The sequence below is a fragment of the Pyrgilauda ruficollis genome, unplaced genomic scaffold (genome assembly GCF_017590135.1).
Source record: "Pyrgilauda ruficollis isolate IOZ18807 unplaced genomic scaffold, ASM1759013v1 scaffold32, whole genome shotgun sequence".
NCBI classification, from domain to species: domain Eukaryota; kingdom Metazoa; phylum Chordata; class Aves; order Passeriformes; family Passeridae; genus Pyrgilauda; species Pyrgilauda ruficollis.
The window spans coordinates 3,149,258-3,293,436 of record NW_024524600.1 but is presented as its reverse complement, the minus strand read 5'-3'; the positions used below and the strand labels follow the sequence as shown (position 1 = coordinate 3,293,436).

The 144,179-nt window shown below is 41.2% G+C and overlaps 3 protein-coding genes across 10 annotated transcripts; all 3 read left to right on the top strand.

Annotated features, from left to right (window-relative positions):
* The first annotated feature begins 6,956 nt into the window (after positions 1-6,956).
* On the top strand, positions 6,957-16,721 carry MRPL42 (mitochondrial ribosomal protein L42). Of its 2 annotated transcripts, XR_005955707.1 has the most exons (7): positions 6,957-7,108; positions 8,180-8,332; positions 10,107-10,170; positions 11,084-11,168; positions 12,852-13,015; positions 14,248-14,359; positions 16,703-16,721. XR_005955707.1 is itself a non-coding variant. In XM_041474434.1 (6 exons), exons 2-6 carry the CDS (start codon positions 8,251-8,253, stop codon positions 14,291-14,293), a joined length of 441 nt encoding a protein of 146 aa, XP_041330368.1. In that variant the 5' UTR covers positions 6,957-7,108; positions 8,180-8,250; the 3' UTR covers positions 14,294-14,363. The 2 variants fall into 2 exon arrangements, 1 of the variants encoding a protein (XP_041330368.1); XM_041474434.1 differs by lacking the exon at positions 16,703-16,721 and having other exon boundaries at positions 14,248-14,363.
* Positions 16,722-30,608: 13,887 nt separating this feature from the next.
* On the top strand, positions 30,609-34,479 carry SOCS2 (suppressor of cytokine signaling 2). 2 transcript variants are annotated; one of them, XM_041474433.1, is made up of 3 exons: positions 30,609-30,746; positions 32,271-32,547; positions 33,465-34,479. In XM_041474433.1, the coding sequence occupies exons 2-3, from the start codon at positions 32,403-32,405 to the stop codon at positions 33,911-33,913; spliced, it is 594 nt and encodes a 197-aa protein (XP_041330367.1). In that variant the 5' UTR covers positions 30,609-30,746; positions 32,271-32,402; the 3' UTR covers positions 33,914-34,479. The 2 variants fall into 2 exon arrangements, with proteins under 2 accessions (XP_041330367.1, XP_041330366.1); XM_041474432.1 differs by having other exon boundaries at positions 32,271-33,562.
* A 10,642-nt stretch (positions 34,480-45,121) lies between these two features.
* CRADD (CASP2 and RIPK1 domain containing adaptor with death domain) lies at positions 45,122-133,228 on the top strand. Of its 6 annotated transcripts, XR_005955702.1 has the most exons (5): positions 45,122-45,490; positions 48,785-49,090; positions 121,078-121,435; positions 131,425-131,491; positions 132,845-133,228. XR_005955702.1 is itself a non-coding variant. In XM_041474349.1 (3 exons), the coding sequence occupies exons 2-3, from the start codon at positions 48,793-48,795 to the stop codon at positions 121,371-121,373; spliced, it is 594 nt and encodes a 197-aa protein (XP_041330283.1). In that variant the 5' UTR covers positions 45,122-45,469; positions 48,785-48,792; the 3' UTR covers positions 121,374-121,593. The 6 variants fall into 6 exon arrangements, 4 of the variants coding, with proteins under 4 accessions (XP_041330283.1, XP_041330282.1, XP_041330285.1 ...); XR_005955701.1 differs by lacking the exons at positions 131,425-131,491; positions 132,845-133,228 and adding an exon at positions 123,259-126,006; XM_041474349.1 differs by lacking the exons at positions 131,425-131,491; positions 132,845-133,228 and having other exon boundaries at positions 45,122-45,469; positions 121,078-121,593.
* Positions 133,229-144,179: the final 10,951 nt, after the last annotated feature.

The following is a 144,179-nucleotide window of genomic DNA, read 5'->3' as shown; positions in this document are numbered from 1 at the left end:
TGGAAAATCATATCTTTTGTTACAATGCATGCTGAATTATTTCTCTTTTTTTGTTTCTGTCTTCACCCTTTTTTTTTTTTTTTTTTTCCTCTTTTACACTTCTCCCAGAATATTGTCCATTAAAGGACTGGCATACATGGAAGAAAACACGGGCCGAAAGTTTCTTGAAAGTCTGTGTGATGCAGCAACAGAGTGAAGCACGGTTGGCTCCAATAAATGCTCATCAGTGTTGAATTCAGTGGCCCCTTTCAAGTGTCGTAGACCAGGAATCTTGCTTCAGTCGGAAACTGCAGCAAGTTAATCTGGCTTATTATGTTTTGACAGCTTTTGTTGCACAACAAGTGGTCTGTCATATCCTGGGAGTTATACCTCTCCTTCTGGCTTCTTTTATGAAAGGGCTTTTGAAGTCCACTTGATCAGGAGATGGCAGTGAACAAAAACATTGATTTCTGTTGTCATATCTACAAAGAATTAGATTGTTCCCCTAAGCCATTTTAGCTCCTAGAAGGGCTGCTGCAGAGTATCCCTGAGTATTGGGCTGGAAAAGCCATCCAAACTGGCTACTCCAGAATACCAACTGTAGACTGTCACCTGTAGCCCCCATTCAAATGCGCATTCATTCCTACAGCCCAGCTCCACCAAGGCCTGCCTCCACAGTGGCCTTGGCATGTAGTTTCATGTCAAGGGCACACCACTTTTTATTTGCATTGCTGTTAAGAGGGCTGCTGCCCTCCTGCTCTGCCACACACTCCTGTTCCCTCAGCTCACACCATGATCTCACCTAAGAAGAGCTGATCAAAAGCACAAATGGTTCCTGGGTGAGCTGCTGTGAACCACAGGCAGACGCACAGCTGTACAGGTGAGGCATGAACAAGGACAGGAACCCATGCCTGAGGGTGTGAGAAAAGGACAGTCTATAGTTCCCTGCTTTAGGGGTAGTGTGAAACCACATACTTGAGGTTAAGTTAGACCAAACAGCTGAGTCAATCTCTTAAAAAGAAGACTTCTTTCTTCCCTTTCCCATCTCACTCCTACCTTCCTTCCTTATACATGGCATTTTCCCCGCTGTTCATTCTGCTGAGCTGATGCAATACACTAACTTGGCAGAAAAACAGCCATTCAGTCTAGGCCTCTGCTGGACTGGTGGATTGGTTCATCTTACAGTGGGGTCTGGCAAGCCCCAGACAACAAGAGGTAATGGAAATGGGAGTGAAATTGTACTGATAGTGTCCATGAGTAATTAACTCAGCTTTGGATGCCCCTCAGCCTTTTGGAGAAGCTGCAGGCAGCGCTGAGGTCCTGCTCCCTTTCCCTGCCCTGTGTTCCTGATCCACTCTTGTTATTGGTATCTATCTACTGGGGTAGAGAGGGTTGTTGTTGGTTTGGTTTTTTTTTTTTTTTTTTGCTAAGTTACCCTTCTGACCAGCTCCCTGAGGCATCAGAGCTGGCACAAGAGAAGCAGCAGGAAACAGAGTGGGATGGTGCAGGTGTAGGACCATCCCCTCCCGCAGCAGCGACCTGTTCTGTTGGCTGAGCCGATCTCATCCCATTGCATCACAGCAAAGGCCAGGATGGAGAGAGAGCACAGTGCTCCTCCCACAAATCTGTGATTATCACACCACTGCTAGGATTACAGTGGCTCTAAGAGCAAAGCTAGGCAACCACCTTATTCACCAACAAAGTGTTCTATAATGCTCCTATAGGCAGGGAAGGTGAAGAAGTAATTGCAATTAGGCAATTAATACAGCCAGAACAATTCAATACAGCTGCTGACCATCTTCCTGTGACAGCTTCTGGTGTCATCAAATTACCATCAAATTACTCACTGAGTGGGTACATCCAGGCCAGCTGAGCCTGTGGCTGACTAATCTTATTTCCTCCTCCTAGCCCTCTTTGCAGTCTTATAGAAGTTTTACTGTAATTACAACTCTCTTTCAAAGCCCAGATTCTTTATTTTTGCATAAAAGCATTTCCATATTTTGCCAAGTATTGTAGAAAATATGTTCTACAGCAAAAACCAGATGTATGTATGTACACATACAGAATGAATATTCACAGTAATATCCAAATTTTGTATTAAAAATGTTCAGTAAATCCCAGAGTAATTTCACAAGAGTTGCTATGATGCCTATGTGCAAAGGGGGAAACTAAGGCACAGAAGCGCAGTGTTTTTCATTCAGCAGTAATTTTAAGTGTCATTGGACAGTTTCAGAATTATCTGAACTGGCAGGACTGGGTGAAATTGTACTGAGAGAAGTAAAAAGCCCCACCAGTTATATGTTTTACTAACTTAGAACATCAAAATGGGATGCTATGAGTAGGAGCCTTCATTGTAGCAAATAATTTTTGATTTTTTTTCATTAAGGGGCTGCTTGAATAGAGACAATATTGTTTCCTTGAACTATGGTAATCAACAGGAACACAAATTATTTAGGCTGCATATGACTGCTGAGGCACTGTAGTTTTGTCATCTGTTATTTACAGTTTCAGCTTCCTCCTTATCAGTAACAGGATGGAGCAGTGATGAGATGGTGTGAGATATGCTAAAGAATAAAGAGGGCCTACTGACATAAGCCTTGATGTTTACTCTGCGTGTTTACAGACTGACTTAAAACAGAAATCTGTCTGTCTACAATGCAACTTGAGAAAACTTGAGAATTAAGACCATAACTAAACTACAGTGTCTCATTAGAAATTTGATTTCTACATTTATAGGATAACCTTATATAAATTAAGATACAGCATTTCAGGAGTAGAGATCCATCTATCCCTATTGTTAAGACACAACCTTTGCAATGAAACACATCCATCCATTCACAAATTCAGGTCCACTTCTAGGTATGATTGTGTAGTACCTTGCCAGTTTAAAAGGAAATAAAGGAAGCCAAATGCTTATTCCTAGGAATATTTTGAAACCTTGGTTTCTATTAAAACAATAAATGTGTATTATATTCAGTTTGCCAATGATCTAACCTGAATGCTTTTCCTAAGAAACAATTTCCTAAATATGCCACTGCAGCAAAAAAGCTAGAACAGCCAGGTCCTAATTTTCCATTTCTCAGAAGGGCTGGGCATGTGTGTGTGTGTGTCTGTGTGTGCAACTGCTCACACAAAACCCATGCTAGTACAGATGATATCTCTGATTTATAAATTCGTTCTTCTAAAACAGAGCCAACCAACATAGTCCTGCCCTCATGACTACATAGCGTCTGCAACCTGACTATAGCTCAGCCATCTGATCAGTTGGAGCATTTCCTGGAGAAGTTTGTAACTGACTGTTGGAGTAAGAGCAGGTTGGTGGTTTATCTTCAGTAAGAGAGCAACTAGAAACAAAACTTTCCAGGTTTCCAGAGACATGAAGTCCCAGAGGTCTGGAACTCAGCAGCAGTGCCTCCATAGTATCTCCAGAGGTAAAGGAAAGAGCAGCCTTCCTGTTGAGTGAATACAGACTGAGCGACTCCCCTCTTTGCTGTCTACAAGCTGCTGAGGCAGGCAAGGGCCTTGGCAGTTATTAATAACCCCATCTCCAGACATGCTGGAGAAGTGTGTAGTCACGCTTCTGAGCTGTCCTTAAGCAATTCCCATCTCCCTTTGGAAAGCTGTAATCTGTCAGAACATGCTGCTAAGAATACACTTGCAGAACATTATGCGTCAGGGAGGGGGTAGACCTCATCTACTATCTCCTAAAAATCTTTTTATAGAAACCACCTAAAAATAGCCTGGAAGCCTAACAGGGTATGTGGTTCAGCTTTTAAAAAATAAAAAGAAAAGTTCTGTGGTACCTTCAATTGCAGCTTCTCAGAACTAGGATTTAAGTTACAAGATTTGTCATTACAGCATGTTCTAAAAGCGCACATTGCCAGAATAAAATCCTTGCAGAAAAAGACTATGTCATTGAAAACAAGCAGTACAGACTGTAGCTTCAAATTAAAGCTTTTGTTGATCTTTACAATCTCATTAATGAATTAGCTTCTTAGCCATTAACAACTCAATGCCACCAGCCTATAATATCCCACCATTAGGAGACTTTTGGTCACATTCATCAGGAACATTAGAAACTCTACTTTTTCAAACTTGTGTCTGAGGAGAGCACATGTACCTGCAAGTATGTGTCTGTATGCAGTCCTCAGGAGGTACAAATGGCACTGAAGAGTAAAAATTGTCTTTATTAAAGCAAATAAATTGATGTAGGAAACAGTACCACAGAAGTCTTATATTGTAATCATGACTAGTATACTCAAGCATATCAAGTTTTAGTATTTTGTACTGGGAGACAATCTCTAAGGGGCTAGGGAGGTTTTTAAATTTTTTTTAGAAGTTGCAGCTCCATATAGAGAAGATTTTTAGAAAGTGTCTTGCACTGGAAAAAAAAGACAGGTGAAATTTACAGTGGTCTTCAGTTGTGAAGGGAGTTAATTTCAAGTTTTCCAATGCACAGCAAAGAATTTTTGTCTTCTGCATGGGTGAAAAATGCCCTTTTGAGAAAGCAGCTAAGAATCAGAGTTGTCAAGTAGTCATCATTATCCCTGAGTTTAGGCAATCTTTTAAAGAAGCTATGACAATTAAGTCATAAGCATCTTTGAGAAAATTCAGAGAAGCCTTAATTTTACTTAGTATTTCCTAGGAAGGAAATTAAGACCTAATGTACTTGTCAGAGGTTCACACACAAACACACAAGTAGCACACACTGCATTTGCATACAGGTGTGTAACACTGCAGCTGACCAGGAGAAAGTAAAGAATTCTGAGAAGTTTCCACATTGTCACAAATTGCTCCTGAAAACACTGACTTTGAAATAACTCTGTTTACCCCCACTATGCCTATGGACAAGACATTCCTGAAGCTCACTCTTTAAATGAAAATTCATTCCTTTCTTTTACTTGTTTCAGACAGTTTATTGCCATTTTATTTTTTCAGCACTCAGTCCTTGAGTTTAAAATCCTCAGAGTGTTTTATCTGTCCATCAGTAGAACCACTGTCTTGCTTGTATTGGATGATTGCTTCATTGTATAGGATGCTGCCCTCATCCTATACAGTACAAGGATTTCCTTGTGGGAATCATAAGCTAGTACACAGCAGAAAATACATAGAACTGTGTTGCTTCTGTGATCAGATGCCTCTGTATCTGCACACAGAAACTTGCTGGAATTACAAAGTGAGTTGTCTCCACAAATCTGGAGTAGCTTTGTAGTGGAGCTGTGATTTCTCACCTTGGTTGCATCTCTTTAAGTAGTATGTAAAACATTTGGGCCCATCTCTGCCCCCTTTTTCTATGGTGTAATGAATCTAATATTGCAGGGAGCCCCAAAATGGACGTCTTCCATCTTCCTTCATATAGAAGAATACTCAAGAAGAAACCTTTGTCAACACTACTGGAATGGATCAGCTCTTGACTACTGATTTCTGGCTATGCTTCTGCTATACTGCTGGAAATTATCAATGTAACTACAACTCTGCAACTACAGACCAAAGTTAAACATTGCTGAAATTGTGAGGCTTTCACTGATGACAACACAAAATTGCAGTGCCACACTTAATGACCAGAAAAGATGCAATCGTTGGAAGCTTTCTGGAAGAGGTTGCAGCCTTTCAGGAGACACTAACCAAGAGCGTCCAAAAGGGTAATGCTGTGACAGGAATGAAGACACAGTCTGCTGATGTGACTTAGAGGCTTTGTGGATGTGTAAATGCCTAAAGTGTTGGAGCCATTCCAGATACTAGAGCAGCAGGTCAGACAATTGATTTTTGTCTTTTCTTCTTGTCTTTTATCAATGTTGTGTAAATATAACCTTGTCTTTGAAATGCTTTGTGACTCAGTCTATGAAAGAAGTACAGCAGGTAGCCCCAGAGCAGCAGTGTGCCTGAGACATTCAGGTGAGTTTTCTGTATGCCTTGAATATTGGAAACGTGCAATTTCATCTACATAAAATCCACAGGCCTTCCCTGTGGAAGATTGTTACGGGTACAGTGAAGATCTGGCTGCCTGAACAGAGGAAGCTGCTGCAGCCACTGTGTAATTTAAGCTGGAAAGCAAGCAGGCTATGCTTGCCTGCTTGTGAAATAACCAATAATGTTAGAGGTGTCCCTTCGAATTATGGGATTGGAGGGAGTTATTTTGCAGCTAATATAAGACTATGGCACATTGGCACATTCCCAGGACCGGCAGGTGCACTGCTGCCTGTTGCTGGGGCGTTGTGCCCCCTCCCTCAGCTGAGCAGCTGCTGGCAATGCTGAGGCTGCCTCAGTGCCTCCACTGTGGGTTTGAGCTCCCAAGACTCTCCCAGCACAGGGACCACCAGAGTGCGCAGTCAGTGTTTGACCAAGGGTCCCATGAGGAGCGGCTGAGGGAGCTGGGGGTGTTTAGCCTGGAGGAGGCTTAGGGGCCTCTTCATTCTCTACAACCACCTGAAAAGAGGTTGTAATAAGGTGGGGGTTGGACAACCTGTGACAGTGTTGTCCACAGTGGCTAATTCTTGACTTTTTGCACACCAGGTAATGAATCTGGGTTCTTTTGGACAACAGCACAAGAAGAGGCCTCACGCCAGGGGAGGTTCAGGCTGGATCTGATGAGGAATTCCTCCACAGGAACGACTGTTAAACATTGGAACAGGTTCCCCAGAGAGATGGTGGAGCATCACTGGAGGTGTTCAAGAAATGACCGGACATGGCGCTTACTGCCATGGCCTAGCTGTCAAGGTGTAGATGGGTCAAAGACTGGACTGGATGATCTCAGAGATCTTTTCCAACCTAACCGATTCCGTGAATTTGTGTGTCCGCTTGCTCCCCAGCCCGGCCAGGCACCGCCCGGCCTAGCTCTTCCCGCAGCCATATTATTACGAAGCGGCTGAGAGCTTGTCACTGATGCCGGAGCAGCGCTGAGGGCGGGAGGCGAGGCGGGCGGAGGCGGTGCCGGTGCCCGCTCTCCGCCCGTACTACGAGTCCCGGCGTGCCGCGGGCCGAGCCGCCGCCGGAGCCGGAACGGGCGCGTGGCGCCGCTTCCGCCGGCGGGGCTGGTGGTGCCCGCGGGGGAGGCCGGGCAAGGCCGCCGAGAGTGCGTGCGTTCGGAGCGGCTGGGCGCTGGGCGGCACGCTCAGGACTTTTGTAACGGGTACTCATGCTTGCTCTGGAGGATTAATGACTTTGTTTGTAGTGCTGAATGTCTTCGTTAGTTCTAAGCCTCGGGTTTCGTGCTCCCGCGTGTCGCTGGCACACGCGTTGGAGTTTCCTGTGCGCTGTCCCAGGAATGGGACTGTTCCATTCCAACTGGAGCGGTCTCGCAGTGGGGCCGGGAACGGGCTGACCCCTGTCCTTGCACCGGGATCCGCCGCGTTCCTCGCACCCTTTTTGTTAATGAGCTTCTGAGGGCAAGTTATGAGCAGCTCTGTAAGTGCTGGTGCTCCACTCACTTCAGCAGCATTGGCACAGATAAAAAGAATGCTGAATAATTATATGTCGAAATTGGAAAATGCACGTTTTTGATGATGTTCTGAAGCCCAAAATATGAAGTACTTTTGAAAGGTTCTTGTTTATTTTTTTTTTCAACGTGTATGTCTTTAAACTGTTTCCAATTACATTTTTTAGGTTTCATTGTAAGTTTCTATTTAAAGCAAATTTTTTTTTCCAATAGACAGTAAAAACATAAGGTATCCTGCTTCTGTGAAATTTTGGGTAACATTTAAGGTATTCGAAATGGTGTTTCTGAGTTTTCAGGTGTATTGCTGAGATGGATGAAACTGATTAACTGCATTTGGAGAGTTTTTTAACTACAGCAAGTGTAGTCTGTAAATATTTCTATTTTTGTACTGGTTGATGACATTTACTGTTATTATATATTTATTGTTAACAAGAAAAACATATTTCATGAGTAATTTTATGGAGTGTGCAGAAGGAAGGATGCAAATTTTCGGTGGGTGAGTACCAGTAGAAAAGCCTGTGAGAAGGCACAGGCTTGGAAGCTTTTTTTGAAAGTTGAACCTTCAAAGACTCTTTCTCAGTAAATAAAGTCTTGTGCTATTTTTGACTGTTAAGGAGACAGGTACCATTATCCTAAGTGATAAGGACTTCTGAACAATTGACAATGAAGAATTATGTTGCACATTTGTTTTTTGCTTAAGATATTCAAGAAATTTAATTGTTAGTCTTTTGTATGCTGAATAGTTACAAAACTGGTTTCTTTCAGAGGGTGTTCTGCAGAGAAAAAGTTGTTTGAGTTCCGTCTTGTCCAGGACTGGTTTCCTCTCTGCTGTCACCATGGCAATGTCACTTAGAACTGCATGGTCCAGCCTCCTTTGGATGCGTTCAGCAGCAACCTGTAGGCAGGTCCCACTGCAGAGTAAGTAGTGATGAAATTGTGGAAGTCCTTAAAATCTGTTCCTTGAGAACCTCTTTCCTGTACTGTTTAAAGTAATGGAAACATGGAAGTGATTTTTCTATTTGAACAGAGAATCAAGTCTGTCAGTCCGTGCTGTATTCTAATAGTAATCTAAAGGATATCTTTATTTGGTTTTTTTCTTTTTTTGTGCTTTTAAAACTTTCATGGTCCAAGTAGGATGCTCCCCAAATTTATTGATTAGCTTGTAAATACTACCCTCTTACCACTGATTATCATTGAAGATTTAAATTGATTTTTTCAGACTTAGAAAAATTGTGAGAAAAGGCTATAGTAAAATGTCATTACTTAACGTAAGCAGAGAACAAGTAGAAACAGGCAGTACTATTTCTTAGATTTTTGTCCGTGTTTTAGATGTCAATACAAAGACATAGGGAAGATAGTAAAGGTGGTAGAAAAGACAGTAATGGAGAAAATAGAATAGACATATTACATTTTAGAGGGAAGTAGGCAAGGAAGGAAAGAAATTTTAGGAAGACATACAGCCTAGTTGAAGTTTACCAGAACTCAACTCCTTAATAACTAAGAATAGTTTAATTAGAAGAACTGAAGAGTGGAAGTGCTGACAGTAATTCTGAATTTAAGAGTTTGCATCTAAAATATTTCTGAGAGGACAATAGCTACACAAAAGTTTCTTCTTGGCTTTTTCAGCCTTTGCAGTCTTGACACAATGTATGCTCTCTCCCTGTTGTAGGAGCAGCCATGAAGAATCCTACTTGTATGAAAAGATGGTCTAAATAAAATAATGTCGGATAAAGTTGAAACCTTTTTATAACTTAAGAGAAAGCTCAGAACATGTGAAGACTTGTTTCTTGTGATCATAATTCTGTTCTAAAAGCGTAGTTGTTGAAAAAGCTTTACTGGACACAGAAACTTCCATGTGGATTTGTCTCAGGTTGTGGCAATAAAGGAGGGGGGTTCTCAGTGGAAGTCAACTCCAGGCAGATCCCAGGCCTGCCTCAGGCCCGCATACCTGCATTGTTGTGGAAAGCAATGCCTACAGGATGATTCCTGTGTGAGGGGCTATTGAACACATTATATTAATTGTGTTTGGACTTTTGGATCTTTAAGTCTTTTCCAAATTGTTCTCTGATTCTATTTAAAAAATGGGAATCAAACCATGGGGAAGGGACTTTGAGTGGTCTGTGATCCAAGCTCCTGCTCAAAGCAGGGTCAGCTCTGCAGTCATATTGGGTTGCTCTGGGCTTGCTGGGTCTTTGAAATCTCCAAGGACAGAGAACTCACAAACCTGCCTGAGTCTGAATCCCCCTGGCTGGCTGTCCTCATGAGGAAAACATTTCTCTACATATCCAGTCAGAACCCCTCTTGGTTTTTATAATAAATATTGCTATGAATGAAATTACAACCTTCCCTCTAAGTCCTAAGGTTCTTTACATATATAAAGGATATTTCCTAATGGTGAATTCTATAGGTGTTTTGTTCATATAGTGGTTTTACTCAGGAAAACAATGCAACTAGGAAGGTAAGTATAGGTCATAGCTGCCTGCATACTGTGATTTTTTGATTACACTGCTAGAAAGCTGTGTACTAAAATGAACTTCTGTTTAGAGAGTATTTGCATTATGTTAGTCTAAAACTGAATATGATTATAATCCCTGATTAAGACACAATGAAAATTGAAAATGTAAACATTGTTAATTTGGCACAGCTCTGCTTGTTTCTACATCAGAGTTCTTTACTTGGATTTTTATTGCAGATGGAGCTGTGTATCATGCTTGCCATAAATCTACATACTCAGTTCTCCCTGAAGACTACAATTGGTATGTAAACGTGCTTTGATGTGTGGCCTTTTCCTGTAAAGTTTATTCCAGGGCTACTTTCTTTTTCTGTCCTGAAGTCATCATATAATAGTATCAAACACATCTATTACCAATATTGGATATATCTAATAATATCAGCTAAAGTACTGTCTCTGATAGTAATGATTGTGAAGTTAATGTTTCAATGTAATGAAAAGTCATGCAGGACTTGTTCTAAACATGTTGATGACTCCCAGTACCCTTGCAGTTTTGTTTGTGGAAGAGCAAAATTAGCTTAGAGTAGTAATTTCCATTGATGCTTGTTGTTAAGACAAGGTCCAGATGTTTTTGTGTTGCTGCATGGGAAATCTGTGTAGAAATGGGAAAAGATGGTACAAATATAGTCAGAAACACTGAATTCATGTCACAACAGTTTTAGGAAGCTAAATGTGTCATGGGAAGGGGAAGGAAGGTGAGAAAAGTTACATTCTCACAATGAAACTCTCAGTAGGACTTCTTGTCCAGCATTTTCTACATAACAGAAAAGTTAGAACCCCAAACAGAGCTTTGTTTCCTGTTATTTCATTACAGATCCCATACATCTTACAAAGCCATGCTGCCCTAGAGATCATTATCCCCATCTGTTCAGAGTTTTATATGCAACTATTTAAGTGTTTAAGATTTTTTTTTTCCAACTCATATTTCCAGCTATTTTAATAATTTATTTTAGCCCCTTTTTTCCTCTCCATTAAAAAAGGAAGATGACTGAGGAAACAAAAACTTGGAGGTTTGGATCAAATATTTGTGACCTTTATTTTATAGAAGACTATTAAGGATTCATAAATGCAGGGTCAAATCCAGTTTTCTTTGGGACATGAGCTGCTCAGCTGTTCAGTACTTCTGAAAGTTATGAGTTTTTTTTTAATTTTTATAGCAAAGTGGAACTTGCAGTGACATCCGATTCGAAGACAATTGTCTGCTACCACCCTTCGCTTGAGATTCCATACGAGCATACAAAAGTACGTCCAAGTGTGCACATTTATATTTCTTACTCTTGTAAAGGCATTTAGTAATTCATAGGTTTGAGTCTTTAGAGCACGTTTTTTAATTTGAAATACTTTTTAGTATGTGATCAGCACATCTGTGAAGTAAATGACTGATGAATATAGCTGCTGCCACAAGGAGGAATTTACTCTTAGGTGAATTGAGGGAAGGTTGTAGAGTGAGAAAAGCTCAGGTATCACAGCATACAGAAGTTTTAGTAGAATTAAACAAGGTACTAAAACACTTGTGCACTACAGAGAAAATAGTGTCTGTCTACATGGGTACTACTCAGAGAGGATGATTGGAATGCAGGTTATGGTTCACATGTCCTACTGCACAAGAGAATACACAGAAATACTGCTGCTACTGTTTTCAACTTGAACTTTAAGTTCCATTCAGCACTGAGTTCATAAAAGCCACAAAGAACTTTAAATATTAATTTTTATCTATCAGTAGTACTTTTAATGTGTTTACATTGATGAAAATAAATGTAGTGTTGTGGTTTAACACCTAGATAAATTTTTCTAGAGTACACTTTTTGTTTGAATTTCCAGTTCTCATGTGCTAGTGAAATACCGCGGCTGGCAGCTGTGTTGCTGAAGTACCCAGTGTGAAAATTCTCCATTGAAACCTAAACCATTTTAGCACTTTTTGCCTGCAAATTGCATAGCAATATTTTTAAATCTGTCAGTTGCACATACCTCAAGAAAAACAAGTGTAAAAGGCTAAAAGAAGGGAAAATACTTGTAATAGTAGAGTAGTTACATTTTCAATTGGAAACAAACAACTTGGTCTTACCTGTTGCATAAAAAATTAGGAGTGACATTCTTCTCAAAGGTACATGTCCTCTAAAAGATTTTTAGCAATGATTATTGTGTTCGAGGGTCCCCAGGATGAGAATCTTGACTCCATGTTTCAGAAGGCTGATTTATTATGTTATGATATTATATTATATTAAAATGCTATACTAAAACTATACTCAAAAGAATAGAGACAAAGGATCCATCAGAAAGCTAGAAAGGAATGGAATGAATAATAAAAACCCGTGACTCTCAGAGAGTCTGACACAGCTGGACCATGATTGGTCATTAAGTAGAAACAATTCACATGGACCACTGAAAGATGCACCTGTTGGTAAACAACGTCCAGAGCACATTCCACAGCCATCAGATAGTTATTGTTTACATTTCTTTTCTGAGGCTTCTCAGCTAGAATAGGAGAAAAATCCTGGCAAAGGTTTTTCATAAAATATCATAGTGACAGATGGTTGCTGTGAATAAAATTCTGACTGGGAATGGTGTGGATACTTTTGTGTTAGTGGAACTGAAGCTGATGATTCAGCTAGTGAATTATAAGATTGAGATCTGAAACATTGACTGGAGGAATGCTGGTTTTAGGGGTAGGGTCATCAGCTTTAGAACCTGGGGTAAATAGGTGTGTCTAGACATACCTGCTCCACGGTGGCATGGTTTCATTCGAGCTGGGAAGGTGGGGACAATAAACAGCCACTGCAATTGCAGGTATTTTTCTGTATTTTTTTTTTGTTTCAGCTGTTAGATAGCATTACAGATTACTCTTATGTAGCTTGGCTTTTTTACTTTCTCAATTAAATTAAACAAGGAGAAACAGGACATACATATACATTGCTGTTTTCTTAGCCCATACCACGGCCAGATCCAGTGAATAATAAAGAAGAAAACCTTGATCAAGTTTTAAAATCCAGATTGAATGAAAACGAGCTAAAGAACAGTAGAGGTCCTACAATTGAAGAGCTCAGCAAAATGTTTTACACAACAAAACATCGTTGGTATCCTGTGGGACAGTAAGTATTTTCAATTTGTCTGTTCTTTGGGAAGTAAAGGGAAATACAGGAATAATTTAATGACCAGATTCAACCTAGGATGAGTTACGTCAGACAAGATACCTCTAGCATTTGGGCTGCTACATAAAATTTTCAATGCAGTGTTGGGTAAATGGAAGACTGTATTTAATGAGGGTTTTTTAAACATTGCTCCTTTGATAGACTTTGCCACTTTTTTTCTGTAAAATATGTGACAGTGTAGAAATTTCTCATACATCCAGTTAGCTACTGCTTTGAGTCATTTACTAAGTTCCATACCAGAATCTAATATGTAAAATACCCTCAATGGACATAATCAAATACAGCTTGGAAACATGCATTGCCTATTCCTTAGCAATCTCAATGGGATGATTCTCAGAACTTAATAGTAGAGGTTTTTCATTTGGAATGGTGAAAAGTGCTCTTTGGTGTGCCTTGTATTCAGAAATGGAGGAGGAGGAGAGGTGCACCTATACATGATTGAGCTTAAAGAAGAACTCTGGGCATTCAGGTATACTAATGTAAACAAGCAGCATTCTGGTGTGTGTTACACCCTTCCACTCCATGTTACACCATCTTTCAATAGCTGCTAATTTTAGAGCTACGGAGACATAATACAGGCAAATTTTTTTGTTGTTGTTGTCCACAGAAAACTTTTTAATTAATGTGCTTTGGGAGTAGATACAAGGAATGGAAAGATAGGACTTTTATGACCAAAGGGTAGCTGTCACTTTGATGAAGATCAGACAGGATCTGCCTTGTTTAGCATGCATAATTATGAGGAAAGTATGGTTCATTATTTGTTCAGAATAATTTGGTTTTTAGTTTTTCTACAAAATATTACACTATTTAACATACAGTCTGGCACAGCTCCTTTGAACTTCTTTGTCGTTTTAGCCAAAGGCAAGGCTGACCATGTAATAAAATTAACTTCACACAAAGGATTAAGAATAAGCAGCAGCCTTTGTGCCTATTCAGCTGTAGAACTGATTGGATTATTGCGTGCTTGTAGCAGATGTAGCAACAGAAATGAGTAGCATTATGTAACTCCACAAACAACAGAGATGACATCTAATGAGTGGTGATGGATTGTGCTCGTGTGTCTTGTATTTCACTTCCTTGTGTAACCTCAGATCACTCACTGGGGGCAGAAATAAAATAAAAATAAAGGCTGTCCACAGCTTGCGCTCACTGCAACATTTTTTTTCTTTTAGGTATCATAGAAGACGCAAGAATCCTAATCCTCCTAAAGACCGATAGCGAAGATAACTTCTCGTTCATCAGGACTTTGCTGTTAATTTTGTTTGGAAATAAAAGTTACAGAAGGTGACATGTTTGGCTGTAACAGAACATGCTTAACTTGATTTGACTGTTATTTTCTACTAAAAGCAACAAAACAGGGAGTCAGTGAAGGCAGGTGTGCATTCCTGGTCAACAAATGGACTAGTCTTAGATCAGGATGTTATGCTTAACTTGATCTGACTGTTATTTTCTACTGAAAGCAACAAAACAGCACTGACAAAACAGGGAGTCAGTGAAGGCAGGTGTGCATTCCTGGTCAACAAATGGACTAGTCTTAGATCAGGATGTAACAGGGATGGAGTGCTCGGATTAAATTCAAGAGGTCAGAGGCTTATCATTGGTCAAGTGAATCCATACAAGGCTTGTGTGAAAATGCGAAGTATAGAAATGGATGTGTTAGAGTTTGGTAGTTTTGAGAGGGATATTTTTTTTCTTTTAGGAATCTAGTAAGGTGAGCGTGAATATGGAAGTATTAATGAAATAGTATTTATGAAAAATATTACATGAGGTATTTGTGAAAACAAATAGTTTTTCTTCTTCTGTTACACTTGTGAGATACTTGGTTCCATGTTTAATTCTACATCAGCCAAGTGATTGTATTTAAGCCTGTTGTTGGGGCCACCTTGGTTAATTTTTAGCACCCAAGACACAGTAACTTGCTCTTCTAAATCATCCCCCATTCTCAGATATCTGAGAACTTCTGTGTGGATTCATCGTTCTTGGGGGTCTTTTTGCTTGTTTAATCAGACCCCAACTACCACTCAGTGAGGATGCTGTGTTCATACATAAGTTGGAATAGCTGTATCACAGTAGGAGTTTGGTCTGATTCTACTTCATTGCTTTAGCATTTAGTAGTGCTTAAATGTTCTTCCTCATGTAGTATTCTATGTCATGTAGCACTTTTTTTCCTTCAGGAAAAGGGAAAAAACCCCTTTGTTCCAGTCTACAGTTTTAGGCATCAGCCCTCTAATAGAAAGGGCTAGCTTGGAACATTATGCTGCTGCAGAGATGCCAGTGACTTCATAAAGCCTCCTTAGTAGATCCTTCTAAATAATCAGAAAATAATAATCTCATTTACATCATATATTTTTATTGCATTTCTCTTCCAAAGCAATTTGAATAACCAAGGAAGGGGTTTGTTTTTTCTGTTAGTCTAGTGTAATTTTGCCAGGGTGCATTTTCTACAGATTTTGCTAGACATTGAGTACCACGCTTCTTCTCAGTTGACATGTTGAGAAACTGTTAGTTTCTAAAGATACTACTGAATAACCTTTTTTCCCTTGAGCATCCTTTATGTGTGAAAAAAGCAATGTTGGATGTGTGTAAAAAGGCTGCTTTAAATACTTGTGGAAATTTATACAGAAAACTAGTGCCAGGTGCATTTTTAACTCCAAATGCTGAGTAGCTGATAAATGGTTTATCATGGCAGAGCATGAAATCGTTTTGCTCCTTTGCTCTGTTGTGCTTAAATCATATCAGAGTCCGTGCTCAAGCCAGCATGAGCCAGGTGATTTTGCCTCCTTATTAATGGTGCGTTGCTCACTATATCTGCTGTTGTGAAGTAATGTCTGTGAGGTCTCTGTGAAGGATGGCTGCTTAACTCTGTAAGTTCACTTGCATTAACATAATAGTGGCTTTTTCTGCCTGGAATATAACTTTTTAAATAGATTGTAGCAATTTGTAACACTACAAACTTTGGTATTTCATCAATTTGTGGTGCCTGGTATATATATTCACCAGAGGACTCTCAGATGTACATCAGAGAACTTACATCTCATGCAGTGTTTTATGTTCCAGTGCATAAAATTGAGTACCTTTTATTTTTGGAGAGCTGATACCTAATTTGTCACTGTTTGACTTCAGTGTAAGAAGATATATCCTTGGACTGATTTAAACTTAAAATTATTTTCCCCCATTCTTTTTCGCTTACTGCTGCCTAATGCTGCTAAGAAATTTTGCTTTACAGAGAAACCTTTACAGTCATAACCTTCTGTTATGACATTTGTCTGTTCTTGCCTGTCAAACCCTGTTTGTGACCAAACATCCACAATCACTGTAGAAATACTTTTGGATGCTTTTCAGGCATTTTGAGAGCTAAAAATCTATGATGTGCCTGGCTGCTATCTTTAAAGTACTTCCTCTTCTGACCAGTGGCTGGAGACTGTCTAAAGCACATGTTCACTACACCTACCCTGTGCCCTTTTGTTACTAATTTGTAACATTGATGTTTTAAAATCTGTATTGTGATGCTGCTTTCAGTCTTACTGTGTTTTCTTTTACTAAATCTTTTCCCTGGGTTACCCGAGGCACAGCACAATTAAAATACTACTCTCACAGTAATCTGAAGCTCTCTTCTTGGATTTCTAGGTCTCAAGCAACTGTCTTTGTTTCTCTTCACTTGAAAACTTGGAATTCAGACTCCATCCACTTGATTATTGTTCCACTTTCATGCAAAAAAAAAGAAAAAAATTTTTTTGAAAGTTAGTTTGGGATTTCTGTTTTCTGCTGCCCTTGTTCTTTTTAATTGGAAACTTAAGTTGTGTAAAATTCACAGTGTTAAGTCTGTTTTGGCACTTTGTATCCCAGTTTGGGCACTTAGCCATTTGTTTTGTATCTAGTAGCTATTGAGTTCCAGAGCATCTTGGGCTCGCTGCTGAGGATAGTAGACAGTCGGGTACATCTTACTGAGGGATTTTTGGTTTTCAGAGGTCTCACTAAAAGTCTCCTCAGGCCTTGCTTGGCCTGCATGCCATTAGAAAACTCTGTTTCAGTCATGTATCAAAAATTTTGCCCTTAACTTGCAGAATCACAGAATTGTTAGGTTTGGAAGGCACCTCTGGAGATCATATCGTCCAACATTTCTGCCAAGGCAAGGTCACCTGCAGCAGGTGACAGGAACACAGCCAGGTGCATTTGGAATGTCTACAGAGAAAACTCCACAATCTCCTTGGGCAGCCTGTTCCAGTGCTCCTGCACAGGAATTCAGGCCATTTAAATCGCAGTTCAATTAATCTTGGTGCCTAGTGAAAAGAATTATTTCCTCTCCTCTAATTATCCCCAGATTAAACCAAAACGGATGCTTTTAAGCCGGTGTTTTCCCTTGGGTGAGCGCGGCGGGAGCTGCTGTGCAGGCGGTGCGTGGCTCCGGCGGGAGGCAGCAGCGCCCGGGGCCGGAGCGGGCCGGGCTCCGCGGGCAGCTTTAGCCCGAGAGGCGGCCGTGGGCTGCTCCCTTAGTGACACTCGGGAGTACTGCGGCAAAGGCAGCTCCCTAGCACCTCCCAAAGGCCTTGCGTTTAAAGGGGCAAAGGTTTTTTTTGCCTGTTTGCTTTAACTTTTGTAGGGTGACTCAGAGACAAAAAAAATCTCCACCATCCCAGTCTGAGGAAAAAATAAGTCGACAGTGGGGCAGTAATGTGACCCATGTGACAGGTGTCATGACTTTGTTTCACTTCCCCATGATTGCAGTGAAGGCAGCAGTTACCCACCTGCCCATCCACCCACGCATCCTGCCCTCCCTCCCCACCCCTCCAGTTATTAAGTTCCATAGGAAACTTCTCTCTTGCTGCTGTTATAATCGGTCTGAACTTCATCTGTCATGTCCAAGTTCTTCTGTACCACAATAAATTGGTGTGGCAGGTCATTATAAGCCACAGTAGCGACTGCTTCTCAAAGCCAGCAATGCATTTCTCAGTTTCTCCAGTCTATGAATTTTAGCAGCTTCTCTGCTGTAATTTCTCACATGCTCATTCCATTCTCAAAGCTAAAATGAAGTTATAAAATGGAGAGATAAAATAGATGTAGGCTGCATTCCTCATCTGTAATAGATGATGTATGTTTTATTTTAATGCTACAATATAACAAAATTGACCTAGAGCAAACCCAGTAGTCACCAATATAAAGGAACAAGTTGTGTACCTATGACACATAAAATTTGGGATTATCTCCAAGATTGAGACAGATACTAATTAGGCATCTAAAACTGAGTTAATCTTCACAGGCTCCCCTTATGGTCAGTCAACTGAAAAAGTACATGCACAGGGCAGTTGATCTTATTTTAACATTTTATTGTCTAGAATATGTCACACAATTCTCCTGTGAAGATGCATTTTCCTTTTCTGTGAAGGGAGGATGAAGATGTTTTTATCAATATTGGGGCCTTTTTTTTTTTTTTTTTAAATTTAGGAGCACAACTATGCAAAATACTCTTAAAATTCAGATAAAACCATTTTTGATGTTTCTGCTAGCCTTCAATAGTATAAAGTCTGTATATAGGAGCTCTTAGTTTTCTATATAGAGTAATTCACACACATTTAATTTGTAAATGTGCACTGTGTATGAGATTTTAATCTCACCTTGTATTTAATCAACCCTGTTATGCTAAAAATAATAAGCTGTTTGGAGAAATAAGGTATTTATTTCTATATCTTTCTGATACCTCTTATGAAATGAGTCTATTATTTCAACTTTTATCTTTAGGTACTTCTACAAAAACAAACATGATAAATTATGATTTACTGGGCAATTTGCATGGAATTATCTGAAACTTTAAATACAGTTGATACAGAATTTTAGTTCCACTGTGTATAACTGCAGCTGTTGGAACACTGCAGATCAGACAGTGGGAGGTATGTGGAAGCTGGATGAACTAAACAGCATGTTTGGTCAGCAATTTTGCATCTCCTGGCTTCTGGAGAAGTAGAAGTTTATGGCCTGGCATGCCACTTTATTAAAGGTCATGATGTAGGTGTATGTATCACAAAGTTTTTCATTTTGTAGAGGCAACACAAGATGTTGGCACAGCTAAGAAGCATTGCCAACTGGTCTTTATGAAACATAAATACAGAAAAAAGTTGTGCTTATATTCATCTTTACTACTTGACAAGATGAAAAACAGTGTCAGGTCAGAGGCAATTTACCTTTTAAATAAGACCAGTTTTGACTGCTACCAATGTTTAATTACTCAGCAAAAGGATCCTCCTACCAGCAAAATATGAGAAGATTTTAAAAATTCTGCAAGAACTTGTTTTTAGCATCTCTTCTGGTAAAACTAATAAAATGTTGACCATGAAAGTTACAGAGGAAAATTAAAAGAACAGTGAAAAGTTAGTGCACTAAGCCATTACCATGTTGAATAAAAATTAACCTAAGTAAAAGATTAAACTATTGAAGCATGACCCTCCTGTACAAACATGTATTTCCTACTCACTAATGGTAGCAAAACAGAGCTTAATAGTTCCATGCAAAGATCAGTGTTTCTTAAACAATCCTAGTCATTAGCACCAAGTTTTTTAAACACTGCTGAGATTTCTTGTCTTAAACACTGCTAGTTGCTCATTCAAATGTGTTTGATTTGTTTAAATAAATAATATGCTAAGTACTGTTTTTCTGAAGCCAGCTTCTGTAGGAGTTACACTGCATTAGAGCTGTGCTGCAGGAGTGCTCTTCACTTTTGCTTTAGTTAAGACAAACTGATGGTTTTTATTGAATAATAAACAAATGCTAGGAAAAATATTTCCTTGACCCTTAATTAGTTAGCATTTCTTTGGTTGGTATCAGTAACATAAGGCTTCATATCCTTTTTAAAATTTATTTTGTAATTTTTAATACTGACTGGCTTCAGTACAGGTTCCTTTGTTATTTTCCAAGAATAGGTGTTTACAGAATTCCCTTTCCCCCATGCCATTTTTTCTACAGTAAAAACCCTGGCATTAGTGATAGAGTAATAAAGTGGTGGCAAGTTCCAAAAAATTTAGAACTAGATTAAGATAAAAGGACTTCCTATTTAGAGTAGAAGCACAAGAGCAAATAAAATTCATGGAAAATTCCTCATAAGCAGAGATCAGAAAAATGACAGAGAAATTGCCTTTCTAGAACATATATTTGTATTAAAATACTGAAAAAAAACCACTCTAGTTTTGGCTGCATGAGGTTACAATTCACTGGCTTTATATGGCCATATATGTTTGAGATGGATTTGAAGTGAACCCGGTAAGGCTGAAAGGTGACACCATGGGCTGTGAAGAGAAGAGCAGCAGTGGTTAGTACCCTCACAGTGCCTAGCCAGGCCTTGTCCAGTCCAGGGACAAAAGCTTGAATTGTTAGAACTGGGTGAGTGTTTTGTCTCAAAACAACCAAGAATTTAACTCATGACTTTGTGGAAATGATGCAGGAGAAGCCTCGTGTTTCTTTACCAGTGCTGCATTTATTCTGCAGTGAAAATACCTGTGTAACTCTGGCAGGTGAAACCAGGACCCTGGGCTTTACCACACCGAGGTCGCGCCGGCAGCAGAGACGTTCAGAGACGTTCAGGATCCCTCTGGGCACGTTGTCACTGTGGCAGTCTGGGAGCAAAGCTCAGGCCCCTGCTGCTGCTCCCACACCTCCAGAAGCTCTCCTGAGAGCGATGTTCCCACTGCTGCAGGGACAGCACCAAGCACCGCTCCCAAGGTCACATCTTGCTTGACTTCACAAGATGTGGTCTTCTAAACCACCCAAGCTGGCTGTGCCCTCAAAGCTACCGCATCCCAGAACGTGCAGCACGTACCCTCCCTCTGCTGCTAGGAAAGCACTCTCCTCACAGCCTGCAGGACAGTTTCACACCATTTCACAAACTTCAAACTGGAAGATAACACAGAAAAATCAGAATTGCATGTTGGCTCTAGAGAGGCACCAGAAGGAGTCCAAGGAGCACTGTGGGATGTGAACACAGGAGTCTGCTCTAGAGGAAACTAGCCCAGCTAGTGTGAATATAAACCATCTGTATTCCTCTTACGTTCCCAGTATAAGTCCTTCTTGACATCAGGGACTTTTTTTTTTAATTTAGAAAGACAAGCTTGCTCTTTGAAATCAGGTAGTGTGAACCCACAGCATTTTTAGAGATTACCTGATCTTAGACTACCTTTGTCTGTTCAGAGTACCAAGTCTGAATGAGTCTGGCACAGGCTTATGCATACAGCAACTCACACATGTAATTAGTATTTTCTAAACAATTTCAGTCACCAGTCTAGAGTCTCTTGTTCAGAGATGCCCTAGTTGAGACTCCTGTAAAAATAAAAGGATTTTTCTTCTGAATAAACAATTTTGCAGAGAAGAAAGTGCATTTCTGTAACACCAAACAAAATCTGCACTTAGGAGTAAGCATCTTCTTACACATTCAACGCTGGACTAAATGAACCATACCAAAGGTCACTAAATGTCATTGTCCTGTAATTACCAGTCTTCAGAGGAGCAAAGAAATCTAAATAAATGGTTCAAGTTGAGACACTTGGCAAAATAATGAGGTGAAAGGCTTCCAAAGTCTTCTGGAGGAAAAAACCCCACAGTAATAGAACATAATTCTAAAAATCTTCATTTAGGCATTAATAAATACAAATGTGTATCCTCTTTAGGGTTCATGAAATGTCAACAAAAGAAAATAGTAGTACAAAAACCAAAGAGCTGTTTTTCAGTTACTCTCAGGGCATAAGGAGTTTGTTTATTCAAAGATCTGTGACACTGGCAAATGAGCTGTTCCCTTTAAATACCTTGCCAGGTGTTGTTTTTGTTTGGGTTTTTTTTCCCTGTTCAGCTGTACTTGTATGATAAATTAATTTTTCTAGAAATACACTACCAGTTGAGCACAGATTTTTTTTTTAACCATTAATCTCCTTACCTGGCATATTTTGCCCCCTTAGAGCAGTCAGAGCAGCCCAAGGAACATTTTAACCAATCTTAAAATGCCCAAGGAGATTAAAAGATACACTTCAGTCGATTGCTCTGAAGTGTAACTCAGAAGCATAACTGATCAGTCATCCAAAGAATTTCATTGTTGTTGCTGTGCCTTTTTGATCAGCCAGTCCAAAGGGATTTCATTAACATCTCACTAGTACCTCTGACTAAGAAGAAATTTTGAATAGATTATGAAAGCCTCTAGAAACAAGCTATTTTTAAGTGCTAAGCATATAAATGCAAATTGAGTAGAAACAGCTGTTATTTACATTCTGTGGACACATGATTTCACTCCCTGATGGATAGGGGAAGAAAAAAAGCCACTGAAAGATTGAAATGCCATTAAAGAAATTGGGAAAATGGGGATCTAATAAAGATACATGCAATGAACCACATTGTTGGGTGGTATGAATTGGTAAAGCTTTCCAGGTTTGCCACCATAACATTATATAGCCCACCTGCCAGGAGGACTTGAAGAGCTCTATGTATTTCTTGGAGAAAGTGGGGAGAGGCATTGAAGGAATGAATATGCTGAAACAAAGGCATGTGAACAAATTCCTGTTTCAGCCTTTTATGCAATGGCTAGCTGATAACCTGGCATTTTCAAAAATAGCCTCCCAGAACAAAGCCCTCATTCATAATAAGATTTTGCTATGGACTTATGCTAGTTTGAGATTATGTTCTGAAAAAATTATAAAAGCTCCTGAAAAATGTAAGCAGCATATTCTAGACCAGTGTGCCTAAAAGTAGAAGACTTTGCTGGAGGGAAAAGAAAGCAGTGTGAAATTTGCACCCTTCATGAAATTAGGCTTTTTACTGGCCTGGCAGAGGCTCTCCTGTATGTCCTCCATTTACCCGGAGCAGGTCCCTGCTGTCACATGTTCCACTGGAAAGCTCATGCTCCCTCCTGCCAGGCCTGCTTCTCTTTGTAACATCACCAGCAAACACCTAGAGTAGAAAGAAATAATACTCTCCTCAGGAAAGGTAAGGCCTGTTTAAAAATGTTCACAAAATATGGCTGCTAATTTGGCCCAAACCCACTCATTGAAATCAGCGACAGGAACCTGGGACAGGGAATTAAAGGTGGGATTGTTTGCTGGCTTTTCCTATAGAACGAAAAGGAGTGGACATAGCCAACACAGCTAAAGCTCAAGCACCACAGAGCCACTTGATTCTTAAGAGCCTGGGGAGTGATCTCCTCCAAGATTAGTTCTGTTTGACTTAGGATTGCTTTGTGCCTGCCAGCACACAAAACCTGTCATAACACAGGCACAGGGAGGACAGAAATTTCATTCTTGTTCCTTTTCAGGTACACTCTTACCTGCTGTTCTGTGTTACGCAAAAGATATGTCCGATGGCTGATGTTCCTTCCTCACCAGAACAAAGGCTGACCTACAGCAGCAGGTTTTGCAGCTTCTTTCTGTCTAGCATCATGTGGCATGAAATGCTGGGGAAAAATTCTGCTGTGCCTTAGGCATCTTTCCAGATCACATTTATTCACAGAGGGATAATTTATCAGAGAAATGAGCTCTGAAGAGACTACTAAAATTAGTGTTAAATTTTGAAATGTAGGGCAATGGCACTGAAAGTCAGAAAATATGTCTAGCCCAAACTCACACTTTATAAAATGCTTTGCATATTTTGCAATAATTATGGATATTATTTCCCCTTCTCTGTTCATTTATAAGGACAGAGAGAATAACAAACTTAAGCAAATCTGAATTTGGTTACACAGAGCCATCTGTTAATTCTGGTATATGGCAGTAGAGGGCATCTAAGGACTTCAAGTCACATATGGTAAGGGATTAAAATCAGATGGCTGAAGGAGTTATTACTCTCCCCCCAAGCCGTTCACCCCACCTCAGGACAGAATTGCCACCTCATGACCAAACAGCTCACAAGGCTGCTCCTAGTCGATGGCAGTTTTGAAGCCACACTGAAACTGGGGTTGTTCTCAAAACACCACTCTGAAAGCTGAAGTTGTTAAGGAGGAGATGCATGAGTTAATTTCTCTTCCCTGCTGCAGGCAGAGCTCTGTCAGAGCCACAGGATGGTTTTGGGTACAGTACAGGGGGAGATACTCTTCAAGCAGCCTGTCCAATTTTATCTACTACTGTTTGAGCTTTTAATTTCCACATACCTGGAAAAACTGCTTACAGGAGGAGCAAGTGATTCTGGGAATGGACAGGCTGTGCCAAGAAAAGGCAAGCTGTGGACCAATGCTCTTTCCTTAACCAGAAAGAGTAGCCCTATGTCTGTTTCCTCTCCTGAGCCTTAAAACTGACAGCCTGTCTGGCCAGTATTTCATCAGCTCACGTCCTCCCAGTATGCCAGTCAGATACAGGACGAGGCGTTGAGCCATCCCAACAAAAAGCAAGCACTAATCCTGACAAACAGAGAGAAGGTGGTTGGCAGCTAGCATTGTTTTCTTGTCATCTGTCCAGGTTTGTATGACATTCCACATCCAGCCTCTATACTGAAGCAGGGAAAGCAGCCATGCCATCTTGAGCCAAAAGAAGCCAACACGTCAGAGGCAGGTTAAGGTCATTACCTGACACTAACGCTTAATGCACTAATCTGAAAAATGTATTTGAACCCAGCAGCATATTCACATACAACAGGCAGCGTATTTTCATTAACTGTGAGAAGTTTAAGGTTATATAAATACATTAGTAAACGTTGATTATCCTGTTATTCAAACTCCTAAGTACAGCAACACGTCAGGCCTTCTCCTGAAGTCTATTATAGCCTTAGCCTGAAATTTAAAAGTGGCTCATGCCCAAAAAAAGGTTCTACAACTCATTTAATGATTCACAGTACTCCTAAAATGATATTCATCTGTCTGCTCTCCATGGCAGAACTTTCAATCATAAACACTTAATTGTAGGAATTCATCCTCAAGGCCAAATAGCTCTGGGTGAATTAAACTATCCTTAATGTAAGAACTAGAACAGTGGTTTAAAATTAATCTTTTTTCTGATGGGAGACCATTTATTTAGAGACACATAACCCAGTTTCTACTTCACTTTTCACTCAAAAATCTCCCTTTTAGAGATAGGCACTGCATCACCTGTTTTAGTTTTCCTTATTAGTTTCAAAATTGACTCTCTGCCAACAAAGGAACTTTATTACTTATGGATTGGCAAAGCATAGGAGAGCTGCCTTCATGCTGTCTGTCAGGAAAACTTTTTTCACAGACATTACTTGCTCTCTTTTACTTTGAGGCTTAGGACTCGCAACTGGCAGAAAAACATCTTAAGCCTCCTCAAGCATAAAAGGCTTGTTTTTTCTGGCAGCATCTAGGACAAGAATGCAAGATTTCACAGTGCTTTCAGATGTGCTATCTCTAGGATTTTTCCAAAAAAAAAAAAACCAAAACCAAGAGTATATGTTTCTCTAAAAATCCAAAACTTCAAGGACCATGGTTCTGAACACGTGTGTGTATAGGTGTAGTGCATATATATACTTAGATGCTCTTTCTCAGCCAAAAAACCAAGGTAAATAAACATTACAGTCACAGCATTTTATGCTATAATCTGAATATTAAAATCCACATCAAATATTCTCCTAGGAGTTCTTTGAAGACTGTACCAAAGCTGGACCTTTCCAGAAGGAAAAGACCTTGTTTTCTACCTTGTTCATGAGAAAGAAGCATGAATGGGAAGAAAATGCTATCAAACCATGTATATTTACAACTTATTTTCCAGTAACTTTCAGCAATATTTGGCTAGTTTTAGTCAGAGTGAAACTCGATAATTCACAAAATAACACAGAATAACAGAATTCTGCTGTTTATGGAAAAGCCTAACATAGCATAAAGTAAAAACTGCTGCATAAATTATCCTTGGGGTTTTTTTATACTTAGTACCCTGTGCCATCACATTCTACTTTTCCTTTACATGCATATCCAAATTATTTTTATGTTATTTTGGTTTTACCTTAAATTGTAAATAGTAAATGGGAGAAACCAAGCAAGCATACATTTAATTATTTTCATTTAGGATCCCAAGTGGCTGGGTAACCTCTTACTCAATGCAGGTTAGGCCTTTACTTTTAGATAGTAGATAGCACAGGATGAGATGAGAGATGGACTTAAATGCCACCTTTTTATGGTCAGTTTCGTGCTGTCAACAGTGATTATCTCTCTACCTATCCACTGAACCAAAGGGAATGATCCTTCTTTTTAGCAACTGTTTCTGAAAGAAAAGAATCTGGATGTTATTTCAAAGTATTACTCTCTTGGAGCCATCTTTTGATGTTTGTTTTTAAATCACAAGTGTTGCTTTCCTTTTAGAGCACCCCTGATTTATAGAAATTATGCACTGAATTCTTTTCTTATTCTCCTTTACCAAATGTATATTATCAAGAAAAGCAAAGAATTCACATGTGAATAGATAAAAATGGCAGGAAATAAGGTGGCAGCTGGTAAAGAGTAAAACTGTTTGGTATAAATCTTAATCTATTTCATCAAAACATTTCCTCAGGCAGCTGGAAAGAGCAGGGTGATCCCATACACTGAAATATTTGTTTTCTCTATGTTTTATTTATTATGCTTTAGGAACTCTTTGTGAAATAAGCAAACTTTTCTCCTAACTGCTAAGGAGAAATCCTCAAAGAGTTCACTTTGCAGACCTTTCTCGTGCTGTGGGGTTACAATTAACTCATTCCAATTTGCTGGAGCTAAAGGCTCAGTATTCCTATTTCTCTGCTGAAGAACCAGACTGCAATCCCAGGATAGGGAAACCATGGCATCTGTACACTGTTGTTTAGACTAGTTCAGGTAAACAGTTGTCAAAATCCGTTCAGTAAGTAGACCTATGTGATAAGCAATAGCTGTCCTTCTAACTGAAGGGGATTTTAACTGACCAAATGGATAACAGATATTCTGTGCTGCATCTTTGGGAAGTTAGGGATGAAGAGAGCAAGGAAAGGCCCTTTGTATTCTTCCAGGTAGCTAGGTAAATCTATCTTAATAAATCAGTAAATCTTTTCAGTGAGTCAGAGCAAATTTAGCAAAATCAGCTGAGTCAAAAGCACATTACCCCCCCTCTGCTCACATCATATTATATAAATAAATCAGCGTACGAGCTCACCAGTCAACTTGGCATACTTTTCAGGAACAAAGTGAAAATCATTTCTAGTAACAGGCACTTCTCAGGACTGTAAAAACGTTGTTGCCTCCTTCCTTGGCCATGAAAGGGATTTTTGCCTAAAGGAAAAATAAAAAATAAATTTACTCATCCTTCCCTGTCTTGAGCATATGCATCAGAAACAATATATTCGGCTTGTGATTTTCAAGAACACTTAATGTTCCTATTTTCACTACTAATATTTTCATTACTTGATTAAAAATACCTACTATATGGATAATATACAGTCAGAACCAACATTCATGAATAGTAGTATCAGGAAAAAAAATAGGGATTGCTTAAGTTGGTGCCTTTCATCTCCAGTTGGATGATATGCCTCTAAAACTGGCTCAGAAGCATTCATATTTATATATGTACAGCAATATTTCTCCTAGAATTGCTACCCCAAAACAACAGATTAAAAATAAATAAAGCATTTGGTTTGAATTGTACATAAAATTTTTAACTCCTCACTTATATATAGTTTTTGTATTAGTGACTGTTTAGAAGAATTACTGTTTGTTACATGGGATATTAAAAAACCCTATTTTGGAAAACTAAGTTTTCTCAGTCTGGTCCTTCGTTTCTCTTTCTCCATTTCACATCTTTCTCCTACCCCATTCTGATTTTTATAAAGTTAAACTCTTCAGGCAGACCAAACCTGTATTAAATATCCCAGTGCCAAAAAACTAAAAAGTAGCTTAAAGTAGTTTCATGCACTACATATGGCCCATAGTCCCAAAAGTCATTTCATTTAGTCACCTTTTCTTACCCTTACAACTATTTCTTTTCCCTCCTGTGACTGTATGGAAGACTCATGCAGACAGAGGAGAAAAAGAGCAACTAACATTGTTGAAAGAAACAGTAAAATACAAACGTACTCCACCGAGCCTATAGCACTTTCAGATGTCTCAAGCCAGAGAATAAAGGTAACTGCAAACCAGAGCACTCCTATGAGGTGCCAGGATTGTCATTTAAAGATAGATTTGCAGTTTTTAAGTTTGAATTTCATTACTCTTGTAAGTTTATCAGATATTTAGTGCTATTTTTAAGAGACATTAGGTTCTCATGAAAAAAAGTTTAACAGAACTCTGTTTAGGAAAGATCCTGCTGATATACTGCCTATTTAAGATTTATGCTACCTTTTTCCTAACAATATCTGAATTTTTAAGTAACAAACATTTATTACATTCTTCTGTTCTTATTTCTCATTCACCACATAAATTGTGGTCTTCCTCCCTCTGCCTTTATAGCAGCCAGCTGTGGTTTTAGAAACAAATTATTATGACTTCAAGTGACGAATAAACAGCAGAAGCAAAGGAAGTCTAGAGATACCATCCACATAAAAATCCCATTAATAACATAGCAAAAGAGAACTATAGCAAAGCTGTAAAAAAGCAGCTTTGCATCTAGACAAGACATATTCCTTTTCTCCAAGATGCATTAGTAACTTCAAAGAAATAGCCTTAATTTGAACACTGTGATATCAGAAGAATATACATTTTGAGCAAAAGCTGTGTGCCTACATATACAGAATTATTTTAGTAATAAAAATAGATCTGTATTAATTTTTTATTGTTCTCCTGAACATAGTGACGTCAGGGCCATTCTGAAAAAGTAATGGAGGTTTTCTGCAAGATCTCATATCATAGGTAGCTGAACTGTCAAATAAATTTCTAGGGGCACATTCTCTCCCCTCTTCACATCAATCCAACGAAAAAACTCAGTGAGGATTCCACAACTGTCACTGGAGGCTGGATCTGAGGCTATCTGAACTTCACAGACAAAAACAGGAACAAGAATAACCTTCAAGACCTAAATTGTTTTAAACCATTTCTGAGAATGCTTAAGAAAGCCCGTGTTTGTTCCTCAGACCTCATTTTAAATCTGTGCTGCTGCCAGTGATTAAAACCACCTTTTTTCATAAACTGAATAAATTAAATTCAAAAGCACCCAGGCATTACAAACAGATGAAATCATACTGGCCAATATTTCACTTAACAAAGTAGATTTTTTTTTTTTCTCTCAGATGAATTCACTTAATCACTAAATACAGAACTTAATTTTTAAGATAACTATTCATTCTCTTATCCTCTGATGCTTAAGAATTATAAGCAATAACTGTTACAAAATCCTTCAGGATTTGTAATCCTTCCTCAGTCTTTATTTTATTTTTTTTAAGAAACGTTGCATTTCAGACGTTACTGGGGAGTGCGACCCAAGGCAGCGTCTCGGTCTGGGAGCTTTTTCTGTGCCGGGAAGCCGCTCCGCTCCCTCAGCCAGACAGTCCAGCCTAATCCATATTCATGTACCCCTCTGATAACAAAGGCTCCCTCCCCCTCCTGCCCCGATTTTTAAAGACATTATCTTTTATTATGTTATAGGTTTGGGCTTCTTTCCTGAAATCTTTAAAAAGACACCCCTTAATCCTTCTGCCGTCAATTCTCCCTCCCAGATACCTCCGTGCAATTTGCAGGGAGCCCTGACCTGCAGCCAAGGGCTAGGGTGAGACTATTACGGCTACTTTTGCTTTGTTTTCCCTCTTTTATTTTGTTTCCTTTTTTTTTTTTTTTTTCCCTTCCTCTTTTTATGTCTCTTTCTAAAGTCGGCTCGAGGCCGCCGGGGCAGCGGCGAAAGGTGCCTGGTTACCGAGCAGCACCCACGGGGCAATCAACCATCTTTACGCTGAAAAACAGCTTCGTGGTTATTAAAAAAAAATAATAATAATTAAAAAAAGGGGGGGGAGGGGGAGGAAATCGGCGCGCGCATCGGCGGGCAATGGCTGTTTGTAGCAACGAGGTATTTAGCGCCGGAGGGTGAAGGGGGGTGGAGACCAGGGTGGGGTGTCCCAGGAGCTTCGGCCGCCGCAAGTCCCTGGCAGAGAGCTCCTGGCACCGGCCCCTGACGCGCTCCCGGCCCCGCGGGCGGGCCCCGCCGCCGCGCTCAGGTGCCCGCGGCTCCCGGGACGGGCGGCTGCGCTGCCGCGCTCGCCCCGTTCCCTCAGGGGTCCCGCCGTGCCCCGCGGGGCGCCCCGCACGGCCCCGCCGGCCCGGTCCCTCCGCAGCCCCGGGCACTGACCTGCGCGTCGCCCGCGGCTCGGCGGGCGGAGGAGGAGGAGGCGGGGGGGCCGCGGGGCAGCGTTCGGCCACCGCTGCCCCGGCGTGACAGGGGCGGCGGCTCGGTGCGTCGGCCCCGGCTGGCCGCGATCGCGGCGGAGGCGCCGGAGCGGGTCCTGTCACATGATGCGGTTCCTGGAAAGTTCCTGGAAAGCAGCCTTTGTATGTAACCATCCCGGGAGGGGGGAGCGGCGGGGGCAGGATGCCCTCGCCTCGCAATCAAAGGCGAGCAGACCGCCCGCGCCGGGGAGAGGCGGGGGAGAGGAGGGAGTTGTTTCCCCAGGAGCACCATCTTCCCCCGGCAGCCTCTGTCCGCCCCGGCACAGCCTCGACGCTTCTCCCTGGCGGCGGGTGCTGTGTCCCCCCGGCCCCTCGACGCCGCCGGGAGCCAGAACAACCTGACCGCCCCACCTCCAGGCGGCGGCAGCGGCGGCCCCAGCCCCGTCCCGCCGAGCCCGGGTGAGTCCCCTTGTCGTCGCCCCCCTTCCGCCCGGTGCCCCGCGTCTCTTCGAGACCCGGCAGCCCCCCGCCCCGCTCCCGGTACGATGCTGCCGACCGCCGGGATGGAGGCTCCCCGCAGCCGGCGGCAGGCTGCTCCGGCTCTCCTCGCCTCGGCCGGGGGACGCCGGGCTGCAGCCAGCCGCCACCGCCTCGCCAGCCTTCCGTCCCCACCGAACTCCCGTGGCGGCGCCGCTTCGCGGCTAGGCGTTCCCGGAGCCTCCCTTTCACAAGGGGTCGCGCCCGGACACCGCTGGCAGGGCTGCTCCCACCTGCGCTCGTCGGCCCCGCGCCCGCAGCCTCTCCCGGTCACAGGCGCACCTGCGCCCGGTCACCGAGCCGGCGGCGGGAGCTTCTGCGCGGGGGAAGGAGGGGATGGGCTTTGTCGAAGGGTTCCCGCGCCTGTGCCTAGATATGCTGGGATAGAAACCCGTTAGAACACCCTATCAGTTGCCACTACAGTTTAATTTGGAAAAGTTTTTGAGCTCCGCCGCGGAACTTATTATGGGAGGAACCACCCCAGCGTAACCCTCTCACCTGGCGGCTGCTGCGCACCCGCAGGCAGAGACTGTCCGGGTCGCAAGCACCGGCGAGGGGCTCCCGGTCTTCCCCGTGAGCCCCGTCCCTCCACTCCAGCCAAGTCGGCTAGGCTCCCCCTCTCTGGTACTGCCCGGCTTTGTGTCGCTCCTAATGTGGCGGTGCACCCAGGAGAGAAGAGGGTCTTTTTGTCCCTCTCGTTAGCTTCAGCCAAGAGGAAAGATTTTTTTATTTCCCCCCTAATATCAGTATTTAATGGAGCGGGAAAAGCATATTTCCTGCCCCGCGCTAATTATAGCGCGTCCTCCACCGCGCTGCCCCTTCCGTTCCCAAGCGGCCGGCGAGCCCCCGGAGTCGGAGCTGCCGGCGCACTCGCTCCGCAGCTTCTCGGGTACTCCGCTGCCCGAGAGGAGGTCTCTCGTCCCAGGAACATGGCCCACGCCGGGCTTCCGTTCCAGTTCCTCCAGGTACGACTTCGGGGACAACCTTACTGGAAGGCGTCCGTACGCACCGCAGCGTGAAACCCGGGCAGCGCCGGGGCTGGGAGCTCTGCCCCGCTCTGCTGGTTCCCCCTCCTCTCTCATACCTTTACGTGCTCGGCTCTCCCCCACGACCTCCTCCCTCCCCAAAAGTCACAGAGCTGCCGGTTCGGCTCGCCTGCCCCAGCCGAGGGAGCGGGGCATCAGCGGGTTCGCCTTTGCGATAAAGCGAGACCACCGTCTCGGGAGGCCGCCTCCGCCGAGTCCCCGGCGGAGAGGAGCCGAGGACAGGCTGGGCGGCGGGGGGGAGGAGATGTCCCTCCCCCGCTCCGCCGGGAGGTGATCTCTCGCCTCGGGTCCCTCCTCTGGATGCTGGGAAGTTCCGAAGCGGGATCGCCAGAAACACGCTCTGCGCGGGGAGCGCCTCTCGCGGGGCTCGCCGCTAACCGCGCTCTCTCTCCGCTCGCAGGCGGCACCCGGGCTGGGGGCCGGGACCATGCACCCAGCGCGGCGCTGAGCCCCGCGGCGGCGAAGCGGAGCCCTTTCCTGCCGGCAGCCCCCGACCTGCGTGCGAGCGGGGCCGCGCCCGCCGCCGCCGCCCATGACCCTGCGCTCCGCCGAGTCCCTGGAGAGCGCGGAGAGCTCCGGGGAGCGCTGGGGGCACCCCGGGGCGGCGGCGCCCGTTGCCGAGGAGTGCCGTGAGGCGGAGCAGCTGGCCGCGGCTATGGAGGAGCTGCGGCGGGCAGGTAAGCCCGGGCGGCCGGGAAGGGGAAAGCGCCCGGGGCGGCGGCGCTGTCCGGGGCGAGGCAGAGCGGCGCGGCGGGGATCCCCACCGGGCCGAGAGGGGAACTCGGCGGCGGTGCGACGCCTGGCCATCGCCGCCCGGCGCTGCGAGGTCGCGTTCCCGCGGCGGAGAGGGGCGGCGACGACTCCGACCTTACGCGGACTGCGGCGGCCGAAGCGAAAGCTCCGGCAGCGCCGCGCCCCGGCGGCAGCCCGGGATCGAGGGCCGGGCGCTGCCGCCGGCCGGGGCGGCCGCGGCGCCGCATCCTCTCGGCCCCGCGTACCTGCGCTCCCCTCGCCGGCGTGGCGGCGGCTCGCCCGGCCCCGCAGGATGCGGGGCTTGGTTGCGGGAGGAGGGAAGGGCTTTTTGTCTTCATCGCAACCGCGCCAGGACCGCAGCTACCTCGCCGGAGTTGTTTTCTTATCCCTTAGCTTTCGATCGCTAGACAAAACTCATTTCAGCAGCAGCCTGCTCAGAGTTACCCAAAGCGGGCGTTCTGCGGGCTGCCAGCCCGTGCCTTGCGGACGCAGCGCCGGCCCCGGCGGGAGAGCAGCGGGGAGCCGCGGGACGCGTCCCTGCTACTCCAGGGGCGGCCTGCCGGGTCGGCGGCTCCAGTGTCGGCTCCGCAGGACGCTGCAGGAAAGTTTGTGCATGTGTAGGCATACATAGGTAAATAAAAAGTGACCTGGAAGGCTCTGTCAAAACGAGATGTATTGTAAAATAAATGAATTTAAATAGCAAATAAAATTTTACTGTGCCTGCAGGACTTTAGCTTTCCAACAACAAAAGAAATGGGTGACTAGAAGTATATCAGCTAGAGAGCAGCTTTTAAAACAAACAGGAATAAACAAATCCCTTCTTTCTCTCGTCTTTTAACAGGATGGTACTGGGGCAACATGACTGTTGCTGAAGCCAAAGAAAGGTTACAGGATGCCCCTGAAGGGACCTTTTTGGTTAGGGATAGTTCGCATTCAGAGTATCTACTGACTATATCAGTAAAAACGTCAGCGGGACCGACCAATCTACGTATAGAATATCAAGATGGCAAGTTTAGACTGGACTCTATCACTTGTGTCAGATCTAGACTTAAACAGTTCAACAGTGTTGTGCATTTGATTGAGTACTATGTTCTTATGTGCAAGGATAGAACTGAAACACCTTCAAATGGAACAGTTCATCTTTACTTGAACAAACCCCTCTATACATCTGCTCCATCTCTGCAACACCGCTGCAGAATAGCTATAAACAAGAGCACAAATCAGATCTGGGAGCTGCCATTGCCAACAAGACTAAAAGAGTACTTGAAAGAATATCAATACCAGGTATAAATATATTTTCTAAATGCCTCTAACACAGAGTAACTTTTGAATGCAATTCTTAAAATCAGCCAAAGAACTGAGTAACCAGTTGTACAACTCAGCATGGAATTCACTATCAAAACAGTGGCAGTTCTGGGGGAAAGGTTTTTATTTCAGATGCTACAAAGGGAGACTTTATGTAAAATAATCCCACTTTGCATCCTTGGAGGTTCAACAAGGTGGCATGCTATTCTTGCAAGGAGAGAGAAGCGAGGAATCTGTCTAGATTGTGTTGCTTTGTCAATAAAATGCTGCACTATCAAATGCTTACTGAAACAGTGGGACCGGGAGAGACTTCATAAGTGGTCAGAGACAAATGAGAGTTTACAAGTACCTCAGCTGTCTGATTCCAAGATTAATATGGTGCTGATGTTCATATAATCCTAAAAGCTTAACTAGATCACACTGTGATAATCTTGCTAAAGTTATGCAACTAATCAAATCCAGTCAGAAAAATGGTCATATATTCAGTTTTTATTGAACTCCTGCTTTTCTGCAAGCAAAGGAGTACTGTAAGTAATCAGTCTAGAACATTGTTTTTCAAAGTTCTCTGAAAGCTGACCTTAAGAAGAAATGCCACATCTTTCACAGGAACCCAGTATATTACTGATTGTACCAGATTGGTATCCCAGAATCCTTAATGTCTCAACATCTTCACAGTGGTGATGGATCCGTGCCATTATTATAATTAAGCCTCTTTTGGTTAAGGCTTTAGAACTATATGTTTCAGACTTGCAGTTCCAATGTCAAAACATGGGTATCAGCAGTTACATGTGTCTTCTACAGTGTAGAATGTTTTCTTCAGCCTGTTTCCCAAAATATGGGGAAATACAATGTGGATTTTTTTAAATAGAGGGGTTGGTTTTCCTTTTTCTTGTTTTTTCATTTTTATTTTATTTTATTTTATTTTATTTTATTTTTTAACTTCCAGTTCGCCATTGTAGCTATCAGATGATTACTCAATAAAGTAAATCAAAGTACACAACAATCTCCCAAACTTTGTATGTATGGATTTGCTACTATTCAGGAAAGAGTGCTCTTATATAGGAACTTATATAATTTCCCAGCTAATACTCAGATAAATGCACATGTATCAGTGAGGATGAATAACCCTGCTTTGCCTTTGCAGTGCTGCTCAAAAGTATAGCTGGATTACATTCAGATTAGTGGCTTAGAGGCTGCCTGCTGAATTCCTGTAGTTGGGTATTAGCACAAGACATTGCTTTTTCTGTTGCAGTAGTCTTCCAAACAGGAAGAGGGGACAAAAACCCTCAGTACCCATTCTTCAGCCCAAAGGTAAAGTATTTAATAGAAGAAATACACAGGATGAGAAAAATGGGAAAGCAGTAAAGAGAGAAACAAGGACATGGACTCACCCTTAGTCAACAAATTAAAAGTTTTAATTCTTTCCCTAACTTATTTTTTGATTAAGCAAAGACCTGTGCTTGAACAAGGAGGGTTGTCAAGACTTGCTGTAATCTAGCTTTGCCCAGGCTGAAATAGAAACAACATAAAATAATCTTGTTTTCCTTGTGACTTAAGTGCTCTGTTGTACTTTCAAGATGTTCTGTCCCTTCTCATAAACTCTGGGGCCCTGACCAGCTTATTTGTTGCATTTAAACTCCCAGTGTTACACACTCAGTTTTGTCTGTAACATGCTGGCAGAAATGAGTAGCAGAGCCATCGAGAAATAGAAGGCACCAAGAATGTGAGGCGGAGTGGATGGTTCCTTGATATGACATATACTTGATATGTTCTTGTTCTTTCTGTGGAAAACGTGGGTTTCTCCTCCTCCATTGCTCAAATTTTCTGTCCCCATTTTAAACTCAAGCTTTAGTAAAGAAATGGGAGGAGTTTTCATCTGAAAAACAAACCAAAATATTTTGTTATGTAAAATTTTCCCCATGTCTTGCCAAGATGTATTTGGAAGTTTTCCACATTATATGGTGGCCACCTTTTGGTTCCCATGCCCAAAGAGCTCTTGTGTTCTAGGTATGTGCCATAATTACATGGTTCTTGTCATCAGTCTTGCTAAGATTTGCCACCCTCAGGCTGAGGAGCTTTTCCTGTGAGCAGAGCCTGTCAAAAAACTGTGTTCCTGTGAACACTTTTCATTCTGATGAATCTTTTCTTACAGTTCTTGTCTAGCTCTACCCTGTGGTGGGAGAACTGCTATATGGAAAAGTTCCATCACAGTGACAAACACTCTAATCTGCTGCTGTGTTAACATTCTACTACCGTGCCTTTTCAGCCAGGGTGATAAGCTTGGGGTCTCAATGGTAAACACATTCTACTAAGGACTTTTAAAATAAATCCTTAGGGGTTTAACATCATGAATACCAGTGCTGGAGCAAGCAGACTGAGAAGACAAGAGCTTTGGGGTGCAATGAGACCGCTAGGTTGCAAATTCAAGAAATGATTTGTGGCTTGCTGGTGGCAGACTATGTGAGCAGTCACAGGCCAAGTGCACCCCACAGCAGAGCCAAGCTCTGAGGAACAACAAGGGGCAGACGCAGGGAAGCTTGCTGGTTTTTTTTAATAACAGTTCTCCAAAGCACAAGGGCAAATGGCAGGCTGAGAACAAGGAGTGCAGGCAAAGTGAGAGGTGGTGATTCTTGTAACTAATCAAGTTACTGTGATGTGGAATCAAGACACCAAACACCGAGCATATTGACCTAGACTTCATATAATTTGTATTAGTTCCTGTGAGGAAAAGTAGGATCTGTAGCTATAGTGTGTTCAAAGCTGTGAACAATATTTTAAACAGACTGGAGGGGGAACTAGTCCTCTTTGTATGAAAGCACAGTTCTCGTCCTCATTAGGATGCCAGTCCTAGGGTTGATGCATTGCACTAGTAAAACTAAACCACAGTATAGCTTGCAGAAAGCTTGGCTTCTTTCTAATGCAGCACAGAGGAATGACTTGTTCTGGTACAAAAAAATCTGATGATAGAACATGATTAGATTTCAGTGGTACAAAGATCTTGCATGAAGACTTTGTGAGTTTTCAGACATAAAATTTTCAGACCTGTTATTCAAACATTTAAAAAAATTTTCAGTGCCTTTTTTTTTCCTTTACCCTATGGATGTTGCAGCTTGTTTGCAGCACTAGCTTTTAAATTGTGAGCCCTTCAGATTATAAAAATTACTTCTAACTGATATATATCATCTTGAATTGCCAGTACAGAGTGTGCAGCAAAGCCAGTTTCACAGGTTCAATGCCCATGAGTCAACCAAAAACCATGATAAGGACTTTAATCCTAAGCCTTTTTTCACCCCATGTGTTGGTTTGGTTTTTCTTTCTTGAGTCTTGGAGTTTAAGATTTCCAGTTTATACCTGAAATGTTAGAAAACCTCTTCACTTTACTTAAAGTGAACATATATATAAACATAATTGCAAGCGAATGATGAAAATTGAATTGGTGATAGTATTTAGTTTAGCACTAAACCTAGCAGAAGTGTAAACTATAGGACAATATTTTAGTTGTATGGGTATCTTCCTGCTGGTAGTATTATCACTGGAGACAGAAAATGGTTTGAGCACAAGATGAATGGGTAGAGTGGGAATGTAACCAAGCAGCTGTGCTCATTGCATTAGAAGTAATTTTATTTTAATCTGATCTTGTCATTATTGTCCTAATTATATTTTATGTAACCACATTCTAGATAAACAATATAAAAATGATTAGGAAGAAGGAAAAATTGTTCACCAGAATATGAGGGGCAAAGGGTTTTTTTTAATATCTTACAACAGTGAGGAATTTACTCCTATAATGAGAGTAAGTCTCATCACTTTGAGTAAACAGAATCTACATATGACAGGGGAGGACAGGGAGGACAGAGTTCTGTAGTTGTGTGGATTTCTGTACCTTAGCCAACTCTCATGTTTTAGCAAAATGTTCCTGCAGGTAAATTACCTTGTTAAAGATTGTTTTAAAAACTCTATTTACTTATATGCTCTTTTCAAGAGCTTTTTCTTGTATTCCTGATAACAATCCTATTGATTTTTCCTTTGGCTATAATCTTAGGCTCTAGTGGAAAGTAAGTCAAATGATATCAGGGCTTTGCTCTCCTTAAGCCAAAACACATAATGGAACTGGGAAGAGATATCTTTAGACATGAGTATCATGTCTAAGAGTCATTTAAAATAAAGTAAAATAAAATTTCTGCCAACTTTGCAGTCATTAAAATAATTTTAAGTATCATATTTACTGCTAGAGGAAACTATGGCTTGAGGGATTCTAAAAACAGTATTGCTAATTCTCAATAACAGTAACAAACTTTGTTGAAAGGAGAAATTTTATTTTGAAAATATAGAAATTAATGAAACTTTTACTATCTAAACCAAAGAATTTCTAAATAGAATAAGTAAAAGTTAGTTGAAAGGTCTGAGCTGGTTAGTTCTGTATACACAAAGGAAGTGAGGATGACAAGCTGCTTTGGTATCTCAGCCTAGCTCCTGAAAAGTGCTTTTCTATTAGCATTAGATTCAGCAGGTCTCAGTATTTTGCCAAGCCATTAGCATGACTGAAAATGCCTGGAAAGAACATTCCACTGACACATAACTTCAGACACCATGGTCTGTTTACAACAACATGGCCATTTGCCACAGTATTGCTAAAATAGGGTCGTTTCTACAACAGGCTGAATATCAGTCAAAGGAACAGGGAGGCACAGTCCATCCAGGTGCTGGCCATCACTGGTCCTTATCCCCTGACTTAGAGAGCACAAACTAGGTGAAACACAGCTGCCAGGAACAAGATAAGAAAATATTCTACTTTCTAAGGAGGGAATTACTTGTCTGGCTTTCATGTCTGAGAAAGGACTGAAGGGAAAGGACATGGAAAAGCCAGCAGCTCCTGTGAGAGGTGGTACTTCTCACAAGGTGTATCAAATAACTAACCACCTGGATAAGTACAATGCTGAAAGGTGTATAAGGAGAGATTAAAGGTCATGGGGAATAACTAGGATCAGTACAGTTTGAATCCACACATAGAAAAAGTCTGGCTTTTGGCTGCAGCTCAATTTTGAGAAAAAAGAAAATTAGCTTATAGCAAACTCAGTGCTGTCCTGGTGCCAGGGTTACCAAGCAGGAGAGGGATTAACTGTGTTTATTGATCAGGTTATCTACAGGGCTTTAAATTAGCCAGTGCCTCTGAGAAAGTCTATAGAAATACAAAAATATATCACCATAATTATGCTGATTAAACTGCTTGGTAAATTGTGTATCTTATTCACTTAGATTCTATTTTTAAAAAGGGATTGCACCTGAGTTTCATTTTGTTTTCTTCCAGAATTGGAGCTATTATATTTCCAGGAACTGAAATACCAAAATAATACCACTCCTTTTTATGGTATTAAGGAGGAATATAATGCTGGAGCAAAAGCCATTTATATTAGCATAAGGAATGAGCTGGCATTTAATAAGAAAAACTTCAAACCGGTAAAATCCAGAAAAAGTTTAGTGGTGAATGTTGCAAAGAACAAAATACACTAAAAAAGCCCAAACAAATTCAATGCTTGTGTCTTGATTTCTCTTTCACTGGAGTGCAGGGTTTATAGAAGTAAATCCTTTTAATTCCAGTCAAACTATTCTGTAACTGATGTTTCATAGCTGAGGTTTGCAACTTGGTGCGCTGTTAGCTAACAAATAGTAAATGCAGAGGCATGTTAGGCAGGGGGAAAGATATACAGCCCAGTGCAAATTCTTCTTTTGAAGTTATTGTATCAGGCTTGATAACAGGATTTTATGAAAAATAGTTGTAAATGTGGTAGCTGAAAGGGGAAAAGTCCCTTTTCAAAATGTTTTGTTACAATTTAACTGTATCTCTTTAGGTTGCAGCCCTGAAATAGGATTTGTTTGGCTGAGTCGCTGTACCCATACTCTGCCTCAGGGGGAATCTCCAAATTTGAGAGATTGCTCTGGACACCTTTTTAAACACATTTGCTTTTTTCTTACCCTGTTTGACACATCTGGAGGGCAGAATAAGTTGTGGATCAACTCTTACTGTTCAAGGGATTTTGAGCTGGTTGATTTTCTGTAGGAAGAGCACTATTAAAGACTGAGCTGCAATTTATCCATCTGTAAAGTGGGCAGTGGACTCAACATTCTGTAATTTCTCAGCATGGGGTGAAAAGTCACTTATACTACAAATAACATTGATAGGAACTTAAGCTGCAATGAGGGCAATACCTTTGACTGGCTGCACTGCTAAAAAAGAGAAGGAAGTAAGTTAGGAAAGTGAGATCCTTGTCTAGCTAGATTGCAGTGGATGTGGCACAGCTCCTTCCTGAGCTGGAGTGCTTCAGACGTGTGTTTTCTGTGAGAAAAGCTGCTTGTGAGAAGCTTTCTGGAAATTCATCTGTTTCTTTTAACTCCCCTGACAGAGATTGCAGTGCCTACTGCAGGATGCTTCACTAGCCTGCAGGCAAGCAACTTTCATTTTGAAAGGGAACAAAATAGATCAAGTGAATTTTTAATTGAAGTGAATTGAATTTAATTTTATTAATTAATTAATGAAAAAAATTATTTTTTGTTTGAAAAAAGTATGCATGGGAAAGGTATAAGCAGTGGCAAATATCTTGTGAGGCTATCTGTAAAAACATTCCATGAATCATTGCTAGCTCCTGAAGTCTAAAGGACCTTTCAAAATATAGGTATTGTATATAAGTTTGTCCATAGGTAGGCATTGTATATGAGTTCAAATGCAGGGAAAGCAATAGAAGATTGCAAAAAGCAATAGCTTTTCTCCCCCTAAATAAAAGCAACCTTCCAGTCTTTTATCTAAAATATTAGAAAACCATTTCATATGCTGTAATTTGCAAGTAAAGTAAGTTGGTTTTGTGAAAAGGTTTCAGACTTCAATCTTTATTTAGTTTTAGTTATTTGCCAATGTTTGACTTTCAGGTTAAGTAGTGAATTTTCTTTGTTCTTATATTAATAAAATGGTGCTTTACATCTAAAAAATAATTTAATAAGTTTGGAATAAATAATAAAAAATAAGAGGCTTGCAGTATTTCACCTTTCTCCTCAAAGAATCTTCAAATTAAACTTAAAAATAGAGTACATTAATTAATATATTTAAAGGACTACAAATTCTGAGAAATACTGTGTCATGCTTTGTAAGTATTAATTACACTTTTTTTTTTACAATTCACTGGATTTTTAAAATGAAATGTATACAAAAGTTTTGCAGTGGATGCCTGCTTCCTTTTTATAACTATTTCTCATTCAACTTTTTGCTAGAAATTATTTGTATCATAGTAAAAAGCACTATGAATTCATTGCAGTACTGCTAATAAACACTTATTTTTATTATGGAAACAAATGTAAATGTAGAGACACTACAGAGTTACTTTAAAGTCTATGTTTTAAGATGCTTTAGAACTTTCTGTGTTATATTTTACATACGTGCTGGACGTGCCTTTTAATAAAATACTACTTTTGAGGAAGTTCATGACGTGTCACCTATATTTTATATTAATCCCTCTCTTTGATCTGCATTGAATTTAAAGTCTTTATTATTTAAACGAATGGAAGTTACAAAGTATCAGAACAAGTACGCAGCAGCCCAAGGGCCGATCCCTTTCAGTGATGTGCTTCAGTCCTGCTTGTCATCTTTTTTTAGGAGGGATAAGGAATCATTTTTCCAATAGCAAAAGCCACCTGAAGAGCGAGACCCCTTCCCAACTGACCACCTAGTGTCCTCAAATCCCGCCAGTATCCAGCACAGCATGCCTAAGATTTGGTCAACAGTTTGGGGAAACTTTCTATACCAAACCCTTCCCTTCCCTGGCATCAGCCAGGTTTTCAGTGACTGGCACAGGAGCTTTGGATGTTAGCATTACAGAGGTCCACAGCTGCAAAGGGGAGGGCAGTGGGGGCCAGGGTGAGGATGAAGAGAAGAGGGAGGAAGGGAAGGGGTTACTGCCTGGGACAGCAGTGGACAGCAAGGGTTTGCAAGACCCTCAACTGGCCTTAGGGCCACCCACTTTGGCTCACCCTGACTTACATTTTAACACTGTTTTTGAGACACATCACTTACAGAAATGTTTTCTGCGCTCTTCTTTCGAAAATTGACAGGCAAGCATACAAGATATGTTTCTCTTTTCCCTTCTTAATTCCTGAGGCTTTGTGAGAGATTTAACCAATTAGATGTGCTTTTAATAAACAAATCTAGAGGCTCCTATTTTTTCTTTTGTCCCTCAAGCTGGAATGCTGTCCTGCAGACAACTGAAAACAGCACAATCCTAATACATTAAATCTGCTTGTGCCAGTTTTAAGATACAGCTTGACTCTAATTAGCATACAGGATCCTCTCAAAAACATTTTTTAAAAATCTCATCATTCTGGTACAGTTTCTGAAAAGGTTTGTGACTTTTAAGTGAGCTTTTAAAAAGTGCATAATAAATGTAAAAATCTGGGATAATGACTTGGAATAACCTACATGTAAAGTGAATAGCATTGTCAGAAAAGATACTGCTTAGCTTGGTTCCCACAGATTTGGACTTGTGACCCTGAATTCAGCAGTCCTTAAAAGTATGGCCTGATGACCACTGATGGCCCCTCAATCTGCAGAACCAGACAGAACAAGATTTTAAGACTAAAAGTCTGAGGATACTCATGTGCAGGATTGACTATGGTCCATTGATCTGCAGTCTAGGAAATGTTTTTTTAATCTACATGGTTAGCTTTGAGCAGTTAGTGGGGCATTCAGTTGATGCCACACTGGCTCAAATATATGTCAAATACCTATATGTATTTGTCCTTAAAACTGAAATAGAACCAAACAATGTCTCTGAAGTTTTGTTGAACTTGGACCAGAATGGAAGACCTTTAGTGAGGGCTGAACCCAAATGGGACTGAAACAAAGAATTTAAGGACTTCTCCCCTTGGATTTAAGTATTAACTCTGTGTGTCTTTATCCTGTACATGTACTATATAATCAAAACCTGGCTGCATTGGTAAAGATGAACTCAAAACACCAGTAGCATTTTTAGTTTCCACTAAATAAATTTGCTGCCCTAGTTATTAACTAGTGGAAGGAAAAGGAAACACCAGATTTTCCCTTAATGAGATTTGGACCTCTGGTGCTGTCCTCTTTCTTCCTAGGCTTATCTATTTCCTTTCACTGCTTTCCTTCTTTCCATCTCTGTTCAGACTGCAAGCAAATACGTGACTAAATGCTGACCGTATAACTGCTGTAATTTCCTTGGGTGGAATCTGGAGTCGCTCTATGCATATCCATATGTTCTGCTAACTTTCTAAGACTTCTTGGATAGTATAAAATTTAAAAAAACCAAATTGCCTCATCTGGCAAAAAGATACAGTAAATGCAGTGATGTAACTGCTTGTCCTAATTTTCTATTTTAAAATGCAGCCACATTATCTGCAATTAAAAGCAGCTGTCAGGATTGCAAAGATGAGATTCTCTGAAGTCTCCAAGTTTGGTCACTCCAATTCCAGATATAATACAGTTCCTCAGATCACGACTGAAAGGAATTTAAAAAAAAAAGCAGCAGTGACAATCAGAAGCACAAGAAGCCGGGACAGGAAGCTCTCAGTAGCTGTGTAGTGCTGTGCTGAGGAACGATCACACAGACGTTCGTGGTGCCTCTGCTCCCTGGAGCTGCTCTGTACTGTTTACAAACGCATCTCCTCACAACTAGGATGAAAAACGTCGTGGCAAGAAAATTTAAAACCACCTCAGTTGTACTTTGGCTACAACAGCAGCATACTTCTTGCCTTGGAGTTACCAATGATGACTTACTTGTGCGGCTTCCAGTGTTGTCAAATATGTTAATGCATTGCTCTGAAACAATCCAGAGGAGTATTTAGATTTTCTTATGCCTGCATTCCTAGAAGACTAAAGTGTGCCTGAGACAAAAAAAATATTTACCTTGGTTTATCAGATGTATTGTAATAAGATATTATTTATCAATTATTCACAAGCAATTGAATCCCCTGTATCCAATTTATTACCTGCAAATAATTATAGATAAAAGTGTCAAGTCATCAAACCAAAACACTGCTTTAAAACTGCCAAATAAGTAGCATCTCTGCAGAAGCTGGCCACATGATATGTGTATCTAGATTTTTTTAAACATTTCTTAAAACCAGTATACAAACTTTGCTTTTAAGGCTGATTTACATTCTGTGTCCACATAAATTCTGAACTGTCAGCCATAGGAAAATCAAAGGAAAAGGATTTAAGATTCTTGAGAGTGACTGCCTATCTTTACGCAAAATCTTGTAGATAAATATCGTGTTAAGCATAGGCAGAACGTGAACTCTACTCTTGGTTAAATTTTTCCAAGTATTTCTTGGGTACAGTATCTAGGAAAGGCACGTAAAGGTTTCCACAACTAGCTTCCAAATACCCTTAAATATTTCAAATACCCTTAAATTTGTACGATTAGTCTAAACAGAGTGTACAAATGGGATTCACAAGGTGACGACGTTTCTAGCAGCAGCTGCAGCAACCACCTTTCCTGCTTTTCCAGAGGGTAGGTATTAGCACGCTGTGCAGACCACAGCCAGCTTGCTGTGGCTGCCTGCAGCTTCAAAGTTAGTACGTTCCATCACTGCAAGATCTTTTTTTTTTTCCCCCCTTTCATCGCTATTGCGGTCCCAACATGAAAGAAAAAGGGCTGACACCACTCAATCCCGTGTGACACCTGACACCTATGCAAAGATGGAAAAAAGTTATTTCATGATGTGTGAGCGAAAGTGACACCTCCTCAGTTTTACAGCGCTGTGAATCACAGTCTTCTCTTTTCTACCCTATTTTGGTTCCAGGCATCCATATAAAGTTAAGTCAATAATACAGTATTCAGTAATAGAGGAATAAAACAACAAGAATATGCATAGTAATGTGGTGGAGACAGGTCACCTCTTACTTGAATAAATTATTTTCATCTATTAAAGTTTCTTCATTTTTAGGCTGTTCAGATGAAAGTAATGAAGCCAAATGTGTACAGTATTCGATATAATACCGCTGTGTTTGATGTGACGATGTCAGCACCAGGATGAAGTTCAGCTGAGCGCACACTCACAAATAGGAACCAGTGTGCCTAGAGAGCAATGAGATCAGCTGTTTCTAATGCCATTAAAACTCCCATTTCGTAATTTCTAATTTAATTTTAGATACAACCCCTCCCCTCACTGAACACCCCCACCACCCTGGCTCCTGAGAGCGCAGCAGGTCCTGCGAACTCCGGGAAAGGCGCCTCCTTGGCGGAGACACCTCCCGTCCCCGCCCCGGCACCGAGCAGCAGGAGCGGCGGCACGGCCGGTTCCCTTCCCGGGCGGGCCGGGGCCGGGGCTGGCGGGGCCGCTCGGGGCCCGGCTGCCCGCACCTGACATGGCGGCCGCGGGCCCCTCCCGCGCTGGCGGCCCGGCAGAGGCCGCCCCTCCTCGGCCGGCCCGCAGCAGGGCGGCGGCGGCGGCAGCTTCCGGCGGAGCCCTCCTGCCTTCAACAAAGATGGTGCTGCCCGCGCAAGCTCCGCGGGCGCCGGCGCGTCCCAGGTAGCTTCCCGCTCTCCTCGTGTAAGTACGGGGCGGGTGCGGTGGGTGCTCCCCGCATACTGCTCGCTCGTCCTCCCGAGCGCTGTTGACGGCTCCACTTGGTTCGTCCCATCCCGCCCTAGGCGCCGCCGAGGGGGAAGCGGGAGAGCAGTGCCGCAGAGCCGTTCGGCGGCGCTCCCGGCGCTGCGGGGCCGGGGCGGGGGCTGGGCTTCCGCGGGGAGGCCGGGCCGGGGCGGCGGGGCCGCCTCCACTGCCGCAGCGCTGCCCGGCGGGAGGCCGGGACCGGAGGAAGGCCGGGGGGCTGCTGCTGCCTGAGGGGCGCGGGCCGGCGTGTGGGCAGCTGGCTCCCGGCTGTTACCGGAGCAGCAGCTGCCAGACCTCGGCAGGGAAGACGTTAAAAGCAAAACTTGCTGGGTTTTTTTTCTTTTTTTAAATTTTCTTCTTTTTTTTTTTTTTTTTTTTTTTTTTTTTTTTTTCTGGCGGGATGGGGGGATGTATAAAACTTTTGACCCGTAGGCTTGCTGTGAATAGCCAGGAATAATTCATGGGTTAGGCAGGTGAGTGCAGTTGGTAAAACGGTGAAATGTTTCTAGCAAGAAAACCAAGTGAATGTGCCTTTTTAGTGTCAGAAGGGGTTCTTATCAAAAGTTTTATCCCCATTCATGGACAGTTACTCTGTCAGAGCCGGAAAAACCTGCTAGTGTTGGTGTGGTAATGAGTCAAGGACTGTGCTCATTCAGCAGGTCGTGTGCTATATTTCTTAAAATTTGCCTTTATAATGGAAAAGATCCATTTTCAGAAGTATCTGGGGAATGTTTGAGTGATCTTTTGGGTAAATGGGCATCTCGTATTTTTCATTTTCTGTAAAATTACTTGACTAAATTTAATTCAGAGCTTACTTTGGATCTCTAGATACAGGCTGTGATTAAAATGAATTTGTTAATTCTGTGTTGTGCTAAAGCTGTTGCACTCTGTTCCAACATTGTTACACATCAAAATCCTGATACATTTCCATATCTAGCTGCTTAGTTCCTAACTCAGATATTTGATTCTCAGCAGCAAACACACACAGAGAAATACTTCATCTTTAGAAAGACCTTAGAAATCAGTATGCCCCATCCTGGAAGTTTACCAGGCTGGTGCCAGGACTTTAAACCCTCAGTTGTGTGTGTTCTGCAGTCTGCAAGGCAAAGGGCTTTTGCAGCAGAAATTCTCCCTTCTGATTCCTGGCTTGATAGGCATTTCCCAGTGCCCAAAGGTGCAAACCTTTGGTTTGTAAGAGCTTTTATTTTTTGAAAAGTGTTGGCTGCTTTGGTCGGGAAGAAGATGAATTCATCAAGTTCTGTACAGTCATCCAGCACGTGAGGAGGCTCCTGAATAGGGGCTCTCAGGGCCCATTCAGAATGTGAAGCACAAAAATTTTGTAGTATCTGAAACAGTTTTCTGCCTGGGTTGGGATGATACCCCCAGAGTTGCTGCTGGATGCCTTTCTTGAAGTCTGCAAGTGCTTTGTGAGCTCAAGGATGTTCTCCTAGAAGGAAGAAGTGGTAGGATTTACTGCCTGAATTTTGCTCTAGTCCAGAGGTTGCTTTCTGTATTGTAAAGGTACTATATGTTTTCAACTTCACCTGTCCAAAATTAGCATCCTAACATCAAGTGGGAAAATCCAGTTCTCTTTCTTGCCTGCTCTTTTTCTGCCTCCTTGCTTGCACTACTGTCTCAGTCCATGATGGAGTTTGATGTTTGAACTGTGCTTGGCAAGCTAGGGCACATGGGCTGGCATAGCAGTGTTTGATTCCCACATGATCCCTAGAGAGTAAGCACCTTGAAATTCACTTCAGTAAATGAGAAATGCACTGGGTAGCCCAGGAAAGATGGAGTCCTCCAGGAAGATGCTTTCCAGCAGTGCTTTTGGCACTTGATGGAAGCATTTTTGGAAAGTAGCTTTGTCAGAGAATGCCACAGACAGGGTTTTCCAGTCTCTCTCTCATGACACTGTGCTCTTGCATTCTGTCCAAGGTGCTGTTTACATGCCAACATGTTCTGTTGGTCATCCTCCTGGATTTTAACAACCAGGCCAACCACAGAATCTTTGACGGAGCCCTGGAAGTCAGCAGGCACCTCTGATGGTAAAAAGACTTCATCAGGTTTCATGCAAAAGCTTTGAAAAATCTGTCTCTCCTTGAATCCTCAAGCGGAATGAAGTAGAGTTTCTGCAGGGTCTAGCGGTTCCAACAGCAGTGTCCAGTTTAATTGTGAGAAATCCTCTTGGTAATCACACAACACTGGCTGCCATTTTTTGACTTTATTATTTAGTAACGAGAAAGTATTTAATTGTGTTGTCCTGTGTTGTCCTTTTTCAAGTGCCATTAATAAGCCCAGGGACATGTTTGTCATTAAGGACTGGACTAGACACTTTGATTCGGTTCGGAGGTCTGGCATGGACTGCTGACTTGATCTTGGATGAGCTGCTTGGTCACTCTGGACCCTGATTATTCTTTTGTAGAGTGGCTATAAAATGCATCTTTTTCAGCTTTTGTCTAGTCAGAGTGTTAGCCAAGTGAAATGGAAGCTGGCAGAGGGCATCTGATCGCTTCCTGTGAACACATTAGAAGAGAGGGAGAAGAGCTGTTTAAGCTAAGGGACCGTTTTGGCAGAAGAAATGCCTATAAATAGAAGGGGATAAATCTGAGATGGAAATTCAAAGAAAGTTTCTTCTCATCAGAACAGCTGAGTTCCAGAGCAGTCTTCCAGGATGATTCAAGGGTGAGAACTTAAGGTACTTTCAACCCCTCCTAAACTTGAATTGCATCTTGTAGGCCAAAGCTACCTGCTGATTCTGTCCCTGCTGCTGCTTCTGCCTGGCTGAGATGAATCTACCAGTTCTGCTGCTGCTTTTGTAATTGTATCAGTGGTCAGGTGTGATATCTCTTTCATTTTGAAGGGCCTACTGTCTCTTAAGTTCTGGCAAGTGCTCTAGCTGCCTTTAGTATGGACCTAAATCAGCAGGATTATTTGGCATGGGTTTCACTCCAGCAAAGGACTGGTCTTTGCAATGCCAAATGTTCTATTCCTGTCTAGTATTTCCCAGAAACTGGATCATCTTGCCTTGTGAGACAGTGAAATGTGAGTGGAAAGAAGATGATGGGGATCATTAGTAGTTTTGCCAGGTTGGTGATTATGAGTTTGGAGTTTTCTCTGAAGGTTGACAAGTGTCAGACATCACTTTTGGATGTTCAGATATCACTTCTGGACGTTAAAGGTTGAAGTATTTTAATCTTCACGCGTTTCCTTACTCCTTTTCTCACACTCTAGGTTCCCAGATGGATGCCAGAGACAAGCAGCTTTTACGCTCCCTGCGCCTGGAGCTCTGCACAGAGGTGCTGGTGGATGGACTTGTTATTCAGTATCTCTACCAAGAAGGGATTCTCACAGACAGTCATGTTCAAGAAATAAAAGCCCAAACCACTAGTCAGAGGAAAACCATGATGCTTCTTGATATTCTCCCCACCAGAGGACCCAAAGCTTTTGATGTGTTCTTGGATTCCTTACAGGAGTTCCCGTGGGTTAAGGACAAGCTGATGCGGAAGCGTAAGGAAATGACAATACAAGATCCTTCAGGTAAGGCCAGGGTTCCTGTTGTTGCTATTTTGAAGCTTGTTCTCAAGCCATAATTTCAAAGTATTGAATGTATCAGTAATTTCAAGTTTTGTGTCGTGTAAACTCATGATACCAAGAAAAGAGAACAGCCTGAATTTCCTGGAAGCTACTCAAACACCAGGAAATCTTGCAAAGTGTGACGCAAGAGCAGGGCTGAGTTTCAGGAGACAAGGAGACAGCAGGAAAGGCTACCTTGGGTGAGGCTGGGATATAGGAGGACCCATAATCTATTGCCTCAAAGGGAATGGACTATAAAAAGTAATTTCGACTAGCTGCAGAACAGTTTTTTTGCCATCCATATCTAATATTGTTTCATTTATGTATGTTTTACAGTGGTTTGTTCCTGAATCATTTATATTTACAGAGTTTTTATTTATTTACTTTTATTATTATTTTAATGTAATTTTTATTTAGTACTATGTGCTAATTTAGATTTATTTAGTTTATTATATTTAGTGGAGTGCAAATACGTAGGATCATTACTTGCAAAATTACTAGCCGTTGCTTATTTTTGAAACAAATTTAGGAGCTGCTTATTTAGTATAATCTGTGGGTTTTTGGCATTTAAATATACTTCTAAAACTAGTTTTCTAGGCTTGATGTTTGTTCAGATGTGATTTCTTTACCAATCTATGCATGCAATTGATGAGCTGAGCTGTTTTGAAGTCAAGACAACTGCTTTAAATGCACATTTCTTGTCCCAGGTTCTCACAGCATGCACTGGCTGCTAACCTCATATTACCAGCGAGGTAGTGAAATAGTCCTCACTTGGGAACATTATTTCCAAGCAGTCTGATTAATCTTTCTCCAAGCCCTTCCCTCCTGCTGTACCCCCATTTGAGTTTGGTTATACATATTTTGATGCACATGACATGTGATTTTTCCAGTGTCAGTGTGCTTTGCGTGAGACTGAAAGCCTGTGAAGAAGGGTGGCTAAGACCTGTTGACCATCATGTTCACCTGCGTCTTGTTAGCTGCATGTTCAAGAACATTTTGTCAAGATCTGCTGGACAAATCTGAGATTATTTTACCTTAGGACATTTTTAATGGAATATTCTGACAGCTGGTCTTTCTGTTGGTCTCTGTGTATGTTGCTGTGTGCGTGCTTGGAAATGAGTAAATAATTTCCAAAATTTGGGAATAAACATCCTATGCTGCCTACAGCATAATGCAAACCATGGCATTGAGTGTGTTGGAAAAGGCCTTGCTCACTTAAGTACTATCATGCTAGTGCTCTTTATTTGCCTTACAAATGAGCCTCTTCGTTTGATAATTGTTGCTAAAGCTGCTGAATAACCTTGTGTGTGTTCCAGACATACTCAGCCATTAAATACAGTTGGGATTGTGTAGTTCGTTACTGAAAAAATTGTTACCAATTTTTGCCCTTTTGATTGTTTTGTGGATTGCTTGTTCCTGCTGTTGATCACTTCTGACTGGTTTCAAGTGGGCTGACAGTACTTGATAGTCCTATTGCCAAATTTTGTGTGTTAATTAGAAAAGGCTTCCAGGTTAGATCAAAGGTGACTGTTATTTTTATGGTGGCAATACAGAGAGTAAGAACAGCATAGGAGGCAGAAAGCCAAGTTTGTTTTAATATTTAGGCATGTTCTTGAGAAATCCAAGAAAGAGAGCACCATCTGTGCCCTCATAAATGCTGAGTGTGCCCTGGAGTGAATTGGAAACTATGGTGGCAGCATCAGTGTTGATTACATGCAAGAAAATGTGGTTTGGGATAAAAAGCTTCGCTTTGCATTCTAACAACAGCCTTGGAAGCTTTTGTCTTGGCGGAGTACATGAACATATGCTTAGCCTTAAGCATGGAAAAAAACATTGGCTCTAATAAAACTATAAGCACATTTGAAATTAAATGTGCTCTCTAATGGCATGCTAGATAACTTAACCTCTGCCTTATTGGAAACTCTTCTTATAACTAATTATTTGTCAATAGTGATTTGTTTTAAAGAAGCCATTTGTGGTGAAAAAAGCTTGCCACATATACGCTATTCTTCTTTTGGACCCTAAAACTTTTAAAATGGAAGTTGGTTTTAAGTTCCCAGATTTTAAATTTTTTTTTCCTTTGGATCATAAATGCTATGGAAATTGAATGCTTTCTGTTCACTTGTTTATGGTCAATTAAAAATCTGTTAGGGAAAATATCCTGTGTTTTTACAGACCCTTTTGCAGGACTAAGGAGTGGTAGTAAATTGATCCTTGATGGAAGGTTTTATTTTCGTCTTTTGCTTCTTGGTGATTACATGTAGGATTTTTAAAGTCAGTAATCAAATAGACTATTAGATTATGTCTGCCTGAACCTGAAAACTGGGAGGTACACAGTGATTTTTTTTGTGTAGGCCTTTGAATTATTTTGCATTTTATTCAAAGAGATCAGGCTTTCTATCCTTCCTACAGCTGAGAAGTATTGTTGGTTAAAGAAAATCACAACCGTAATTATTTAGAAACTTTTAATTTATTTTCTTTTCCTAGTAAGAAACAAGCCCAAACCAACAAATCAAACAAACAGCAATTTCAGAAAGAAAAATATTTTTGTTGATATTGTATAAATATGATCTGGTGGACCAAGCAACTGCAAAATGGAAGCCAAAGTCTGAGATCTAGGCAAGATGCTGCCACTGACTCACTGTGAGTCTTTGAGCAAATTCTTTCAAGGCAAAGGATTTATTGATGCCCAAGTTGTGTAACTCGGTGTAATGTTCATGGAACAGCATAGAGTGGAACTGTAAATTGGCCCAGGATTCAACTCAGACTATGCTGTTTGGCTGCTTGCAAATAAATGAACTTTAAAACCTCTGATATCCTGAGTTTTATTGCTGAATGTCAGTTGACTTAAAAATAATAGTTCTGTATGCTGTTATCTGATGTAGTTCCACTGAACACAGAAGACCTTAATCCTGCAGAGCATGAGCAATAGTTTTTCCATGAGAATCAGGAGGGTGATGTGCAGGCAGGTAGGGCCACTTGCATCTGTGTAACTGAAGCAAAGAGACCCAAGATTTCTTCCCGTTGGTTGTTTACTTCATGCAAGGACAGCCTTTTGCCTGGGGACCCTCATTCTTTTTTCATAAGCTGAGGAAAGCATAGTTGTAAAACTCCAAAATCTCAAGAAGGAAGTTTAAAGTCATGTGTTTTTGGAGGTAAGTATTTATGACTTGAATTAATTTAAAGGTGATAGGGTATCTTTCTGGCTTGTATAACAGCCTGTGATAAGCCAGTTCACCCTGTGCAGAGTGGCACTGCAAGACTTAATAATTATAAACATCAACCACAGCATGAGTTTCTGGTTTTGAAGATCAAAACTTCTGCCGTAGTAAGAGTTAACAAAAGTAATGTGTGTCTGTTTCATTGGGAAATGACTGTTCTGGTTTTTCTGCCCTAGTTTGGATAGCTTTATGCCTTTGTCAGGAACATAAATCTTCAATATAGTCTTACAATTCCTACGAAAAACTACAGCTGTTGGCAACAGAATTCCCTTCTTTCTAGGAACAGCGAACAGCAAACAGCAACAGTTACCCAATATTTTTTGCACTGAATAAGAAAATAAAAGTTTTGATGGTGTTTGTTTATCAGATTGTTTTTCTAATCTCTCTCCGCTTGGGAATTTCTCAGCCCAAGTATTGTATTTCTCTCTATAATACATATATAATACAATATTATAATACATAATACAATTATTTTACATGCTGTAAAATAATTTACTTCTAAAAGTGTTAGTACTGCACCTCTTTGTAGTATAGATGACTTCTTCATTCCACAGGAAATTGCAGCATACTGAGAACAAAAAAGTGAGATACGGTGTTTGCCAAAGGAATCCAGGAGCAACTGCTTCTATCTGGCAAATGTTAGTGAATTTAGGGCATCAGAACTGCTATGGGAAAGCTGTACTCTTACAACTAGGCAGGGAATATTTTCTAATGCATAATTTTGTTGTGGTACCTAGTAAACATTAGTGTCCTGCTAGACTTGGGTGTTCATTTGAACAAATTTTAGTCTGGTTGAGGTTTTTCCCTGGATGTGTGGGGAGTGTGTGTTGTTGTACAGCTATAGAAAGCTTCATGTTGTGTAACCCTTTGGATGAAGCATGCAAATACAAAACAAAGCAAAACATGTACTTATGCCGAGAAAGCCAGACCTCCTTCCATACCCTCCCAGCTTTCCTAAAGTCCTTTTTCCACAGCTGGGTTGTGGATTTCGTAAGAATTTGGATTCAAATGCAAAAGCATTAGTACATGGGTAGTTTTAGTATCTCTTCTTACCTTTTGTTGGCTGCTTCCTGCTTTCTTCCTATCCTGCTTCCTCTCCCATCTAATGCAGTAAGGAAACAGCCTGATCTCTTGCCTTTTCCATTTAGATGTCAGATAGGAAAAGCAGCTGAGGAATCCCTTTTCTCTCTCTAAAATGGTGGACAGAAGACTGTAGTTTTTTTTCCTTTCTTCTCTTTCCCTCCCCTCTCTTGTATAGTCCAGTGGCAGAAGGGGGAGTTTCCTCCCATGTATGTCTGAAGGAAAGGGATGGGCTTAGCAGCCTTGGCCTCGCTTGGTTGACTGGAGATGAAGGAATACCCTTGTGCTACATCCTAATGCCTGGAGGCTATAGGAAATGTTCTCTGGTTATCTGGAGCAGTTCAAAGGCATCCTTGTAGGAGAATTTCCCAAACTCTTTTCCACATTCCCATCTCCCCTGAAAATCGGGTGTTACATTTATGGCTTTGGCTGTGTTCCTGACCGCAGCAAGATCTGTGAAGTCTGGCAGTAAAGGTTTGTGCACACACTCAGTATTAACCATATGCATCACGACATGGACAAGTAATTGACATCTCTGGTACTGTGGAGCATTCTGTGTATGTATTCTTAGTTTAATGTGTGTATAGATTTTTTTCCTTGTTTTTCTTTCAATTTAAGGAGTATCTTGCTTTCTTTTTTTGCCATGTTCATATGTAGCTGGCTTTATGCTGTTTATGTCATACATTTTCACTTTGAGAAGCCTGAATCTTAAGCATCAGTGTTAGGAAGTCATGTTTCCAGCCTCGAGCAGTTTCTTTCAGGTAAGTTAACGGAAAGATATACCCATACTTGGTGTTGTGCTCAGTAACACAAATATGTGAGGCTAATAATAATAATAATAATATAATAATAATAATATAGATTTAATAAAACATATAGACCTGGAAACAATAAACAAGGAATGAGTTCTGGCAGGAGAGGTGTTTAGACCAGCCGTGCCTGATCAACTACTCTTAACCAGTGCCACTAAGAGGAAGCAATGGGTAACTGGTATTGAAGACTCCCTGGTATAGGAGGTGGAAACATCCATGTGCTGACCAATCTTGATGCCTTCCAAAGTTTGCTGCTTCCTGAGGGACTGGATCACAAAGGTTGCCAAGACCTGGCCAAGCATCAGACTTTGCTACTCTTTCATATTGTTATTATAATACTTCAGCAGATTAAAGATGACTGTAGGGCTTGGTGATCTCATATGAAGGGATTGAGTCTAAGCAGTGTTCTCCACAAATCCATGAAGCTGGATGGAATGTATCTGAGGGAGCCAAACTATGTCTTTGAGAGGCTGTTTTCTGTCATGTTTGGTAGGCTGTGGTAAGCCAAATGCACAAAATGCAGTAAAGTAACAGGGAGCATCCACCTTGGGTATACCATAGGTAAACCAAGTTTAACCAACTTGGTTCTTGCCTTCTATAATAAAATAGCTGCCTCTCTGAATGACAGCAGCAGATTTCATTTAATTTACTTCAGCAAGGCTTTCAGCATAGTCTGGTAGCATTCTTGTGGCTAGCTGGGAAGGTATGAACTGAATGGGTGACCTGCAGAGTGGTTGAAAGGTGGGACCACCAGTCTAAGAGGATCATGGTTGCAGCTTGTCCACCTAACTGGTGCCTAATCAGGAATTATGTTTCTCAGGGCTGGCAATGGGGCCAGTCTTTGTCAGAGATCTGGGTGATGGGAGTGACTATATTATATATATCATCAGGATGTTTGTAGGTAAATTAACTTTGTTTGCTCACTTGTCAGTGTTCCATGACCTTCTGAATGGTGTCTGAAGCTGGAAAACAGGATGACTCCATACCTTGGGGATAATTTGACACAGGAGAGTGGGGACTGCCTCTCAGAGGGACCCCAGCAAGCTGGATGAATGGGCCAGCAAGAGCCTCATGGTGTTCAGGAGAAGGAAGTGTGAAGTCCTGCACCTGGGATACAAAATTTCCACAAAATAACACAAGATGAGCACTGACTGTCCAGTTGCAAATGTAGATTAAAAACGGTGGTTGTCCTGATAGACAACAAGTATAATGATGAAGACTAGCCAAACATGAGCCTCTGTCAGCAAAAGCAAAGCCAGCAAGCAGGCTGAGGGAAGTGATTATTCCCCTATACTTGGTATGAGAAGGTTGTGTTTGAAATACTCTGCCTAGCTTTATGCCAGCAGTACAAGGAAAAGATTGATAAACTAGATTCCTGTGAAGCACTGCTGAAGTGGTTAGTTCAATGTAAGCTGAAACAACTGAGTTTGTTCTTGAAGGATAGAAGGCCAAGTCAATTCAGGAAACATGGAGTCAGACACTTCCTGTGGGTGTGTTGCAAAAGGAAAAGAAGTGGCAAGCCACAAGTTGTAGTAAAGGAACGTGTGATTGAATCAAATTTTAAAAATTCACATGACAGTTGAGCACTGGCCATGAAAGTTTGCAGACCAAGAAGGATTGCCCAAAGAGGATTTGGAATCTCCATCCTCAGAGACATCTAATACTCAACAGTACAAGATCTTGAGCAATCTGATCAGACTTTGAAACTGGCCTTACTGGCCTTACTCTGAGGTTGGACTAGATGACCTCCAAAAGTCCCTCCCAACCTTATTTTTTCTGTGAATTGTAACTTTGGTGTCAAACTCTCTGAGCTCAGTATATGGGATCTTATTCCAAATACAACAGCTGCTGACACAGGGTACTCTGTATGTGTATGTGTGACTCCAAGTTCAGATTAAGAATGTGTTTTTTAAGTGAATGGGAGTGTTTGAATTAGATTTCTTTCAGGTGAATCTAAACTGGAAAATGGTCTCTGGGTCCATAGGAACAGACTCGAACCAGTTAGAGGTGAAACGTTCCAGCTGTGTGTAGTCTGAACACCAGATCCCCAGCATAATCTGTATCAGTGTATAACTACTCTCCTATTGCTCTGTACTGCTTGCTGATATAGATATAACCTTCTCTGGCCAGGGTGGTTTTGGAACCTGCCACGTTGGAATCCTTTCTTCCCAGAATTCTATATTCATACATCCATGTAGATGTAGATGAGCATCATATCAGGGATGCAGCAGCATGCAAATAAATGCTTTTTTCCCCCCTCTCTGATTATTTAGGTATCTCTATTTCCCAGAGTTTATAGTACTGTTTCTCATCTTGGAGTATGTCCATTCCAAATGGCTTACAGAGTTCACTACCTGTACTTTTCCATAGACAAAATGTCTTAATTCTCTGTCAATATTTCTCCTCAACTTGCATCACAATATGATAAAATCATGCCCATGTTTTATATTTCCAAAAACATGCATGGATGCAATCCTCTATGATCCTTGAGATCTTTTGTTAGTTGTTGCCAACTTCCCACAGTTGACCTTGTTTGCAGCCACTGAAGAATCTTTGTTCAGATACTGGAGCAGACTGGAAACTTTCTTGTAAGGACTTGATCCTGCAGCTTGATAAAGCCACTTGTAAGCACAAAAAAAGAAGATGCAGTTGTTATTTTTGCATTATGTCATCAATAATCCTGTCAATACTAATTAATGGCTCTTGTGGCCCATAGATACATGCTAATATGTGTTTCAGAGTAACTGAGAAGACTTCCTACTTAAGATTGTCTAGCCTTATTTTTATGAATTTTTTTCTTCATTAATATTCTCCTTCAGCGCTGACCAGCTCCTGTTTTAGCACCTTCACAGTTGCCTTGTAGCATCATCTAAAAATGTTTAATTTTTGTATTTTTACTGGACATAAAATTAAGCCTGGGCATGCTATTTAAAAACCAACCAAGCAGACAACACATTCACCTTAACTTATCTGTGTTGTGGAGGCTGCATAACTTCCCGAAGTTGGTAAAAATGCTAAGTAGCATCTCTCAGTAAAAGTCTTGACTCCAGTGAAGTCAGAGGCCAGACTCCTGTTGACCAGAGCAGGACAAAGGCCTTGCCACTGGTGACTAAAATGTTCTCTTGGGTGAAAGAATGGGTGCTATGTTGTCTTCCCTGCACTGACATGGCAGCATGACTTGACCTTCAAAGAAAAATAACTTCCAGATCTGGAAAGCTATTACTGCTTTAGACTCCACACTCTTTTTGTCTGTCAACTGAGAATATCAGCAGTGGTGTGACTTAATTCTCACCAGGAAATGTCACTTGTTTGACAAAGGTCAGGAGGTTCCTCTAGGATACAGTTAATTACACATGGTTAGTGCATCTTGAAGCCCTCTCTGCACTGCCATATGCAACTAAGTTTTCATTCCCTATCTGTTTACAGTCATATTTGTTTATGTGAAAGAGAACTAGAGCATCCAAGTACCACTCGTTACCTATAAGTGATACCGTTTGTCTTGTTAGGAGATTCATTGTTTTGTATACAAGATTTTTAAAGCAAATTTTTATCTACTTGGCAATTGTGCTAATGGAAAACCAAACTTGTCGCTTCTTTTTCCCATTGGGCCATTGTTTCAGTACAATGTCGGAGTTTCTTTTTTTCTTCCTGCTTGTACTTATTCTGTGAATAAATTTGTTGATGCTAATTAATGTCCCTTGTGCCCCTCAGATACACACTAACACATGCTCCAGAGTACCTGAGAAAACTTGTAACTGAGTAATTCATTCTTGCAAACGAGAAAATCTCATCTATTGATGTATTGGCGAGGAGTTGTACGTGTGTTTTGACGATCTCCGCTGCTGCAAACTGAAGTGAAGCTTCGGTGTTCCTTTCAATTTACATTTAGAGAAGGAGCCAATTTGATTTATGCTATAAGGTTTGTATGTGCAGGAAATAAGCATTAATGCACTGGATCAAGGTAAATAAATCCATATTAGTGCGCCACTTCTGTCAGCCTTCTTAATCTTACTGTTTCATCACTTTGCCTGAGATTTTCAAAAGTACTCATTGTTAACCCAAGCTCGCTCAACCCTTCTGTCAAGGTCAAGGGTAAGCTCCCCTTGGCTTTAAAGAAGGCAATTTTAGTCCTGTGCATATGCTTTGAAAAGTTTTAGCTTTCACTGTAGTTAATGATATGTTGAGTTTTTTAACAAGCAGCCTGTTTCAGTTTTTGATTTTTCTAATAAAATATGTGCTAGGAATGAGTAAAAGGACTTCAAGAGGTGAAGGGCTGACTAAGCCCCTTGCCAGCCCCAGGGATCTCTGGCTGGCTCTGGTGGCAGGTAGGCTCCCTCCACAGGCAGGTGGTGCTGCCTTTAAGCAGGGGCATAGGAGTCCTTGGCAAAGTAACCACTGAGAAAGAAAAGCTGGAATGAAAAGGAAAGCTGGTACTTCTTAGTATCTCTATGCAAAGAATATATTTATTTAACTATAATTTTATTCACTGTAGGCAATGGCTTTGTTTGCTCAGCTTTTGAAAGTGACATGTTCCTTATTCATACTCCTCTTTCATTTAATTAAAAAGTCATTTATTTCCCTGTGATCCAGTTCTGCTACATCCCACATAAGATTAGTTTAATATCCATATTCTTGACCAGTAATTGTTGCAGTTAGGGTGGCAGAATACTCTTACATCATCCCCTTGGTTAATGTACTCATGGTGGATCTGGTGAGAACATCTGCAAAGTTCTTGTTTTGAAAGCAACTTCCGGTTATAGCTAGAAATGCTATCCAGCTGTTTGCAGTAGAAATGAGCTCAGGATTCTCAGGGCATTCCTCTTGCAGGCACCTGGATTCTAAACGGGGAGCCTTAAATCGTTCCCCAGCAGGCTGCTGGTTGTGCTTTCAGCCAGGTGCCCAGGCACTGCAGCCCTTGCTGTCGGAGCGCCCCACACACTGCAGAGGCTGCTCTGGGCAGGTCCCAGGCTGCCTGTCAGCCGTGCCAAGCACTGCAGTGCCTCGCTCCTCACTGCTGGTGGGGTGTACGGCCAGGTGCTGGCAGCGAGGTGCAGCTCTCACATGGAATAGTGTCATGTTGATATCACCCCACAGTGTAACAGGTAGGATACCTCCTTGTGACTTAATGTCTTAGACACTTCCCTGATAAGCTCATATGTGGTTTATATAAGCAGTGTCCCCTCAGTTGTGTTTGTAAATATTTTGTGGAGGCATAGCTCCAAGAGAGAGCTCATATATTGAAGTTTGAGTAGAATAAAGTCCTTTCCAGTAGTTGAAAGAACTTTTTTTTAAGTCCTAGAAAGTGATAGGGTTTGAGTTCCTCTCCTTTCTCACCTGGGCTAATTGAGGCAGCTTCTGAGTTGGCGTACTAGCCTTTGTGAATTCCCTCCCTAATTCCCCTAAGTTTCCTCAGAAATTGGATGGATTTCAGCAAAATAATTCAGACCTGTTCTGGCATAAGGGGATTAAGATAAACCTGTGTCTCTGCCTTGCAGCTGTATGGAGTAGAATTGACCCTATAACTGAGAGTCTTGCTTGCATTTATCATTGTTTGTGTTTCATTTATCCTGGTTCTCATACATAGCAATGTTAAATGGATCTTTCAAGTTGTTTGACTGAGTGCAACACTCCTTTTCCTGTGCAGGGGGTAGATACACACACTTCACTTGTCTCTTTGAAGTTGTTACTTATGTTAGAGATTGCGCAGCTTCCAGTATGACAAAGGGGTCAAATACAGAAGAAGAAGTGAATGATGCCTGTTTAGGACCAATGTCTATTGTTTATTAAAAGGCTGTTACTGCATGCTTCTGTTGAGATAAGATAAAGTTGTCCAGCTCCTGGCATGGCACTACATTGATACCTTGCACAAGACAGAGTCCTGAAAGGAGCTCCTCAGTCTCCAGAAGGCAATAGTCATCTTGCATGCTGTCCATATTCCAGTTAGTTGGAAGCATGTGCACTGCTAAAATTTAATTGGAATAGCTAATTTAAGAGATTAGGACCTGCAAACATTTGTTTGTGTGACTGTGTGCTTGTTAGCATGCTCATTGGCCTCAATAGGATTACTTGCTCCAAGTTTACTTTAATTATCCACAGCATTGGGCTATAATGTGTATATAAACAGAATCTGTAGGAGTGAAACCAACTGTGTTTCCACTGAAGGAAGCGCAGGGAGTCCAGGGGAATATTACAGGGTTGTATGTGTCTTGTTTGAGTTCTGTTAGCATTTTTCTTTTGTTTTGCAATTTTCCACCTACAGTAAAGAATAAATATCAAGTCATTTAGAGAAAAAGTGTGGTGCCTTTATATTCAGACTAATATAATGAAGAATTGGAGTGTAAACTCTGCTGTTCACTTGAGTGTCATGTTGAGCCTGCTGCATGACAAGGTGTTTTCCTAGCTAATGCTGATCAGAGACATTCCTAGTGTGATTAAATGTCCACTCCAGTGTTCATTTTGCCATTGGTATGTGCATCCTTTTACAAAATTCTTGGCATACTAGACTCTGGTTTAGAGAATTTCTCCCTGGTTTTTTTTTTGTTTGGTTTTTATTTTGTTTTGGTTTTGGTTTTTTTTTTCCTCCTCAAAGCCAGATATGAGGGGAACTGTGATTTACTGCCTTGAACTTACGATTTAACAGCTTTTGCTTTCACTGCTCAGTAGCTCATACACTTGGTAAAATTCCTCCTGTATCAGAGTATTTTTGTTGTCTGATTAAAAATGCATTCTGGAGTTGTTGCCTTCTCTTCTTCTGTATGCACAAATATATTGTTTCTTCCAATTAGAAAGTTCTTTGACAAGTGCTGAAATTACTTAGGGACTTGCAGAAAAATAATCTTGATAACTATAGCAACAGCAATCCCATTACTTTCTCTGTAAGTCTTCTGTGTTGAAATTACCTGTAAGCGTTAGGAAAGGCAGAACTAGCTTTTTGCTTTTGTGTATAAGCCTTTTAGATAGGTCTTAGACTGTGTGTATTTGTTAGTGTCTAGCTCTCGTAATAGTGCCCCTCAAGACAAAGTACACTGACTACATCTTGGTTTTTCAACTTCAGCATGCTGTTGTTAAATATGATCAGATATTGGGTAACTTTTGTCTGTAAATCTTCAGAGCTCTAAGTTGAAGAAATATATAGAATGTCCATGTTACTGCTTTCATGCCAACTGATTCCTCCTGGTAGGGCTGTGAGTTATTTGTGCAATCATCATTCCTAGTACTTCTTGTACTAAATAATCCTGCTTTACTTAAAATTGCAAACCCTCCCATTTATGTACATACAGACAAACACTATTTTTATGTGTTGTCTTTAACTCGTAGGTTCATTCTGGGACAATTGTCACGTTGGCAGCATCATCAGGGATACACATAACCAGACTAGCCTAGAGCTCTTCAGACTTCATCACTGTCTTGCATTACTGCCTATGGGTTAATTATGAGCTCTTTCCACACATGGCTGGAAAATACCAAAAATCCTGGAATTTGGGATCTAATAACTTTAATTAATGAATCCTGGAGCATCAAAGTGGGCACAGAGTCCCAAAGCATGCCTGTTCTTGGTGGGAAGAGGGAGGTAGTAAGAGATTCTGTACTTCCAGGCATTAATTACTCTTCTGATTTGGCACCAGCTAAAATTTGTACACCTCTCAGATATGCACCAATAAACAAAATCCTTTTCTCCTGTTCTGTGCTGTAAGTGCAGCTTTTTGCTTTTATTATTGCTCGGTTCTTGTTGACTCTACAAGCTGTTGCCACAACCCTTTTTCTTCCCATAGAGCTATCACTGTTTAGCTACTCAGACTCCTTATTTAATCTTGTGCATCAAGAAAAGCATTTATATCATCATGTTAAAAATGAAGAGCTACTCTCTGAACAGGTTAGGTCCTATGCTTTATTGAGTAAACTAATACGGGAGCAGGATATAAAATCCTGTACCCTTTACATGAATGCCCCCTTACATGAATTCTTAAGAGCCTCCTTTTTCTCCTTACCTGATTCCAGTCATGCCTGTGCCACAACTTTTGAGCCTTTTCCCCGTTCCAGATAGATTTTTCATTCTCAGTTTACTATTTTCCTGTTCATCACCATTTTCTATATCAGTCAACATTATAACATATAGTTGATTTAATTCTGGCATGCAAAGCACATTGGTCATACCAGAGAAAAGCTTAATGTAATTTCTGTGAGTAAAATGAGTGTCACTGTATTGCATTTTCAACAATCTAAAAGCAAAGTTATTAATTGGATCTTTCTCTAGGATTGCATGTTCTGCCTTCATAAAGATATTTGGAGTGAGTACATTATTACTTCATGTGCTTTGCCACCTTCTGAGTCCAATGGTATCACAAGGTTAAAAAAAGTCACTGGCACATAGAATATATAAAGTATGAAGAGCTGTCTGCTTTGCCTCACCATGAGGTACAGCTGTGAGTTATTTACATGATTATTAGGAAATGACATTGAAATAGGATACTGTGTTTAAGTTTTTGGATATTATTTTTTCCTTGTGGGAAAAACTGTTGATACCAAAATGACTCTGAAGTAACCTTCTACAAAAGTGTTCATCTTTGTTTTGCAGAGGTGACATTCAAGCTTGCTGAGATGATCTTTTATCTTTTCCAGGATTTTATATATCAGATGCAAATTCTAATATACTGTTACAGTTGTGTAGTGATACCCGCTGATTCTTGACCACAGCTGGTGGGCTTACTCCTCATTCTATGCTTTACAGATTTCCTCATCTTGGTTTTAAAGAAAGGGCTTTCTCAAGATGGAATCCTTATCCTATCCTATCCTATCCTATCCTTGGTATAAGCTGCATTACAAACTTACCAGTGTTTTTTGCCTTGCCTTGGAGTTGTAGGAATGTATGAGGCTTTGATGATTTTTCCCCACCTGTAGGATGTATTATGTTATTTGTAATATTCCTTCCCCTATAGCAGACTTGCAGCTGCTCAGAAAACTTTCTTAACCCATCAGGTCTTAGCTGTAAAAAGAGAGATGCCTGAGGTTTTGTTCAGCATTTCTGTAGTGTAACCACAGGGATGAGAGACAGTGAAAGGACAGCCATAGTGGGTCTGTTTTGCTTAATACACCCTGGTGTCAAGGAACTTATTGTTAACCTTTGCCAGGCTCTGTCAAGCTGAATATGCACAGTGCCATGAGAGGGAATCTTGACTGGGGGAATCCTAACAGTGTGATAGGACCTCTTTCCCCTCCATTTTACTGTCCTGTCTCCAGACAGAGAAAAATGGCATCAGAGATGCCTTGTTTGAAACTCCCCTTTGGCCTTTCTGTTTTTACATTTTTTGAACACCTTGACCCTCAAACCTCTCTTTTACCTTGATAGTCATATGCAGAAATTTTCTTGGTTTCCCCATATCTAGCCCTCTGGTGCCTGTCCCAGGTAGGAAATCCTGTCAGGACAGTGATCTTGGAAAGGATAAGTGGAGAGTGAGCATTTAATACCAGTGTTTTCAGTGACTGCCTTTTTAGGCATAGGTTTTACTACTCAGTTTGATTTTTTCATTTGACTGGAGGTAGCTAATAAAAATTCTGTCTTTTAACATCACGGTCATAACTGTTTTGATGCAAAGTGATACTACAATATGTATGTGAACAAAATGCATATGCCATATCTGGAACACCAAAATTAATTACCTCAGATGTAAGGGCAGAGGACAATCACTCAAAACAAGGTATGATTTAGGATTAAGATATGGGAAATGTGCTATTACAAAGTTTTCCCCAAACACTTCAGATTTATAAAATAAATATTGGCATCTGCAGACAAATGCCAGAGAGCATGTAGCAATTTGACAGAGCTGCAACCAATTCTATGCTTGTTTTTGTCTACAGGTTATGAGGAAGTGATGAAAGGTGTTCTCAGCTTTGAGTGGGTCACCCTACTTTGGTAGCTTCAATTCAGAATGTATATACATACCTAAGTAGTTGATTTCCTATGGAAAATGAATATATTTTAGTTACTGAAATTAGACTGCTCAAGAGAATTGATGCTTTTGGCAGACCATGATCCTCTTACCTTGTGGTGTACTAAGGTTGGCTGGTGAACCTTTGACCATGGGAAGAAAAACAGCTGAATCTGTTGCTATTCCTGGTGTTTTCTAATGGGGAAATCTGCATTAAGTGAATGATATTCAGTACTGAAGAAAGGTAAATGGCTTGTCTTTAGCATTGTTTTACATCACTTACTTTTTTCCCTCTGTACAAGTTGGTTGTTTTGCTTTAGGCAGCACCCTGGTGAGCATAGTCTTGCATTTGAACAAGCAGTACCTAGCAGCTGGAGCTTCTACCTGGTACAGAAAGTGTGTGTCTGCTACATTTATACTGTAAAATGCACCAGAATTTAATTTCAGTCTAGTTTTCTTCATTACTAAATCCAGAGGAAAAGCTGAAGTTTCCCTGTTGTCTGCAGCTGTTTTGTACAGTTTAAAATAAACTTCAAAGCTCAATAGTTGGTGTCGTTTCATTACAAAGTCTTGAAATTGAACTTTTTTTCTTTAAAGGATCTTTCTTGTTTGAAGACAAAGCCAGTCATAACTCTTCTGCAAGTTGAAGATTTAAGTTTTGGGTTGTTTTCATTGCTGGGTTTTTTTCTGAGCACAAATGAATGATTTCAAAGGAAGATTAAAGAAAAGGTGCTCTTGGTATACGAAGTTCTTATTTTCTTTTGTACCATAAGAAATATGAACCACAGGTAGAAAATACTTGTTTATCAAAGTTTTTTGGTAAATAAACATGTTTCTATGAATTAGGCAAGGCTGTCTTTTTGTTGCTACTTTGTTTTTCCACAATATGTTTTTCTGCTTTTGTTCTTACTGTGGTGGAAAAGGTAAATCATCATCTGTAAAGGAAAATAGTGAAGGACCTTTGGATGGTGACATGAAAAAATATTTTCTTTTGCTAATAATTTATTTAAATTGTTATAAAAAATTTTGCCTAGGGAGTAGAAGTCACTGCAGCACCTGCTGGCTTTTATTATATATATCTAAAAATGAAGGTGCTAGTTTCCAGGTCTACTCTGTGGCCTGGCCTAAGGAACATATAGAGGAAATCTGAACTTTACACCAGTTAGTGTTAGGTAACATCTCAGAGTAGAAATATCTCACATTCCCATCAAGCACTGGGACTAGAGAAGGAGCTCTTGTTAAAGGAACATAGCTGTCAGGCATCTTAAAGGCTAGCAATGATATATTTTTGCAAGTACATAAATAAAAACACTAAAAGCTTTGATCTTGTGTAGGCTCTTTACTGTTAGGCTTTGAAGCTTTTACAGTAGTTTGTGTTTAAAACTCATAAAAGAAACTACAGCTGACTGCTATAATACTGAAGATCCTTAGGACCCAGGGGCCCTGAAGCATGATGTTTCAGAGGATGTGATTTCCAAAGATTTGAATTTTTCTTGCAAAGCACCACTTGCTGCTGGAGAGGAGTTTTAACACTGGGGTGAACCCAGGTATTCATAACTTACCACAGAATCTTTAACTACAGCACAGGTTTTTAAAGCTTTCAGAAGATTGTGATCAACACCTTGTATTGCATTTGGAAAAGAGGAAACTAGTGTGACATACACACTGTCATTCGGCTGAGCTCATGTTTCAGTAGCTGTTTAAACCTCCACTTTCTTTACTCAACCTGTTTTGATTTGTCTGTATGATATTGCACATTATCTAAAGTTTTTGTCTTTCCCCCTTCCTCTGGGACTTAGATAAGATTTGCAGCTGGTAACGTCTGGTGTTGTCATGTTCTGTCTTGAATTGGCTACTAAAACTGACAGTGCATAATTGACTTTTCAGGAATAGTTGCTCTTTGAAAGGGTTTCAGTTTGCTCTGTCAACAAGCATCATTGCTGCTTTATGCTATTTTTTCAGAATTTCTGATCCAACTGATTTATGACAGTTGAATTTTCCAAACTAATCTGTAGTTTGTGTGGATCTTAATCTTTGTCCAGGACACAATGACTATCCATAAAAATTGTTTGAAAAAGGAATTTCCGCTTTTAAGTCAACAGCAAAAAATGATGTAAAAAAGTTCATTGTTTGCTCTGTTCCCACGGGTGGGTGAGATGGGTTGCAGTCACATGTGCCATCTTATTGTTCTCCTCCTAAAAATATTACCAAAGAAAATGGGGTTTAAATGATTGTTCACATGACAGTTGTGCCTGCAGAAGAGAGATTTAAATGGGGAACTCTGGTCGTGATCTGGACCATGACTAAATTTTGTCTGGGTGCCAAACCAGGGTCCCAAAAATCTGCTCTCTGCTGAGGCCTGCATAAGACCAGTTGCCTTTCTGCCTGGCATGTCCTGGAGGGGTATCTGGGGCATGCTGCAAGCATGGCACAGGGAGCAATGCATGTTTTTAGTTTCTAACTCTTGAGGGTTAACATTTTCAAGCCTCCTCTGCCTTTCCTCTTTGTGGAGAATGTAGGAGTTTTTCTTCATGAAAACCAGGGGCAGCATGTTTGGCAAAATGATACCAGGAGCTGGGCATTTAGACAGAACAAGTGAAAGTGTTGTTCCTGTGGAGAAGGAGCTGCTGGTGCTGGGCCAGTAGCAAAGGTGGGGGTAGGATGTGGACAACACTTTCTGGAGCCTGTTAGCTCCCTCTTCAGACTGCAGTCTTGCTGCCCCAATTAATTCATCACTTCCTTGACATGCAGATCTCCAATTGTTTGTGGTAAATTAGCCGGATTTGTGTTCTTTAAAGGATCTGGTAGCTCTGTGCATTCCTACTTCTTGGCTCTCTAACCCAGGCTTAACTGTGCCTTTTACATTCTGTCTTGCAGGTTGCAAGCCATCTCCTGACATGCTCTTGTTGAGTTGTCTCTGAACCCCCCATGTGGTCTCATCAATAGTTTGGTTTATGTTTTGGCTTGATCCAGTGCATTTACCCAAATGCCATACATCTCACACTCGTAAAGACTGATTCTGTTACAGTCTGAGGACACTAAACTCCCTTCTTTAATACTGATGAATTTAGTCCCTGCCCTTATATCACTGTATATGGTTTCTCCAAAGACTTCCTCCTCAAGCATTAAAAAACTAGCCTAAGAGCCTTTTGCTTACACTTTCAGTAAATGGCATTTTCAAACCACTCCCAGATGTGCCATCCATTCAATAAGCTGGTTAGTTTAAAGCTTCTTGAGAAATGTGAAAGAATCCCTGGATTACTGAGTTACAAATAAAACTTCACTCATGAAAAATTTGTTCTCTGCCTTCTTGGGGTTAACAGTTGCATTTGAATTGTGGCTCTTAAGAAACCTTGTTTTAGTATTTAAAACAAAAAAGTAAAGAGGAAAAAGAGGAAGAAAAATCACTTTGTGTGTTGGTGCCCCCTTAGTATCAGTTTGAAGCTGTGTTGGTGCAGGACATAACCCAGCAAAGCATTAACTGGGTGGGAGGTTGTTTCCTTTAATCATTTACATTTGCTGCCTTTTCATTCTCACTATATATTCCCTTTGTAATGGATTTTAAAGATCATTCTGTGTAGCATGCCAAGGTGTTGAAACAACTCCCTCAGCCTATTGCAGCAGCGACTTAGTATATTTCTAACCTATATTTATAGCTCTGATTTTCTGTATCCTGCAGATGTCTAACTGGGGCATGCATCTAAGCCTTGCTGTCTCCATTCATTTCTGTCATCCTTTCAAGTACTGTGCAGGTCCTTTTCACTTCTAACATTACTGAATCATCATGGAGAGCTGTATTCTGTGTCTGTGGGAGTGTGTACATATATATACATATATGTGTGTATATACAAACACATGTAGATAGAGAGTATGTGTACTGTAAGTAATGAAGTGGTTACTGTTGGCCGTAGCGTGCCTGCATTTTTCTTGAACTGGTGTGCTCATAATGCCCAGGGCTTTTAAATTACCCACTTTTCTTTGGGGATTATCAGCAGTCCCATTTTAGGTGAGTACTCTGATTGAGCGTGAATGCATTTATTTGGCTGTTGTTAGCCTGGTCACAATGCTCCTGTCTTGAAATAATTTTCCCTTTACACCAAACTGTTAATTTTGTCTGTGTGCTTTTTTATTTTATTTTTTTTGGGGGCTGCAATTCACTGAATGGTGCCTAAACCAGGAAAGAAGAATGATTTGGGAATTTTATTCCCAGCTCTAATGCTGATTTAAAGCATCGCCTTGGGCATGTGACGCTGGTCTGCTTTCTCTTACATTCACTGGAGGCAGTGATATTCATTTATACATCTCCTGGAGCTGTTTATCTGGGGTATGAATGCACAGGGTAGATGGACCCACAGGACCCATGGTAGCTAGTTAGAGTGGCTATTGTGGAGTACTTCTTAATCAGTTTCCGTATATTTTTATTGTCCCCCTCTAGACCAGATGGATTTGAAAGTTATAGTTCTGAGAAACTGGATTCCTTTGCTCATACTGTATGGCTTTTTTTTTTTTCTCTCCTTCTTTCTTTCTTTTTTTAAAATATTTTTATTTTTTAATTTTTTTTTTAATTCAGTATCTAATTTAATAAAGGATTCAATCAGCTGGTATGTGCACTTAGGAAAGTGGCATAAGGCAGAGGCTTCCAGAGATGCCAGGCAAATGAGCCAGCTTTAGGAGAGAGAAAGAATGAGACAGCTGTAAAATAAAAGATATCTTAGCAGTTAACATACAGCTACCATCACAGACAAGTACGCTGCTCTCTTTCTTTGTCATGCTAGAATGTGATGGTGTTTCAGACCTCATTACTTCTTTACTTCAATGGAGGATTAATGCTTTATGACGGGTGACAGTTTTGATGACATCTGTTTCCCTCAGATTAAAAAAAAAAGGAAAATACACCTGCTTCTCCTTTTATTTGGGGACTGCAAAGGGTTAAAGACTTTGAATGCAGACATATATGGTGCTGTATTGATATTATGTACTTTGTAATAGAAAACAGAACTTTCCAGGTCAAATATCAATAACATTCTATAAGCCTTTCTAGGAAAATATAATTAAAACCATTCAAAGCTGTTTCCCATAACTGAATTTACTGTGTTTTATTGATTTCAGTCTCCCATCTACAATAGGATATTATTGACTTCTAGGGCTCTGCCTTTTTAAAAAATAAAGAAAACACAAAATCAGGTGGTGGTATTCCTTTTATTAGAAATCTTGTTCTCCTTTCTCCCTGAAGCAGGTATCATATTGAATTGTTTGAACAAGAAAATGGTGGGGTAGGTCTTCAGCTGGTTTAAATTGTCATAGTCCCACTGAAAGCAGCTAAACAAGTGGGCCATCAGCTGAGATTCTGTCTACGTTCTGCATTTAAGCCATTTATTCCTTTGCACCCAAGGTCATCAGTTACAGCACTATCTCTGGCTTTATTGTCAAGCTTTATTGTATTGTTTTCATATTCTATACTGTGAGTAGGCTTTGGACTAGGAAGCCACTAAATTGCTTAAATATTTCAGACAGAATGAATTTGCTTTTCTAATTCTGTCACTCCCTGTCCTCAAAGCAAATATTTTGTCGTATCATTCACATTTAAATATATATATATATTTATATATATATATAGTATATTCCACCAAGCACATTATTTGCAAAATAAATATATTTTTATATTTGGTAAGTTCTTAAAATCTATTTGTTAGCACAGCCTCTTTATAAAAAGAAAAGCATAATAGTCTAAAAATTTGAATGTTTGTATAAAATAGCTGATACTGTACCATATTCACTAATCATATTTATTTCAAGGACTTTTACCAAATATTTAGTATGTCTGTGTTTTTTGTATAAATCTGTCAGTGGAATATTTTTAGCTATAAATATTAAAAATATGGAACTGTTTCTGCAAATATTACAAAAGCCTAAGAAAAATCTTTTCTGAGAATAGTTTTATTGTTGTTGGTTGTGGGTATCTTGGCACTTAGGTTAATCACAAAATATCTGATCAATATTTAAGATTTTTTAAGAAGTCAGACATATGCAGATGTCTAAAATAGATTTGTATGCACACCTACCTACATATATATCTGTATAAAGAAGAAGTGGGTGTAGAAACTTATAAAGAGTTTAAAATAATTTATCTCCCTAAAGTTTAATATGCTTGTGTAATATTGGTCTGATTTTCCTGAAATCCAAAGTTCCCAGAAGTTTATAGGGATTGCATTCTAGAAGAGAGGGAAGAATTCAGACAGTTTCCTTTCTATTTGAATTGCGACTCAGAGTACCTAGATTTAACATTAACTTCCTTTAAAAACATTCAGGCATGGATATTTATTGGTTGTGACAGCCTGGCATATTTTTAGTCCATTAATGGCTTTTTCTAATGCAGTTGGGACTTGGTTGTTATAAAAAGGAGCACCCCTCATGTCCCAAGGCAGACAGTGGCAGCACTTAGAAATATCTGATGGTAAATGTATTCTGAAGGAGATGAAGTAAAAGAAAGTAAGTCTTGAAAGTGTTAAAAACTGAACAGGCATACTGTGTATTGAACAACAAAAAATATATTTTTTTCTCCTTCAGCAAGTACTTAGTTGCTTTATAATAAACTTAATATATACATATGCAGTTGGGAGACAGACTTCTGTGTGAACCATAATTATTCCTTCTGCTGTCAAAATTACTGTAATTCTGTGCCTGAGTTTTAAAATTACATTCAAAAGATAATATGAGCTATTGTCCTTGTTGCAGTTTGATCTGAATACTCAAATAGGAATTCATTTTGGTGAATAGTATCTTAATTTATTTTTCAGGTCATTTTAAGTCACCTGCAAATTGCAGGCAAGTCTGAGCCATAATTTTTGTATTTAATTTTTTGAAAAAGATCTTAGTATTTCAGTTGAAAATGCAGAAACTTTTACACTTGAAGTATTTGTTTAATATTGTAATAGCTGTGTGTTTGGTTGTCTATATTTTCTGCTCGTGCTATTAGAAACTTCATTAGTATGTAAGAAGAACCAGAATAAATAATTAAAAAATCTTTAGAGTTCTTGCATCATTTTCTTTAGTTAGTCCATGTCATTTATATTTTCTTCCTGTCTAGCTCAAAAATGGCTCGGCAGTTTGATTTTAGATTGATGTGTGTCCTTTTTTAAAAAGGTGGTGGTGAGTAGAGTATTTGTCAAGAGGAATGTGTAGGATTTTTCTGGACTGTCCTATTGTTCTCTTACCTTTAAACAAAACTGCTTATAAACACTCCAGGGCAAACTGGGCAGTGGCTGTAGATTTTCAGTCACACAATTCCCTCTTTTTCAAATCTGATAGTGCTGTGCTGTCCTGTGCCATCTCAAGAAGGATTATTGTTTACAGGTACTATGGTATCATTTAATGTTCTTCATTAAAAGTTCACTGTTTTAGCTTGCAGGTGGCATCAGGAAGATCAAACCAGATGCATATTATTAAGAGACAACAAGAAAAACAATCTGATCCTGACCTGCATCACTTGTTTTCACTGCAGTTTCCCTTTGTCCCCCATTTTTCACACAGCTCATGAATACTTAGAAAAAGACATAACTAAATCAAATTTTTACACACATATGTAAATTTGGCAGAGTCAATTACTTGCCTAGGCCTGCCACTTTTATATTTTTAGCTCTGGTAATGCTTCCTATGTGAGAAGCATCACTGCAGTATGCAGAGAAATTGTAATTGCAGTAACATATGCAATGGAATATTTTTTCCTGCTTAAATTGATTATTCTCTTTATCTTTAGAATCATTGTGAAATGCTATGTTTTTATTATCAGGCCTATTGAAGTAGTTAGAATATTGTGTAATACTTCTATGAGTTCAGAAACCAGACTCTACTGTATAAGAGTGGTTAACGCATATGGATACACCCCCAAAGTTTCCAGTAACAATTACATTCCAAGAAAGGTGCTAAATATATTGCTACCAGGAATCTCCTGGTTTTTTCCTCCCTCAATCTTTGATGTCATTTTGGAGAGCCAAGAATTTTCACTTCACCTACTTAAAACTTTTAAATGTGAAATTAAAATTCACTTTAGATTTTTATCCTATGCAGGAAGCCTGATCCTGTAGCTATCACCTGGCAGAAATTCCCACTGTATTGAATGCGAGTCTTCCTTGTCAGGACTGCAGGCATAGGGCTGCAGTTACAGTCAGCCGTTTGTGGTGAAATTATTCTGAGTCCACACGAGGCTGCTGATGTTGTTATTCTAGCTGAAAACTTCACTACAAAGGCACAAACCCTTGAAAATAAAATTTGCAAGATCACTTGTTCACATTTTATAATTCATACATGTAAACTGGTTGGTAGCATTAGGATTACTGTTTGTTTTAATTTAGGGATATGTTAACCTTTTAAGGTTGGGGATTTTTTGAGGAAACAAGTTCTTAACATCATTTTTTATATGCCCAAAGCAAAAGCTGTAAATGGATTTAAAATCGTAACATGCTTCTTTAGATCAGCATTATACTTACTACACAGTTTCTACCCCGTTACTTTACAAAGTGAGAGCAGATGATAATTGGGGTAGTTTGCAGGCAATAACAACCTGCATTTTCTCACAGGAGCCTTACTAACAGTGTGACATAAGGAAGGTAAAAGCAAATTGAATTAGAAAAACAGCAAACATTGTGTTTTATAACCCAAAATAAAATTCTTCAGCAGCAACTAGTCCTGTAATGTAATCCAATCTGTTTTAATACTGAGATTTTTCCAAGAAAGCAGGAAACAGTAAAGGGTAAGGCTTTCAAACCTCTGCTGTTTCGTTTACAGATCCCTTGTGTTAATTTAATGCTTCTAGGGAACTGGGGCTCTTTCTTTTTTCTCAGAATCCCTTCTCTAGGAAATACTGAGTGGTGTGGTGCTGAGAAACAGTCATGGTTTACAACAGATAAGCCAAAGGACCTGGCTTCAAATTCCACACTTCTCTGAGAAAACAAAACACTCCAATGCGTGCTTCTCTCTAAAACGGACGATTTCTTGCTAACAGGCTACAGAAAATTTACCTTAGAAGGACCTTAGCAGACAATTTGCTGGGCCTTGACATTTTTTCCCTTCTCCTATCCCTCCAGTGCATGCACCAGCATCTAGCAGTTCTGTGCAGTCAGGCTTTTTAAGCATAAAAGATAAATATTTACAGCTATTACTTTTGGAGCATTACCCTGAAAGTTCTACTGGCACAAAATTCACAGTCCTGCTGGTGTGACTCTGCCAACTGCAGCCCCAGCAGATGCAATGTTCCCTTCCCACACCCTGCCAATGCATTTTCCCCATGCTTAAAACACCCCCATCTCTTTCCCCAAACCGGAGATACCCACCTGGATAACTGGATTTTGAAGCTAAAACTGATTTTTTCTGGAAAAAACAGAATGAGTTGCTTGCAAAAAGCCAGCCTGGCTGATGTCAGCCGTGTGCGTTAGCAGCCCAGCTGCTGCAGCTTTCAGAGATGCCTGGGCAATGCGTGTTTTGGCCTCTCGCCGTTTCCTTTCCTTATTTTGCTGGTTCAAAAGAAGGGCTCACAGTGTGATTTCTGAAATCACAACAACCCTGGCTTCTGGGGTTTTGTTGTCAGTGAGGTTTGGAGTGTAAGTTAGGAGGTTTGAGCAAGGCTGTGGGGTGCCCCATGGAGGGTGTCAGTAAGCAGCCCCCACTGCCAGGCCCACGTGTGCTTGGGGAAGAGCAGCTGCCACGAGCAAGCAGGAGGAGACATCTGGAAAGGGACCATCACTAGGGACACGTCTGTGGGACCACTCCTGGTCCTCGGAAGGGCAGGAAGAACAAGATGTGGGGAGAAGGAATAAGGGAGGTACAGCAGAAAGGAGTAGCTGCCTAACCCCAGCTGCCTGTGCTGCCTGTCCTCCAGCAGATGAGGGTGATGGAAAACAAGGGAAATTGAGGCTAGGAAGGGGGAGAAGTTAATCTCCTCCTCCCCCCCACCCCTCACCAATATCTGAATCGGTAATTAGAATTTTGAGTTAATTGGCAGTGACATGAATTATGTAAAATTCCTAGAGTTGGGACTATTTTGCTTGCAAGAGGAAGAGAAAAGCCAATATTAACAGCAGGCTTTATAACCAGCAGGCTCTTCTGTCTTTTTGCCTGTAATTTGCCTGGCATGGCATGAGATTCTCAGGAATTTTGTTCTTGTGGTACAGAACACCCTGATAGACTAATACTTTTCCTATGGTCATTTATTTTTTTATTACTGTATAAAGGCAGGGAGAATATTCAAGGCTGAATCTTCTCTCAGGCCCAGGGTAGGCCAAAAGGATCTCAGATTCACATGGTGGGAGCAGACTGAAGGGGAGAACATTGTCCTTTATCATAGGTTCTTGGTGCCAGTTCCGCTGCTGGTGCCATGCAGCTTAGGAAAGAAAGTTTAGCAAGCAGTTGTAGGTGTGCCATCAAGAATCCTGTTGCAAGCCAGGGCAGGTGCAACTCCCCTGAAGTCATGGTTTAGGCTTATGGCTGTGAAATTAATTGGTAGTTCATGGAATTAGCACCAGAGTGGGATGTTGTGGCACTCCAGAGATTTCCCAAAATCAAGGAAATATTTTGAGAATCTTCTTCAGATTACCCCCATAGAAGCAGAGGGAGAGAAGTCTAAATGCTACAGTAGATAAAACACTGGCCTGATTTTCTTCCTTAACCTTTCCTGAGTTTTGATGTAGGAGGGAGAGCTCTGCATCCTTTTCATCAGCAGGTTCAGTTTACACTTGAAATGTTCATTATGTGAGCTAATATTGAGGAACGCCAGAAGAGAAAAAAAAAACACCAAGGAAATTCCAGTCTTAGAGGGTATAACATGCTGTACTGATGCAATTTGTAGCAGTTTTAGAACTTAAATTTTCCTATGGCAAAAGAGCTTGGATCCTGCAAGGAATTCTTGATAATGTAAAAATATCACCCCTACCAATTATGGAAACAAACTGAAAAACAAATTAGCTAGTCAAAAATCTGTAAAATAAACTTCCTCTTCTGCCTCTGCTATTTCCAGATTTTTATTTTGTTTTGTCATTTTGTTGTGTAAACCCCTCAGGGTTGGCAATATTTTACAAAGTTATCACTGATTTCTACTAAACCATGTGTTGACTCTTTGAAAAAGCATATTGTGTGTCTATTTTTTTTTTTTTTTTGTGTGTGTGAGCACACTTTGAGAAAATACAAACATAAAAATCATAGAATAACCATTGGGTTGGAAGGGACTTTAAAGGTCATCTCATTCCAACCCCTCTGCTCATGGGATACCTTCCACTAGACCAAATTGTTCAGAGCACCATACAATCTGGCCTTGAACACTTCCAGGGATGGGGCATCCACAGCTTTTCTGGGCAGCTGATTCCAGTGCCTCACTACCCTCTGAGTAAAGAATTTCTTCCTAACAAATAAATGTTAGGAAGAGTGTTTGCATGTAAATATCTTCTTAAATCTAAATCTGCCCTCTTTCAGTGTAAAGCCTTTCCCCCTTGTTCTGTCACTATGTGCCCTAGCCAAAAGTCCCTCTCCAGCTCTCTTGTAGCCCCCTTTAGGTACTGGAAAGTACTATAAGGTCTCCAGCAAGCCTTCTTTTCTGCAGACTGAACAGAACTCTCTCAGCCTGTCTTCATACAATTCCAGCTCTGTGATGATCTTCATGGCTCTTCTGTGGACTTATTCCAGGAGGTCTAAGGATGGTCATATGAATGCAGATCAAGGTGCATCTGTCTCAGCAACTTGTTTCCAATTAGGATCATAGCCCAGTGGCTGAGGGAAAGCTGCAAGACCTGTCCATAGCAGGAGGTATCTGCCATGCTTTTCCTGGAGGCTGGAACTTGGAAGCTTCATGAGCTGCAGTTTGTATCTTGGTGTTGTGTGGCCTTTCATGATTTTTTCTCTCCCTTAATTTGAGAACATGCTTGTTGGACTCTGGTGCCTGGAGATTGTGATAGATTTAACTTTTGACCTGCTTTCCCGCTGAGTTGCATTTGATGCACTTCAGTTTCCCAAACATGGTTGACTTAAAGGACAGAGATTGGTATACTCTCACCAAGGATGCAGCCTGTGGAGCCATGTAATAAAAACATCAGCCTTCAAAGGCAAATTCCAGTTGTACACAGAGGTGCATGAAAGAAGACACTTTCTCTTTAGTCTTCATCTCCTCTTCATTCTTCCTAGGTTCAGGAGACCTAAGTGAACTTTTTTTTGCTTTTAGGATTGGATCTGTAAAGTCAGGAATGCTTCTGATAAAGAATAATGGCACGTGACTACCTGAAGCTGTCGGTTTGGTGTTATTTACATATCTTTGTCTTGCACAAAGACCTGAAGCATTTCCTTTGGCCTATGTGCAGTGCATGACAAGCCATCTTCATATGCAAAAAGGCAATGTCTATCTGTCTGTCTCCCTTGTATAAAATAGTCTCCAGCAGTGTTACTGTGAGTGGCTGCTTTCTGATTTGCACACTATAAGCATTGTATGTTTCTTTTCTGCGTGGGATTAATCTGCACTGTTCACGTAGCCATTGAGCAGTAACCCAAAATAATGTGTGCCCTGATGTGAGCGTTGCGTAACATGGGTAGTCTTCCAGATCTATCGAAAGAGCTGCTTCATCTATTCACTGGATTTTTTGGCAGAAGGAAGACAATAAAACTCTGCTCACTGCATACCAGATAGGTACAATCTGTCCTGCATCATGTTAAGTAGGGTTTATTAATTCATAGCTGCTGGGGTTTTTAAAATGAAGATGAAAGTTTGTAGGTGTTCAATTCATAGAAGGTAGAATGGTTTTCCTTCTAGGTTGTAGAAATAATAATAAGCAAGAGAGTTATGAAAGGCCTTCCATGGCAAAATATGGATTAAAACAAGTTAACCTTTATGCAAATATAGTAATCCTTGTTTTTCACATAAACTTCTTCAGACATGCAGCAAGGTTTTCTGCTTACACTGAAATCCTCAGGGTTCATTCCATTTCCCTTTGTTATGTTGGTGGAAGGTACTGAAGTTGTATAAAACAAGCATTCAAAGAGACGTCTTAAAATACAGAGTATATTCTGTGAAAAGATATTAAAGATGAAGGTCATGTTAATTTTATTTTTTACTTAAATCTTAAGAGTGTGACTGATCTGGACTTTTGAACGTGAAGACTGGCAGTTAGTAATATGAGAGTTTTGTGACTGACCATGTGAGGAGTGGTTATAGTTGCACTGTCTTCCATTTACTTATCATTCATTTACAAGCCATAGCTTTGATATTTCAGGCTGATATAGAAAGGTGGACTTCTGTCGTGGTTGGATTCCAAGTTGTAGTGTGATTTTGCTTGTAAAAACACTTCTCAGTCTGTTGCTAGAAGCCAGCACAGTGGGAATAAACCAGCAGAGCCAAAGTCGTCCTGCATGATCGATTTGCTGGTCACAGTAACATGAGAAATGTAATACGAGAACCAGCCCTGGTGTTCTCAACAGTCGCTATCTCCAGGTGTGGAGACCTTGATATATATCAGGCAAGGGAAATGAAGATGATTATTTTACTTCTACAGCTAGCAAATTAAGCAGCAGAATGAATGGCTTCCCTAAAGTTTATGTCAGGTTCAGGAACTGAACTGTTAACTCCCAGTCCACTGTCCAAACCACAGATGGTTTTTCCTATCATCAATTTTATCAAAATACATAATTCCAGAATACATTAATTTTGGGCTGTTGCAATAATGCCTTGTTTTTATAGTTATCACTGTTCCTAATGAATTTGCTGCAACTTATTTTAATGGGCTTTCAGTATGCTGGCTAGGATTCCAGGATACTTGTTTGTACTTCATAAAAACACTATGTTGTCTTTCAACAGAAAGGTTTTTCTTTTAACAATCCTTTTAAATACATTTCATGAAATAACAAAGACAGCCATTAAAACACAGCACTGAATAGCTTCTGCCAAGTTTCAGTGAACATTTTTTTAAATTTAAATTAGGAATGGAAAACATTTCCTGATCCTAGCATTTGTTCTCTTACTATTCCAGGCAAACTCCTCCTGCTATGCCATTTACAAAGTGATCAAAATCCTGTTAAGTTCTTTGTCTTCACTGCTGTCATTAAAATTATGTTCCAAAACCTCTGTGCAGTCAGGCTAGAAGCTTTCTTCTAATTTCAGACTGAATTTTATTGTGGCCTGTTTATATCCACTTGTTCTTAAGTTAACACTGTTGTTTTGCTTAAATAGCTCTTTTACTGTCTCTGCAAAATATTTATGGAAACAAACTTTGTAGCTGTCTTAGAAGTCTACCTCTTCCAAGGTTAACCAAGGGTCCTCTTCTTGTCTAGGCAAAGCTTATCTGTTCTTTTGACCACCCTGGTAAACTTGCTCTGCACCAGTTTAAGTCCTGTTTCCTTTAATATGAGTAATGAAAACCTTTGCTCAGTGGTTGAGGTGAGCTCGTGACTTGTACAGCAAGAGCACTGCAGTGACCTTGGCCTAGCAGAAGCACATCTGATCACTTCAGCAGTGTCATTGTCTTTTATGATTATATCAGGGTGATAAAATGTCATATAATATATGTATATATGTGATTTTATCGGTGCGATTTTATGAGTTTCTCTTTGATATTTCCTACTTATGAGTTTCCAGTTTATGGCATGAATTTGGCTTTCAGTCCTTCTGTTCATGGTCTTGCTTTTTCAGTTGTAGTTCTGTAGCAGAACTATCAGATAGTTCTTCGTATCTGATACCTCCTCAGGCCATGTGAATATTTAATGAACTGTTTTATTTTAGTTTATCAAACTTGCCCTTTAAAGTCCTGAACTTTTATTACAAGCATTTTTATTATCTCTCTGTTTAGTGTAAAAAAAACCCAAATAATGGTCTCACAATGCATTATTTTCTTAATCTAATTGTTTTACAGAAAACTTTGCTACTCCCAAAATCAACCTTAAGAAAACCCACCATCCTCCTTGTTTAACTGTTTTTAATAAAGAACATAGAACCTCACATCCAGAGATAACTGGGCTCCTGCTGCTACTAGATCCATTTGTTTTGTTATTTCAAACTGATAATTTAAAATCTTGTTTTCTACTATGAATCATGTCTTTTGAGTGTCAGGTAAAAATTTCTTTGGAGGAAAAGAGGAAGAGATGTCTTTCAAAGGAACTGAGAATCTACTGCACAGTGTCTTTCTTCTAAAAGGATTTTGTATCATTCACGTTATTCCTTCTCATCTCATTGCTATTATTCGTGTTCAGTTCTTGTCCACCATTTTTACTTCTTTTTCACTTTTCCCAAACATAGTCATGCTCCAATCCTGATTGCATTTTCTGTTATGCCTGCAATATATTGCTTCACATTTAGGATCAGCAATTGAAATTCCATTTTTTCTTCTCTGCTCTATGACCTAAGTATTGGTACACAATCATTTCACTTGTTTCTCACTAACCACATCCATTTCCCGTACCGGATTAGGCATAATCCTCTGTTTCCTCTCAATTACTGCACTCTATAGTATTGAATCTGTTTTCTTTCTCTTTTTTTTTTTTTTTTTTTTTACTCACTGACATTCCTTTGCCCACTGCCATATCTTTTAAGGGCAGTATTGTTCAAAAACCTAACTCCAAATTCCATATCCATTTGATATGCCATTCTTATTTGTAGATCCAGTTAGATGACAGGTTTTCAGCTGTTAAGGACAGCCTTCCATCATGTGTACCTCCTTCCAGAGGTACAAATCTGACTCCTTTGTCCTCCATCTTTTCTATTGTCAGTGGAGCATCCTGCTTGCTCATGTTCCTTTTTCCCCTTTACCATTTTCCTAATGTTCCCTTTCTCTCTGCTACTCATTCTTTGCCAACATGATCACCTTTATTTAGGAGATTTTTCATACAATCATGGAATCTTTTAGGTTAGAAAAGACCCTTAAGATCACCAAGTCCAGCTGTTAACCCAGTACCATCACTGGGTGAGGTGAGGTTTCCGCCACTAAACCATGTCCCTAAGCCCCACATCTACAGGTTTTTTTGAATACTTCCTGGGATGCTGATTCCACCTTTTCCCAGGGTAGCCTGTTCTGATGCTTGCCCACTCTTTCAGTGAAGAAATTTTTCGTAATATCCAATCCAAACCTCCGCTGGTGCAATGTGAGGCTGTTTCATCTTGTTCTTGTTACTTGGGAGAAGAGACCCACCCACACCTGTGTGCAACCTCCTTCAGGCAGTTGTAGAGAGTGATAAGTTCCCCTCTAAGCCCATTTTGCTCTGGGCTAAATAACATCAGTTCCCTTAGCTGTTCCTCATAAGACTTGTGACCTTTAACCTTCATTGCCCTTCTCTGGATGCTCCAGCACCTCAGTGTCTGCCCTATAGTGAGGGGCCCAGAATTGGACACAATATTTGAGGTGTGGCCTCACAAATGCTGAGTACAGAGGGAAAATCACTGCCCTGGCCCTGCTGGCCACACTGTTGCTGACACAGGCCAGGATGCCCGTGGCTTTCTTGGCCACCTGGGCACACGCTGGCTCATGTTCAGCTGCTGTTGACCAGCACCCCCAGGTCCTTTCCTTCTGAGCAGCTTTCCAGTGACACTTCCCCCAGCCTGTAGTGCTGGATGGGGTTGTTGTGACCCAAGTGCAGCCTTGGCCTATTGATCCAGCCTGTCCAGATCCCTCTGCAGAGCCTTCCTACCCTCCAGCAGATCAATACTCCTGTCTAACTTGGTGCTGTTTGCAAACTTACCAAGGGTGCACTGTCCAGGTTAAGTTCTAGGTGGGCTTTGACACTTCTAAATTTCTCCCTGCGTAACCTCATGGCATCCATGTAATCCTCCTTAGTTGCTTAGCCCTTCTTCCAAAGGTCATAAACTCTCCTTTTTTTTCCTGAGTTCCAGCCAAAACTCTATTCAGCCAGGCCAGTCTTCTTCCCTGCCAGCCAGTTGCTGAATTGCTTAATAGAAAGATTTAACACTGGGCAGTTGCACACAGCATAGTAAAAGTTGATAAATTTAATACTGCTTGCTATTGTAGTAAAGGAACGTCTGACTACAGCGCATACCAAAAACCCCCAGCATAGCAGCACTGCAGGAAACCACTGCATGTATTAACAAGCTGCAATTTCTAAGAATATTTTCCTGAAAAATGAAGATACTTCTGTAAATTGACTTTTACTGTCTGAAGCTTTCAAAAAGTCTAAGTAATAGATGAGGGCAGCATATTCCTTTCATATGATTAATTCTAAAATGATAAATTCTCATTGGGCATTTGAGCCTGAAGGTGAAGGAAATGTTCAGAATTATTTCTTAACATTCATGCAAATATTTTACAGTAAGTGGGAAATTATTAAAAGTTGTTTGTTGGTGGAGTCACAGTCAGAGCTTTAAATTTTTGTTCGTTCTGAAGACTGAGGGGTTTTTTTAATTGTAGAATAGGAAAGTTTAAATCTTTTGAATAATTAGTGGATGATCGTCCCTCCCCAGCAAAACCAACATTAAAAACATATTAAAGTATTGATGAACTATTTCAGTCTGATAGTTGAGCAAGAGACCAAAATTTCTGTTACAATTGCAGGTGTTTCCTGCAGCTGAGTATGAAATTAAGTAAATTTTTATTAAGTTACAGTTGCTATTTGTTGAGCTTTTGCTGTTCCTAGTTTTTTTCTTAGTTACTGTTTTCCAGGAATTCTGGAACTAAGAAATGTTCTACTTAGAATTTGAAAACATAAAGCCATCAATTCATTGAGTTTATTTTTAAGCATGGAAAGCAGTGAAACAGAGATTTCTAATTTTTTACTCAATGTGTTATCTTTTAAACTGTTTAATATCGTTTAATTACACTTCGTGGTGCAAAACCCCCACAAACAGTAATTGCAGATATGTTCTTACTACATTAAACAAACACTTCCCTCTGAAAGAGAGTGATTTTACTAACAAAACAAAAAAAAAAAAGAGAAAGGGATAAGTAAATAATTAAAATTTATTTTTTAAGGATACAGAAATTAGGTAATAGCTTGTTGCCATTTGCTGTTCTTTTGTTAAACATACTGGCTTTTTCTTCTCACTGGATTCTATGAAAGTAGAAGGTTCCTTCTTTCCTATAATTTTTCCAATTGCTTTCTGCATTAAACAAGCCAATCTTTCTCTCATTTTATACTTTCACTTTTCTAGATGTTTCCTTAGAAGTAGTCTGTCTTTAGTCCTTTTCTGCAATTTTCATATTCTCTCCACTCTCATTGTTTTTTCTCAGGGCCTAAGTCCAGTGGTGCTCAGTGTTCAGAGGAAACCATGGCAGTATTTTCCTTAAGCTTGTACTTCCCCATCTTATTCTTAATGAGGAAGTCAATCCCTCTGTCAGTCACTGGAGGCTGCAAGTAGAAATTTATTATTATTGCCTGCTATTTCACAAATTATTTTAAATTTTTAAAAAAGAGAGAAGAGGGAAGGAAACTAGGCTGGTAAATGTGAAACATAAAAAAATATCACATCAACAGAATTCTAGCTTGTTTTTAGGAACTGAATTTCACTTGCTCTGTTATCTCAGAATGTGTGTCTCAGCTGCCAAACCTATCTTGTTGAGTCCTAATACCCAGTGTAGCTCTCCTTCTCTTTTCAGGGTCACAATAATTACTCCTAGGAAAAGCTGAAATAAGTGGCCTGTGAAACTAAATGCAGTTTAAGGTGAATAGTCTGGTTCCCACATGATGTAAAATGATGCAGCTCTGCTAATCCTTCTTGGGATTGGAATAGTTTCTGCCATCTGAGAGAAGGGAATAATGTCTTTGGTGGAAGACTCTGAGCTCAGCTTAATTGAGTGGTCAGTCAAGAGCACAAGTGCACTCCCAGTAGTCAGACAGTGCACAGCAACAGGTACTTCATTTATTATAGTCCAGGTTTATTTTATGAGGTAGAATTATTGATGTGGGCAAAGAGGGTCTTTTCTAACAGTATCCAAGGGGAAAGCAGGTCCAAGCCAGATAACAGCTGGTAGTGAAATCAGCTCTTCCATAGCTCCGCAGAAGACTGATTGTTTCCCTCTGCATCAGACCTGGCTCTTGGCATTTTATCCAGCATGCACAGGCCACTGCTTTAAGCCTGTACCTTGCCTCCCTGAAACAGCTAAGACTTGCTGTTTCCCAAAGCAATACCTTCTTACTCCTTTTCTTGGCATGTATCCTGGGACACATTTCACACTTCCATTCGAGGCCCAATATCATAGGATATACTAGCTGTGTGCTTTTAGCCAAGCAAATTGTAAGTTAGCAGTACATAATGCCTGCATTTCTGCAGAATACCTTCAGAACCAGACACAGGATCTGCCACCCATTTGAAGATTTGATGCTTGTTCTTTTAGACTGATGGGTCAGAAAATTGATCTTTCTGCTGCCTTCCTTTTCTGTTTTCTCACTTGGATTTTCCTGGGTCAAAGCTGTTCCTTTTCTCCAGTGGTATTTCTTCAATGGATTCTAATGACACAGACAATATCCTTTTCAATAGCTGGTGTTTACTTTATGTCAACCGCAGTAAATGAAATTATAGTCTCAATGCTGAGAAAACGACATTGCTGACAATGTGCATGCCTTTGCTTGTCATGGTGGCACTAGCAGTTGTGTGTAGAGACTGACTTGGGCCCGCCCTGTAGCATTTACAGGAGTAACGTCCATTTTTTCACTTCATTGTAACAGATAACTTGAGTGAAGCCCTGTACTTGCAAGGCGTTTTTTCTTCCAAACCTGCAGTTTCTCCCTGTTGAGGATGAACTGAGTTGGACTTTTACTGCAGACTTACTTTTAATAGAGATATCAATCGTGATTTTGTTTTTCTCTTTAGGTTCCCTTTGAGAACTGAACTTCTAATATTTGACATTAATTATTTAAACCTTAAGAGTTTTTTCACATACCGTGATTCTGTTAGGCAGAGGTCTCTGGCTGGCTGAAATGCGTAAAAATAGCAAGAAAAAACGCCACCAAAACCCAAGATCCCTCTAGAAAAATTCTCTGCTTGTGCTGCTGAAGTCAGGCAGGTGTGGTAAATGCCTGTGCTGTGTTGGAAAGCGCATTTGAATGATTTATTGGTAGGTAACTGAAATTATGAAATGTGTTTTAAATGTCAGGCTGTCTGCACAACATCTTTCTTGAAAGGAGGGGCATGCTGAATCCTTGAAGCTGTACTGCTCCAAAAGTGCCTCATGCAGGACTTGGTGCTGGCTGCAGTTGCCACAGCCCTGCTGGACTCACAAATACATCAGGAAAAGGCAACAAATTGTCACCCTTATGATATCCCTGCTTTTGCTGGCACATACAAGACTGTCCCATGCGTGTCATCCTCTTCTCCCTCTGAAGCCTACTTTTTCTTGGAACATGCCACAACTTTTTCTCCTATTCAGCTGTGCTGACCACAAAGGTGGGTACAATAAACCATCCAAAATCTCATAACCCAGAGATGCCTGGTGATTTCTCATGCTACCTATCCTCTGAATGGCCATCAGCACCCCAGAAAGTGCCAACAAGTTCATCTGCCAGTCACTTCAACTAGTGGGCCTGTAAGGAAGAGGGACCTCTTTCCTGCACATGAGAGGCTGATTTAAAGTTGTATAATGAAGTTCTCATCTGCCAGTCACTTCAACTAGTGGGCCTGTAAGGAAGAGGGACAAAAAAAAAAAGAAACCAATGAGAAACTGCTTTAATCCTCCTTAGTCTTTGCCTTTTTTGTAGTGCAAATTCACTGATTTAGCAGAATGGTAAATCTGACTTCAGGAGTTTCTGCTGGATGGTGAGAGCTGTGCTAGATCCTGATCAGCAGTGTCTCCTCCCTCTTGGTGATGCAGTGTACCCCCAAAATCACCCAGGTACCCAGCATGGAGCACAGAGAACATATGTATGTGTTACATTGTTGGCCTGGAGAGCAAGACAATGATGTCTTGTATATGCATATGTTTCAGTACCTTCCTTAGAGAATCTCCCCATTTCCCCCCCAGTCATCACATTTTGTGTGATTTTTCTCATAAAAACCTCAAGCTGCTCATGCTTCCACTTTCTGGTTTCCAAACCCCCAGTCCCTTCTATTGGACCTGAGTGTGGCTAGGGCCCCTGTCCTCACCTATCATCCTTTCTGGCTACTCCCAAGAGCGTCCATTTCACGTTCCAGCATACACATATGCTGCTGCAGTCTGGTGGATCTTTTTGCTGTTCCTTTCCATTGCTTTCTGGAATGAGCTAACTGCTCAGCTCATCAGTATTTTGCATATGCTTAGGGCTGTTCCCAGGCTTCAGGAGGAGACTTAGCACCTGGATTATCTCAGTGCTTGAAGCAATGTGCAAAAGAAAATTCTGTTTCTTGTCCCTGGAATGAGGAATAGCCACTCTTCTCAAAAGAAGCTTTCCAGAGCTTCCTTGTGCACAATAAAAAATGAGCTTTCCTATTTTTTTGCTTAGCTGGAAGGCAGGCCTGGATGTTTGGGGAAAAATGTTGTCACAATCCTACATAATCCTTTCCAGCTCTTTTGAAGGAAGATCTTTGTCTACTTTTTTCTCTCTCCTGCTGTTGCTGTGCCTACCACTCAGTGTCTTACCTGGACTCAACTTTGCTTTGAAGCTTTTCCCTCTGAATCTTCCTTGTCTCACATACCAGCTGCCTACCCTCTCATCCAAGCAGCTTTTCACACCATATAATGTTTTGCTGTTCTCCTTTCCCAGTGATGCAGCTCAGTGGCTTGCCAAGCCAGGGCACACCTCTGATGGGGAATGTGGAATATACTGGAGTGGGATTGGGGAAGGTTGTGCCTTGTGTGCTTTAGAGCAAAGGAAGCACTTGGGAGGAGGTGGTGAGGGTAGGGCTGGTGGAGCTGGGGAGTCTTCAGCTCTTTGGGGAAGATGAAGGAGGAGGGCAGACACAGCAAGGAGCATTGTGGGAATAGTGGCCAGTCACTAATGGTCTTCAGCTGTGGAGGCTGCTGGCCTACCCTCCTCCAGCTGTGGTCAGATCTGGGTGCCTGCCCCTGCTACCTCTGCCCAGTCACTGCTAGCTGTCCTCCCCATGGTTTTCCTTGCAAGAGCAACCTCTTACTCTTGGGGCAGCCTGCAGTTCTCCATCTCTCCCTGCCTTGTTTCTCCTGCAGTAAGCAGTTCTCCATCTGGCTGGGGCAGGCAGGAGAGGACATAAGGAATGTATCCCAGGATTGCATAGAGGAAAAGATGTTGAAGAACTGCTGCTGTAGCTCTCATTAGCGAGAGTGGTGTGACGGTGAGGTGCTTGTGACTTGGTGGCATGTGTGTCTGGGACCTCTGCCAGAACATCCATTTGGAGTGAGCTCTGCATGGTGGAGTGATACAAATAGCAGAGGAGCTCATAGAAATCATGCACTGCCAGCTGTATTTGCTACTTTGCTTTTTATTTTTATTATACAACATGCTAGGATTTAAAAGTGACTTGAAGTGCATTTTTTTGGTAATAAATCAGAGCTTCCTAAATCCAGTATTGGTAAAAAAATCCTTGAAACTTAGGTGCACTTTATGAGGCTTGAGAGACTAGAGCAGGCAGCTTAAATGTTCAGAGCATCTCCTCATTCCTGAGATTCATTTGCTCATTTCAATAGAATCTGTTTTTCAAGGCCAAAATATGGAATTTCTCTTTTTATCTGAGTTGCAGATTTATCAAAACATAAGGGGAGCTGGAGGCCTCTTGGGGCCCTTTTTTGTCTATGGAATAAGGGGAAGGCTGATCAGTTCTTTCTTTATAAAATTTACTGGTATTTGATAAGGAACCTGAGCTGTGTTTTTTAATTTTTGTGTTCAATTTCAAAATAATCTTGGGGATGCCTTGTTTTTTTGTGTGTGAAGGAGAGAAAAAAGCAAGGGAGAAATTGTTTCCTCCCATATTTCTTTTATTCAATATAATAATAGAAAAGAATTCTCCAAATGTTCAAGATAACAATAAAAAATAACTCTGAGTGTCGTTAAGTTGTATTTGTTCACCAGCCTTATAGGAAGTGATATTTTCTGAGCAACATAAAACACACAGCTCTCAGGTGTGTTGAGTTATGAGAACAGCAACTTGCACACCCAAAACAACCCAACAAACCCAAAACATCCAACTCTTCAAACCACACTGCAGCCGGAGTGGGAATCCCTTGCAACACGGTCGTATTCTAAAATTTTCTATCCCCAAATTACAATTTTATTTTCCCTCCAAAATATAGAAATTAAAATGAGGACAAGTTGTCAAGCTAACTTATTAGTCAGCAATGGTGAAACTGGTTAGATCTCTCCTGTCCTTCTTCCCGCAGTCCTCTTGACCTTCAAGCACAATGGAGGTTAGAGTATCTTATACTTGTGGTACCCTGGTGCCCTGTTTCTGCTAAGATGGTCCTATAATGAAGGAAAAAACTTGTACTTCTATTATGGTGTGTTGTGCATGTCATACACGTCCAGCCTGTTCTATCTGTCATATGACTGGTGCACGTCAGTGGATATCTCAGGATGACGTGCACTGTAAATCCACATGTTGTGTGAGAGTGACCTCAGCTTCCTGGTAGCAGAGCTTTTGGGCTCTATCTGAACATGTCTAGGAACCTTAGTGTCTTTTTCTAGTGTCCATATTTAGGAGTTTGGAATCAAAATAATTTCCTAAGAGCTTTATGAGTGTAGACCAAACTGATTGTGGATTGGTATCTGTGGCATAGAAACTCTGTAAGTAAATAAAATGTAACTTTAAGGGCTAGTGGATATATCTTTATTAGTAGGGACGAGCAGTGAAAAGGCAGCCAGGGGAAATGGCTGCATTTATATTAGTCTGGCTTGTTTGGCTGATTTTGTTGCTCTAAACTTTATCCATTTGCTGAACAGAATTCAAGGGGCTTCCTTGCATGATACTCTGACCTTTGTTCAATGTTCTTAATCACAAACCTAACTTCAAGCATATGAATAGTTCCACTTATCACAGGTGTTGACAAAGCTATTTCTGAGAGTCCATTTGCTGTCTTCTCTAAATATAGCCAGTTGTATTTTCTCCTAGCATAACAAGTTCATCCTGTATTGTTTTCCTTTTCCTGCTTTTTCACCCTGAAAACATATTATGCTCTTTCAGACTGGAAGGATTTAATTCCTCTTAACAGAGTGAATGAGTTATGGAAAAAGGAATGTTTATTAGAGAACAATTCTACAGATCATGAAAGTTTCAAAAAACAGTTTGCAGTGAAAGCCAAGTGATTGCTCAGAGCAGCAAAATTATATCTCTAATGAAAAGAGTTTCTATTTTCACATGCATAGTCACAACATCACAGAATGGTTGAGGGTGGCAGTGACCCTTGGACATAATCTAAACTAATGCCTCCCGCTGAGATCACAGTCAGACAGAACATGTTGCTCAGTACTGTGAACCATCAGATTCGGAGCATCTCCAAGGGTGGAGACTCCACAACCTCTCTGAGCAGACTTGTCCAGTGTTCAATCACTCTCTCAGTGAGAAGTTTTCTTGTGTTTAAATTGAGTTTCCTGTATTTGAATTTCTGCCTGTTGTTTCTCATCCTGTCACTGGACACCACTGAAAAGAGCCTGGCTCCATCTTTTTTGCTCCCTCCCATGAGGAATAGGTAGGCTGAATGGGATGCCCTTGAGCTTCTCCAGGCTGAACAGTGCCAGCTCTCTCAGCCTCTCTTAATTTGTCAGGTGCTCCAAGCCCTCTCAGTCTTCCTGCTCCTTTGGCTGACTCAGCCCACCGTGCCTATGTCTCTCTTTTTTGAGGATCTCAGCACTGAACCCAGCCCTGCAGCTGTGTCTCACCAGGGAGAGAGGGATGGGATCACTTCCCTTGACCTACTGGTGGTGCTCTGCTTAATGCAGTGCTGGACACTGTTGGCCTGCTTGCTGCAGGGGTGCATTGTTGGCTCAGAGCTTGTGCATGAAGATGCCCGGCTCCTTCTTTAAGGAGCTGCTTCCCAGCCTGTAGTGGTGTTTGGAATTATTCCTGCCCAGGATGTGGCATTTAATTTTGTTGAGCTGCACAAGGTTTCTGTTGGCCAATTACTTCGGCATGTCCAGGTCCTTCTGGATGGCAGCAAGGTGCTCTAGTGCATCAGACACTGCTCACAGTTTTGTATCATCTGTGGACTTGCTGAGGGTACCCACTGTCCCAGTATCCACATCATTGATGAAGAGGCTTAATTGTCTTGGCCCCAGGATCTTCTGCTGGGGTACTCCAGCTGTGTCTTGCTAGACTTGGTGCCACTAACCGCAGCCTAGAAAGCTCAGCAGGTTGTTTTGTGGTCAGTTTACCTCCCTGTCCACTTATCTGACCAAACCACATCCTTGGGCTGCTAGGTTGTTGTGAGACAGTGTCAAAGGCGTTGCTGAAGCTGATAACATCCACTCCTCTCCCCTCACCACCCAGCAGTCATGTCCTTTGAGAAGGCTTGAGTTACCAGGTTGTAGGGAAACCACAGTAGAAGAACAACTTGCATTAGTGTCTCAGCCAGGGAATTTGCTAACTAGCTGCTCAAATCTCAAATCTCTCAAAGCTGTGAAACTCAGTTGCAATTTTAAGCCTGAATCTGGCTACTTTTAGGATGAAGAAATGTATTTTTAGTTAATTTAACAAATAATCAGCAAAACTTCTCAAGCTGTTTTTTTTTAAGTTATAGTTGCAAAAAAAAGAAAAAAAATCAGTGCAAAAATAATTCTGGAACTTTGAGTGCAGCAGGTTAGCAAAAACATATGAAATCTTTAGGCATTAAAGGCAGGAAGGCCTTTCTTCCAGGTAACATTGGAATATTATGGCTCTTCAAATGTGATTAAATTTTTTCTTACTTCAACTTAAATCAGAGTAAAATCTGTAGTTTATGATTTTGTATAGTTTTGCTATTCCAGTTGGGGCATTTTTTGTTTCCTTTTGTTATAAATAAATTCTTTCACTTCCATGCTAGTTAATAATTTGTAAGTACTCAATGCTATGCTGGATTTACAGGGAGTAACTTTGTCTCACTGCCTGCATAAATAGTGCTCTTTTTCCCCCTTTTTTAAGAAATTTGAATGTGTTGCAAATCTGTGGCCACTATTGAGTCATGCTGTGTAACCAGGCCAAGCAGGGATGTCTTGCCTATTTCTGTCTTTCTAAGGATATTTCTAACATTTGGCTCTAATTAAGAGAATGTAGAAACAAGGGACAACAAGATATTTTTTACACGACCTCCAATTACTTAAGGAGAATGCTAAACTTTATATTTGAGTTCTCTTCTTAAAATGTAACTAGTGTGTTGGTCATTTGTAACATTTAAGTGCTTTCATGAGGAGAAAATACATGATGTGAAAATAAGGGGTTACTAAAAGGTCACTTTTATAGGAACAGAAGTCATAACAGAAGTCAGTGGCTAGAATCTGAGGCCAGAAAATTTCAAATTAGTTGTAGGGTTCATATTTTTAATAGGAGAGGTCACTAACCTCTAGAGGAAACTGCTGGTTGACAAATTAAATATTTCTATTTAGTAAAGACTGAAAGATCTCCTGGTAGAAGCACTGTAGCCCGACAGTCCTGTATTCCAACACAGCTGAACCTAGTGCAAGGGCAACAGTCTGTGATAAAAGGGCATGTGATAATGCAAAACGTTAGAGAGAGCAGGGGGGTTCAGCATCTAACTCTAGTCACATGTGGCCCCTTATCCAGCCTGCCACCCTCTGGTGCTGTAGCACTCATCCATTGTGAGATGGGGTGAGAAGCAGCATGCCTCTGGGAAGGCTGGGGCTGATACTTTGGACAAGAAACAGTTGTCCAGCCTGTAGACCACTTTATATCTGCTCCTGAAGTTTGGCCAGAGAGACCTTTTGGTGCTGGTAAACTGCCCCCAGGTCCCTCACTGCTAGAACACACCAACACTGGTGCTTGGAGTTCAACTAGTGTCACACTTGTCTGTTTGTAGTCTGGGATTAGATATGAGAAAGTGTTGAATAGGGCAGAGCTGAATACAATGACTTAGAAAGACAAAGGGATCCCACAGAGAAAATTTGAGGGCTGAAAAATCTGGGAAGAAACTCATAGCAGAGCTGCTGTCACTGACATAGTGTAGCCATACAGGAATGGAGCTGAGGAACCCCATGCTTGCCCTTAAGAGACAGAAAAGGGTCCAGTAATAAGACCGAGGCAGAAAATGTAATTTTAAGGCTGGGGTTGACAGGAGAAATAGGGAGTTAGAAGGTGCTGTTTAACATGTCCTCCCACATTATGGTTCTGTATTCTGCACAGTAATTCTGTAAACCTCATCACTTCTGTTAAACTTAGTCATACTTTTCTGGAAAAACAGATGCAAAACCCAAAAGTACTGTAGCTCTACATGTCAATTTGTAAAATGCAGAAAACATTTGGCTAATTAATAAAGGCATGGCAGTGTGGATATGGTACTCTCTGATCCCCAGATAGAAGGCACAACAAGTACATATTGTTTATTTACTGTGATCCTGGGTATGGGTAAGGCTTGAAGGTGAGTCAGATGTGAATTAATAATGTGTGGAGCAATTAAGAAACCCATATAATTTAGTAAAATTATCTTCTTATGACAGCAGAAAATACACTTAGGCTCCTGTAGCCAGGTCATAGTTCTGTCACTGCTTATAATCCTCCCACTGAAATCACTGGAGCAATGACAGTGTTTGACATCATACTGAAATGTGTCTATAGTCCCATGAATCAGAAATAACAGATTTGTGAACCAAGTCTGAGACTTCATAAAGCATGTCTGTGCATCGGGGTTCAGCTCCCGCTAAACTTTACAAGTCTTCTCTAGAAATCTCAGGCAGATTACCTGCTGTCATCTGACCGACCTACAGAAACTCCAGCTGTGAGAAAAAGTTGTTTATTCAAATACCTCTCACAAAAATAAAAATGACCTTAATAATGCATTTCAGAAATCAGTCAATTATAATTCCTAGAAACATTTGTTCGGGACACAGGAACAGCTCTGATTCTTCTGCATAGAACTGGGAAGATGATAGGAACTAATACATTGCTAGGAAAGTGGTATTTGTTGTGAGATTTAGTTTTTGACTGTGACACATAGCAGTAAGTTGTGTGGTTTTGTTGTTATTTTTATTATATGCATTTTATTATTTGCTTAGGGACTAACCAGGGATCATTATGCAAATGCAAAGCGTCATCTTCATTTTGCAGATGATTCCTCTTCCAAGTCATACTTGGCATAAACTGTCATATCAAAGAAGAAATAATTTGATACCTAAAAGCAAGTTATTCATTTATGTAAGCAGAAAGTTCCTTTGTTACTAAAATCAAAGAAGAGATTCTTTAAATGCATAACTCCACCAGTGTTTTGAGATCCCTTTTATACTTACTTTTTGATCACCTTGTTCTGTTGAGATAAAAATATAAGAGTCACCATTTTGGAGGAAGCTCCACATACATGGGCTTTTATAAGCCATGTAAATCAAACCACTGGATTTGATTTTTATTATATGAACCCTGCTTTTATTACATGTACCCTGCTTTTGGATTTTGAATATAATTAGGGTACCAATAACCCCACAAATACCATATCTTATAATAAAAACTTAACTCATAATATCATATTCAAATACTTTCATCATCCTATATCACATCACCTTCCCCTCCTTCTCATTACATTCTAAGCTGCCCAATTTCATTGCCTATTACCTCATTAGCAGGAAACAATTCTGTGTCCTGAGCTATGAAAAAAAAAAATAAAATTCTCTTTTAGGTCATCTAACAGAAAATCTGCTGTGCCTCTCAGAAATTCCAACCCTTATTTAGTCCACTTGAATTATTTAGCAAACAAGCAAACTAACCACCATGCTTCACAGTGCTTTATAAGTGGTATTTGTCTGCATGATTGTAGAGCCTGAATTCAGCACCTCTGTCCTCTAAATATTGCTGAAGTCTTGTAGGCAGCATAGCAAAGGGGAATTTTGTAGAAAGAGTTGGAAAAATTATTATATGAAACAAATAACAGATTTTTTTTCTGCAGGTTAGCCAGCTCCTTGAGGAATAGATACTACCTCATAGAAGATGCTGACTTAGCCTGTTAATGGAGATACAGATTTCTAGATGTATAAACATTATTTTAATTAATCCACATATTCAGATCCAGACTTGGATCTCCAAATTGATTTGTTTCTTATGTCACAGTGCATAATATTGCAACATAGCCTGGTAGGGGTATTTAACATGAACCTGGAGTACTGTGGGAGCTGAGACAAAATGGTAGGATCTTTCTGTGAGAGTTTAAGATCCAATTATGAGGCAGTTGATGGGAAGTTGTTTTTTGGTGTGTTGTTTTGTTTGTTTGTTGCGGTTTTTAATGGGAGGCTGTATTTAAAACATTTCCTCTTTGTCAGAGAGACTTGAGGAGTGGCTTGGAAAAAGACCCTAGTGCAGTGTTGCTTCTCTGAAAGAGAAGTAAGGGGTACTGATGGAGACATGTAGGTCTTCAGTATGTCCAAAGGCTGCATTTGGAGCTCTGTTTTGTAGTCACTAGAGACTGTTTATCCTGTGAATATATCTAATCTGTTTTGAACCCAGTTTTACTTAATCTCCAGAACTTCCTGTGCCTATGAGTTTGGCGAACTGTAGAGTGAGGAGAAAACCTAATTTTTTTCTTACTGTGTTTTCTTTATAAGCAGCCTGTTAAGGTATGTATGGTAAACACCTGTGCTCATGGGTGGTATGCATCTGACTTTCTTTTCCTTTGTTTGTACTGAGTGTTCCTGACATGGTGATATGTCCTAAATATAAAAAAAGAAAATATTACCTAGAGGGGAGTATGAGGAGAAATAATAATTTAAAGAAGATTATATATTATCTGCACAGATGGTAGCTCTTAATGTTCACAGACTCAGTTTCAAATAAGATAAGAACATACTTTTTTAATGACCTTTTGAAACTTACTGTAGCCCACAAAGCAGTTTGAGATATTGCTGTTGTAAACCCACTTGGTTTTGTATTAGCAATGCAATATCCTGTTCCATGGCGCTGTGAAGCTGGACTGGACTGTTTTAGTGGTTGATGGGTCATGTTCCGCCTGGAGGCCTGTGACAAGCACAGGGTCTGTGTTGGGAGATGCCCTGTTTAACATCAGAGACCTGGGCGAGGAGACCAGCTGCGCATTCATCTGGTTTACAGATGACATCAAACTGGGGGAGCCAGTCAGTGTGCTGATGCACAAGGTTGCCATTTGCAGAGACCTGGATAGACTGAGCCAACAGGAAAGCAATAGGGCTTGGCATGGTTTAGGAATGGCAGCTCCCAATTCAGTGCCCCGGCCAACCAAGATGCTGCTTGCACCATCTCCCAAACCAGATGCTGCCTGCTCTCACCTCCCACTTCCCCTTCCTGTTCCTGACGCCAGGATAGAGTTGTGGAGGCACAAAAAGCTGAAAATTACAGGTTGAGATAAGAAAAAATTACTGGAAACAGCAATGAGATAAGATAATGAACAGTAACAGCAACAATATTAAGAAAAAAAGGTATAAGACAAAGAAACTATTTGCAGTGAAAAAAACCAAGACGAAGTACCAACTTGTTCCTCCCCACCACACCACACTTTTCCCTGTCCTAAAATTCCCGAAATGAGAAAGAGTCCCTTAGTTCTGCCCATTGCAAATGGCATGAGATGGTATTGTGTAGCAGTAGGGTCTGGCCACATACCCTTCCTGGTTACTGTAAAAAAAATGAACTCTGTCCTGGCTGAAACTAGGACAGGACCAAATGTGAAGTCCTGCACCTGGAAAAGAAGCAAAACAGTTGACTGACTGTGGGGGGCAACTGTGTTGAAAGGGAATGAGAATATATTACAAATAGCAAGCAAATATGAGCCAACAGTGTTCTGGCAGCAAAGATGGCGGACAGCACCCTGGGCTCTTTTAAGATGAGTGGAATTAGTAAATCAAGGGAAGGTGTTATCTCCCTCAACACTCATGAAAGCACATTTAGATAATGTGGCCTATTTTAGTCACTTGAGGATGGGAAAGACACCAATAAATTGGAATGAGTTCAGCAAAGAACTATCATGATGGTGCACCTGCCATTTGAAGAGGCTGAGGGACCGGGCCTGGCTCACCTCAGAAAAGATTGCTTCTGAGGGACCTGACATCTGCCCCTGACTGCTTATGTCAGAGGGATTGAGGAGATGGAACCAGGCTGTTCACAGTGATGCAGAGTCGTAGGGTAAGAGTTAAAAGACATGTGTTGAAATGGGGATTTCAGGAGAAATGTTTTCTCCACCAGGATGGTTAAGCAGTGGTTGTCCAGGGAGGCAATGCAGACTTTGTTCATGAAGGTTTTCAAGATTCACCTGATCTGACCTGACAGCCAATTCTACTCTGAGCAGAAGGTTGGACTGGAGATTTTCTGAGGTTCCTTCTAGCCTAAATTATTTAGAGATCATAGGATCCTTCAGTTACGCCAAGATTTCACCCAGGGTGCATTTATGTATGCCATTTATGTACACAAGCTTGGTGTGTACTGTGGGCAGGTTCAGTTCATCATGTGTGCTCCTTTGGATGGCAGAGGCCAGATTGTTTTTCCTTTACTTATGTGTTACTGTTCCATCTTGATGCACACCCATCCAGTGTGTGCATCAATTCAAGAAAAGTTTCTTTAATGGTATTGTTTTTCCATGTCATTCTTGTTCTGTGTATCTGCTTCCTGTGGGTCCTTCCAATGAGGATATGAAAGAATAAAGCAAATGTGGTACAATTCCCCTTTTCTTTCTGTGACAGTGAGACTAACCAAATTATGTAACCAACCATTTATTTTTATTAGATTTCAAATTTGTCCTTTCTAGATTTGTTTGTGAATAAAGATTATATTTTTTTTTTCTCCTTTCATCTCATTTTTGGATGTTGCAAAATAATTAAATGAAGTGCTAATCAACTTCTACTACTAATCAAATTTTGTGTATGATTCTTCCACATGGTTTGAAATGTAATATGATTAAATTCCTACTGTCTTGTAGTGTAGGAGTTGGAAGTTCTGCCCAGGAGAAAGAAAAGAAACTGGAAATAGCCTAAAATATGTTATCTTCTTGGGTTTTGTGCTCTGTCCTAAAAAAAATGCAGTAATGTCATCTCTGATACAACCAATGACAACAAATTGTCTAGGAACTATGATAAACACGATGATTAAAAAGTGGGTTTTTTTAAGGATTGTGGCCATGTGTACTGCATGGGCTGAAATAAAATCCAGTTAAGGATTATCTGGATATGCTTTGATGTGCTGTAAGATACCTTGATATTCATGAATGGGCTGCTGTTTGCTAGATGTTATCTTTGTTCCTTAGAGCTCTGACTTCAGTGCACCTGCTCCTTATTTTAATAGCAGATTTACAGTAAAGGTTTCATGTTGGTTCATGTTCTGTCAATTGACAGATGAGTTAAACTCCCACAGAAAGTTTTCCTTCTTAGCTCACTGGGTCCCAAGTTGAGGATTTGATCATTGATGTTTCCCGAATAATTTGGGAAGCTTAGTAGAGCATGTAGTTATTGACATGGCATTTTGAAAACATCACATCATATGAATACTTTGGAACTCTGAACCATAAATATGGTACTGTATTCTTACTTTTATAAAAAATGTACAGTAGAGACCTTGATGGACATTGTCTCTGTCATGCTTGACATAAAAATCAAGTAGATGCCTCTTTGTTATTTCTCTGGAAATGTAAGAGCTTTCAAACCCCCAAACTTATGTGCTCAGTATGGATTCTCTGTTAGCTGTTCACTCTCAGAAATTAAAAAACTTGTAACCATGCAGAGTATAAGGAAAATTCATGAGAAACTGATAGAGAGATGATAAACATTAATGGGATTCCCTGTGATGCATCTCATTGCTGCCAAAGGTGCCAACAACAGCAGCATTTTAATTCCAGGAGGATGAATTCAGGGACATCGTTGTCTTGTTGCTTGTGGTCCTCTCTTCTCAACCAGTTCCCCCAATCTCCAACAAGATTTCTTAAAGCCGAAGAGAAAGTCATGACTGCTTTCAGAGATGCAAATCGGCTGTGATTGAGTTGGCAAAACCCTCTGTCCATTGGAACTTCAGCAGCTGGTGCTTGCTTCACAGCCTAATTATATGTCAATCAGCAAAGGTAGTTCCACATTCTTTACAGGAAACATTGGTTATCCACATGGTCATTGTTACTGGTCCAGCTTAGCCAGAACTACACAAAGTTATAACCGAATGGATGATCCTAACGTTCCTGCAACGCATAGCCCAGTGTTGGACAGACTGCTGTGGACAGGGAGGTATCTGCCCTCCATCCAACCTTTTCTGTCCGAGGACATGGAGGAGATTTGTCATTTGCTATTCAAGCTGTGATCTGGGACTGCAGATCCTGGAGCAGGACTCTTCATCTTTCCCTTCAGTTCCATCCATGTCTACCTCCGTTGCACAGCCTCTCTCTACCTCTGATCATGATGCTGTGATTGCTCATGGCCTTGATACAGAGTTATCCACCAGCAAGGAACATGCCTTGCCCACAGAATCTTGAAACTCCTTGGAGTTTGTTTGTTTGTTTATGTTTTTTTTTTTTTTCTGAATGCTAAAATGCATACATAGCTATGACCTGTTTTCTATTCGGTGTCACTCTTTGCTAAGTTGTTGCCTACACTGAGCCTGACTTTACTTACATTGCTCTGTTCTCTTTGAATGACTCTCTCTCTGAGTGTCTTGTCCTGCATAGTTGTAACTACCAGTGTTAATAACTGAATCAGAGTGCAGCTGGTTTTTCAGCTCCTGGGCAGTCAGTCGAGCTAAGAGTTAAGAAAAGACACTACCAAAAAAAAAAATACCCCAAACCTATACCTTGTAAATGGAATTACTTCTATCTGGAAGTTGCTAAGATGTAAAAAATGCAAAATTTGAATGTAATTTCAACAAACCAAAAAACAAGTTTCATTTTAAATCCTCAGAATGGTACACATTTGTTAAAAGCCAACAAGTACAAATATATCTTTAAAATTAACAAGGAAAAACAAAACTATTTCTGGTTATTCAGAGAAAGTAGCAGAATTTATAAATCCCTGCTCTGTACTAAAACAGGCCTCATAAAAGTGTTTGGGTTACTAAGAAAATTATTAAAAATTTTAAAAATGCTGAAAGCAAAATTGTCTTCACTATTTGACTCCTCATAACTGTGTACTCTTGAATTACGCAGCAATATGTATGTATTTTCAGCAATAGCACTGCATCATTACAGTGAAATGAGTATTGGAACAGGTGAGGAGCCTTCACTTAGGTTTCACTAAAGACTTCCAACAAAGACAGGCAGTTCTTAATTGACACTTAGTTTCCCTGCAGGAAGTATACTTACCTTTGTGGTATGGGCACAGTACTTTACAATGATTTTCAGTGGGTTGGGTTTTTTTCCTTGTTTTATTCTACAGCTAGTCTTCACACTGAGCTGAGGAAGGGTAACATGTAATTTAATATAATGATGGTTATTGCAGAGGTAATTGCTGCATGGCTGATATTAAAGGAACGCTTTGCAGCTGATGAGCACTTTGCTTCCCATTTCAAAGCTAAAAAACCCTCAACACAAACACACAAAGAAAGAGAAACTGCACCATTTAGATCTTTTTTTCAGAAAGCATTAGAGCATTCTCCAGTATGAGGAATATTCATTAGCTGTCCTTGTATGTGATTTGCAGGCATAAGCAACAAAGGAAAATAAGACAAAGCCACAAATGCTGTGATTGAAGATCCTATGTTACTGGCATAGTAACCACTTTCTGAAGTTTAGGAATAAATGAGTAGGTATTTTTAGACATTTTTGTCATAATGGAGACGTACCATAATTAACATTTTCCTTTTTGTCATTACTGTTCATAATCCTAATTGTGTGCTGGCTGGCCTGTATGTCCCTTTGTGGGAGTATGCTCTGCTCTTGGATTAATAATTAGAGTTTAGCAGTATTCTGCTCTTCAGTTTGGACTAAGGTCCCAAGGTTGATTCATAACGTCCCAAGGTTGTGTTCATATGTGCATTGCTTGACTTGTAAGGCAGCTGTCTTAAAGGGGACACGTGAACTGGGGGGAATAGCTTCTAGCTTCTTGGCAAAGCCTTCTACATTTCCAACAAACCTGCAAGGCTGATTTGGTTAACATGCAAACCACAGGAGGTGATCTCAAGGACACAACCATTCAAAAGCAGAGCAGAAGAGGGCAGAACTGCTGTGATGTTCATATATACTTTAATGGTTTTAATAAGTGGAACAATCTGTTGCCTACTTGCAGAACCAGGTCATGAATTCCCTATCTTGTAAATCTCTTCTGAGAGGGGGAAGCTTAGTAGAGCTAAGCTTCAGCCCCTTCAGCTCCTGAGGCTGACTACAAGTCCACAATATTTTCTGTAAGAAGTCTAAATTCAAAGCAATGGGCAATATAAAATTATTTCAATTTTAGAAATTCAGGGGGAGTTTAGGTTATCAGAACATATAAGATGGCAGTATTTCTCTTTACTTACCACCTATATACTTTCCTATATAAGAATTGCCAGTTTTCAGTTGCCAAGTTATAATCCAGATTAGAATGAATTTTGGGAACAGATAAAATGATTCTTAAACACAGCTTCTGTGTACACCCTTTTGAGACACACCAAGGACTTGTGAAAATGTTTTCTGTAAAGGTAAAGTATTCAGGTCAAGTACATAGTATGCTCCTGGTGTCTTAAATTTAGGAATTTTCCTACGCTTCAGCACTGCCGCTCTCAGTGAGTCAGGTTTGGAAATGAGACTGATAGCCAACTGGCTTTTCTTTTAAGAAGATTCAGAATGCTTGAACAAACAAGTTGTGAAAGCTTCCAAAGGGAAATTGCCCAGACTGGAGCTTGTCTGAGGAGAGTTTGTCATCAAGGGGAATTCTCTGACATCTAAGAAATCTTTCACCAGCAGTAGACATCCCTTACACAGAAAAAACACTGCCAAGCACTTATGGAAATATTTCAACTGGAAATGACTGACTAATTGATTGGCTGTGCCTTTTCTACCACTGCCTTTTTTTTTCCGTCTTCATCTTCTTTTCACTTGTTTGTTTGTTTGTTTTCTTTTTCTTTTTAAGTGAGGCAGTTAAGAAAACACATTCCTGGCCAGGGTGGTTTCCTCAATTGACTGAATTTTCCCATTTCCTCCCTTGCTTCCACTGGCCCCACTGGGACAGAAAGTTCTGCTGCACCTTGCTCAAGACTCATCTCCTTTAGCAGCTCACATTGAGAGTTTCACTATTCATTTGCAGACCCTTGATGAACCACTGGTTGTGAAAAGAGGCAGGAGGCAAGCCCTACATGCCCTTGGTGTCTGAGAGCAGCCAGAGGAACTACTTCACTGGGAGGGACAGAGAAGTCCGTTCAGTCTTCTGGGAACTGAGGGCTGTGGTTTCAAACCTCCTTGTAAAAGAATTGTCAGTGTAGGGATGTTGTGTGAAGGGTGTCAATGGCAGCACTAGTTCTCATATCTCATTGCAAGGAGTATCACATTGCATGCTTTTGAAGTGAAGTGCTTTTGAAATGAAATGTCTCCACTGTGAGTGGAGGCATATCTCCTTGTGGCCCTGTGTTAGGCTTTCATGTTACTGAGGGGCTCAGCGTTTCTCATTGCTTTGTTTCTTGATCAGTCTGCCAGCTGCTGTGGACCATGCTGTCAGAAGTCTCATTCACCCTGTGCAAAGAGGGAGCCTCAGCCTTCAGGAAAGGACCTTCTGAAGGTCCCATGAAAATCCAGTCTTTGAAGACTCCCATGTTGTACTTACCACTTTTCATTTGTTCAGACCTCTGTGGAACCTTCAGCTGTTTGAAGCGCTCTTCTTTTTTTTTTCTTTTTTAGCATGCAGCACAATACCTTTCATCAGCATCTTTTCCCTGGAGTGTTGTTTGCATTTGCCTGTTTCTCTCCAGAGCTTGCTTACTTCTGAAGCCTGAAGTGCTCAGCTTGCAGTATTGGAGCAAGTCTCCTGCTCTGGGTCAATTCCAAGATACAGAACTAGTCTTTTCTCTTTTTTTTCCTTTGCTACCTTGTCAGGCTACAGCATTTCCTATAAGATGACATATCAGAGTAGATAGGTGACAGCTCCCCTGACTTCTCAGGGGGTTTTCCTTCAGCTTCCTGAGCCTCAGGAGAAATTAGCTTTTCAAAGCTCTTCTCAGCATCCTCTGAGGCTGTGTCAGAATTTTCCTCTACAGCTTGTATTTCTTGCTTGAGTGCTTCCTTTGAGGTCATTTCTTCCTCTAGTAAGATCACTTCTTTCTCCGTCATGCTTGACAAGAAGTTTGGAATTGTCTTCTCTTGAAATTGTCTTATCTTGATTAAGATATTTAGCTTGCATGGGCCTCAAGTGCTCTGTCTGTCAGACAATTTAATGCTTAATCCTCTGGTTCCCCCTTAAATGGCACACTTCTCTCTCTCAAAGAGCAGCTGGAGAAGAGAGAAAAATTTCCTTACAGGCATTTTGTGATCTCAATAATTTGACAGGCATTGAGGGAATTGCAAGGGCTGCCTGTGAGAATCTACTGGGGCAACATATGACTGCTTTCTATTGCCATAGTGCTCAACAAAATCCTTCTCTCTTTCCTCAGCATCTTCAACCTTGAGGTTCAGGGAAATGCTATAAAGGAGAAATGAACTTACATGAAAATCATAATGCAGTGTCTGAGCGTTATCAGACATTGAACAGGTTACTTTCCTTCATTTGGAAGGAACGTCTTAAATAAAGTGAGTATTAATATGCGTGAAACAGAGTAGCATGATTAACTGTATTGCTATAAAGTATTACCAAGACACCTTCCCCATACAGTTTTTCTGATGTTGCTGGCAGGTGGTCCTGTGTGAGAGCTTTGTTGAGCTTCTCTGTCTGCAAGGAGGCATCTTGAAAGGGCTCCAGTGGAGGGTTGAGGACAGTTGTAGTATTTTAAACTGTCAGTTCCAAATGGAAGTATTTTAATGTAAGCTTATTTTAAAAGCAGTAGTACCAGTCAGGAAGAATTTTACAAGCTGAACGTATATTTTTCTGTTCGACTTCCCATGTGTAGGTTGCAGTATTTACTGATGTTCAGTGATGGTACCAGAGCCCAAATTTGGTTTTTATCACAGAATTTGCAATTTATGGTCACAAATGGTGGAACTTGGAGGGAGACTTTGCAAGGACATGTTGTGACAGAACAAGGAGGAGTGGTTTCAGACTGAAAGAGGGTAGGTTTAGATTAAATATTAGGGAGAAATTCTTAGTAAGAGTGATGAGGCAATGGAACAGGTTGCCCAGAGGTGTTGGGGGTTCCTAGTTCCTAGAAGTGTTCAAGGCCAGATTGGATGGGGCTTTGAGCAACTGGTGTATTGAAAGGTGTCCCTGTCCATGGCAGGGGGGTTGGAATGATAACAGTCTTTATGGTCCCTTCCAACCCAAACTATTCTATGATTCTAAGTAGACTGGCCACTTTCACTTTCCTTTTTAGGGGTTATTTTTAAAGTGTTTCACTTTCTGGCTCCCCTCCATTTGACCTGTGGTGTAATGTTTGGACTAGAGATGCTTCTGGGGAAACATTAAATCCAAACAAACTCCTTTCCACCCTGTTTTTCATGAAATCTTTCTTGGATGGTCACTAAAGTTCTATTTTTCCATTACATTCTCTATTAAACAGAGACACGCACTAGAGATCTCATGGTTAATAACTTTCCCAAACTAAAGCAACTTTAAATGCTTTTTTGTTTGTTGTATTTTGGAAGGCAGTTAGAAATACTGTGCTGCTTACTTGTTTTGTTTGCTTAATTTTTCTTTGTTTTGGGAATTTGGGGGAGGGTTGTGATTTTTTGGCTTTGCTTTGTTTTTCCTGAGGATGAGATGGAAGAAGTGAGGAATTGGAAACACTGGAAATCCTTGGCAGAATAAATTTTTCCCCTTGGTAGTATGTCTGGAAATGAGAAGAGACGAGTTGTTAAAGGGTTGGTCTGTTATACTGTGATTTATGGAAACTTTCAGCAGTGACAATGCCTTCAATCGTACCTAAGGACATATAAGTTCCTCCTTTCACAGCAGGCTGATATGTTAGCTGTTCCTGAAGCCATACAGACCATGCAGATGCCACACCGGCAAGCTCTGGGACCATGTTGAAGAGATATCTTTACTTTTGTAGGGAGTGCAGCAAAAGCAGAATGAAATATTTAGATCTCACTATCAGGAATTTAATCAATTGGCCCTTGATTACTGATTCTTCCCTAGGTATGTCCCAGTAAAGAAAGCAATGAAGGTCAGGAATGGAAGAGGAGAGGGGACTAAATGATATGGGTAGAAATGATGTGAAGATTTGCTGTGTCTGTGATCTGCCTGAACCTTTGCTGAAGCCTGGCTTCCCAAGAAATTGCATTATTTCTCTATCTTGCTTTATCCATGCTTTATTAATTTATTTCATGTCTCATAAAATCATCAGCTCAGGACGCTATAAAGTCTCTGCTTGCTTTGTCCATGTCTAACATATCTATCATCTTCCTCCCCACACTCCACACCTGGGATAACATGACATGGGGTCTCCTCATGTCTTCACAGGCTGCCTTTGTGTCAGGGTCCTTAAATCAAATAGTTTGCTTTGTATCCTATTGTTGGATAAAATATGTATTTCATATGTTGCTTTAGTAGTGCAAGCATCTTATGAGACATTCTTCCTGCTGGACTGTTTTTTCAACAATATCTGGTTTGAGCTGATGAATTTGAGAACTATAATCTGTATTTTTATTATGAGCTTCTTGGCACTGATGTGTAATAAATTTACTTCGTTACCCCATCCAAGAGAAATACTGCTAAGTTGAGGGTCATGAATGTTTCATATCAATATCCTGTCTTTAATAAATCCTAGTAACTTCTGCAAAAAATCTGTCTACTTTCTGTTTTGGGATATTCAGGAAGAAAAATATGGAAAAATGAAATATGTTAGTCTGAGACTTCCTGGCTTTTCAGTGCCTCTGTCTCCTTTGTCTTCCTAGTAGATATCTCCAGGATGTTCTATCTCATCTGGGCTGGAGCAGAGCCCAGAGAGGGAATGGGGTTGGTCCATCCATACATACTGGGACTCACTTTCCAAAATGTTTTCCTGTTTAGCGTTTTAAAACTTCTGCCCTCTGAATCCTAACTTCTTCATATGTAAGGGCTTCATACCCAGACAAATACTTTCTCACCATGGCAGTGGCAAGCAAAAGACAGTGTGAGACTGGTAGGCTTGTGGAGTACTGGCAGAAAACCTACGTGATGGGAGCCATGTGGTGTGCCTGGCATGTGGCACATGGCTGAAGCCTGCAGGCACTGCTGGTGTGAGTAGTAAAAAGACTTTCTCAGCGTAACATTGCCTGGTCCTTTGACTCTGCTAGTATTCCTGTCTTTCCAACAGGCTGATATCTATGCTGGCTGCTTGTTATGATTTACTTTGTTGGGGGTGGACAAACAACCCTCAGGGTGAGCTGATGACTTTGCAGTGTGTTCACCTAAAGTGAAAGAAAGTAGATGAAATAAGACTATATTAAGACTGTATGGTTTTATTCTGGTCAGTCTGAGGAGATGATCCATGGGGCCCCTGCTGGTACAAAAACCTGGTACAGGGGAAGATTACATCTTCCTGTACATCAATAAGTGTAACACCACCTGTTTTCCACACCTAAAACTCAAGCTATGTTCTCATAACAAATGAAGGCTATGGCACAGTGCTTTCCAAAATGAGCTGTGATACCAAGATTTCAGTTTACTTTGGAAGATGCTACCAGGATGTAATTTCGTAGGTGGGTTTTCTGGACTGTTACAACTTGTCAAAACACACTTCAATCAGTCAGATTACTGGAATTCCCTGGGGGAAAGCAGCCTTCAGAGGAATTAAAAACATAGTGTAGCAGCACAAATAGTTTTCTTGCCTGTTGCATAATAGGGTGACTTGCTTGCTTATTCCATGGTTGGTCCTTTCCATGCTAAAAGAAGTATTTGGAAACAATAGTCTAGACTACACTTAATGGCCTGATCTTTTTTTTGAAATCACTTTTCCAAGTGAGGGAAGAAACCAAATTAAGGTGAGCATGGGGAATTTTCTAATCATCTTGTACCCTGAGAAAAAAGGTTTGCTGTTTATGTGGAAGACAGGAGGCATGATTTTGCAATTGCAGCATATGACAAACACTCCAGAAATCCTGAGTTGTTAGTTCTACCACAGATCTGTCTACCATTCCCTCCTCTCCCTGCCCTCTCCTTTTTTTAAAATTGGTCTAGGAGGACCTTGGAGTCATGTGAGGAAGGAATCACGTTGTCTGATGTTGCAGAATATCAGGATCCATTGGTTTTGTTCTGCAACACACCTAGATTTCCTCCCACAAACAACAGTAGAGTGGATCTAGAATCAGACCATTGTGTGGGTGGGGGTGCAGGACACTTCATGTGCTGTATAAATAAAGAGATTATGTGTTAGTATTGCTTCAGACAGAAAATGTCTACAGTGTACATAAACTACCCTTTGCTTTGGGAAATGAAACTGACACCAGATACTAAAACCTGAAGCTCATGACTTTATCACTTGTTGTTTGTTTCAGACTGCTGCTCTCTTTACCAATGCAAAAACAGCCATCTCCCTAATTTCCTCCTTCACAGTATTATTTTTGATATTAACAGGAGCATATACCTAGCCAGACTACATAATTAACATTACACAATTTTTAATTATCTACCAAACTTTATCGTTTGCTTTTCAGCTCACAGAGCAATACTTTCCTGCTCTAAATACAGCTTATTACACCAAAAATCAGTGATGCTATTGCAGTTGCAGTGACAGCCCCTGCTTTGAATGTGATATTCCATATGGAAAGCAGCAATTCCACATAGCACAGCTCAAGGCTCACTGAAGCTAAGGAGGACTGCTGGCTTGGCTGATGCATGCTTCGTGATGCTTAATTTGGCCTGACACCATAACATCTGACCCAGTGGTGCTCTATTGCTGGTGTAAGGTTGCTGTGTTCCATCTACAGTTGCTGGATCAACATTTGCTGCTGGTCTGCTGAGAACTGCATGCGTATACACGCAGTTGGGGTGTTCCTTCCGCTATTTCTAGGAGCAAGCAAACTCAGAGGTATGGAGGAAAGAGGATGCTTGTTGTTTATCCCCAGAACTCATCATGTTTCCGAGAACTGTATTTGTGAAGGTTTGTCTGGAACGTGCGCCAACGAGGTCACAAGTTGGATTTCCACTTGTTTCATGTTTTGTAGATAGTTGTTGAGTTTCAGGAGGCCAGCACCCTGCTGCTGGGTCAGGGTGGCATGGAGTTACATCTTGCTGTGCTATTGAGCCCTGCTGTGCTGTCTGAAGGAGGGATGCCCAAAGGAAGCTGTGCTACCCTGTGGTCACAGCACAAACTTGGAGACTCTGCTGGAAGGGTCCCAGTCAGTTAACAACCTGGCCTTATAGGACATTCCTGGACAAAAAGATATGAAGAAACCCCAGGTGACGAAGGAATAAACTAAATAAGTAATGTGTCACTGTCTTTTCTGGAATAGTCTTGCCTTATGTACTTGCAATTTCAAATGAGAATTTGGCTTGTTTCTGTGTCAAAAGCTCTTTTTCATGGGAGATGTGGTACAGCTAGAGTGATGGGTCACCTTCTACACCTGGAGTGCAAGCTCTGTACTGAGTGAGTTTCTACCTGGGACTTCAAATTTTCATGGTAGTATCACAAATCCCCCAACAAAACAACCCTTCAACACCACCACCACCAGTTAGAGCAGGAAGATGGTTGTAGGTAGATAATTAAAAATTGTGTAATGTTAATTATGTAGTCTGGCTAGGTATATGCTCCTGTTAATATCAAAAATAATACTGTGAAGGAGGAAATTAGGGAGATGGCTGTTTTTGCATTGGTAAAGAGAGCAGCAGTCTGAAACCAGCTGGGGGCTGGTTTGGCAGCAAAATCTTAACCCAGCAGCTCAGACAAAGCACATGCGAAACAAGGCTGACTCCTGAGTTGACACCAAGACAGTGTGTGGTACATACACACACTCTGTTCTTGTCAGTGACTGAAGGGTCCCAAACCTGCTCAGAGCCCTGCCCATCAATGCCATTGGGAAATCAGTGGTGTCAACACCTTTTCCTTCTCCATTACCAGCTGTACCCATTTGTGGTGCTCTCTTCATGCATGGGAAGCCTCTTCAGCTTTTGGCTGCTCTGGTCCTCTCCTTGCTCACCAGTGCTTTCCTCCCTCCTTCTCGAACATGTGGAGACAGTGGGAATTAACACTGGGAAGTGCAGAGCCAACTGGCAGAAGGAAGGCCTGACAAGCTGTGCATCTACACTGGGACATAGGGTTTGACTTATACAACTGAAACCCTGAAAAGAGGTTTGAAAAGATACAGCTCAAGAGAAAAATTCAAGCTGACCTTTTTACCACATAGCTGGAATCTAAGTGAAACAGAGGTACCAGGTCTCTGCTACCTTCCACACAAAATGACAGTATTAACTAGACCATTATTTAGGAAATTTAAAATTTAAAATATGGCTTCTGAACCTTACTGGGCCAAAACAAAACAAAACAAAAAAGCAACCAAACAAAACAAACCAGAAAAAGCTCACTCTTGGTGGAAAATTTTTGTGGGTTTTTCCAACAGAAGCTGAGGAAATCATTATTCTCTGTGTCACTCTCCTTCCTGCTCAAAAAGTGGTGGAAGGAGAGAAAAAGTCGGAGAAGGAAGAGAAAAAGAAAAAAACAAATGTGTTTTTTAAAAGTAGGAGGGGATTTTTGTAATGAAAAAACTTGCAACATACCTTTGACAGACAAGTCCACCTATCCAGCAGGAGGGCTGCATGCCTGTCCAGCATGGGTTGGGGAACAGACCATCTGCCTTTCTCTGGTGGGCAGATGTGGTGGCAGCACATTGTCCCAGCTCCAGAATCCTCCAGCAATTGCAACATGAGGCAGGGAAGAGAAGAGAGATTGAGAAGGTGGCAGAAGGTGGGAACAGACTAAATCAGTGCTAAGACGAAGAGGCCAAAAGGAATCTACATTGTGAGCTGTCCTGGAAAAACTATCACTTTGTGTAAATGCAGACATCAGAATTTGATTCAAAGGTATGTTTTTCCATATTAAACCCAATGCCTTAAAATTCCATGTGAAGCAGCTGGCAGAGTAGGGGTGAAGTGCAGATATGTACCTATTTGTTTTTATAACATTTCAGCCTTTCTAGCTCAAATTGCAAATGACCCCTTTGGTTGTCTGCTCCCTTTTTTTATCAGTACCTTAGTGGATTACTATATTCCAGTATGCTCATTTCCTTACTCAAGATTATTTGGGATAATCTATTATTTACCTTTCTGAGACCTGGTCAATTAAGTCTTTGATTAAAACTGCAGAGGTGAAGCAGGGCTCCATCAGCATCTGAAGATGGGCACCTTTCAAAGTTGTGGTCATGAGTAGGAAATACAGGATAGATGAGCTGCTGGACTGTTGGCTCTTCCTTTTTCACCTGTGTAGGCCCAGCTCTTTGGAGTTATTTGAACATAATCATGGCAAACTCTGTGTACATAACCTAATACATACAAAGCCTTTTTCACAACCCACACCTGAGACTGCAAACTCTCCTCCCTAAGTGTTTATGTTTAGCAGAACATCTCCCCTCCCAGTCACACGGGGAGCATCCAGACAGTATAGTGTGGAAGCCATAAAAGACAGTAGTTCAATTACAAGAAAGGCTAGGAGCCTGATGGTTCAGGGTTCCTGGAAAGCCTGGGATGGTGTATAAATGAGGTCATATCTAAAACATCTTCAAATATGTTTCTAAAGGAAATGTTGCACAATTAAACTAAGGCTGCAGAGGAATAAAAAAAAATGTAGATGGATTTGTTTTTCTGTTGAGCAGGACAAAGATGTTATATTTAATGATTCCCATAGAAAAATGTGAACTTCAAAATTAAAGCCACAACTGAGTTGTCAGTCAAAGAAAGTATATTGGATTGGGACATACAGAGCTGTAGACCACTGTAAAACCTGAGAAGTTCTCACCTTCTCTTTCTAGCAGAGATATGTATTTTCCTGGGCTTGCTGGTTTGGTCTAATGTGGACATTCATGCAGTAATTGTCTTTTTTCTCAGGGTCAGAGACTGATGAGCACTGGAGCTGTGCTGCAGATTGCTTCAGCTGCCTCCTGCTGTCCCCACATGTAGCTCTAATCTTACTTGATAGATATTCTCAAGCTGTGTTCCTTAAAAAAAAGAGTATTCTGTGGGTTTACAGAGCTACAATTTTTTCATTTGTGTATTTGAGACATTTTTCTATGTTGCTTGAAATTCCTTCATCAGGCTTTTGTTCAGCTGTTCCAAGCAGACTTGCTCTCTGTAAAATCTGTGCTCCTGCCTTACTTACAGACACAGGCATTTTTGGTTGACTGAATTTCTCTACTTTCATGTGGAAATAATTGCATGACACAAAGAACCATATTAAAAATGGCTTCTACTTTCCTTGCTTGGTTTACTGAGAGGTCTGTTGAGTCTCTTTGTCAAATGCTTTAGACCTGGATTGTTTAAAAAGGAGATGTGGCTTCTTGAGGTGATCTAAGGATACTTGTTCCAGGTCTCACAATCTGCCTGCACAGAGCTTTCTGAAAACAGTAAGGCTTTTTACAGTTTTCAGCTTGACTATTCCCATTTACTTGGCAATTCTGGACATGAAAACCTTTATACAAGTATAAATGCCAAGATGCCTCAAGCAAGGATTTTTCATGGGTTGCCTGAAGTTCTCAAATGTCTCAAATACAGTATAAATATCACTGTGTAATGCCTAGTAAATAGCATGTCTTAAAAACCTGAGTTGTACCACTACCTTCATGTTCTTGTCAAGCTCTTTTGAGTAGATAAGAAGCCCTCATTTTCAGTCAACAAGACTAAATAAAGATAGTTAAATAGGTCAGTCTTGTGGCTTTAGCATACAACTCCTGGGCTCTGTAACAGACTTAGAAAGTTTGAATCTCCCAAGTTTAGAGAACACCAAAGAATTGCAGCCAAATTTTCATCTGTCTTCTGCACTTAGTGCTTGTAAACTTGCACATGAACCCTGTGTCATTAGGCTATTTCCACACACTAAAGTGCAAGTGGAAGGCCCAGTTAGGTGGGTGGGCACTGTGTGGTTTTCATACACTGATGTGGTGTGGTGCATTTCCACAAAGGGGACCAAGGAGGGAAGGAGGGAAGGAGGGAAGGAAGGAAGGAAGGAAGGAAGGAAGGAAGGAAGGAAGGAAGGAAGGAAGGAAGGAAGGAAGGAAGGAAGGAAGGAAGGAAGGAAGGAAATGTTGTTTACAGTTCTGGTGCTAAAATTTTCAACATTATGAAAAAAAAAACCTCTTGATTTCTTTGTTTCTGAGTTTGTAGAACCTAAAAGATGTTTGCTTACACAAAGTAAAAATCCTTTTTTAAGACTGGCTTTCCATTGTTACCTGCAAGAGGTTCCTGTGATATCTGTTGTCAAGGAAATAACAGCCCTGCTGTCTTGTTTGCAGCAGGATTTCAGGTTTGGTTCCTTCAGGGACACAAACATCACTTGTATTTGTGCATCTCTGGGACAGAAGAGATTTGTCTAGTTTTTAGTTCTGCCTTTTGGTTTTGTTTCAACCTTACTTAGATTAGACATAGCTATGCAAAAATCCCAAACCAAGTAAAACAAATCTTTTATGGTCTGCCGATCTTCCAACCTTTTCATTCTGGTGTTAAAACATTTTTATTTCATATTCGTTAGGTACAAAAGCCAAAATGATTGACATTTTAATTCTGGATTAAAGTCTGGCAGCTAGTAGACTACAGAACTATGAGGGAAAATGTTCTCTATGCATGAGACATGAAAATTAATTGTTTAAGCAAAATATTTTTTCAGATGTTTAGGTTTTGCATATGAATCATCCCACTAATACTAGCATAAATCTTCTACAAGTAGCCTAAGTAATGCAAATATTTGCCAATACCTTGTTTAATTTTGAACTTACTTCAGTTCCTTTGGCAAAATGCTATTCCTGAGTGAGTAGAAAAGTAATTGGGTCCTCAGCCCTCGAGTGCATGGTTGCAGCTGTGAGTCATCTCCTTACTTTCCATGCTGTCTTGGGATCCCTAATGACTGCAGAGGATCAGTGTGTTGTGTCACCCAGCACCAGCCGTGTCACAGGGCAGCCACGAGCCCTGCCACTGAGCACATGCTGCAGGGTGTTATGTCACTGCTGACTCAACGGGGGAAAGAAGTGCTCATCCAGTTCCTGCTGGCGTAAAGTGCTCTCTGAGTTAGGGCCTCGCTTTCGGAAATTACTTCACCCACGCTCCCATTTCCACCCTTTTCATACCAGGGTCAAGTGGCAGATCCTGAATTTGTGGAAATGAAATTTTGAAAATGGAATTAATTTGACTTGCATGTACCTAGGTCTTTCATATATTTTAATTGAGATTTTGAAAAACTAGGGGGATTTGTGTATGCATACATACATACATATAAATGTATGTATGTATGTGCACACACACAAATACATTCTCACATTTGCTTTACAGAGAACTAAAAGTCTTGTGGCTGTGACCTTCTAAAATTACAGCCCTATTGGACAGCTAAAATTGCTGTTGGACAGTATGGATCTGTGAAACCAGCCATGAGATTCCAAATTGGTTTCTTGCGTATCTTAACTGACTTGGCACTCGAGAGGGTTGGTTGTGATGCTCAGCCTCCCATTCATCTGAAAATGAAGAGAAGCAGGTGATGCCTCCTCAAGCCCTCCTTCCTGACACTCATGGAAAGCTCTGTCTTCTGACTCAGGCAGTTGAATTGCATTTGGCAAGCCAGGCATAGCAATTGACTGTAGCTGAGCATTGTATTTTAATACTACTACCTTTTTTCCCTGTGGATTTTAAAATGTTAAAAAGTCTACTAAAATTCATAAGCATTCTCAGAGCACTGATACAAAAAATTGAAGAAAAGTAGTAACCAGCAGGGGTCTATGTCCATGTTGCTTATGGCATTTTGTGGAGTCTTTTACACCTATGCAAAATGTCTTTAAAAGACACTAAACAAACCTGTTGCACTTTGTTTATTTGTTTTGCATGGATGTAAGTGATTAAATAAAATGCCAAGCAGTGGAGCATTCAGCAGAATGATAGTACTGTTTTAGCTTGCTGTGCATGGCTTGTTCTATTAATACATATTTGTGGTCAGGAAGGAACGCAGTCTCACTTCACTATAATATGTGCAGTATTAATTTTGGTTTGACACCTGCCAGGCAAAGATCTTCACCAGCCAAAGGCATTCTTCACACCCGAGCTCCATCTGTTATGCAGATCTTTGATTCTGATATTTCTAATGACTTGAGCCAAAGCAAAAAGAAGAGCCGACTTGAAGGAAAAAAAAAAACCTTGACGAGGAATGAATAGTTCTATCAAGGCTAAATATAATGGTTCATTGTCACATTTGGTTTAAGTCCTGCAAGGGAAACATGTGTGATTAGTTTTGTTTTAGAAGAAAACAGTCCTTCACACTGGCAGTGTCGTTGTTGTTGTATGAAAGGAATATTGATAGCTAAAGTTCAAGTGCATGATTTTGTTGCTGAAATGCTGTAGTCTTTAGAAAGATTTCTTGATATGAAAGTTGCCAGTAAAAAAAGTTTACTCTCTTTTTGTACTCAGCAGATTAAAAGCCCAAGGAATCTTTGATTCTTGCGTGCAAAGGAGCAGCAGGATTAACACTTGCCTCAGCTCTTTGAAAGACAGTTCAGGCTTTTTGAAATAAGCATTCAAGTAACGTCTGTCAAAAGAAGATCACTTCCAATCCCCTGACAAAAGTTGCGTGATGATTTTGTCACCTTGCTGACAAAACAGTCATTGATTGCTCCAGTTAGCTTTGTTTTTCACTTAGAGTGGGTGAATTAATCTGTCAGAGCTGCCCAACCCACAAGGGTAAACATTTGCCTCCTATGATACCTTGAGACATCTACAACAAATATGAATATATTTTATGGTCATCACAACTTCATACAATCACCTGCTGATAGTTTATTTTTATTTGTGATAGTGTGGAGAAGAAACTTGACTAAGAAATTACGGCTCTGTGGGCTTCAGATCTGTAATTAGTGTTGAAAGTTCTGTATTATCAAGCACCATTCAATTTGCTAGGAACTGCAGAGCATTGAAAACTATATAGAAATGCAGTGACATACTTCAGAATTTGATTTTTCAGCATTATTTGTGGGGTTGACTCTTGGTGTTACTGCTGGCCTGTAAAACAAAAACTCTCATCTCTACTCTTTCAGTCTAGCAGTGTCTTTGTGCTGTCTAATAGTTCCTGAAAGCTTGAATGTTCCACAGAACCTAACAATTGAGTAGATACTTCTTTTTTCCCTTGGTGTATTGCTGCATGCTGAACCTGTTCATGAATTTATATCAATGGTACACTGCAAAGATGCCATCATTAGCTGTGGTTTCAGTGCTCATGCATATTACTCACTTATGTATAACAATATAGAAATTAATAGAAAATATTAAGCAAATTTTACTTCTACTTCAGTGTCTAGAGCAACATCAAATGCAAGGTATAAAGCCACAGTATGATTAAATCTAATCCTGACTGTAATGTAGGATTAGAATGCCTGAAAAGAGAGTAGACATTATATTATGTTGTGTTTCTGTTTACTTTGCATAGGTGCTCTTTTCCTTGTTTGCATCTGCAGCTGTCATTTATTTATGAAATTAATTATTTTATCTCATGGTATGTAGTAACAGAGAAATACTGTATGGGATTGTAATTAATTTATTTTCATGGGAGACAAAATAACATCCACACTATTAACTTCTGAAACTTCCTTCCTGCTCTTTCCAGTAAAATGTGAATGAAGATGTGCTAACCCAATCTCTTTCAGTTCCTTAAACATAGGGATTGCTCCCTATGGCTTGAAAATTATGGAAACTGAAGAGAGAATTAATTCATTTGCAGACTTCTCTGACAATCTGTTTAATATAGATTAGTACTGAAGATTATCAGAATAGCAGAGATATGTAGAGGTACAAAACCTGTAGGAGAGATGTAAAAATGTTCAAGATAACTGCATAGCTACTGAAACTGAATAGTGGGAATACAACTGAAAACTTTTGTCATGAAATCTGAATGTTTATGTTTCAGATTTTAGCAGTCTGCTTCCACATCTTCAGCTACTAGGCAGTCCTTAGCAAGTGATAAAGAATATATGAATTAGCTGCTGGTACTGAGCCAAAATAGAAACATTTGTGTTCTTGAATTGCCTGTAGATTTACAAAATTTTATGCTGTTTATCTTACCCTAATACCCAAAATGTACTCAATGTCACAAAGTGTGGTGTTTTAGAGCTCACAGAGGAGAAGAGCTGCCAACAAATGAAGATATATGTACTTTTTAATTGCACCACTAATGCAGAGTCCCAGCAAGCTTTTGGCAGGAAGGAGCTGAATTTGGTACCTCGGGTGGATTGTGCTTCACTTCAGGGAAATGCCATAGATTTGGTTACCAAAGGATCATGGTCACAATTTATTCTGCATATTGGCTCTCATATGTATGGTAGATTGTTAAAAATAAGACAGAGAACTTAGTATCTTTTAATGCAAGTCATAAAAACCAGCACAATGAGGAAGAATGCAGCCAGTCTTAAAAATGTATTTCATATTTGCTTTCATTTTGATTAGTGCCTTTCGTAATTTAATTAAGATACTTGGAAATGTAAATTACCATGACAGAAGTATGCCTAAGAGTGTTTTATGATCACTAATTGACAGAAGTTGGTTTTATTCATGCAAATTCTGTATATAATGTTTGCATTCATCAGATCAGAAGTTACCAAGTTACAGAAACTGTAAAGCATGACTACTCAAACAAGCATAAAATTCTCCTGTCTGGCACTCCAGTCATTTATGACTGTAGGTTGGCTTATGAATTTGAATGTGATGTAGGAAGAGGACAGGCATTTGCCTGCAGTTTCACCTGTTAATATAGTGTTGGGAGAGTACAGCCAAACAAAAAAGCAGCAGAGCAGCTGTACAAATGGAGACTTACTGTCACCTCTCATCTTATTTTCTAAAAAATCCAAGCCAAGCCATCCCCTGCAGTTACCCAAGAATTTCTCTTTATTCCATCCTTCTCACCAGGATCTTCACCATAATCTTGTGTTTCACTTCAATGATCTGTAGCACTTACTGGGATCCCTCAAAATGCTTCTTCTCTGCTGTCCCTTTCATCCAGCATCTCTGGCAGCTTGGGGCGGTTGCAGCTTCTAGAACTCTCCAGTTTCTCCATTAGTGGGAGGGTTATGTAGTGTCCTTCAGTTCAGGTTCTGCAATCCCACCTCGCTGCTCACGACAGCCTGTCCCAACCTCATCTGCCAACTGTTGTCTTTCTTCATGACACACTCTCACTGTTTTGCTCTCTCCAAGGGGTTTTTACTCTAAAGCAAATGTACCTGTTTATGTGTATGCTGTTTACTGTTGTGACATTCAGTCAGTAATAATTTCTGTAACATAGCACAGCTGCCGAAACACACAGCACACAGCCTTGGCAACCATGCCCATTCAGTACCCAGTGCTGGGTCTGTGGCTCAGGCTACGTGAATGAGTGGGCTGGAGGGAAGCAGAACCTTGCACTAGATTCATTATTATGTATGTTTTCCTTTAGCTGAAGTGCCCCACGTGCCACTGATGGCATGCTAGCCATGATGGTTCTGAGGTGCTTCAGAGTCCCTTTTAGCTTAATTTCATGTAGCAACCAGGGCCATGCACTCCTCTGCTGTGGGGTGCTGTGTGTATGCATGTAGTACCTTCTGAACCTCTTGTCCAAATTCAAGAAGCCTGTCTATTTGCTGTTGAGTAAAGGAGCAGTTTCATGAGTGTCTTGGGAATAGGTAAGCAGCTGGAGAAGACCTGAAGTCAGATGTAGGATTCACATCCTGGGGGGGAAGTGAGGCTTCTTTGGTTTGCTGCTTGTAGAACCTCTTAATCTAACTTTACTACTTCTCAGGGAAGAACTGTTCTCCAGATGCCTGAAAAGATGATTAAAGAGGACTCTGAAATGTTTGCTTTGAACTCTTCAGAAATCATGATGAGGATCTGATAAGAGGGTTAAGTGAAGAACAGTTAGTGTCTTGCGTCCAGATCACGAAGGACTCCATACACCTAGCAGGGGGAGATGCTGAGGCCAGATGCATGCCCGAGCAGTTACTCCTCTTCACAGTCCCATTCCAGTTATGCAGGGTCTGAAGACCAGACTCTCCAACATGTTTCTGATGTGATTATATAGAAATTAGAGCATTTTCCTAGCATTGTTCCTGCCAAGGGCTTTTGCATGCTTCATTTCAGCATACTGCTTGATTCCCAGGAGAGTTTTCTCTCAAGCAGGTGCTGTACTGGAGGCTAGGAAGCATTCTTGACCCTTTCCAGGGATGTCTTTATCTTTTTTCTGTAATGATTTACCAGGAGAAATGGACTATGTCTGTGCACCTCAGTATTAGAATGTGCAGCTCAGAGATTCCCATTTCCTCTTCCAGGGCTCCTTCTGTCTTATCCAATAAGTATGTACATGGTCCTTTAAGTGGATAAAATACAGAGGAAGTGCTGGAAGCAGAGACCAGTCTGCAGAAACACCTTTCCCAAAAGACAGATTTATTAGTTATTAGATAAAAGATGGGCTATAATATATCCCTGACTCTTCAGTTGACCCCTGAACTGCCTGTGGCATTGTTCTTGTACAATTAGGTGACAACTGACTGAGACTTTTTCAGTACTTTGGATTCAGGTGCAATTTCCATCCAAGCCCCTTTTACCCAGTAGGGAGCAAAAGCCAAAAAGTTGGGTTTGTGTTAAAATGTATTGATTTTGCAGTGGAGAAGTCTCTCTGAAACTCCAACAAATGCTTTTGGTCATGCACAAAGAAGTCACACGTACATGGGGAAGGGTCCTTTAGATAAAACTGTAAGGCACTTTTGGCCCCAGCAGTTCTGAGGAATCAACTGAGTACTTCTCAGGTCACGCAGAAATACCTCAGCCCTTTTGGCTGCTGTCTCCTTTGTGGGCTTTATCTTACATCCTGTCATTTGTGCCAAGTGGGACACAGCTGAGGTGAGTTTGTGTTCCGTTCCCCTGATTTTTCCAGCATCTTCTTGGAGTCTCCTACTTAAAGCTATAGAGGTTCTGAAGAAAAAGAAATGCAAAATGGTGACTGTCTGCCTTTGCCCCATGTGGTTTTAGTATTTGGGTGACTCTGTTTTGTCTGGTCTGGATCTGTGATACTATTTATATCCAACTCTGTTTCCTGTCCACACTCACCAGCACCATTGTAACTCTTGGTTTGTGCAGTGGTCTGGAAGTACAGATGTACAAACAGGCCGGAAGCAGTCAACATCTCCTGGATTTTAACTGGAACAACTAGGATAAAGCTTAGTGTGGATGAGCTTCCTTCACCAGGGACGGGGAGAAGCACATTCCCTTGTGCTACAGCTTTGAATAGAAGGAGCCATATGTCTTTCTCTGGGTCAGTTTCAGCTTCACAACCAGAGTGGAGAGTGTCCTTCCATCTCCACCCCTATGGAAGGGAATTTTCATGGTTCCAAGAACCAGCTGGCTGGTGGTCCCAGGAGAGCAGCTCTGCACCAGGCTGGCTCTCTCCCCAGCACAGAGTTGTTGGCTCCTCATTGCTCAGGATCTCATTGCTTTGTGGCTTCAGCATTAGCAGCGACATTTCAGCCTCTAAATCTCTGCAGCCTGTGGCTGTGGCACCTTACAGCCTAGACCATGCCCACAGCTGGACAGAGTGTTTCACTTGGTGCTCTTGCTGGAGGTGACAGCAGCACAAATTGCCTTCTCCAGAGCAACCCTCAACACCTTCTGGTGGTGCCCCAAGCCCCGCTTCTTCCACATCTTCCCATTTTTAACAGTGCAGTCCTCATTTTGCTAAGTGGAAGTGGAAGCATGTACACCTACTCATCAGACCCACCTAGAGCAAGAAAAACTTGACCTTTTTTTTTTTTTCAAAAATGAGGTCTCAGTATCCTAAAAGTACCTTTCAAATGCAACTGCAGGATCTGCATAATTGAAACTTTTGCTCTAATCTCATTACCTCCCTCAGGCAGTTCCTGACAAGTGAAGATTATAAATGAGAGTTTATAGTAAACATACCTTAAAAAAAGGTATCTTTAATATTTTTGAAATATATTCAAAACAGTTTGGGCATGAGCACAGAGAACTCATTTCTATTTCACCTCAAATGCCATTATGTTTATTAAATTAGGAACAGCATTAATCCTAGAGCATATCCAAATCTTTTTGTGATTTTACATTTGTCATAACTGAAAGATATCACTAAATATTTCTCTATACCTCTAAATAACATTGCCTGTCATGTAGTATTTATCTCCAATTTTCCTCAATGTTTTTGTATCAGAGCAGAAAATGAGCTATCACAGAAAATAAAATGAGACTGAAATACCAGTCCTTTGTATTAAATTTAACATTTGGCTTCTGTCCCAGAGTTTTCCACATCCATATTAGAATCAGATGGTAGCATAAGATGAAAAGATCTCCTGGATGGGTTTTATTCTGATCCTTATTAAAGGACTGATAACAGACTGAAGGCAAGATACTTGTTGTAGTAAAAAAGCCTGCTTATATCAAAGGCTGAATGGACAAGCTGACATGTATTATTGTTAGGTCTTCCTGCTTGATCACATTTCAGTATCATAAAATCATTCTGCTAGTGGATGTGACATATGAAAACTTCAGTGGGAGAGCAAAAAGCCCAGGCTGGCAGGTATTACTGCTGTGGGTACACAGTAGCTGACCATAAGTCAAAGAAAGGGTTTAATATCAAAAAGTATTGTTGGTGACAGCACAGTGTAGCTATATTTATTTTATTCTCAACTATTTGCATTCATGAAAGACACCACCGTGTCCTGTCTTGCCTGTGAAACTGGTATCACATCTGGTGTGACAGCGCAGGGCAGCCCCACAGGTATTGCTCAGCCTTCTTCAGAAGTTGTGCATCCTCTGCCCTATCCACAAACTAGCACTTGCCCCAGATTCCTTTGGTAGTCCGGAGACAGAAAGGTGAAAGAGACCTAAATATTCTTCAGAAAGCAATTTTCTCTTTATTCAAAGCAGCTTTGTGTAGTTCTTGTGTATTATTTGGCTGAAATTTTGCAAACATTTGCAGGCTCTGGGTCTTCTATGCAAAAACAATTACTTTTGATAAAAGGAAGGAATGGTGCTTTCTGGAGTTTCTGTTCTGCTGTAGTGGAGACTGTGAGCATGATATTGGAGCTATAAATTAGATTTTGCAAAGTGGCATTTCTGTAGGGAGTCTGCTGCTTCAGACCAACAGGCTATAATCAGCATTTTTCCAGGGGGTATTTTGCCTGTGTTTTTTTGCAGTATCTTCAGCAAGAGAAGTAGAGCAGCAATTGTAGATTGCATTTACTCTTCATTTCAGCTTTTGATCACAAAGGCTATCAAAGAACAAATATGCTTTGTAGGTATTTTGTGCTGCTTTTCTAAATGCACCTTTTTAAAGGCTGGCATATGGTTTCGACTTATAGGCAGAGAATCATTTTGCTGTCACTGGCTGTTTACAGCATCAACATCAATATTTGAGTTTATACCCAATGCTCCTTTTATAATCAGTGGAGAGAAATGTACACATTTAGAGATGTTTAATTAATCTGATTATTTTAGACATCTTCCTTCCAGTGAAAGGGTTTGTATTTTAGAAGAGTCTATTTCTCTTCTCAGCAATAATTAATCCTAGCGTATTTAGTTCAGGAGGTGTTACCTGTAGTTAGGTGAGCTGGATCCCACACAGCATGTTTCTGAATATTCTAACTTGGCTGTTTGTATTAATACTTTTGGAGTTTTATTTTAATTATCAGATTATCCTAGGGAACATATAAAGATATCAGTTGTGTATGCAAGAAAAGCTTGATTCAGTCCCTACAAGATTTTTACTGCTGGTAATTACAGCTATCTGAATGCTTCCTGTGAAGACTGTTTTGGTAGTTGTATTGATCCTGTTCTCCTCAGGTACCAGTTGAATGTGAAGCATCATTTTGGATGAAGAGTGCATTCTCTTGGGTATGTGGACAATCCTAAGGGACTTAACATCAGGCAAAAATCTCAGAGGAAAATGGGACCTCCTTGCATTCTCCTGAAAACATCTTCAAGGAGGTCAGATGCATGGAGCTGTGGCACATGCATGCCTGATTTCAGGAGTGTTACAAGATCCGAGGAATAAGGAAGCATAATTTGTGTTTGTGACCAGTGTTGATGGCCTGTTCATTTGGGTTCACCTGAACCATGCTTATGGATTCATTCAAATAGAGGAAAAGCCCTCAAGGCTGGTCTCCTCAAGATGAGTTTGCCATATATGACAGGGCAGAAAGGGTAAATAGCATCTTAGGACAGAATTTCCTGCGAACAACCCTCAGGAAAAAAAAAAAAGTGTAATACCTATTACCTAAGGAATCAAAGTTATTTCTGAAGTGTATAAATGGAGTCCCAGAATGGGAGTAATAAGGTATTATTGGTCTCATGTTTGTCACTTGTCACTGTATCATACTGGTGCAAGCACATTGAGGATGATGACTGCTGGAAACAGGTTCCCTGAAAACCTTTCTTGTTCACTACCCCATAATCTATAATTACTTTTGGAAGTTTTTGCTTTGGTGTACAGTTCTGATGTCTGGGTTACTGACATCCAAAACTACAAGGCTCCCTAGTATGGTCTACTGAGCATTAGTTTTCCTCTGATTAATCTTCTGGTTGATTATGTAATTAATTTTTCTAGGTCAATATGTATTCTGTTTCTTTAATTAATTAATTATTTTGCCTCAGCTTTGCTCGTGCTTATTCTCTCCTTTGTCAAGGTCTCCCATTAACGTTTGCAGCACTGCCTAGTGACACACATGCTTTTTCTTTCTCTTTCTTTTTTTTCTCTTTTACAGACTTAACCGAGGTTGCACCGTGCATTTTGAAGATGTCACCAACAGATCAGCAGCTGAACAAGCTGGCGAGGAGGCTGGGGCCTGAATGGGAGCATGTAGCTCTGTGCTTGGGTTTGTCCCATACTGACATCTATCGATGTAAAGTCAATCACCCTCACAACCTGCAGTCACAGATCGTAGCTGCATTTGTCCTGTGGAAACAGCGTTTGGGGAAAAAAGCAACAATCCAAAGTCTGCACTCCAGTCTGATGGCAGAGGAAGTGGATCCTTCGGTGATACACTACATGCTTGAGTGAAGTCATGCTATTTATTCAGAGCATCCACGTATTTCGTTCAATTAAGTGAAGAGGATGGAAATGTATGTTGAAGATCAGATGCTTCAAGCTGTAAAAAAAGTGGGATTGGGAACTGTGATTTTATTAAGCTTAAACATTCCAGTTTTCTGTGGCATCTTATGACTTGTAATTCTTTTCATGCCAGATTAATTTTTAGCAGGCATTAAAAAATGGATTACTCTTTCTTGCTCCCTTTTGTGCTATTTCAGTGGGGATATAGGGTGACAAAGTTCTTGCAAGCAGGCGGGAGTGTTGTGAGTTCAGCAAGGTTTTTGATTTCACTGAGGGAGGAAGACTTGGTTTAACTTATTTTCTGGACTATGTGGGAGCATTTTTACTGCTGTTTCATGCTAGTTCCCTGATATTACAGCAAGAAATGAGACTAATCACCATTACTAATTTAACAATTTTACAACAGTTATTGCAGGTGGCTAATTTCACATTTATAAAAGTTTCAGCATGTACAATTTCTTGCTAGGATAGATGGCTGCCACTTTGGTCTGCCTTTGAAAAAGGCCCTAAGTGGAAGTAGCAGGAATGTAGTGTGCCTGCGGGGGTTTCTGCCATTATAATTTAATGGGTGTAGGCTTCTGCAGGCAGGCCCTATGTGCATATGGCTTGTCACAGGTGGGGAGTTCTCAGGGAAGACACACAGTAGAAAAGTGACCAGAAGTAGGCAAGAACCAGGTAAAATGAACAAGAAGCAGCCTAAAAAAGGAGATAACTTCTAAGTTGTCCATGTTTGTCTCTGCTAATAAACTGGGAGACCTCAGGTGCCTGCAGAGTCTTTGAACTGTGCTCGGTATCCAGGCAACCTTATTTCATGGTGAGGTCAAGCATCCATAGCACATTGCTCTGACCACTGCACACCCAGCAGGGTAGTGGATTCTGTAGGTCCTTTCTGGTCAAAGTGAACTTCCCACTCCTCTCCCTCCAGCTTCCCTCCAGCCATCCACCAGGCTCATTTGCTTTCTACCAGCTTTTCTGCACCTAGTGGGGGCAGCTTTGACACTGCTATCCTCAGTTCTTTGCTAGTGTAATTGTACCACCAATGAAGATAGGATTTTATGCAGGAAAACAGTGAAGCTTTGCTCTTCTTCTCCTTCTCTTCTGTCATGGAGATTTTATTCATGCTGGAAAAAAATACCGAGATCTTTGCTGACCAGGCAAGGGGGGATCAGTCTGAAGGATACCCAAAGGCAATGGGAGTGACCAGATGCTCTCTGAGGCCTAATGATAAGAGGCAAAATACATTTGAATTCTCCCTGAGCAGTTTGCTGTACAGTAAATGAAGAACAGAATTTTGATGCTGAGTTTCTAGGTCCATTTATGAGCAAGTTACTTTAGACTGTTTCATCTACAGAGTCATTGCCAAAGAACTTCCCATTCTGCAAAATTTGCTCTAATTTCACAGCTTAACAGCCTTGTCTGAAGTTTTTACTGGGGCAAGAATGAACTTCACTGTTTTTCATTTTTAAAAATTTGTTCTTTTTATATGCAAAATTTGAAATACATGGGAAATTAGAAAAGACAAAGAGATTTTAAAGAAATCCTATATGCCTTGGTTTTTAGAAGCAAGGAAACAGAAAATATGTTCTGGCAGAATCTGGCTCCTGCAGGTTCTGAAGCAATCTGGTAGTATTTTGGTTTTAATCTTCTGTATAGAGCTCTGACCTTCAGTAATTGTGATACTGTTATACATCACTCAGAGCTTAACTAAGCATATCCTACTTCCAGCGATTAACTGTATCAAAAAAATCCAGATAAACAACGTAAATCAATTTAGGGTTTGGGTTTTATTTTTTTCTGTTTCATGATGCTTTAATGCCAACATGTTCTTTTTTAGGTGGAAAACCATCCCAGAGCAGGTGTACAGACATTTGGCAAATTCATATGAGCACAGCCCAGCACAGGGAGTGGGATGAGGACTTTGAAGCAATTCTGACAGTGAGATTGACAGGAGCATGGTTTGCATATTAGGGAAGAGAGGCAAAGCACCCTTCCTGGGAGCAGTTTGGAGGAAAAAAAGCTAGAGATCGTTGACAGGAGGAACTATTGCAAATGTGATGTAGAGGAAGAAGTTGACTCCCAGTGTCATAAATGTAAGTACCTTACCTTGCTCTGAACCAACAAGGACCAAGTCTAAACACAGTCTGACCCTTCGAGGCAGTTCATCCCCAATTAACCCAGAATGAGCACAGTGCTCCAAGGAGGCAACCAGTCTGGGCAGTAAAGCAATGTAGTGGGCACACTCACATGACCCTGGTACCTTCTTCCTTGAGTGAACTTTGCATTTCATACTCTTTATTTCATGAAATCGTAGGATGGTTTGGGTTGAAAGGAATCTCCAAGATCATCTACTCCAACACATCTGCCATGGGCACCTTTCAGTACATCAGTTTGCTCAAAGCCCAATCCAACCTGGCTTTGAATGCTTCCAGGAATGAGGCATCCAAACATATCTGGGCAATCTGTTCCAGTGCCTCATCACCCTCACAATTAAGAATTTCTCCTTAATATTTAATCTAAACCTGCCCTCTTCTAGTTTGAAGCCACTCCTCCTTGTCCTATCACTATATGTCCTTGTAAAAAGTCCCTCTCCAGTTTTCTTGTAGGCCTCTTTTAGATAGTGAACAGTGCTATAAGGTCTCCCCATAGCCTTCTATTCTCCATGCTGGGCAGTCCCAACTGTCACAGCCTTTCCTCATAGGAGACGTGCTCCAGCCTTCTGGTCCTCTTGATGGTGCTTCTCTGGACTCACTCCAGTACTTCTATGTCCTTCCTGTATGTGGACTCCTGTTAGCAGCACTCCAGGTGGGGTCTTATGCGAGGGGAGAAGAGGTAGAGAATCACCTCCCTCAACCTGCTGGCCATGCTTCTTTTGATGAAGCCCAGGATATGGTTGGCCAATGTCAGGTTATCCATAACTAATATACTTAGGGTATTTTTAATGGTTAAGAAAACAACCTCCAGTAGATATGAAATTTCATGCCAAATAAGGCTTCCTTTCAAGCCAGGTATCTATCTGAGTATCTACTATGGGCCACTGGAAACCAGATGGGTGAGTGTCATATCAAGTAATTTCTCCAACTTCTTTAGGTGGGCTAAATGTACAAATCTTGCACCTGGTACTAAAATTATAGGAGCCACAGCTAGACAAGGATTATAAAACCTGGCCTCTCATATTGTAGAGCAAAGCATATAATTAATAATTTATAGTTGCTTTCACATTCCCAGGGCCTAAATGAATGCTGTAATGCTTGAGTTGCAAATATTGAAGGGAGAGGTTTACTTGTTTTATGAGATTTTTTCCATTGCTGATATTTTTAAATTCATGGAAATGTTCCTATTAGACTCTTCATTTTTATTAAAGCTTGTTTTTGCACTACACAAATGCGGGGATACATTTAACTGACAGTAGTATTCCTTTAACCCAGTGGATTTTTCCATCCACTTAAAAATATTTTTCTTCTGTATGTAATGTTTTATTGTGCACAAGGATGCAATTAAGACAATTTAATTCTTCAGATGTATAGTAAGGCCTCTTATTCTCTCATAGAACACTGAGAAGACCTTAAAATGTTTATTATTTTCTGCTAATTTAAGACCAAATGTTATTTATTTAAATCTCGTGGACAAGCCTGTGACTTGAGTGTTGCTCAGGACTGAGGCAACTCAGTGAGTTTCCTCATCTCTCCCTTTGCCTCAAACTCCCTTGTGCCAAAGTTTGGGTGATGACAGGAGACTTGCACGGGGGCTCCTGTCCTCCCTGCCCACTGTGCATCCAGGACTGGTGCAGGGGGCAGGCTGACTCCCAGGGGAACCCCATTTCCACCACTTGTGGTGAGGCGTGCAGCCACTTTGGGCTTTGGGATGGACGTGAGTTTGGCAAAGGTGAGCAAGCAGAACTGCCCTCTGATGTGTTCAGGTTTCTTAACCAATGTCGAAAAATCCTCGCTAGTGAAACTGGTATTATTGGTATCTACTTATTTGTGGCAGAGTTTAGGAGCTCCAAGACAGAAGAGAATAAATATGGCCACTGCTGGAGCTTCCACTGAAACAGATGGCATAACTTCTAGTCCTTGGAAGAAGTTGTCATTGATTTTCTTGCTTGGTCTCCAGAGGAGACTTTGACATCCCATTTAACTCTGCTAAGTTGTGAAGAAGCTCTATTAAAAAACTAAAACTAAAAAAACCTGTTTTGTACTCTGCAAGTACAGGTGGACACTTAGCATGGCAATAGGCAAGACCTAAGAGCACTAATTCTCACCTGCATAAGCTATATGAATGATCACAAAGGAAGGATCTTCTCGGGGTAAAAGCATGTCAGACTGCCAACATTTAAGAGTGGCTGGAGCGTAAAATGAAAATGCAGTCATCTGTGAGCCACTTCTCCCAGATATAGTGGGGGAAATTTCCATCTGGAGTCATATTTTATGACAGATATTGATATATGGAATAAAACATTTTGCAAAAGTCTGAAAAAATAAACAATGTCATATTATATTCAAAGAAAATAAAAGGCATGCTCATCTCATGCTAAATGTGGTCATGCTGCCAATTTTGTTTCTTAATGGAAAGGAAAACAGTCTCTGAGAGCTAATCTGTTTATAAGCTTCCATATTCTCCATAGACATAGACCAATGTCAAGATATAGTAGAAGTAGAGCTAAAAAGATAGTTGATAAAACCTTTGTCTGTTTACAGTGAATATTCAAAATCTTTGACCAGATTTCCCTAAATGAAAAGAATTTTAACTTTCAAGGTGTCTTACTGTCACCTAACATCTAAAGATCTAAAATAAATCTAGTGATTTGGCTTTTTTCCCCCTGAATGCAGTGTCTTTTTTAATTGATGATCTGAGAAAAACGAGCATTTGACAGAAACAAAAATAAGCAGATTAAAAAATTAGTATGTCTTTCATTTCTGTACCTAGCATTTTAGTTGTTAAAAAAGATTAATTGCAATTTCTCTTTGAAACTGGTGGGTAGTGCTGATGATAGCACAGGAAGATTCCTGTCTCTTCTGCAGGAAGAGACTGCATTAAAACATCTGTAGGTGATACAGGTTCCATTTCTGAAGCTGATGTCTGCTCCAAGCCCCAACAGCAAAGAGACAAAAAGTCTCATTAACTTCAGTGTATTTTGGATTAGGCCTTCTTTAATTGGAACCTGTTGAGGCATGGTACTTTTACTATCTCCTTTTAAAAAAGCAATCTTTTTGGATTTGAGGCAATCAAAAGGAAAGGGAGTTTTCTGGATGTAGTAGGAAGTCTAGGCTATGGGGTCCTCTTTTCACTGCCACAAGTGCTACTTTGCACTATTCACTTCAAAGTAAGTGCCATGAAAAAGGAAAAAAAAAACCAAAAACAAACCAACCAGAAAAGTGGAGCCATGCAGCAAAGGATATTGGTAAATCTCCAAAACCAAGATAATTTTGAGTTTTGGAATGAGAATAATTCATAAAATCTGGGATTTGGTGGCTCAGGAGACTGTTAATACATTTGTGGAGTTTCCCACCTTAAGATCAGTGTTGCAAAGCCACTGCAGACCCAAAAGAAGCACAGTGTAACAGAAGTCTCTGGGTTTTTTTTCCTCTTTTTTTACAACTTTCACATCTGACCCACACAGAACCAGCCCTTGCCGTCAGACTTGGGAAAGGGCAGGCAGGATGAAATGAGCCAAGTACTTGAACTGGCCTCAGGCCATGAGAGGGATAAACCCATTAGACCCTGGGGCAAAGTAGGTACTGTGCTTTGCTGTGGCTGCTGAGATTAGTGCAGAGAGGTGACTGGGTTCTCAGGATGACAGCCAGACCTTCAGCACACCAGCAACAAGTTCATTCACGTGGAGAGGATGCACAGAGACCTCCTTAACAGCTCCTTGCAGTGTATGCTCAAAGGCCGTTCCACTGGCTGCTGAGTTTCTTCTCTCTCTTGTGAGTCCTGAGGAATATGTGCCTAGACATAATATTTAACTGCCCAAGGTCCTGTTCCTGCATGACAGAGTCACCTCCATGGACAGGCTCAGGGCAGGTTAGGACAATACCTTAGCTGGGAGCACTGCTCAAGCTTATTGCCCATCAGCAGTGTTCCTAGTTGAAGATGTAATTCTGGAGTCAGGATTCATTTTTGGTTAACAATATCACTTTTTTTTCTTAAATTCAGAATTGGTCCAGCACTTCCTCTCTGGTTTGGGTTCTGTGCTGGTAGAGGAAATTTTTCCCTGCCATTGGGATGCTTGCACTTGGTCATTTGGCAGCTCTTAAGTAAGCCTGCCCAGTGGCACGCAGCTCAGGTGTGGTCCTCAAATATTAGCCCTTCTGACTTTGAAAATGTGCAATCATTCTACTACCTGTGACTTCTGCATGTCACTGTTCACTGTGTTTTCAATCATTAGCTATTTTATTGTTATTTATTACACTTGTCTATCTTTGCAGCACTAATTTGGTGTTATCCTGAAGAGAATCATTCAGTTCTCCTTGGAAATTAGAGTGGGGTGTTTTTGGGGTATTTTTTAACATGTACACTGACTACCATTCTCTAGGAAGCAAGCACACAGAGATTTCTACACTGCTTCAATGTTGATTTTTATTTTTTAGTGGTACTTTCTCCATCAGGAGGGTGAAGCTTCCCAGCTTCACCTTGTGAACTCCAGGAAAGGGCTGGGAATGTTTCCACTTGGTTGAGACCAGTCAGGATGAGCTAACAACCACATCTGCCACCATGGCACCTTAACAGGAGTAGTGCTGGGGACTCATGGCACAGTCATTGCCCTTGAAAGCCCAACAGGCACACAGCACCTCTGTAAAAAAAAAGCATATGAAGACATACTAGCAGAAAAATACATCATTTAATTTATCTAGGGAAGGCACACCTCAGTGAAACTGCCTCTTATGAGGTGCTTTTATTTTTATGGACATATTTGATAGGATTTATTTAAATAAGAAAGCAATTGAGTAACTAGAGCATGTGGAGAGTTCTGATAAGAATCCGTCTTTCAGGTTATTAAACAAACTGCATAGCAAGTGCTCAATTATTCTTCGAAATGCTTAAGCAACACCTTTGGTTCAGATTCCCATCTAGAATTACCTCCCAGTAAGTTGCCTCCCAGTAATTTCCAAGAAGCGGCATGCAAACAGCACACACCCCTGTTCTGGATAATAAAGACTTCTGAGAAAAATCTCAGGATTAATAAACAAAGGGACCTGGGAAAGCAAACCTTCTGAAGGAATTTTACTTGCCTCTCACTGGGCTCTCTGTGACATTGGGTCTGATGTCTGCATGTGAAATGAGCCTCAATAATTACATAATCTTGCTATCCATTTCTGGCCCTGACTTTGCAACATTTGAGAAACCACTTCAGACTGCAGCTTGTAGAGTGATGCAGACTTTTGGTGAGCAAAGTTCGATGAAGGCGGAGTGAGCCTGAGATTGTGCACACTTAGGGTTGCTGTCAAAGCAAGCAGCCATTGTACAGCAAGCATGGGGAGCCCCAAAAACCTCTGCAGGGCAAAGAGGAGCTCTGAGAAGCATGGGTGTGCTTCTCAGTCATGGTACAAAGCATGTCAGCATGGGCCTTGGAAGAGACAACCAGAGGTTTACGTCCTTGTGATACACTTAGGTGACCCCCTGCGAAATATGTGGGTCTCACAGAACTCTGAATAAAGGAACTCGACTAAACCCCTGAAACTAGTTGTCTAAAGCAAGAACCACATAATATCAGCAGGCAAGACTAATAACAAAGATCTGGAGAAAATCACAGTGGAAATGAAGTCCCGAGTCTGGCTGACCATTAGCTGTGAGTTTGAGGACTGTGATTTCTGTTTCAGCTGCAGACTGGGCTCCCTGTGAGGAGTTTTTGGTTTCCCTGCTTCCATGTCAGCTTGGGCCTCTGGTGAGTCAGCTGTTGTGCATCTGGTAAAGCCAGGGAATAGCAAGCACATCAGAGGGGGACGTGTGTGCATAAGCATGTAGAGGACAAGAGTAAAGGGGGTCAAGAGAGGAAGGGAATATGCTTCAGAGCTCCCAGAGAGCTCTCTCCTAGTGCTGCCCCAGGTTCCTGCCTGCTGGTCCCCTGTCTTTAGATGCCAGCACATGCCACAGAAAGCAGGATTTTTCTTTCTCTTTTTTTCTCTTCTGAGGCAAGCGCTGCCAACACATGAGATTTAATTCTGAAATCCAGCTGATAGGATGGCTCCAGGTTTAACATGCTTTCCTGTTAGAAGGGACATTGCTCACAGAGCACCCAGCTGTGATTTCCAAAAGCTAATCCCACAAGGTGTGCATCCTGGCAAGGTGACAAGCCGTGAGTGATGAAGCAAAGCCATCCCCCGAGAGAAGCACCAGTAGGCACTTGGCCAAGCACAGCCAACAAGAGCAAACACTTCTAAGCATGGCTGCCCCTCACCCAGCAGGGGTCAAGGGGGTGCAGAGCCACCACTGTCCTACCACACAGGGGACAGGAGTGCTCTGCCAGTATCAGGACATTCACCATACAGGGCTGGACAATGAAGCTTGGCCATCCCATCCAAGTCCTCCTAATGGTTTTCACACTGTGGGTTGGGGACAGGTCTAAATACCCAAGCTCTTGAGTGCAGTTCTGGTGGAGCTGGAGGGTGTCATGGGAAGGTCAGACTCCACTGGCTGGAGAAATCTGCTTGGTCTGAGGCTGTGAGGGGCTTGCCCCACTCTGGTATGGGCCTGTGAGTCAAAGCACAGCCTTGCTTCAATACACTGGCAACCAAAATATCTGGTTCCCTGGGAACCAGATTAACTCAACAGAAGTATCAGCTGTTTCAAAATCCCTCTCAACTGTCCCATCTTAGAAGTGTAGGTTGTTCTGTTGTTCTCTGAAGTTTTATAAAATGATAGAATCATGGAATAGTTTAGGTTGGAAGACACCTTTAAAGGCCATCTAGTCCAGCCCATTGCAATCAGCTGGGAAACAACTAGACTAGTTTGCTCAGAGACCTGTCCAACCTTGCCTTGAATGGATTTGTGCATCTACCACTTCCCTGAGCAACCTGTTCCAAACTTGGAAGAGAGTTAGGGGTGAGTGCTAGGCCCAGTTCAGAGGATGTGTTCCTGCTCATTCCTCACAGCACCTCTTTGCTGTTTGCCCAAGCTGGGCCTGATGCATGGCCAGTACCACTGTACCTCCCCCACCATGGACAGTGTGGGTTTGTGTAGACCCCCAGGGTGAACCACAGTGGCTCACACTTGTGATGAGCCCTGCAGAAATCCAACCACAGTTGAGTTTAAGCCATCCATGCAGTGGTGAATGCCACTTCCCTGGCAGACATTTCTTAGATAATGCCATTGTGTTCTCCTACATGAGCATGTTGGCGAACACTTGTGTTTTTAAGAGCTATTACTGCAACGAAGTGGGAGTGCTGCACAATAGTAACCCAGAAGTGCAGCTAATAAGAAGAAGCAAATGCAGGGTTGCCACATTCACTGCTGTGACCTCTCCTGGGATCATAAGTTTGATAGGAGAAAGAGGAAAGGAAAAGTGACACTGTTTGACAGTGGCTATAACTAACATGGTAGGAAAAATCCAGACCTAATGTATGAGAGATGATCATATGGCATAACAGAATTGCTCATCTGTTAAGCATTACTAAATGCGTACTATACTAAGCATTGCTGATCTCCAGGAAATGTACCTAGGTGAAGCTGAAGATTTTTAAATCTAAAACTGATGGCATAAATCAAACTCTCTTTAGGCTCCTGCAATAAGAGGAGAAAAGGAAATTGCTTTTCAGCCCAGGAAGCATGCTCCTGGTAACTGATAAACTGGCTGTGAGTCTCTGCAGAAGGCATGATGAATAGTGAGAAAGCAAATATCAGAACTATAACAAGCCTCCAAAATGGCACAGGGAATGATAGCAGCTCTTGCTGGAGAAATTTGGGGCCACAGGAGATCCCCATGGGAGGGATCAGTGGGAAGGGAAACTGAACCATATATGTAAGGGACCAGAGAGTATCTATTTTGGAACTGCTTATCTTCCAGGGGCTTTCCTGTGTCACTGTAGCTGCTTATCTCTGGAGCCAGAAAAGATACACGAGGAAATGTGAAGGTATGGACACATTTGCACCATGCCAGCCAAAAGATGAGCTGTGGCCTTACTGAGGTCGAGAATGAGGAGGATGTGAGCTTGAAGAAAAGAAACCCTATAAGATGGAGACCTGACATCATCCCTTCACCAGCTTCACTGACTTTTAGCTAATGATAGGCATGTCTCCTACACTTCTCTTATGGACAGCGGAATGAAGATGGGCCTTATTGGCAGGCAGTTCAGCCCACCTGTCAGGTAGAAGTGTATGACATCTTCTAGCAGGGTCTCTTTTCCACTGACTGTTGAAGGAGTATAGAAGACTATCTTTGGCTAAACATTTAGTGTTATAAAGCCAAAGAATTCATCTAACTTTAGACATCTCCTATAGTGGCACCTACATCAGAGCTGATCCCTGTCACATCCTTTTACAGTCAAGGGAGAGAAGGCAGTGCCTTTTAGGTGCAATTCGTCTACCTTTCCTCATGCTTTTTTCCTAGGATGAGATGAATTCTCACCCCAGTGACTATAATCGATGCCCAGATCATCCATAGGTTTGTACATTAATTGACATCCCTCCCTTATGTCAAATTAAATCAATGCCCCCCACCCCTCACTAAAGTACCGATTTTTGAGACAAGGTGTTTTCACCTCCTGATGCTTCTGGCTGCCAATGCTGATGGCTGCTGCCATCTCACCAGCTGTGGACATCCTGATAAGGTGAATTTCAGGGAGGCCTTTCTGGGGGTAATAAAGGATTCATGTATCCAATAAAAGGAAATTGAAGCTTGGTAGACAAGCTTCCCTGGAAAAATACCTACTCTGTTTGTCTAAACAGTTCATGCACAGCAAGAGGGATTCTGGAACAAAATGCAGCCTTGTATTCGAGTTCTAGTCCCAGCTGTGTAAAAACACAGAGTGGATCACTGCTACAAAAATATATCTTTCAGAGGAAACCAGCAAAGATGAGGGTGCCCAGCAAAGGTGGTAAAATGCCCAGCAATAGATTGTATGTGTTATCTTGATCAAAATACTTGACTGTCTGCTTTGCAGCACTGCTGAGCAAATATGTTCCATTTTGTGCCTTGTGAGAGGCTCAGTTGCTTGGCTTCACCCCACCACCCCCGCCACCCCCTATACCCTTTGTTGCTAGAATTTTAAAAGCTTGAATTTGCAATAGGCTTGCTTTTCCTCGTGTCTGTGTGTCTCACCTCAGTGCCATTAAAAGTCGTGACACATAACAGAGGAACAGCTGTGCAGGAAACTTCAGGCATCTGTTTAATATTAATTGCATGTATTCCTAAAAAGTCATAGCATGTTTTTAAAATTTCACTGCACATCTGGTGCGTCACTGCTAAGGAGTTTTTTTTTTAATAGGTTCTATCTGTGAGTCACTGAGAACTATCAGCCACAAGCTGTCCAGATACTGAGGAGACGCACAGGCAAGTAAAATGGGAAAGATGTTTCTAAACAGCTTCTAAAAACTCACAGTTCTGAACAAAATGACAAAGCAACACTGACTGTTAGCTACCCATCAGCAGACACCAAGCTATAGGAAATTTAGGTTTAGGAAAGGATATTCTGTTAATAAACACTGTGTGGTTTAAAAGAGACATCTTCTGTGTGAATCCTGTCCCAGACTGTAGACTAGAATTTATTTTTCAGCTAGAGGACAATCAGTTCTCCTGCAGTTACTCAAAACCCCACAACTTGTCCCCTTCTGCTATACCCCTTCCCACTCTTACCCTGACCTGCTTGCATTTAGCCATAAGTGACTTTTCCTGCTGACTCACAATTCTTGCATAAAGACAAGTGGTCTCTAGAGGATCAGGTGAAAGGTGTGTTCTTCAGCTGGACACAGCTCTGCAAAGCCTGCTCTTGTAGGAGGCCCTCCCACTGCTCAACACTGCACTAGAATGGAGGACCATGGAATTGCAGCCTCCACTGCCAGGGTAGGAACTCCAGACCCCAGGGAAGGCATGGCAACTAGTCCTACTGGCATCCCTGAGCTCCTGAAAATTACATAGCCTTTGAGAAGCTTTTTAAAAATGAATGAATGAATGAATGAATGCTTGATAAAAGACTTCTGCACATTTTTCTGTATGTCCACCCTCTAAGAGGCGAGGACCCCAAAAAGTGTTGCTTTGAATGACTCATCCTTTATTTTAGAGATTGTTTTTTCAAGAGTTCCTCTTGCATACTGCTCATGACAGGGTGTTTCTCACTGTCAGCTGTTTGAAATACTGAGTGGTGACAACCAGTAATTAAGTCAGTAACAAATGATGACTTGAAATGTTTATTAATGCCTCTAAAAAAACACTAGAAGGCATAATTTTATAAAAACACAGCTTTGCCAATGTGGCAGAGCAGGTGCACCCCACAGTGAGCTCAGGATCACACCCCCTTGCACCACTCACCAGTAAACAGGGTCTTGCTATTTTTACAGATATAGATGAAATTTAACTCCTATCAGAGTGCAAGTACATTTGTGGATAACATTGAAGTGGGACAACATAGAACTTGCAAAACATTGTTTCAAAGTAATTTTATTTAGCAGCTGCATTCACAGACTGCAGAAGAAAAATAGTATTTAACCTGCAGAATCGCCACAACCCAAATGCAGAGGCAAGGGCAGCTCTTTGTGCCACATCCTAGTTAGACACCCAGGCTGTACTTCCAGGGCTTTACCCACCTCCAAGTATTGAGGATGGACATGAAGACAAGCCCTGCTTTTGCTTGTCTCATTGGACAGGGGCAGGGAGCGTTACATGGCTGCTGTTGGTGGTAACAGCACATACTTTCTGGGCTGTGTTGTTACAGAAGCAAAGATCCTTCAGCGAGATAAGGCGTTATCTAGGCCAGAACTAAAAGCATCCAGCCATTCTAAAACTCTCTGAACATGGAAATAAAGTACCTGTTGTGGGCAGAAGGGCAAGCCTGACCCTGAAGCTCAGATGCAGTGGGGTCCTGAGCTCTCCCTCGTCTGCAGCCAGGCTGGTTGGAACACTGCAGAGCCAGGCTGTGGAACTCTGCATGGAGCAAACTTAAGTGCTTTTCTAAAATGAAGCAACTTTCCTCCTGATTGGTGCCCTGAGGGCACAATCCTTGGCAGTTTCTACATGCCAGAACTGGTAAACAGAGGTTTGAATGACTGTCCCTGCTCCCAGACCCTCCCCATTGCTGCTGGCAGGGATATCCTGGCACATGGCAGCACTTCTTCATCCTGGGTGGGAGTGCCAGCAAGACATCCTGACCTGCCCTGGCTCAGGTTGGGCCGTGATCATTGTTCAAGGCCTTTTCCTCAGTTAGCAAGGGATGCCAGGATCCGCCCCAAAAACAGTGAGGAGAATAGATCTTCCTTGGCAATTACCACCAGAAACAGGTTAAACACAGGAGAAGCTCAGAAGAAATCACCCAGCATGGATCTTGGGTTTTTCCCTCACCAGAGTGCTTCACCTTAAAAGGCTTCCTCCTAGCATGACTTCACCCTGAGCTTCCTCACTGCTGGCAAACAGCAACATGACGCGAAAGCTCAAAGCCCATCTCTAGCATATGCTTGTATCAGGGGCAAGCAGAGACAGCACAGTTGGACAGCCAATGTCCCCATGCTCCTGAGTGCCACACACATGCCTGTCTCTGTACATGCACAAGATTTCCATGGCACTGGTGCTTGTGTGCAAAGGGGACAGCTCTGTAATTTACAGGCTGGGGACATTTGCCTTCACGCAGCAATTGTTCTGGCAGGACAAAACAATCACGGCACTGCTGCCAGAAGGGAAATACAGTTCCCAGCACACTGAATCCTGTGGCTACTTCGGTGCAGAGCAGGTTGGACCCAGGCTGGTGTGCCTCTGAAGCCAGTGGGTGGGGAGGCCAAGGCAGTGGGGGGCCTGGGCACAGAGCAAAGGCAAGTGCCAAGACATCACAAGAGAGGGAGCGAGCAGTGCACGGCACGCAGAACAAGATCTGTTCAATTCCATCAGTCAGCACTCTCTTCCAGAAGATGACCTATTGAACATTTCCAGGAATAGCTGTGCCAAGGCTGTCAACTGTTTCTTGGAAATACACTCAAGAAAAATGGCTTCCTTCCAGTAGGGATCTGCAGAAAGCCTGGACTGGATCAAGGCTGCAGTCAGTTGCTGATGCTGTTGCATCAGCTCATTCAGGAGCAGAGGATGCAGGGGGCCTGGAGGAAAGGCTGCTTTGTCTCCCCCTTCTCCTCCTGCTTTCACATCAAATGGTAACAATGGGGAGGGAAGCTGTGATTTCTTTTTTGCAGATTGCCTCAGCTCACTTGTATGCTTATCCTTACTTGCAGTCTCCAGCAGTAAGCGGATAGAAAACCTGCAGTGCTGCACGTGACTGGGCTGCCAGCCCAACACACAACCTACCTGGGCTATTTCACAGGCAATCACTGGCATCAAGCTGCCAAGACCGGCACATGGCCCCACAGTTATAACATGCTGCCAGCACAGTATTCTTGGTATTCTCTTATCACTTTATTGCTTGAATTAATACAAGAACATAAAGTTATCACTTGGTACCAAAGTTTCACTCCCTGCACCAACAATTGTGTGGGTACTAGGGTGGGGAGCTGATGCCATGGGACTGTTCTGTTGTGGTGGCCCTGTGCCAGCTGAAGGGTCCTGCTGGCTCAAATCAACCAGCAGGGAGAGGGGTTGCACGTGGCAGGTGATGGGGTGTACCCGCTTGGACCTGTCCCCTGCCCCCAGTGTGCACACCAGGGCCTGCACACCTGCCACTGCCGAACCCACCCCTCTTTTGCCAGCTACCAGCAAAGTAGAAAACATGGTTGTGCACTGAGCAGAGCTGAAATTGAAGGTAACTGTCTTGCATTTACACCTTGCAGCTCTGGTGCAGCAGATGCCTTTTGCAAAGTGAGGGTCCAAGTCCCTCTTCATGTCTCCCCAGTCGCTTTCCACCATCGCCCTCCAACATGCATATGGGTGAACAAAACACCATGAAAATGAGTGTTTCCTCACTACTTTCTGCTTTGCCCTATGTGAGAGACTGCAGGGATGCCTTTTCGAGTTTCTCTGGATTGACTCCAGATCTGGATTTGCATTGGGTCCTTCCTGACGGGTTACAAATAAACCAAAGTAATGGGCTTTGGCATTGCTTGGCAGACTGTTAATAGGATATAGAGCCTTTCATTTCTGGATCATTAATTCAAACCAGCCCAGATCAGTAGTGGTCACATTTTGTTGCAGTGTAATAGCTGTATAATAACCTCTCTGAACAGAATTAGGGAGTCCATCACCACAATCTATATTAATGATAATAACTTTTGTTGGCTTTCTCAACAAAGGAACCCAGGACTGATTATGCCCTGAAGTTGGGGCTCCCTGGAGGAGCAGGGGCAGGTGGTAGCTGTTTCTGCATCAGCCTAGAGCAATCCCTGGGGCTGTTCCTCTGTTCCATTTACAAGGTGAACCTCCTCAGCATGCAGAGAAAGACCACCTGAGCAGTAAACATCTCTGTGGCTATTAAAAATCAAGCTCCAGATGTAGCCTCCAGCTTAAAAAGTCCCCACAGTGCCTGCTTGAGTGTGGAAGTGTAGGATTGCTCTGCATTTGCTTTCTTTCCTTATATTCTTTACAAAGCATCTGTTAGGTGAATCTCTGAGTCAGGACACAGGGCTGCCCAAGTCTCTGCCAGGCCTGTGTTTGACCTAAGATGGATGTTTTTCTTTCATTTTTTTTACCTTCTGATATTCTGAAACCCTCAAAGGAGACATTAATAATATGCAATATGCCTGTCTAGAATCTCTTCACACTTTTACCCCTAAATTTGCACGTGGAATTGTATATGTTGCACACATCCATCATTTGTCTGCATTTTTGTAATAGCCCAATAATTAAAAAACTCTTTGAATTATTTATAATTTGCTTCTGAGGAAGGAGGGTTAGACTGCTTTCTTTTTCTCTTTCTGTGTCAAATCCAGTTAGCTGGCTACCATGTCATTTCAAAAATTAACTAAAATAAGCTTTCTGTTTTCCTGGGAGGAATATTTTCATGTTTCTTTCTGGGTGTGGTCAGAATTTTTGGCAGCACTTTGCTGAACTGAAGCAAAGTGTCTGACTAATGCAGCAAACAGGCTAGTACATCATGCCATTTGCAGAGATTATTCATTTCATACCATCAGTTCACATAATTTGTAATTTGTTTTAGTGACTACAGAGAGCCCCAGAGCTTGATGATCAGTCCACTTTACATATAAATGTTTTCAACACAAGACAGAGTGCACTGGGAGGGAAAAGAAGAATACTATGGAAACATGTATAAAATGGGAAGGGGAGGGGGAACTCCTCTACATGAGTGTCAGGGGTCGATAAAGGAATTTATCTACAAGGAGAGCTGTTCATTAATGGGCTGTCTGCAGCAGAGTAATCTGTCACAGCTGATGGTTTTCCCTTCTTTGCATCACTAGCTGTGCCACTCCAAATCTCATTTTTGGAAAAAATATCATTATCAAATTTATTGTTCCTTTAAAAAAGGATCTGAGGTCCTTTCTTTATGAAATGTATGAATAGGACCATGGACATCTGCTGGTTGACTTGCCAATGTCCTTCTGGGTGATCATAATTTACCCACCATGATGTCTGTCAGTAAAGGCTGCATTTATCCTTTGTTCTTCAAGTTTTCCTGGTATGGCAGTGTCAATTTGCACCATTATATCTGAGTGTTCCTCAAGTCTTGCCCTGACGTCTTTCTCCTGCTTTCTACAGTTGCTGACTACCCGTTGTGGACACAGCCTTGAGCTTTTGTACCTGCAAGTCAGAATCAGAGAGCTGAAATGTGATGGAGGAGCAGGATTTGACCCTCTTTTGAATACAGGGAGATTTTGAGACCACTTGTTTCCCACAGAGCTCCATTCTCAGTGCATTAACAGTGCAAAGGTGTTAATGAGCAGCCTGGCAGCACAGGGGACTGTGGTTTTGAAGGCCAGCTTTCCCAGACAGAGACAGTAGGAAGTTCTTTTAGTGACTATGTGCAAGGAGTTTAAAACTGGACACAGAATCAATAAGATCACTTGCAAACACTTCAAGCACTAAGTGAAACTCTTCAAAGACTGAGTGCTTGAGGAGCCATTGGAGTAGCAACCACAGATGTTATTTGGGTAATACAGAAGATTGTGTGTGGCACTATCAACCGGGATAAGCTTTGGAATAGCATACGCAGGAGCTTAGTATTTTGAAAACCACAGGTAATAAATAAAGTAAACAACTGGAAACCCAAGTAAAGCCTGAATTCTCTAAGGTGTGTAGGTAGATCTCAATTCTATTTAGACAATCATCCACATGTGGTGACAAAGGAAATAAGCCCTTTGATAGACAAAAGCAGGGTTGCAAAGTTATTGTGGTCTATTGTGGAAACTGACATTTGTCTGCCACAGTCAGGAGTACAAAATGAAACTGATAGGAAACTTCCCTGGGCAGTAACAGCAAAATCCTCTTGCAAAAGCATGAACAAAGTTAGATCAGTAGCTTAACCCACAAGTATATAAAAATTCCTGTGCGTGCTTATTTTTGGGAAGACTGTGCTGATTCCAACTGCCCACAACCCCTTTCACTGCCACTGGAAGTGGCTTTTGGGTGCGTGTGGGGTACTGGGTCATGTAGGGCTGGAGTGCTGGTAGCTGAAGGGGTGAGGATTATGCTGGAGCATGAGCCTTGCCTTGGAGCAGCCCTGCTCCATGTCTGCAGTTCTGCAGGGCAGGTGTGACGGAGGAGGCTGTGCCTGACCCCAGCACGGGCCCCAGCCAGGCAGAGCAGCAGCCCTGCACTAGGCATGAACAAGGGACCTCAGGGTAGGCCAGCGTGAGGCAGAGGGTGTCTGTGAGTGTCACACAGAGTCCATGAGATGTGACTGCTCAGATATGGCTGGAGCAAGGTTGAGGTTTGGATGTTGAAAATCAACATTGGTGGCTGCCTGTCATTGTACTTCCAAATTCTTTCAGCAGAAATTTCTTAAGGGTACAGGAACAACACCCGCCGTGACTCTCCAAGTTTTGGTCTGGCTTACTTTTAAACCATGAGATTTTAAATGGGAAAAGGCTCAGCACAACCCTTGGGTTAATTTCTGAAGCAACCAACAAGAAAGCCAATTGTGCTGACCTTGGTGACAGTGTTGGTAATTTGATCACTTATTCTCTGAGAAGAGCACTGACATCAGCAACTTGTGTCCCATGAGTGATGAAACAGCCATCCTGGGAGACAAACTTTTGGTCACCACCAACAAATCCTAGCTTTCAGTCCTCGATTCTGCCATCTGGTGACATGACATTGCCAAATCCTCATGGGCGCTGCGGGATTGCTCTGTACACAGTCTAAATGATGTGTAGGCATATCTAGCTGGGTCAAAAGAGGTAACCCACAAAGAGCAACACCCACGTCCCAAGCCCTTCTCTTGATTGTACAAAACACCACCTTTGGCATATTGACCAATCCCCATTTAGGAAAGATGTAATATGGAAGTCTTCCACATTTCCAACAGCTCTTGTGCAAAGCAGCTGTTGCCTATCTCTCCAAAGATGGTGCATTTTAAGCAGAGGTAGGAGTGCTCAGCAAGCTCCAAGACACTTTGAGATCCTCAGCTGATGCATACTATAAGAATGGACTGTATCATTGTTATTTGAGTACAGATATAAAAATTGTTTCCTTGTACGAGTCTGCTGGGCTAGTCTGTTTGATGTTTCCCATCATTTAAAGGAGGAGACTAATTCTTTTATTCTGCCTACACCCCTGCTTGGAATTCAGACCTTTATCAGTCTCCCCTGCAGAAAACCACAAAAGCCAGATTGCAAATTCTTTGCAAATGAAACCAGTTTCTTCATTTTATGACTAGCAGTAAGCTTTTTTATAGATGGATTTTGTACTTTAATTTCATTTATGGAACTGTGGATTCCCTATGTGTGTGTCCCCTTCATAAATTTGTTCAGGTTGATTGAATTCCACCAAATTTGACAGTGAGGTAGAAATCTCAAAGATCCTACAAGTCTTGGAATAACAAGCAGCTGGAGAGAGGAAGGAGGCCCAAATTAATTGCCTTTTTGAGAGGAAAGCTTCTATTATCACAGTGGAGCAATAATTTTATTTAAATTATTTTAAATAGCTATAAACAACATAGAATCTTCTGCCTTCTGTCCAGATCCCAGTGGTGGGACACTGAAAGCAGTAGGTGATAAGGAGAGGATAAGGGTGTGAGAGGAGCAAGATACCTAGGAACTGTGGGAGGAATTGGAAGTCTTGTACAAGGTGTTGTCACTGGCACTTGAAGATGGGTGCTGGACTTGCTGTGATGCAAGGGAGCAAAGATGGAGGAAGGGAGACAGAGAATGCAAATCCTCAAGGAAGTGGCATGTCCTGCATTTTGCTGCACCTGGAACAACACGTACCTCAGACACCCTTTATACTAATTTTCCACTCTTCATCTTCTCCCCACCAAGCAGCAACTGCCCATAGGCCTTGATGATGACTCAGAGGATTATCTCTTCATCTCCTGTTAGCACAGTTTGTTATTTTCCAGACACCCCTGCCTAGCTACCATTGACAACAAATCACCTGTACACCGTTCTGTAGACCACAGACATAATTTTTTTGCCCATCTTCTTGCAGACTGTGACATTTATTAAGTCCTCTATGTCCACATGCCTGAAAGAAGCCCTGTTTGTGCGTGCCAGCAGTTTTCCTTCCTCCTGTTAAAGAGGACTCCTCTCTCTGCACTGCTGCTCCTTTCTGGGCTATCATGATTATGTCTGCATCGATGGTGTGAGCTGCTGCAGGGCTTCTCTCAGGACCAGACTTGCCTGTGCTGCATGTGAGACAGAAAGAACAGCAGCTATGTGGCCAGGACTCCTTCTCCAAAACTCTTCTGCCTGTCTGGCTGACCAGGGGATCTCCAGCTGACAATGCTTCAGAGATCTGGCTCCTCTCAGGAGCTAATCCACTAAACATCTCATATTCCCAGTGCCCTTCAGTGTTCCTCATAAGGAAGTGCCTTAATTAAAATCCCTTAGTTTAGACTGAAAGACTACTTTTTAAGGAGTAGCCGCTTAATTCAAGCTTCCTAATCAAATAACACTTGTATTGACAGTGCTGATGGAACATACCGGACTCACATAAAAAAACATGAACTGCAGCATAAATGGCAACTTCATGCCTGTTTATGCGAAAAGGACTCATTTTTGTCTTCTCTTTCTGCTTTTCTTCTGTGGTTGGCTTGAAGGGTAATTTTGAAAATCAGCTGTCTTCTGCCACACTCACACAAGATATTTCTGTTTGAAATCTCTCAGAATTGCAGAGATGTATTTATAACAAAAAGGATTAAAAAAACCACAAGAAAACAACTATAAAAACATGGCCTAAAACCAAAGAGATTTGAATGCTGTCAACAAGTAAAAGATGGGCTTCATATCTGAGACTCATTTCAATGTTTGCCATTTCACATGTGACTAGGTCTGGGTCTGGAATGAGAGCTTGATTTCCCAGGAGGCTTTAGGGATAAAACCCTGAGAGGTGGCTTCAAGCTTTCTGTACGCTTTATGGCCCATGGTGTTTTGGAGCAGCATAAGGACATGAGCAGATGCTGTGCTGTGATGTCACACCCTGGCCACCCACTCACCCTTTGCACAAGTGCTGGAGGTGGGTGGCATGGGAAGCACATCCTGCCTGGGGCCCATCCAGGCGCGTTGCTGGGGCCCGAGCACTTCTGCCTGCCTCTGTCATCTCCTGCTTGATGCAGAAGATGCTGAAATGTGCTGAAATGGCTGCTGTAGGCAGTCCTAAGCCTTCTGCAGGTCTTGCTGCCTGGTTTTAGAAAAACACATTACTGGAGCGGTTTTCTTGTGAAATTTTATTATTGAGGGTGGTGTGCATATGCACACACATTACCACAGATGGCCACAGAAAATCACAGACATCTTATCTGAAAAATATATGGGGTTTTTTTGAGTTTCCCATTCCTTGAGATTTTCATGTTTTATGGCACAAAGAAGATGGCATCTTCCCATTTCAAGCTACTGACAGCCACAACACCTGTTCCTCCCCTTCTCTTAAGCCCAGGTCCCCACCAACAGGTTTCTTGTATCTCTCTTTTCCACTGCTCACACTGAGTAGATGCTTGCTTATCCCAAAATTACAAAATCTGTGCCTTTACTCACTGAAGCAGGTACCTAAAACAGTAAACACGGCACAATGAAGTCTTTCTTCGCTCTGTTATGGATAAACAAAAATTAAAACAGGATTGACAGAGACAACACACAAGGACAAGGCAGTAACTACTCCCTTAGCAAACATAACACACACTCAGAACATGGGAAGTTTTTATAAACTCTCTCTCAGATGGGTCTTTCCATCCCACTCGCTCACAGCCTTCCCTCCTGTCAAGCATGGGGTGCACCTTCTCTCCCCACAGCCCTACATATGAATGGACCCACAGAATGACACAAGCATGCAGGGGATCACACTGGACTCCTGGTGCTTACCCAGATAACCTGCAGCAGCTTCATGGAGTCAAAGCACTTGTCCAGAAGTCTTTACAATTCCAAGAGTCCTGCATCACCTTTGGAGGCACCTGTAGAGGTAAAAATTTAGAACAGCATTTATACATGCTGGTGAAGATGTGAAACTGCCATGCACAAAGCCCTTTTACAGCACACATTGCTTGCTCCCCCATGTACTTGGCAAGGAGCTTTATCCTCTTTTCCACCAGGAAGGGAACACAGCAGTTTTGATAGTCTTATCAAGCAAGAAGCCAAATATTCACACCCCTGTTCAGTTTTTACAAAGATACAAGGAAGAAAGGTAGCTGGTGGAAAAAACAGCAGTCAGGTGAGCCAGTCCGACAAGGTGGCTGCACCTGCCCAGGTGGTAGGCAACAAAGTGAAATCCACAGTGATTCTGTGAAAACCACCATGACACAATGACAAGAGAAAAGTAATCCTTAGAAAAGCGAAGTTCACCCCACAGAGTCATCCCTGCCTCCACCAAGCATGCCTTCACAGTCAGGAACAAACATGCAAGAAAGTCCTTTTCCCAAAGCCCATACCAACATAGACCATATTCCGCAGTCCCAAGCCCATTCCACCCTGCCATAATGATCTGTCACTGTGCTCCCACCAGCTTAATATGTTGTGGTCAGCACAGCTGTCTCACACCCATGGCACACTGGCAGAGGAGTGGGAGTCTCCTGCTTATCTGACAGACCTGGTCTGAAGCAGCTGTGGAACCTAACACCCACTGGGACTGCTAGTGCACAGGCCTGCTCTCTTGTTCCACCACTGCCTTTTACTTCCCTTCTGTCCTGACATGGCTTTCACCAGGCAGGGCTGGTTTTGGAATGGGCATGGTGGTAGCAAAGTGCCACTCCTTGGTTGTGCTTATGGAGGTAGCAAGAGCTGAGATGGGGCTCAAAGGACCACCTGAGTGTTTGCAAAAAAGCCCATGTTGACTGTCTTGTAGCTTACACCTAGGCTGGTCTTCAGATTTTCTGTACAGTGTTCCTCACTACAATAATGAAATAATCCATATTAATTAAAAAAAACCAAACAACCAAAAAAACCACCCCCCCCCAAAAAACCAAAAACAACAACAACAACAAAAACATACAAAAACACAAGAGAGTGAGGATCACAACTGCTACTTTGTGGTTTTGCTGACCTTTGTGAGAGCCTTGAAACGTGGGCTGCATT

Coding starts and splice junctions, on each gene's coding strand:
- MRPL42 (XM_041474434.1), top strand. CDS start 8,251: ATGGCAATGTCACTTAGAACTGCATGGTCCAGCCTCCTTTGGATGCGT. Junction 11,169..12,851: donor TTCCATACGAGCATACAAAA/GTACGTCCAAGT, acceptor CTGTTTTCTTAG/CCCATACCACGGCCAGATCC. Junction 13,016..14,247: donor CGTTGGTATCCTGTGGGACA/GTAAGTATTTTC, acceptor TTTTTCTTTTAG/GTATCATAGAAGACGCAAGA.
- SOCS2 (XM_041474432.1), top strand. CDS start 32,403: ATGACCCTGCGCTCCGCCGAGTCCCTGGAGAGCGCGGAGAGCTCCGGG.
- CRADD (XM_041474349.1), top strand. CDS start 48,793: ATGGATGCCAGAGACAAGCAGCTTTTACGCTCCCTGCGCCTGGAGCTC. Junction 49,091..121,077: donor GACAATACAAGATCCTTCAG/GTAAGGCCAGGG, acceptor TCTCTTTTACAG/ACTTAACCGAGGTTGCACCG.